Source organism: Panicum virgatum, chromosome 6N (assembly GCF_016808335.1).
Source record: "Panicum virgatum strain AP13 chromosome 6N, P.virgatum_v5, whole genome shotgun sequence".
In the NCBI taxonomy this organism is placed as follows: domain Eukaryota; kingdom Viridiplantae; phylum Streptophyta; class Magnoliopsida; order Poales; family Poaceae; genus Panicum; species Panicum virgatum.
In genome coordinates this window covers 48,693,842-48,829,130 of record NC_053150.1, presented here as the reverse complement: position 1 = coordinate 48,829,130, position 135,289 = coordinate 48,693,842, and the positions used below count along the sequence as shown (strand labels likewise).

General features: G+C 49.4%; 7 protein-coding genes and 2 pseudogenes across 11 annotated transcripts; 3 read left to right on the top strand and 6 right to left on the bottom strand.

Moving 5' to 3' along the window:
• Window positions 1-640: 640 nt before the first annotated feature.
• Window positions 641-9,544, top strand: LOC120679197. 4 transcript variants are annotated; one of them, XM_039960729.1, is made up of 14 exons: window positions 641-1,067; window positions 1,661-1,760; window positions 1,904-2,031; window positions 2,268-2,445; window positions 2,551-2,663; window positions 3,658-3,741; window positions 3,817-3,865; window positions 3,950-4,041; window positions 4,959-5,088; window positions 5,228-5,304; window positions 5,394-6,985; window positions 8,347-8,691; window positions 8,776-8,811; window positions 8,884-9,544. In XM_039960729.1, exons 1-14 carry the CDS (start codon window positions 1,039-1,041, stop codon window positions 9,312-9,314), a joined length of 3,384 nt encoding a protein of 1,127 aa, XP_039816663.1. In that variant the 5' UTR covers window positions 641-1,038; the 3' UTR covers window positions 9,315-9,544. The 4 variants fall into 4 exon arrangements, with proteins under 4 accessions (XP_039816663.1, XP_039816662.1, XP_039816664.1 ...); XM_039960728.1 differs by having other exon boundaries at window positions 8,776-9,544; XM_039960730.1 differs by lacking the exon at window positions 2,551-2,663 and having other exon boundaries at window positions 730-1,067; window positions 8,776-9,544.
• A 2,110-nt stretch (window positions 9,545-11,654) lies between these two features.
• Window positions 11,655-20,703, bottom strand: LOC120678268 (annotated as a pseudogene).
• A 13,107-nt stretch (window positions 20,704-33,810) lies between these two features.
• LOC120679199 (ras-related protein RABA5c-like) lies at window positions 33,811-37,278 on the bottom strand. Its single transcript, XM_039960733.1, has 2 exons — window positions 36,633-37,278; window positions 33,811-34,439 (listed from the first exon to the last, which is right to left on the bottom strand). Exons 1-2 carry the CDS (start codon window positions 36,967-36,969, stop codon window positions 34,120-34,122), a joined length of 657 nt encoding a protein of 218 aa, XP_039816667.1. The 5' UTR covers window positions 36,970-37,278; the 3' UTR covers window positions 33,811-34,119.
• A 3,530-nt stretch (window positions 37,279-40,808) lies between these two features.
• LOC120679198 (NEDD8-specific protease 1-like) lies at window positions 40,809-44,127 on the bottom strand. Its single transcript, XM_039960732.1, has 3 exons — window positions 42,110-44,127; window positions 41,578-41,792; window positions 40,809-41,378 (listed from the first exon to the last, which is right to left on the bottom strand). Exon 1 carries the CDS (start codon window positions 44,038-44,040, stop codon window positions 43,258-43,260), a length of 783 nt encoding a protein of 260 aa, XP_039816666.1. The 5' UTR covers window positions 44,041-44,127; the 3' UTR covers window positions 40,809-41,378; window positions 41,578-41,792; window positions 42,110-43,257.
• Window positions 44,128-60,027: 15,900 nt separating this feature from the next.
• Window positions 60,028-69,242, top strand: LOC120679196. Of its 2 annotated transcripts, none has more exons than XM_039960726.1 (14): window positions 60,028-60,393; window positions 61,056-61,155; window positions 61,293-61,420; window positions 61,657-61,840; window positions 61,941-62,053; window positions 63,528-63,611; window positions 63,687-63,735; window positions 63,820-63,911; window positions 64,317-64,446; window positions 64,589-64,665; window positions 64,756-66,392; window positions 67,490-67,846; window positions 67,931-68,667; window positions 68,788-69,242. In XM_039960726.1, the coding sequence occupies exons 1-13, from the start codon at window positions 60,365-60,367 to the stop codon at window positions 68,467-68,469; spliced, it is 3,519 nt and encodes a 1,172-aa protein (XP_039816660.1). In that variant the 5' UTR covers window positions 60,028-60,364; the 3' UTR covers window positions 68,470-68,667; window positions 68,788-69,242. The 2 variants fall into 2 exon arrangements, with proteins under 2 accessions (XP_039816660.1, XP_039816661.1); XM_039960727.1 differs by having other exon boundaries at window positions 60,041-60,393; window positions 68,815-69,227.
• A 16,783-nt stretch (window positions 69,243-86,025) lies between these two features.
• Window positions 86,026-86,732, top strand: LOC120678267 (annotated as a pseudogene).
• Window positions 86,733-96,836: 10,104 nt separating this feature from the next.
• Window positions 96,837-99,558, bottom strand: LOC120679590 (transcription factor bHLH78-like). The gene is made up of 8 exons (XM_039961200.1): window positions 98,873-99,558; window positions 98,534-98,776; window positions 98,375-98,440; window positions 97,968-98,036; window positions 97,809-97,880; window positions 97,499-97,714; window positions 97,326-97,410; window positions 96,837-97,233 (listed from the first exon to the last, which is right to left on the bottom strand). The coding sequence occupies exons 1-8, from the start codon at window positions 99,275-99,277 to the stop codon at window positions 97,196-97,198; spliced, it is 1,194 nt and encodes a 397-aa protein (XP_039817134.1). The 5' UTR covers window positions 99,278-99,558; the 3' UTR covers window positions 96,837-97,195.
• Window positions 99,559-107,095: 7,537 nt separating this feature from the next.
• Window positions 107,096-110,253, bottom strand: LOC120679306 (60S ribosomal protein L32-1-like). The gene is made up of 4 exons (XM_039960859.1): window positions 110,119-110,253; window positions 109,908-109,999; window positions 107,548-107,729; window positions 107,096-107,431 (listed from the first exon to the last, which is right to left on the bottom strand). The coding sequence occupies exons 2-4, from the start codon at window positions 109,995-109,997 to the stop codon at window positions 107,302-107,304; spliced, it is 402 nt and encodes a 133-aa protein (XP_039816793.1). The 5' UTR covers window positions 109,998-109,999; window positions 110,119-110,253; the 3' UTR covers window positions 107,096-107,301.
• A 5,352-nt stretch (window positions 110,254-115,605) lies between these two features.
• LOC120679876 (auxin-induced in root cultures protein 12-like) lies at window positions 115,606-116,836 on the bottom strand. Its single transcript, XM_039961538.1, has one exon. It carries the CDS (start codon window positions 116,747-116,749, stop codon window positions 115,955-115,957), a length of 795 nt encoding a protein of 264 aa, XP_039817472.1. The 5' UTR covers window positions 116,750-116,836; the 3' UTR covers window positions 115,606-115,954.
• Between the last annotated feature and the right edge of the window lie 18,453 nt (window positions 116,837-135,289).

Here is a 135,289-nt window from a genome sequence, read left to right as displayed (position 1 = left end):
CGCTAACGGTTTTAGCTACGGCTCGATCCTCTACTAATTGTAATCATGTAGATAGGCGATGAAATTCTAATGGAATTATTACCGGTTGAGTCTAAAAGGATAAGTGATCGGTAATGAGCCTGATTGTTTACTACCAATTTATACTATACCAAAATTGAGATATGCCGATAAGATTTGGCAATCAGTTTGTCTGTGTCTAAAAATTGGTCGCTTTGACCAAATCATAGTAAATTATTATAAACTTCTTAAACTTTACATAAGAGAAAAGAGTTAGTTGGCACTAAATCAATGAATACCTAAAATTTGTGCCAACAATTTGTCATGATCTAATTTTGGCAAAATAATATATTAGCTTGCTTTCATTTTAGCATGCCAAATAATGGTAGCAAACCAATCAGGTTCAATATAGAGAATGGTATAATGGTATCTCCTTGAACAAGGTATCGCCGTTGACCACACTTTCGGATTTTCGCTATACCTGAGAATTTGAAATCGTCGAGAGAGCACATCTGGAAATCCAAACTTGTTAATTCTAAGATCAATCTCAATTCACAGTGTTATAATATATTTATAGAAATGATTTTTTTACATCATATAATTTTTTTATCTTTTTATTTTTTTGCTATATCAGCAAAATTAATGGTGCTATATAAAATTTAAGCTGCTGATAGATCGAGCTCCATAGCATCTTGCATAGCATCTGCCTGCGCGGCTGCGCCTCCGCTCCTCCTCTTCGTCCACCAGCGCACACACCATCTTCCCTGTTCCTCCTAGCCTGCCCAGCGCCCCACCGCACGCAAGTCGGAAACTCGGGAGCCCATTCATCCGACCTCGGCCCGTCTCCCTCCACTCGCCGGATTCGTCGACTGGAGTCGAAATCCGATCCCGCCGTCTCTTGTCCCGGCGAGGCGTTCCGTCAGTCAGGCCCCGCGCCACCGCTTCGCGAGCCGTTTTTGACTGGCCTGAACACCGGCGAGGCGGCGATCCCTCTCTGTCCTCATCGCCCCCCTGCCCCTGCGCTCCCCGTCAGATAGGAAGATGGATCGCCACCTGCAACATCAACTCAGGCACGCAATCCTCTCCCCATCTTCTGTTGCGGTTTCTCGTATTGCCTTTGGTGTTGGATTGGATTGGAGAGGTGGACTTGAGCTCTGATTCGTGGCGGGTGGGGGCTCAGTAGCGCCGTTGGGTGCGGGGTGCAGTCGTGCAGAGCTGGAGGGGCGCGGCAGCGGAGGGGAGGGACGCGTCGTAGCACAGAGAGGAGAGCGAGAGGTTGAGGAAGACATGTCAGATTGATCGGTTAGGGTGTCAAAACGGGTTCGCGATGGGTTTTTTGACCGGGAGAAATCCAGTGCTCAATCTGAAATCGCAAAGGAATTAGTGGTGCCAGGGCAAAACATTGTTGCGAAAATCCACCTAGCAGCCAGATGAAATCAGCTTTGAAGCATTGGGCCTTTTTCCCTCCTGTTATATTTCTTGTTGTAGATTTAGGTTTGATGACTGATTTTTAGAATTGGGCAAAGTTTGATGACCCCTGTTTCTTGGGCGCCTTAATGTCAGATATATTTGTATCGATTATAGTAGTTCTCTTATCTCTTTCGGTCTGGGGTGTCCCCATTTAGATTCTAACAGGTCTTCCTTTTGACTTCTCATCAATCAGTACTACCATGAGCGATGATGGAGACCATACCTGCCCGCTCTGCGCCGAGGAGATGGACATCACTGACCAGCAGCTCAAGCCATGCAAATGCGGATATGATGTATGCATATCAATAATCCTCCTATCCGATCAATCGGACTGTATGCCTTTGCCGTTGCCTCTGCAGCAGAGACAACCACTATGAGCTCAAGCAGCTAACTGCCGTTTACTCATTTTTTTCTTGTTTATGTACCAACTCTTCAGATTTGCGTCTGGTGCTGGCACCATATCATAGACATGGCTGAGAAGGAGGAGACAGAGGGCCGTTGCCCTGCATGTCGCACTCCCTACGACAGGGACAGGATTGTCAAAATGGCTGCCACATGTGAGAGGTTCGTCAAAAACTTTCAGCAGCCATGCTTTCTTTCACCCTCCTAATGCTTCTGTTTGTATCAATCAATTTGTGCTTTTCTTCTACAGACTACCAGAATTTGGGATTACCCTTTTATCGTGTGAAACATACGAATATAAATCCTTTCAGCTTTTATTTCAGTTCAGTTGACATTACCCACGTGTGAAAGGTGTCTTGTAATAGCAAGTTCCAGCTTACGTTCATTTATTGAAACAGGACGGTGGCAGAGAAAAATGCAGAGAAGAAGCACAGGACCCAAAAGGTTAAACCAAAGGCGGCGACGGCAGCATCAACATCTACTGTAGAAGCTAAGAAGCATCTGGCAGGTGTTAGGGTTATCCAGAGAAATCTGGTGTACATAATTGGTCTACCTGCATATTTATGCAATGAGAGTGTGAGCACCGTATCATTATTCATAACTAGACTAGATACATCCAAGTTACGCGACATGTTTAAATTTTAGTTCTCATACCAATACTACTACTATTTTTTGTTTTAGGTTTTTGAGCATAGGGAATACTTTGGTCAATATGGGAAAGTTTTGAAGGTTTCAGTTTCCCGTCCTACTGGGCCTCCTTCCCAGCAGGCATCAGCAAACAACAATATTAGTGTGTATGCTTCTTTGAACCTCATGTTGTACATGCATGATCTGTTCTTGCTTCATATGCAGAGACATTATTTAGGTTTTGTTAATCAGTTTGATATATCAAATAGGTATCCTCCACTTTATACACTTGCATGTTTCAAGTTTGTATGCTTCCTCGTCATACTAGAGCATTAGTATTATAAGAAAGTAAATCGAGACTTCAACTGTATTTGGCGGTTTAATACGGAACTTAGTGAAAAGATGACAATTATATCCATATTCATTTTAAGGTCTGATCGACTTAGTAGTGTGACTTGCCTGTGGCCACCTGATTTATGTAGCCATACTTTGAAAGCAACATTGGTTTCCTCATGGCCAACGTAAGGAGAAATATCTCTTTATTGCTGTGATTTCTGGGAGTTTCAGATAGATGCAAAGCGTCTTTTCAGTCAGTGCTTGATTTCTCATCAACACTTTTTTCAGTCAGTGCTTGATTTCACGTCAACACTTTCTTTGCATAATTTCTTCCCATGTATTGGTACATTGCTATAACTTCTTGGTTTAGCTGTGCTTATACATGCTTGCAGTTACATAAACCAATTAGTTTTCTCTGAAGATTTCAGCTTATATTGCCCACTTATTTGTTCCAGATCTAGATAATCATGATTCAAAATTGTTTAAGAACCTTTGGTATTATTTTTTGCGTGTTGTTGAGTGATCTTTTGTGTTGCATTGAGCGAAAGCATGTAAACTTTGACCACCAATACCTCTTGATACAGTTAGAATGTTATATCGAATCAAATATTGAAAATGATACGAGCATATTTGTCTTGAATGTAGTTTTTAAATATGCTACAATAGAAACATGCAGTCAAGAGGTACATATTAGTGACTGTGTGGATGTTTAAAACATCACTTTGGTGATAGCAGGGATTGATTTGTTTGTTTAAGAGTAAAGAGTTTGATTCAGAAGTTCCGCTCTTGTTTATGCAATGACTGATTACTGTCAAATGTGTATAGATATATTACTTATGCCAAAGAAGAAGAGGCTATCCGTTGTATTCAAGCTGTACACAATTTTGTCTTGGAAGGAAAAGTTTTAAGGTGAGCTTCCATACTTTGTTCCCGTTTAGAAATTTTACACCATGTGGTAACTCAAATGGTTGTTGACTGTTGCAGAGCATGCTTTGGTACTACAAAGTATTGCCATGCATGGCTGCGGAACATGGTACAATTATTGCTTCATTCTGATAGCTTTATTTTCTAGTACTCTACCTAATCCTCTCATCCTGAATGTTTCTTGACTTTTCAGACATGTGGGAATCCAGATTGTCTCTATTTGCATGAAGTAGGTTGTCAGGAGGATAGTTTCACTAAAGATGAGGTCATCTCAGCATATACGAGGTAGTACTGAGCTATTTTAACTGATGTCCTGGAACTTCAGTTACTTTTTCTGCTTCTTTTTTCAGTGTAGCCCTAAGCCACTGTCCGAGTCATGGCTATTGCTTTCCTTCTCTGCCTACACTACTGTACGCATATTGTGACCCCATTTGCCATTTGGCTTTGCGGTTGCCTTTTTAAAACCACCATTTTTGTTTCCACTTGTAGATATAGTAGTTAGTCTCTTGGAACAATAAAAGTGAAATCTTACTATGTATAATCTGTTGGTATTCTGTTTTAGTTGATGTAGAAAATAGTATGTTTGCTTCTGGGGCCACTCGCGTGCGGCCGCACGGTGCGACCTGTTCGCAGCGAATGCAGGCCCTCCTTCCTTATCTTTCTTCTTCCTTTCCCGCTTCTTTTTTTCTTTCCTTTGATGCTTCGCCGATCTGACCCGCCACCGCCCACCTCCACCACTATCGACGGCCGGCGGCAATTCGCCGACGTGCTGATCCACCCACCTAATGCTGCCGCCACCCTACCCTGCCCTTCCTAACCCATTATCCTCCTCGCCCCTGCCGCTGGCACAGCCCAGGCTGGCGATGCCCTCGCCACCGACCCTCCTCCCAGCGACAATCACCACCGCCTGTCCAGCCGCCCCCAGCCAACCCCTTTAATCCCGTCAGCATTGATTTCACCCCAAATCCCCCAAGGCCCCAACTCTAACCCAACCTGGAACCCTAAGCAGTCCTTCGTTCGTCGCTATTGACCAGCGGCGCACGTTCATTGCTATTGACCAGCGGCGAACGTTCATCCTATAAGAATTTTGGTCTGCTTCACTGTGGATGTTTAATATATTAAGTACTTATTTGATGACTACCTTTGTGCTAAATCAATTTTTATAGCATCAATTCATACTTTCTCATCTACATTCCTATCAGGACCAGGGTCCCCCAGATGGCATCTAGTGTTTCGCAAAGACGTGCAGGCGCTGTATTGCCTCCTCCAGCTGATGATTTCTCTTACAGTGTAGTGGTATCAGCCAAGCATACAATCAAGAATGGAACTCTTGTATGTTCTTTATGCTGAATATTCAAAATTCACTTGAAAGACATGTTTTGTTAATTTTCATGCTGCTTTCCACTCTAAGTTATTGTATTTCCTTATGTGTTGGCTTACATACTGCATTAACTGTCCCTGTTGTGTACAGAATACCAGCAACCACCCTAGACTTTCACCTCCAAACAGTAGTTCTGGGAGGTCCACGCTTCCACCAGCTTCCTCGTGGTATGGTACCTCTAGGAGTATTCCACTATCTTTCACTATAAATTGAAAATGAGAACTGTGTTATTGATTCCCCCCTTTTCTATATGCAGGGGGCATCATGACTTGAATGCCAGGACAACAGCTAGTGGTGTGACATCATCACAATCTCAAACAAAATCAAAATCAGAACCACAAATTAATTCATTTTCCAGTTCTTCTACTATTTCAAGTACAATAATACCTTCTTCATGGAATGACGATACAAGTGCAACGTCAAAAATGTCTGAAGAACGGCAAGTGTCAGAACAAGAAAGTACATCTAAGACCATAGAGCCGTATAAGCCTGGTATTATGAAGGAAACACATTCTCTATCATCACTGGACATAGACTTCTCCACAATACCTTCAGCTTGGAATGACGATGACATTGTAGTGTCAGATGGGATGTCAAAAGGAACTGAGGAAGTTCAAGCTGCTAAAGAAAATGGAAAGCTAACCCATCTTGCGTTTAAGTCACCAATATCACCTAAGAAAGACGTGACAGTGAACATTACCAGCAAAAGTCCTTCAGATTTTGTATCAGGTCTATCAATGTCGAAATCAGATATAAAGGCTGGTGATGGTGATAGCTCAGTTACCAACATTGCTTCTAAAAGCCCTTCTTCAGATATTGTAAACTGCCAATCTTGTCTTGCTACCGATGAGAAAATACTAGAGGATATTAGACCCAGGGAGACTGACATTGCGAAACTATCTGTTCAGATATCTTCAATAACATTAGATGGCAATGATGAGGCTCATAGTATGGCAGGAAACCATCAATCAGATGTGATGCCATGCACGTTTGTTACCATGCCCATAGGTCAGAATTTTGACAGAGGCCAATCTCATATGAAGCTTGATGAGCTCCTACCTTCAGAAAATAAAGATACAGTTCTCTCTTTTCAATATGGTTCTGATAAGCATCTTGATTGGACTTCAGAGCAGCAAAGTTGTAGTGCGACTCCATTAAATGATATAGTAAATTCTACAGTGGTCGCTGACAAACTTCATAGTAGGCTGATGGATGGTTCAGACCAACCATCGTATTCGTCATTTGCCGGGTTTCCTAATACATTAGGCACTTCACTGTGGAATGATACAGAAAGTAACCCTAAATTGATGATTGGTACTAGAACTTCTCAGATGCAGAGTGGGTTTTCTTCAAACGATAAGGCTCGTGACTTGTTAAATGGAGGTCAAGATGGGCTCGGGACTGTATGTACACCTGGTAATGATTCTGGACATCCTGGAATGGGAAGTTATCAGCCTGTTGCAATGGGTTCAGTAAGATCTGGTAGTGTAGGAAGTTTTGACAACAACATAAGTGTAAATAAGGATGAGAGCAGAATAATTTCTGATATGTTGTCATCAGAGTTTAATCTGTGGGATGATTCATTTTCGCCTGCTAACAATTTTCTTAGGATGCTTAGAGAATCTGAAAATAATGATGTTCCTTTCACTGTGCCTTCATGGAAATCAGGATCTGGCAGCAGAGAGTCCAGATTTTCTTTTGCTAGACAGGATAGCCAAGGGAACTTGGATTCATCTCTCAGAAACTATGCTAGTGATCAAAAATTTTTCCAGAATGGTTGTGCGTTCCAATCTCTGGACAATGATGCTTCCAATAGCAATTCTCTTTTGTCAGATATGGCAACTACTGGTGAGTACTACCTTTTCACTTCTGTACCTGACTGAGCAAAATGAATAGTACTGTAATTTAATGATCTTATTTTGTTGTTATACTTTTTCATTCAACATTGGTGAAAATATTCTTACTCGTGCAAATGGATTGTTGATCAATCTTTCTATCCTGTAATCTTTGACAACAAACAAGGTCCTCTTTAATTAGAACCATTTGATGACCTTAGCCAAAACAATGTTTGTGCTAGAGAGAGACCTCACGGGTGCAAAACCTGGCTAGTCCACACTCCACACACAAAAACATGTTGATGATGTTGTAATTGTCAAAATTGCAATTTACTCTTTGATGAGCCTTAGCAGTTTGGATTTTAGGAAATTTAAACTGCACGCAAACATAAACAACTAGTACACCTTTGGCCAAATGCCTCTGACTTGTTACTGTTCTAGTGTCATGAATATCTGAATTTCAATGCACCTGTAACTGCATGTATGCACACATACGAAACTCCATAATTGCCTGAATCTCGCACTTTAGCAATGAATAAACACCCTGCGCATCAATACACACTGACACTGGCTTTATCAACTCCATGCTCTGGTTCTCAGCCAACAAGCCCTGATGTCTGGTGAGTGAGTGGACACTAACACTTTCTAAGAACTGAATCGATCGTTGTTTGGAGAAGTGCATATTAAGTGGCGTTTGCCGTTTGGTTTCAAAACATTTGCAGGATAGCTTTTGCTCTTTCACAGATTTTGGAGCATAGGCCAGATGTATGCTGTACCCCTCAAGTTTTTGTGCTAAACTTTTGTTTTTGAACCGAAAACAGCGAGGGAGACCCCCGCTGTTGAATTTTTGTGCTAAACTGTATTTCAACATTTGAAGCATAGTTCCAAAGGCGTAGCCTAGGCGTCCAGGCAGACCCAGCTCACCTTGGGCAACAGCCACGCCTTGTCGCCTAGGCGCCACCTAGGTGTCCAGGCGTACCCAGCTCGCCTTGGGTCGCTTTGTCGCCTTTAAAACACTGATTGAAGTGACACATATGGTGTATTTACAAAGCTCATATGTTTATAGGAGTCAAGAATATTGTTGTTCAATTAACAAAGTATAACAAAAAATTCATCTATAAAATATTTTCGGTAGATTTTTGCACATCGTGGTATGACTAGGTCAATGGATGTTGTGACTTGTGAGATTAATGTTCATCAACAGAAGGTTGCTTCATGTTCATGTATAAAACTGTAACAAGTCAGGGCTAATATTTTATAGAGCTTAAAGTTTAGGGGTGGTGGGTGGGTCGTTGATGTATTGGTGTTAATTCTGTAATTTTGATGTTTCACCAGTGATAAGTTTGTGTGCTTATGAAGTATTTGCTTTCTCAGGTTCATCAAGATCTAAAATATCTGCACCCCCAGGATTTTCAGCACCAGCAAGAGTCCCTCCTCCTGGATTTCCTTCCCAGGATGGTCTGAATCCCCCTCCTGGGTTTTCTTCTGGAATTTTATCTCAGAAAGTTTATAAGACTCCACCGAGGTTGCCTTCTCCATTTTCTTCTGGATTATCATCCCAGGATGGGCCTAATCCTCCTCCTAGATCCTTTTCTGCATTTTCTTCTGGACTTTCATTACAGGATGGGCCCAACCACCCTTCTAGATTTCCTTCTGCATTTACCTCCGGATTTTCACCACAGGATGGGTCTAATCAGGTGTATGGCTCAATGTACCCAGGTTTGTTAACTATCTCAATATTTCTCTTTGCATTTTCTCTTAAAACAAGGTTGACTTCTCATACCTTTTTGCGGTACTTGACAGAAACTCTTCTCCGGGATAATGTTTTGAGCAGCAACGGTAATCATTATCAAGTTCCGTTTGGTAGGCACACAAACGACATAGAATTTAATGATCCTACCATACTGGCAGTGGGAAAAGGGCGGATGCCTGGAATTGGTGATTCAGGGCTGGAGATGAAAAATATCCATGCTTTTCCAGCGCACTCGCAAACATCAAACAATGATCCAAGGTTTCAGTTACGGATGCAACCTAATGTGCAGTCTCATCAAAACTTGAGATTCACAGACCATACTCAAGATGCCTTCAATCCTATGAATGATAATTATCTGCCATCTAGATTTTTACAGCAGAGCCACGGTCATTTGTCCCCGTATGCACAGATGCCTCAACAACCCAGAAACTCACAGCTTACAAATGGTCACATGGATGGGCGGAGTGATTTGAGACAAGGGACCAACACCCTTATGCCAGACATGTCGAGGATGCTATATCCAAGTGAAGCGAATAACTTGCACATGCTGGGTTCAAATGATATCTATACCAGAGCCTTTGGAATGTGATTGTCTCATGGTACATGTGTGACTTTGAGCTGACATGCTCTAACTTGGGGCATTTGTTGAGCCGTGAAAGTATCTGGCAGCACATAGTTTTAGCCAATGGTGGATAGTGGTGTTGACATGTTGTGCTCATGAGCTTCCATGTGTCGTGTGGGTTTATTTCTTATTGAAGTTGACCGACATGAACCTTCCAGATCTTTGACACTACCAGGTATGCATGTCATTGATTAGCAGGTGCTCTATGTATTGATGCCTTGGTTGTCGTCGTGATCTGTGGCCTGGAAGTATGGCCATCCATCCGCACGACGCCTGCAACCACCTTTCGCCCTCTCAGATACTAACAGATTGACACAGGCCGTCAAACCGTCCGCTCTACACGCGGGCCTCGTGGCCGACTGGACCAAGGCTTGGTCCGCGGCAGCGAAAGCCTCTCCGTCACTTCACAGTAACAGCAGTTCTGCGGCAGCTACAACCATCAAGGCTCCATGGCGTCTCTGTGGCTGGCGTTGCGAGGTCGACGAAGGCCGGAGGCGTTCGGCGCGTTCGTGACCTAACCTTGTGCGTGCAGGTCGCTTCTGAAGGCTATAGAGTAAACGGCCCGGGGCGAGGTGCGTGTTCAATGCCGTGCTTGCCCATTTCCTCCCCTCCGATCACAGCCACTGTTCCATGGGATGCGCATGCGTTTCTGGTGTGCACGCCCGCCCGTCGTGGTAGCAGTTGCAATGGCTCGCGGTTCGGTGCGCCTGCCGCCGGCATGCGGTCCAGGCAGACCTCAAGGGACCGTGGCGTCGTGGTCGATGCGGCGCAAGTGGCATCGTGCTCTCTCCCCGTTGGCCCTGCCGCACCATTTTTTCAGAGCATCTCCAGCAAATTTGGTAAAATTGGATACCTAAATTTGTCTTTAGGTATAAGAGAGAATATTTAGGTTATGATTTTGTGTTCTCCTCTAGCAAAATTGATATAATTGGTTATCTATACCTAAAAATCCCCATCCTCCTCCTTCACGCCGGCCGCCGTCTCCTTCTCCCTCCCCGACCTTCTCCTCCCCGCCTCCTTCTCTCCGACCCTCCACCTTGCCGCTGCTCCTCCTCCCCTCCCGGCGAGGATGATGCGGTGGTGGAGGTCCATAAGGGCAGCGGGTGGGCGCCACCTCCTCCTCTCCCACCTCCTTCTCTCCGACCCTCCACCTTGAGCTCGTCGCCGCTCCTCCTCCCCTCCCAGCCAGATCCGCGGCAAGAAGGGAGGCGCCCGGGAACGGATCCACGGGGTAGCGGAAGCGCTCCTCTCCGACCTCTCCACCTCGCCGCCGCTCCTCCGCCGCGCCACTCCAAGTCCGCATCTTGCGGGGAGGCGGCGGGCGGGCGGCGCCGTGCTCGCATCTTGCGGCAGGAGCAGGCGGTGGGAGTGGGAGCGGCGCCCCGACAGCCGGCGCCGCGCCGTGTCGGCATCTCGCGGGAGGAGTGGCCGGTGGCCTTGCGGGAGCGGGGGCCAGCGGCCTCGCGTGGAGGCAGTGTGCGGGCGGCGCCGCGCGGCGGCCGGCGGGTGCGGTAGTTGGCGGTCGGAAGCCTCACGGGGAGGCGGCGTGGCGGCCAGCGGAAGCCGGAGGTGGCGCGGAAAGCTCCGACCAGGAGCAGTTGGGCTCTCACGCCACATGGCTCCAGTTTTAGCAAACCAGCCTTTGGTTTGGTATATTTGGGTCAAAGAGAGAGAAATTTAGTTAGTTTGCTAAAAAAATTTAGGGATAGATATCCATATACCAAATCTGCTGGAGCTGTTTTTTGGAAAATTTTAGGTATCCTGACAGTTTTTAGGGATATGTATTTATTTTACCAAATCTGCTGGAGATGTTTTTACCGGTGCGTGAGCCACGGCTGATGGTGGCACGCTGTAGCACGTGTTCGGCCTACTTGGTGGTCACGTAGTCATGCGTGCTCGCTGAGTGGTCTGGGGTCTGGGGTGGTTAAAGACCAATGGTGATTTACATTCACTACTACACGGGTACAAGTTTAAGAACATGACTACATGAGCACTGAGCAGGCGTTCTTGTACGGGATGGCTACTTACAAGAGCCATAGGCAGTAGATCCTCGCAGGCCCGGTCCTGAGATTTTGGGGGCTCGGAGCGAGATTTATACTAAGGGCCCTTAGTAATAATAAATAAATAAATAAATAATATATGAACAAATAGTATCATAAAATATTAATACCGAGCAATCTATAGATTACCTCAAAATTTTCTAGTATCAATATCGATTTCATCCAATAATTTCTAGATGACATGATAGTACTTTATGCTGAAATTAAAGATAAAATAAGTTAGCTATGAATGGGCTGTGTAGTAAATTAAAAAAAAAGAAGAAGACAAGATTGATCCAGGAGAGAAACGATTATGGAATTAAACTAACATGAATAGATTATAGATGAATATAACTTGCCTGCCGCCTTGACGCTTGCGTGCTGCGTGCCTGCGTGCATCAGCAGACAACAATTCAGCTTCAGCACATGCGTGATCAGGCCTGGTTGGCCGGTCCAGGCTTCCCGTCGAGCCTCGAGCGCTGCGTCTTGCCTGCAGCCTGCCGTCGCTCGTTGGCCGTCGTCCAATGCGATCATCTCTGCTCTCCGTCTTGTCGTTCGACCTTGACGTAGGTGCCGATGGCGTCGAGGTGGCGGCCGGAGCGCGCGTGGAAGCCGAGGATCCTGCCGCCGGCCGCGGGGAGCGCGAACGGGACGCCGTCCGGGCCCGCGCGCCCGTACGGCCCGTAGGCGCGGCGGTTGCTGACGAGCGTGAGCGCGCGCACCACGAAGCTGCCCTCGAACTCGCCGCAGTGGCCTTCCACGCTGGTGAGGTGCTCGCCCGAGCGAAGGCAGATCTCGGCGAGCTCCCCGCCGGGGCCGCCCCAGAGGTCGGTCCACTCCTGGCGCCCGCCGCGCTCGTACAGCACGGACACGGCGTGGACGGCGTCCCCGTGCCGGACGGCCACCCTGGCGACGCGGTCGACGCCGCGTTTCCACGTCCCGGGCGGCGGCGCCGCCGCCGCCGCCGCATGGCCCCATCCGCACCACGTGTTGGAGTAATGGGCTTGGCCCATTCATTCTAAAACATTAAAAGAATTTAAAGCCCACTATTAATGCTAGGAAATCAATTCTTAATTCTGTACCGGGAATTGAGGAGGATCTCAACCGACTTAAAAGGTGGACTTCGTGTACACCACTTGTGAAGCCGGTAAGAGGAGGACGGTGAACCACACGCGCGCGCTCGCTCGCCTCGCTGGGCCGAGGCCGAGGCGCGGTGCGCGTGCGCGGCCGGACGTGACGTGCAGGTGCGCCGCGGCGCGATGTGATGGCTATTTTGCCGTTGACAGCAATTAATCGTGCGATTAAATGTGCAATTAAATCTGTAATTAATGGCCATAACCGCATCACCTAAATGACTCTGATGGTGTCCAGGTTCAACGATCCTGAGCACCTGAGTCACTATATAAGGAGTGCCATTCCCCTCATCCATTCTGCACCAGAGCACTGAGGCAACTCGGCTCCTCTCTTCTCCCTCTCCAGTGCCATTCCCCTCATCCATTCTGCACCAGAGCACTGAGGCAACTCGGCTCCTCTCTTCTCCCTCTCCAGTTGCAACAACTGAGTTCCCCAACGCTAATTTCTGCGCACACAGAATTAGCGTGAGCAGGCCTTGAGATCCTGCACGGGATAGGCGGGCAATCAGGTTTTTGGGTAACGCTTTAGCGTGACTGCTCAAAAATACTAAGGCTTTGCCCGATTGAACGACTACTTCCTGGTGGACGAGCCGAACGACTACGTCGACTACATTCTGGTGGCCGAACGACTACGTCGACTACATCTTGGTGACCGTTCGCGGGACTGCACTGCGAACTTCTTCCTGCACCGATTTAGTTCGACTACTTCGACTGAGGCCAACCGAGTAGATGTCTACTCCAGTTGGTAACAGCGCAGCCAATGCCTCCGGCAACGGCCCCGCTTTAGGGTATTCCCTGAAACTTTGGTTATTTATATTGTTTATGCTTATATGTGTGATAAGTATAAATATGTTCACATGTTTTATTTTACTCCTTAAAGTCATAGAAATATTGCTAGTTTATACATTTAATTTTGGAATTAAAATATACCAAAAATTGCCTAGATATCTAACAATCCAAAAACCTGATGGTGTTAATAGGCTTTCGGTATCTAGCTTTGCTGCATCAATCAAACCATCACCTTTTGATGGTTCAAATTACAAACGTTGGCAAGAGCGGCTTATACTGTGGTTAACACTATCGAGAGTGATCCATGTGAAAGAGGGTAAGCCTGAACAATTCTCTCCAGAGGAAGGGAGTGCGTTCGATGAGGCTGATATCCTCTTTCGAGGCTTGATTATTAGTGTTCTCAGTGATAACCTGGTGGATTCTTATATCCGGCTGTCAACTGGCAAAGCATTGTGGGATGCTCTTGAGGCTCAATATGGAGTATCTGACGCCGGGAGTGAGTTGTATATCATGGAGCAGTTCCTTGAGTATAGGATGGTCGAAGACCGTTCTGTAGTGGAACAGGCTCATGAAATACATACTCTGGCAAAAGATCTCAAAAATTGCAGCAAAGAGTCCCCATGTGTGTTACCCAATAAGTTTGTGGCTGCAGGTATAATCTCTAAGCTGCCACCTTCTTGGAGGGACTTTGCTACTTCTCTAAAACACAAGAGACAGGAGTTCACAATAGATGGACTCATATGGACTCTTGATGTTGAGGAGAAGGCGAGAGCAAAGGACATACGTGGGAAAGGAGTTGTTGGTGCTTCAAGTGCCAATCTTGTTCAGAAGAACAACTCCCACAAGAACAAGAAAAAGCCACCGCAGAACCAACCAAAGACTAAGAAGACAACCACTTTTAAGAAGAAGAAGAAGACGGGAACTTGCTATGTGTGCGCTAGTACGGATCACTTTGCTGCAAAGTGTCCGAACCGCAAAGGCAACGACTCCGCCAACATGGTTATTAGCGAGCCTGGAGGAACTTCGGGGTACGGTAATTTATTACCTACTGTTCTTTCAGTCTTTGGTTCACCCGAGTGGTGGGTTGACACTGGTGCTAATATTCATGTTTGTGCTGATGCTTCTTTGTTCTCTTCTTACCAGACCGGCGGGACTTCCTCCTTGCTGATGGGGAACGGATCACATGCGCGTGTTCTTGGTGTTGGTACGGTAAATCTGAAGTTTACTTCGGGGAAGACCGTGCAGCTGAAGAACGTGCAGCATGTCCCCACCATCAAGAAGAATTTAGTCAGCGGCTCTCTACTGTGTAGAGATGGTTTCAAATTAGTCTTTGAGTCCAATAAATGTATCTTGTCTAAGTTTGGTGCTTTTGTTGGAAAAGGTTATGAAAGCGGAGGTTTGTTCCGTCTTTCTTTGTCAGATGTTTGTAATAAAATTGCATACAATGTTATTAACGTTGATGAAACAAATGTTTGGCATTCAAGGCTTAGTCACGTTAATTTTGGTTGTATGATGCGCTTAGCTAATTTGAGCTTAATTCCAAAGTTCACTTTTGTCAAAAATTCTAAGTGTCATGTATGTGTTGAATCAAAACAAACTCGTAAGCCTCATAAGACCGCGGAGGCAAGGAGCTTGGCACCCTTAGAATTAATTCATTCCGATTTGTGCGAAATGAATGGAGTGTTGACAAAAGATGGTAAAAAATATTTCATGACTTTGATTGATGATAGTACTAGATTTTGTTACATCTATTTGTTGAAGTCAAAAGATGAAGCTTTACACTACTTTAAAATCTATAAAGCTGAAGTAGAAAACCAACTTGAGAGAAAGATCAAAAGAGTTAGGTCAGATCGTGGTGGCGAGTATTTCTCAAATTTATTTACTTTATTCTGCGAGGAACATGGTATTATTCATGAGAGGACGCCTCCCTATTCACCTCAGTCAAATGGGGTTGCCGAAAGAAAGAACCGCACTCTAACGGATTTGGTTAACGCCATGTTAGATACAACGGGACTTTCCAAGGAATGGTGGGGTGAGGCTATATTGATTGCATGTCATGTCCTAAACCGTGTTCCTATAAAGAATAAAGAGATAACTCCATTCGAAGAATGGGAGAAGAAAAGGCCAACACTGTCATACTTACGTACATGGGGTTGTTTGGCAAAAGTGAGTGTGCCAATAACCAAGAAACGTAAGCTTGGACCTAAAACTGTGGATTGTATTTTTCTAGGTTATGCTATTCACAGCGTTGGATATAGATTTTTAATAGTGAAATCTGGAGTACCTGACATGCATGTTGGAACTATAATGGAGTCCAGAGATGCTACATTTTTTGAAAATATTTTTCCCATGAGAGATGAAACAAGTTCATCTAGGCAAGAGTTCATCAAGGATGATGGCTCTGCTGAGCCGATAGAACACAATGAACATACACTTGTAGAAAATCCTGAGGAGGATAACAATGATGCTCCAAGAAAGAGCAAGAGACAAAGCACTGTAAAGTCTTTTGGTGATGATTTCATTGTATACCTCATAGATGATACACCCAGAACCATTGAAGAGGCATATTCATCTCCTGATGCTGACTATTGGAAGAAAGCAGTAAGGAGTGAGATGGATTCTATTATGTCTAATGGAACCTGGGAGGTCGTTGAACGTCCTTATGGATGTAAACCGGTTGGATGCAAGTGGGTGTTCAAGAAAAAGCTTAGGCCAGATAGTACTATTGAAAAGTACAAGGCTAGGCTTGTGGCCAAGGGTTATACCCAAAAAGAAGGAGAAGATTTCTTTGACACTTATTCACCAGTTGCCCGATTGACCACAATTCGGGTGTTACTTTCCCTGGCAGCCTCTTATGGTCTTCTCGTTCATCAGATGGACGTTAAGACGGCTTTCCTCAATGGAGAGTTAGAAGAGGAGATCTATATGGATCAGCCGGATGGGTTTGTATCAAAGGGTCAAGAAGGAATAGTTTGTAAGTTGTTAAAATCTTTATATGGTCTCAAGCAAGCGCCTAAGTAGTGGCATGAAAAAGTTTGATACAACTTTGACCTCTGCCGGCTTTGTTGTGAACGAAGCTGACAGATGTGTGTACTATCACTATGGTGGGGCTGAATGTAACGCCCCGAAAACTCATCAAGTTAAATCGTTCACTAAATTTGTTCCTCGTCGTTGAGCTCGATCTCTCCTTAAAACCCTAACCCAGTTTCCGGAATCTTCCCTGTTCCGCCAGATCTCCCGGTTCCCCAAAGAGACCCGACACCCGTATCCAGCACCCTGTTTTTCCTCGACCCGCGCGTCGCACTCTCGCGCGCCCGAACGCCAAGCGTGGCCGACAGGCTCCGCGATCGGCGCCGTGATCCCGACGCGGATCCCTCTCTCCCTCTCTCCTTTTTCCCTTTTCTTCCCTCTTTTTTTTTCTTTTTCTTTTCTTTTCTTTTTCCCCATTTTCTTTCTCCCTCTCTCCCCTTCCTTTCTTCTCTGTCGCGCACGCCTGGCCCGCGCCCTCCCCCCCCGGGCACGCCACCCCTGCCCCGCTCGGCCTGCCACCGGGCGCCCGCGCGCGCGCCTCCCTCAAACCCCCAGCGCACGCGCCGCCCTGCAGCAGCTCGGCGCGCACCAGCCCGCGCCCCGGCCGTGCCCAGCCCGCGCCCGCCGCGCCGCGCGCACCGCCGCCCGGACCCGCTCGCCTGCGCCCTGCTCCGCACGCCCGGCCCCGAGCGCCGCTCGCCGCGCGTGCCCGCTCACCTCGCCTGCCCGAACGCGGCCACGCCGCGACCAAAACGCCCGCACACGCCACGCCCTGCCCCCCCCCGTGCCCCACGCCGCTGCTGCCGCCGTTGACGCCGTACTGGCGGCGGCGACCTCGGCACAGGGACGCCGCAGCGGTCGCCGCCTGGCCGAGGCGTCATGTCGCCCCGCCGTGCGCGCCTGCCCACCATTGACGCGCAGCTCTGAGCCGGCCCCCACGCCATTAACACCGCCGAGGAGTCGCATCACAGGTCTCGCCGGCCTCCGCCCGCGTTCCGCCGAATCCCACCGCCTCTCACGCCTATAAAAGGCCCCGACGCCGCTCCTCCGCCCCACACCCCAGTTCCGAGCTCCACAGCCACCCCTCTGACCTCCTAGCACCATTCCCCCCCGCCATTGCCGCCGCCCGAGCGCAGGCCACCGCGGAACCCCCTTCCCGCAGCGCTGCAGCTCGAGCCGAGGTAGGCACCAGGGACCCTGAGCTCTCCATCTTCTTTTTCCTCGAGTCCGGGCCGCCGTCGTGCTTTGCGACGCCGCCGCCACGACGGCCAGGGTTGGTCGCCACCCGCCGCCGTCAAACCACCTCCTACGCGCCACCATCTTCCAAATCAGCAGGGGGAATCGACCTTCCACGGCGCCCGCCCCCTTTTCCCCCTACTCCGGGCTGCCGCCGTGCCCCCAGGCCGCGGGCCCGTGAGCTCCGACGAGCGCCGGCCTCCCTCCCCTGTTTCCCAGCGCGGGGGAGGAAGAGGACTGGCATTTTTGCCAAGAACCCCCTCCACTTTCCTCTATTCGTTAAAGAAACCCCACCCCTTTAGGCCCCTTTTGCATTTAAAACCCCTTCTTTTATTATATTCCCAAAACAAAACCCCTACCTTATAAACTTAATTACAAATAAAACCCTGACCCTTTTTAATTAACCCAAGAAACTTCTAAAATATAAACCAAGCCCCTGCCTACTTAGTCTTAATTACAATTAGGTCCCTGGACCCCTGTTTAGGGCCTAAACGCTCCCCTGACCTATCATTTTATGTGCCTAACGACCCCGGTTTAACCTAAAATTTTACCCCGCCTCTCCTAACTCAGTTCTGGCCATACTATTCAGAAACCACCCAAAAATAATACTCTATGCTCTATATTTCATGTGTTCCCGTTTCGAGCTCGACGACAAATCCTTGTTTTGATTGTGTGTTTGTTTGTGTGCGCTGTAGACCACGGAGTGAACGAAGGAGAACCCGTTGACGAGCAGTGCTGTGAGCAGGTGAACGAGGACCCGATCCGCGACCCCGAGCCCGAAGGACAGGACTTCCCCGAAGGCTTTGAAGACGGCAAGTTCAATCCCATCCTTTGATGCATGTTTCTGTCCTAGTTTTTATAAATACAACCCAAAGGCCTGTTTTATAAATTGCATATGTTTTGCTTGCATGAAAACACGGTTGGATAGCCACCCCCTTGATTTGTGATGATCATTCCTTGACCACCTAGATTAATGTCTGATTTTGTTTGGACGTTAATCGATAATAGAACGCTCAGGACTTTACTCATAATATGCTTTATTTTATAAAGAAAATGTGTGCGTATGGGAAGGGATAAAATGTGGATTTTCGAAAGATGAGTATGGGCGAGATGGACGGCATTTCTGCGTGGATTGCCGATTGGTGTGCTTATGCCTGTGTGGCAGGGCAATGAAGGGAGATATCCATCTTGTCGCATGTAAGGACCGAGTTGGTGTGTCATCTCACCTAACTCCACTATCGTGCAAACCACTCGACCGTTGTATGGGCAACGGCGTAGCATAAATCCCACTAGTTGGTGTGATAGCCATCAGGAGAGCTGAGAGCAACGGGTGACTAAGGAGAAGGGATAAGCCCGGAGTGACTTATGCCCGGTTATACCTAAGTGAATGGTCGATGGCCCCTTGGTGCATCCCGTGATGGCTAGTCAGGCTTAGCTATGGTGGGTAATGGCTATGTTGGGATCTACACCGACACGACGGTGTTCGAGTTGTGGTATCCTGCTTGTGGGTAAAGTTGCACACCTCTGCAGAGTTAAGAATCTATTCGAATAGTCCGAGCCCACGGTATTGGGCGAGTGATGGTGTGGTCACATAACTAGTGTTTCTTTGGGATGGGCTGGTGTGAGTTGTTTTGGAAATGTGTCCGGCAGTTGTGCCGTGTGCTACGACGGACGGGGAGTCCGGTAGCAGTTCTAAAACCTGAACACTGTGTTACTGCAAAAACTGATTTCTAAAAGGTTTTTCATAAAATAAACCCCTGCATAAAATGTCGTTTTTCTGCAAATTAAACCGTAACCTTATCCTTGATTTACCTATGCATAATATTCTGTTATAACCCCCTCCGTGGGTGTGGTTGGACTTGCTGAGTACGTTTGTACTCACCCCATTCTTACTTTTTACAGAAGAAGACCCAGACTTCGTGCCAGACGACGCCGAGTAGGGTTATCGTTCTACACCCAATCTTGCCTGTGGTACCGGCCCTGTCGAGATGCCTCCGCTATCGCAGTACTCTGAGCCTGAGTTAGATCCCGTATTGGTAGCACTCTGGTGTATTGTCGTAGCTTGGTTAATCCTTGTTATCATCTGTATCGAGTGTCCGCCAAGGTTTGTAAGGTTTTGAACCATCTGATGTAATAAATGTGGCATCAGCCTCCTGGGACTGATGTTTTGTATCACATTTAAGTCTTCTCTTATGAGGGGACGCTTCAGGTGGTATCAGAGCCGTAGGTTGGCCGTAGGACGTGACCCTAGGAGCGAAACCCGTTTTCAGGACCTTTCACCTTAAGACTTTTCTATCCTTAATCCTTTCCTCACACAAACACTTACCCTTGGTTCTTGCCCTGTTCCAGATGGCTGACAATGGATGGATCGGCGGAATCTGTTTCGCAGAGCCCGGCCTTCCTAAGTTGTTGATACTCAGCCTGGAACGCATTGGAGTTGTGGATCCGCCAGAATTTCTTTACCGGGAGTACGACTCCAAGGGCACTCTTCGGTGTGACTTGATGATCTTCATAGCAAGGAGCACCCGCTACCCTGATGTGGACCCCTGGTTCATCTCCACCACTGGATTCCGTTTCCCGGATACCTATCGGAAAGCCGCCCGCAAAGCCCTGCGGCGTTTGCGTGTGATCTACAGGCATCACCTCCAGCGTACTCCTATGGGATTTTTCCCGCCGACTGAAGGAAGAGGACGCACATGGATTGCCAGGATGAGAGGACTTGGAAGAGAAGAAGAAGACCTGGAAGACACGGTCTCTCACCTATCCATCTATCTCACCGGCCTGGATGAGCTCTATCGCGAGCAAGCAGCACAACTGAAACAGCAGGTCCACAGAGCAGAAAAAGCAACCCAGGAGATGGAGGAACAACGGTCGAGGACCTTCCATGCCGAGTATTCCCTAGCCGCCCTCCAAGTCCAAATGGATGAGAAAGAGGAGGAACTGGAAGAACAGCGAGCAAGAGCCACACGCGCCGAGGACTCGCTAGCCGCTCTCCAAGCTCGTATGCGGAGGTATGAGGCTCGCTGGGGAATAGGAGGATGGATAGAGGAAGACGCTGAAGAAGAACCCGAAGAGGCTCAATGGGATGTAAACACCCAGACCGAAGAGGAAGAGCCCATGGAAACCCATTGGGACGTTGGAACTCAAACTGAAGAAGAAGAACCTGAAGAAACCCATTGGGACAAAGGTACTCAGACCGAAGATGACATGATGGATCAGTGCCTCCCACTGAAGAAGCGTCCTCTTAGGATCGAGGAAGAGTCCCCATGATAGGAGTAGCCCCCAAGCTAGAACATTTGCCCTAATAATCGTGTACCCATGAAGTTGTACCCCACCTTGTTGCAATAATAAATGTCATCTACCCCCTTTGTGTACCTCAAATATTTGTGCAAGTTTTTCACCATATCTTTGTTTTCAGATGGCTGAGGAAGGATGGACCCAGGGCGACTGCCAAGATGCACCTGGCTTCCCCAGCCTCTTGATCAACGCCCTGGAGAGCCTTGGCGTCACGGAACGCCCAAGGTACTACAGCCGAGAGTATGAGCATCATGGTACTCTCCGCTGCAGGGTGATCCTAGTCGTCGCCAGAAGTGACCGCTACCCCGACATCCTGTCATGGCGAGTGACTGCTACAGGGTTTAGGCACCAGGACACCTATCCCCTAGCCGTCAGGAAAGCACTTCGTTACTTGTGCCGGATTTTTGAAAGACACCTCACCCCCACACCAATGAGGTTCTTCCCACCAGCCATCAGAACTCCAGTTTGGGAAGCTCGAATGAGAAGCCTGGAACGGCGTCGCCATGAAGAAGTCCTCCTGTACCAAGTAGCTACCTACCTAGCCTCCTTGGATCAGCTCTTTGACGAGCAAGCCAACCTGCTGAGGGAGCAGACCCATCGAGCCGAGCAAGCAGAGCTCGCGCTAAGACTGCAGCAGATCCGAGCAGTCCAAGCCGAGGCAAGAGCCGCAGCCGCGGCCAGCAGTGAAGCAGTTGCTCAGGAGAGCCTCAGGCAAGCCCGGGACCAGCGCATGTTGGAATGGACTAGAAGTGGAACCCCAGTCCCGGCAATAGGAGAAGACCATGTTCTGCTCGGGACGCCCGTCTTTGGATGGGGACCGCTCGTTGGAAACTCACTAGCCCCACCCGAGAACCCTGGGAGGTCTACGGCCGCCGCCGCAAGAGAAGCCGCAACGCAACCCCGGGAAAACGGAGGTCTAGAGGATGGCGAACCGGGACCACTCATTTCCCCGGAGATCGTGAGTTCCTTTCCGAGGGAGGAACCCACTCAAGCCGATGAGTCAGCCTAAAGTGCTGGCGACCGTCAGGGGATGAAGCCGTGTGGTCCGAAGAAGTTCTGTGCCCCTTTTCTTTTGAAGTGTGTACCCGGACGTGTAGTACGCGTTTTAGTCGTGTCCCCCGTATTGTACCCCCCCCCTTGCTGTAATAAAGTTGCTTGTGCTTGTTGTTTGTGATGATTGCTTGTTGATTGTGTGCTTGCCGGCAGTAAATAGATACTGCCTTTTCAAAAATACGACTTAACCAACTTAAACATCACCTAATCTTAGTCCCAATCCACTCGTTCTGCAGATGGTTTCCCGGAGCGTCACAAGGGCCTCCCGCGTCAGGGACCCTGCAGCTGCTGATGCAGGAATACACCCTGACGGGCAAAACCATCCTCAGGAGGAACAAGAAGTGAGTCAGGGCAGAGGAGAAAATCATGGTGCACAGCTACCACCACCACCACCACCCTTCGTGGACCTGGCACAAGTAATCCATAACCAGACTCTCATACTAGAGACGCTGGCCAATGCTCTAGTGAACAGGCAGCCACGAGAGCAGACCTTTAATGACAAGCTGACAGCTTTTCTGAGGGCCAAGCCACCCACTTTTGCTGGATCCAGCAACCCCTTGGATGCAGATGACTGGCTCCGCGTGATCCAAAGGAAGCTCGAGCCATTTGGGTGCCAGGATCGAGATAAAGTTCTTCTGGCCGCACATCAACTCACCGGGACTGCCTTAGCCTGGTGGGAAAATTATTGCGCTGCTGCCAGAGATGCCTCCACCATCACCTGGAATGAATTCGTAAGGGAGTTCCGCCGATATCACATCCCCTCGGCCACCATGAAGCGCAAGGCGGATGAATTCCGCGCACTTCAGCAGGGGAGTATGTCGGTGGAAGAATATACTCACCAGTTTATGGAGCTGTCTCGATATGCGCCAGATGAAGTGAACGACGACGAGAAGAAGCAGGACATGTTCAAGAAGGGACTAAACCCAGAACTCAGGACCCTGCTCACTCCTCAGATCTATCCTGATTTCAACACCTTGATGAACAAGGCAATCCTCACCGAGAGGGCTAAGATTGAGGAAAGAAAAGAGAACAAGCGCAAGTTCCTGGAGAGTAAGTCACGCCAGCAGGATCGTTTCCAGAAAACCAGAAGTCTCAGCTACAACGCGCCAAGGTCCCAAGCCCCAATGCAGTACAAAACTCAGTCTCAAGTGACAGGACCACGGGCCCCTAACACACAGCCCAGAAGCCAGAACACCATGAGGGCCTCACAGAATAATGCGAGCCAGGTCACCAACAACAACAGCAATGTGAGGGCCTGTTTCAACTGCCGAGAGACAGGGCATTTCATCGCCGACTGCCCTTATGCCAAGAACAAGCCTGCTACTTCGGCTTTCTCCAACACAGTGAACGGACCCAAGCCAGTTTTGACTGGTGCCAACCGAGTGCCCCTCCGTGGCAACAGCAACAACAACAACAACCAGCAGAGGCAATCCCAGCAGTCTTTTGGACGAGCCCGTGTCAACCACATCGACGCACAGGAAGCTCAAGGAGCCCAGGGCGTAGTACTCGGTGAGTACCTAGTCAGCTCAACTCTTGCAACAGTACTGTTTGATTCTGGAGCATCACACTCATTCATATCCTCGAGTTTTGTGGAGAAACATAAAATACCTACAGTACTACTAAAAACACCCCTAATAACCCGGACGCCCGGAGGAGACATCAGGTGTCAACTGGGTTGTCTACGGGTAAAGATCAATTTAAGTGGGGTAGAGTTTCTAGCAGACCTAGTAGTACTTAAGTCAGAAGGGATAGATGTGATCCTCGGAATGGACTGGCTAAGCAAACATAATGGCCTCATAGGTTGTACGGACAAAGTAGTCCATCTAACAAACCCGGAAGGAGTCCGAGTGACCTGCCATACCCGGGAAAGTGGAGCAAACCCGATGGTGTTTAGCATGGAAGCCAAGTCCTTGGAAGAAGTCCCAGTAGTGAATGAGTACTCCGATGTCTTTCCCGAAGAGCTTCCCGGTATGCCACCAGATAGGGACATAGAATTTGTCATTGATCTTGTTCCTGGAACCGCCCCTATAGCCAAGAGACCTTATAGGATGGCAGCCACCGAGTTGGCAGAATTAAAGAAACAATTAGAGGAACTACAACGAATTGGCTTCATCAGGCCAAGTTCGTCCCCTTGGGGAGCCCCGGTTTTGTTCGTCAAGAAGAAGGACGGAAGTATGAGGCTATGTGTAGATTACCGGGCACTAAACGAGGTCACTATCAAGAATAAGTACCCCCTTCCCAGAATCGATGATCTTTTTGATCAGTTAAAAGGAGCCAAGTACTTTTCCAAGATTGACCTAAGGTCCGGATATTTTCAGCTCAAGATTAGGGAAAGTGACATCCCGAAGACAGCCTTTGTCACCCGATACGGACAATTTGAGTTCACAGTGATGTCTTTTGGACTGACAAATGCACCTGCATATTTCATGAACCTCATGAACAAGGTATTTATGGATGAGTTAGATAAGTTTGTCGTAGTCTTCATTGACGACATACTTATTTACTCGAAGAGTATTCAGGAGCACGAGCAGCACCTGAGGGTAGTTCTGGAAAAACTGAGAGTGCATAGGCTATACGCCAAATTCAGCAAGTGTGAATTTTGGCTGGAGAAAGTAGCCTTCCTTGGTCACATTCTGACCGCGGAAGGAGTGGCAGTAGACCCCGAGAAGGTCGAAGCAGTATCCAACTGGCAGCAACCAACCAATGTCAGTGAGATCAGGAGTTTTCTTGGATTAGCTGGGTATTATCGGAGATTCATTGAAGGGTTTTCCAAGATAGCCCGGCCCATGACAGAGCTGCTCAAGAAAGAGAAGAAATTCACCTGGACGGAGTCGTGTGAAAGAAGTTTCCAGGAGTTGAAGCGAAGATTGACGACAGCCCCAGTGCTAACCCTACCGGATATTCATCGGGATTTTGTTATCTATTGTGATGCGTCCCGACAAGGATTGGGTTGTGTACTGATGCAAGATGGGAAAGTCGTTGCATATGCTTCCCGTCAGCTCAGGACCCATGAGCAAAACTACCCGACCCATGACTTGGAACTTGCAGCCGTAGTGCACGCACTTAAGATTTGGAGGCATTATTTGATTGGAAATAAGTGCGAAATCTTTACCGATCATAAAAGTCTGAAGTATATCTTCACCCAACCGGACCTAAACCTGAGGCAGAGAAGATGGCTAGAATTAGTCAAAGATTATAATTTGGAAATTCATTATCACCCAGGTAAAGCCAATGTAGTAGCCGATGCCCTAAGTCGGAAATCCTACGGGCCCAAGAATGACCATTTACGAGAGGAAATGGCACGATTAAATGTGCACATTGTCCCTCGAGGTTCCAGCCAAGTGCTGAACGTTCAATCCACTCTAGAAGAAAGAATCAGGAAAGTCCAAAAATCGGACAAGGGACTGATGGAAATCCGGAGGCAAACCGGAGAGAATAAGGCCCCAGACTTTCGAGTTGATAATAAGGGAACGTTGTGGTATAAAGACAGAATTTGTGTGCCCCAGAAAGGAGATTTCAGGCAGATGATCATGGATGAAGCTCATAACTCGGCCTACTCAATTCACCCAGGATCCACCAAAATGTACATGGACATAAAACAGAAGTATTGGTGGAATGGGATGAAGGCAGATATTGCACGATTTGTCGCCCGTTGTGATACTTGCCAGAGAATCAAAGCTGAACACCAGAAGCCGGCAGGATTACTGCAACCCCTACCCATCCCGGTGTGGAAATGGGATGAAGTAGGAATGGACTTTGTGGTGGGCTTGCCCAGAACCCAGAAAGGACATGACTCCATATGGGTAATAGTGGATCGCCTTACTAAATCAGCTCACTTCATACCCGTACGGACCAACTATGACGGGGAGAAGCTAGCTAAGCTCTATATAGAGAACATAGTGAAATTGCATGGTGTGCCCAGCCGAATCGTCTCAGATAGAGGAACCCAGTTCACCTCTAGATTTTGGAAAAGTTTGCATAAAGCTATGGGCACCAAGCTAGATTTTAGCTCCGCTTATCACCCACAGACAGATGGTCAGACAGAAAGGGTGAATCAGATCATGGAGGATATGCTGAGAGCATGTGTCCTCACTTATGGCAAGGATTGGGAGCAGAGTCTACCCTACGCCGAGTTCTCATACAACAATGGGTACCAAGCAAGCTTGGGCATGTCACCGTTTGAAGCTCTCTATGGAAGAAAATGCAGAACCCCTCTGATGTGGTCAGAAGTTGGAGAACGTGCCCTAGTCGGCCCCGCACTCATAAAAGAAGCCGAAGAAAGAGTCGCCGAGATTCGAGAAAAGATAAAAACGGCCCAGTCCCGACAGAAGAGCTACGCCGACAAGAAAAGACGGGAAATAAGTTTCAACCCAGGAGATTTCGTGTATCTCAAGGTATCGCCTATTTGAGGAACCCGAAGATTCCAAGTACAAGGAAAATTGGCCCCTCGGTATATTGGACCATACCGAGTTCTGAAGAAAGTTGGAGCAGTAGCATACCGTTTGGAGCTACCAGAAGAAATGTCGGATATCCACCCAGTATTCCATGTCTCGCAGTTGAGAAGGTGTTTGAGGATACCCGAAGTAGAGCATGTGCCGGTTGAAACGATAGATCTGCAGCCCGACCAGCGATATCAAGAGGTACCGGTGAAGATCCTAGACACCGTCACCAGGAGGACCAGAAACTCCGAAGTACGAATTTGCAGAGTTCAGTGGAGCAGACACGGAGTAAAAGAAGCTACGTGGGAACGCGAAGATGCTCTGAAGAAGGAATTTCCCCACCTATTTAGGAACCAGTCGAATCTCGAGGACGAGATTCATTTTAAGTGGGGTAGGTTTGTAACGCCCCGAAAACTCATCAAGTTAAATCGTTCACTAAATTTGTTCCTCGTCGTTGAGCTCGATCTCTCCTTAAAACCCTAACCCAGTTTCCGGAATCTTCCCTGTTCCGCCAGATCTCCTGGTTCCCCAAAGAGACCCGACACCCGTATCCAGCACCCTGTTTTTCCTCGACCCGCGCGTCGCACTCTCGCGCGCCCGAACGCCAAGCGTGGCCGACAGGCTCCGCGATCGGCGCCGTGATCCCGACGCGGATCCCTCTCTCCCTCTCTCCTTTTTCCCTTTTCTTCCCTCTTTTTTTTTCTTTTTCTTTTCTTTTCTTTTTCCCCATTTTCTTTCTCCCTCTCTCCCCTTCCTTTCTTCTCTGTCGCGCACGCCTGGCCCGCGCCCTCCCCCCCCCGGGCACGCCACCCCTGCCCCGCTCGGCCTGCCACCGGGCGCCCGCGCGCGCGCCTCCCTCAAACCCCCAGCGCACGCGCCGCCCTGCAGCAGCTCGGCGCGCACCAGCCCGCGCCCCGGCCGTGCCCAGCCCGCGCCCGCCGCGCCGCGCGCACCGCCGCCCGGACCCGCTCGCCTGCGCCCTGCTCCGCACGCCCGGCCCCGAGCGCCGCTCGCCGCGCGTGCCCGCTCACCTCGCCTGCCCGAACGCGGCCACGCCGCGACCAAAACGCCCGCACACGCCACGCCCTGCCCCCCCCCCCCCCCCGTGCCCCACGCCGCTGCTGCCGCCGTTGACGCCGTACTGGCGGCGGCGACCTCGGCACAGGGACGCCGCAGCGGTCGCCGCCTGGCCGAGGCGTCATGTCGCCCCGCCGTGCGCGCCTGCCCACCATTGACGCGCAGCTCTGAGCCGGCCCCCACGCCATTAACACCGCCGAGGAGTCGCATCACAGGTCTCGCCGGCCTCCGCCCGCGTTCCGCCGAATCCCACCGCCTCTCACGCCTATAAAAGGCCCCGACGCCGCTCCTCCGCCCCACACCCCAGTTCCGAGCTCCACAGCCACCCCTCTGACCTCCTAGCACCATTCCCCCCCGCCATTGCCGCCGCCCGAGCGCAGGCCACCGCGGAACCCCCTTCCCGCAGCGCTGCAGCTCGAGCCGAGGTAGGCACCAGGGACCCTGAGCTCTCCATCTTCTTTTTCCTCGAGTCCGGGCCGCCGTCGTGCTTTGCGACGCCGCCGCCACGACGGCCAGGGTTGGTCGCCACCCGCCGCCGTCAAACCACCTCCTACGCGCCACCATCTTCCAAATCAGCAGGGGGAATCGACCTTCCACGGCGCCCGCCCCCTTTTCCCCCTACTCCGGGCTGCCGCCGTGCCCCCAGGCCGCGGGCCCGTGAGCTCCGACGAGCGCCGGCCTCCCTCCCCTGTTTCCCAGCGCGGGGGAGGAAGAGGACTGGCATTTTTGCCAAGAACCCCCTCCACTTTCCTCTATTCGTTAAAGAAACCCCACCCCTTTAGGCCCCTTTTGCATTTAAAACCCCTTCTTTTATTATATTCCCAAAACAAAACCCCTACCTTATAAACTTAATTACAAATAAAACCCTGACCCTTTTTAATTAACCCAAGAAACTTCTAAAATATAAACCAAGCCCCTGCCTACTTAGTCTTAATTACAATTAGGTCCCTGGACCCCTGTTTAGGGCCTAAACGCTCCCCTGACCTATCATTTTATGTGCCTAACGACCCCGGTTTAACCTAAAATTTTACCCCGCCTCTCCTAACTCAGTTCTGGCCATACTATTCAGAAACCACCCAAAAATAATACTCTATGCTCTATATTTCATGTGTTCCCGTTTCGAGCTCGACGACAAATCCTTGTTTTGATTGTGTGTTTGTTTGTGTGCGCTGTAGACCACGGAGTGAACGAAGGAGAACCCGTTGACGAGCAGTGCTGTGAGCAGGTGAACGAGGACCCGATCCGCGACCCCGAGCCCGAAGGACAGGACTTCCCCGAAGGCTTTGAAGACGGCAAGTTCAATCCCATCCTTTGATGCATGTTTCTGTCCTAGTTTTTATAAATACAACCCAAAGGCCTGTTTTATAAATTGCATATGTTTTGCTTGCATGAAAACACGGTTGGATAGCCACCCCCTTGATTTGTGATGACCATTCCTTGACCACCTAGATTAATGTCTGATTTTGTTTGGACGTTAATCGATAATAGAACGCTCAGGACTTTACTCATAATATGCTTTATTTTATAAAGAAAATGTGTGCGTATGGGAAGGGATAAAATGTGGATTTTCGAAAGATGAGTATGGGCGAGATGGACGGCATTTCTGCGTGGATTGCCGATTGGTGTGCTTATGCCTGTGTGGCAGGGCAATGAAGGGAGATATCCATCTTGTCGCATGTAAGGACCGAGTTGGTGTGTCATCTCACCTAACTCCACTATCGTGCAAACCACTCGACCGTTGTATGGGCAACGGCGTAGCATAAATCCCACTAGTTGGTGTGATAGCCATCAGGAGAGCTGAGAGCAACGGGTGACTAAGGAGAAGGGATAAGCCCGGAGTGACTTATGCCCGGTTATACCTAAGTGAATGGTCGATGGCCCCTTGGTGCATCCCGTGATGGCTAGTCAGGCTTAGCTATGGTGGGTAATGGCTATGTTGGGATCTACACCGACACGACGGTGTTCGAGTTGTGGTATCCTGCTTGTGGGTAAAGTTGCACACCTCTGCAGAGTTAAGAATCTATTCGAATAGTCCGAGCCCACGGTATTGGGCGAGTGATGGTGTGGTCACATAACTAGTGTTTCTTTGGGATGGGCTGGTGTGAGTTGTTTTGGAAATGTGTCCGGCAGTTGTGCCGTGTGCTACGACGGACGGGGAGTCCGGTAGCAGTTCTAAAACCTGAACACTGTGTTACTGCAAAAACTGATTTCTAAAAGGTTTTTCATAAAATAAACCCCTGCATAAAATGTCGTTTTTCTGCAAATTAAACCGTAACCTTATCCTTGATTTACCTATGCATAATATTCTGTTATAACCCCCTCCGTGGGTGTGGTTGGACTTGCTGAGTACGTTTGTACTCACCCCATTCTTACTTTTTACAGAAGAAGACCCAGACTTCGTGCCAGACGACGCCGAGTAGGGTTATCGTTCTACACCCAACCTTGCCTGTGGTACCGGCCCTGTCGAGATGCCTCCGCTATCGCAGTACTCTGAGCCTGAGTTAGATCCCGTATTGGTAGCACTCTGGTGTATTGTCGTAGCTTGGTTAATCCTTGTTATCATCTGTATCGAGTGTCCGCCAAGGTTTGTAAGGTTTTGAACCATCTGATGTAATAAATGTGGCATCAGCCTCCTGGGACTGATGTTTTGTATCACATTTAAGTCTTCTCTTATGAGGGGACGCTTCACTGAAGGAGTGATTTTTGTGCTTGTATGTGGATGACATACTGATCTTTGGCACTAGCCTTAATGTGATTAAGGAAGTCAAAGAGTTTTTATCTCAAAATTTTGAGATGAAGGATCTGGGAGAAGCTGATGTTATCCTTAATATAAAACTGGTAAAAGAGATCAATGGTGGGGTGATTCTTACACAGTCTCACTATGTGGAGAAGGTGTTAAGTCGCTTTGGTTATAGCGACTATAAACCTGTCTCAACACCATATGATGCCAGTTTAATTCTTTGAAAGAACAAAAGGATAATGCGAGATCAGCTGAGATATTCTCAGATCATTGGTTCATTAATGTATTTAGCGAGCGCTACAAGACCTGACATCTCGTTTGCTGTAAGCAAACTGAGCCGGTTTGTTTCAAACCCGGGAGATGATCATTGGAAGGCTTTTGAAAGAGTAATGCGCTATCTGAAGGGGACAATGAACTATGGAATTCACTACACCGGGTACCCAAGGGTACTAGAAGGGTATAGTGATTCAAATTGGATTTCTGATGCTGATGAGATAAAGGCCACAAGTGGATATGTGTTTACACTTGGTGGTGGAGCTGTTTCCTGGAAGTGTTGCAAGCAGACCATCTTAACGAGGTCAACTATAGAAGCAGAACTCACAGCATTAGATACCGCCACTGTTGAGGCTGAGTGGCTTCATGAGCTCCTTATGGACTTGCCGATAGTTGAAAAATCGTTACCGGCAATCCTAATGAACTGTGACAATCAAACGGTAATTGTCAAGGTGAATAGTTCTAAGGATAACATGAAGTCATCTAGACATGTGAAAAGGCGGTTGAAATCTGTCAGAAAATTGAGAAACTCCGGAGTTATAGCCCTGGACTATGTTCAGACGGCTAAAAATCTGGCAGATCAGTTTACAAAGGGTCTTTCACGAAATGTGATAGACAATGCATCTATGGAATTGGGCTTGAGACCCACGTGAGTCAATCTATAGTGGAAACCTGTCCTATGTGATCGGAGATCCCGTGAATTAGGATGGTGAAACAAACTAAAGTCTGACTGTGAGAAGAGAAACTTTGTGAAAAGGGCTCATTCCGTGTATAAGGTGCATTTCTCTTCTAATCTGTATGGCAGGTTGGTCTATACCTTAATGTGTGCCAGGTGGTTTCTTTTAAACAAATGAGTTGTTTTCTTGAAACAAAGATGTTGTCCTACAGAACATCTGAAAGGAACACACCTATATGAGTTTGACCACTGGTCTCTATGAGAATTGGGTATTCTCTAGAAACTCATGAAGGGCCTGGAGTATGACTTATAAGCTCCAAACCGCGGGGATGCTTATGCAGCCTAGTACCAGTGTAGGGCTCTGGTCAAGCTTGTTTGCACAAAACTGGCAATTCAAGGCATAGTCCATTGCACAGTTGTGAATAAGTGTAGCCTTTGTCCTAGATGGAAGTTCAACTTAACAGTCTCTGTCGAATACTGGTATATCAATGAGGGAATGAGGGTATTTCTAGTGTGGCTTGAATTTATTGGTGGGGATTGTTGGAGTAATGGGCTTGGCCCATTCATTCTAAAACATTAAAAGAATTTAAAGCCCACTATTAATGCTAGGGAATCAATGCTTAATTCCGTACCGGGAATTGAGGAGGATCTCAACCGACTTAAAAGGTGGACTTCGTGTACACCACTTGTGAAGCCGGTAAGAGGAGGACGGTGAACCACACGCGCGCGCGCTCGCTCGCTCGCCTCGCCGGGCCGGGCCGGGCCGGGCCGGGCCGTGGCCGAGGCCGAGGCGAGGCGAGGCGAGGCGAGGCGAGGCGCGGCGCGGCGCGGCGCGGCCGGCCGGGCGGTGCGGTGCGCGTGCGCGTGCGCGGCCGGACGTGACGTGACGTGACGTGCAGGTGCGGTGCGGTGCGGTGCGGCGCGGTGCGATGGCTATTTTGCCGTTGACAGCAATTAATCGTGCGATTAAACGTGCAATTAAATCTGTAATTAATGGCCATAACCGCATCACATAAATGACTCTGATGGTGTCCAGGTTCAACGATCCTGAGCACCTGAGTCACTATATAAGGAGTGCCATTCCCCTCATCCATTCTGCACCAGAGCACTGAGGCAACTCGGCTCCTCTCTTCTCCCTCTCCAGTTGCAACAACTGAGTTCCCCAACGCTAATTTCTGCTCGCACAGAATTAGCGTGAGCAGGCCTCCGAAACCTTACTCGCCTTGAGATCCTGCACGGGATAGGCGAGCAATCAGGTTTTTGGGTAACGCTTTAGCGTGACTGCTCAAAAATACTAAGGCTTTGCCCGATTGAACGACTACTTCCTGGTGGACGAGCCGAACGACTACGTCGACTACATTCTGGTGGCCGAACGACTACGTCGACTACATCTTGGTGACCGTTCGCGGGACTGCACTGCGAACTTCTTCCTGCACCGATTTAGTTTGACTACTTCGACTGAGGCCAACCGAGTAGATGTCTACTCCAGTTGGTAACAGCGCAGCCAATGCCTCCGGCAACGGCCCCGCTTTAGGGTATTTCCTGAAACTTTGGTTATTTATATTGTTTATGCTTATATGTGTGATAAGTATAAATATGTTCACATGTTTTATTTTACTCCTTAAAATCATAGAAATATTGCTGGTTTATATATTTAATTTTGAAATTAAAATATACCGAAAATTGCATAGATGTCTAACACCACGGACCCCTGCGATGCGTCCCAGTCCCGTCACAGAAACGTGGAGGAGAAAGGTGAGGATGATGCACGCGCGCCACCGATGGCACTCACGCGGGCACGTACCATCATCGATCGCTGGAGTGGAGGAGACCGTGCAGTGCAGGTGCAGGTGCAGGTGCAGGCTTTGAGCTTGGAACTTCGGCGTCCGGGCCGGGCAGGCAACGGGTTCGTTGTGCTGTGCTGTGCTGTGAATCTGTGACGGAACGGGACGGGACGGAGGCTCCGATTTTGTGGCGAGTGCAGCGAAGTCAACCACGGGCCTTGGCTCCTCGTGGTACATGGCTACGTGCTCGGCACTACCATTGTACTGCCTGCCATAGTGCCATCTGCCGGACAGGCTGCGCGCTGTGTGGTTCGGGAGTATATTTTGCTGCCGATTCGAGGCATTGCATCCACGTCGATGCGAACGCCTTGCCGGTGTCCGGAGCTCCGGAGACACCAGACGTGCGCCACCGGCTGGTGCTGCTGGCAACACATGCCCATCTGGCTCGCAGCCACTCCTCTGCGGCCAGAGATCCTCTACGGCTGTTGCTGCAGCACTCTGAGTCACCGACGTGTGGACCCGGGTCCGCATGTCAGTGACTCCTTTGCACAGCCCGCCGCCAGTGACCGCCACACAAACAAGGCAACTGCTGGAGCATGTTGTGTTCTCTACCCCGCACGATCCGACTCCGACCCACAGAAACGCAACTCACAACTGCACGATGCGGCCGCGCAAGTTCCCCGTGCGGCTCAGTCAGGGTTCGACTTCGTCAACCAAGCCCGAACGGCAGCAAAACCTCTACGCAGTACGCTCTCCACAGATGCTGCTTTTTTTTTCTCTCAAAAGCACAGGAGAGCTACGCATCAATATTTTTTTTTTGAAAAAAATTGTGCGTCAATATATTAAGAAGAAGAAGATGCTGTTGGATCTCTGTCACGCTCTTTGAGTTCTTTCTAGTGGGCAAAACAGAGCCAAGAAAATTTCAAATAAAAAGACAGCGAAGGATGGAGCTCCAAAATCCTTCTCCGAGAATCTCTTTACAAAACCCGGCAAATCGACCTGCACGACCCTTCCAGTAAACAGTGCGAAGCAGTTCGCGCCCCAGTAACAGCTGCTATTCCCACCCCCACTCAGGTGTAACAAGAACAATCCAACAGTCGATTGCAGTTTACAAGCAATATCAATAAACCAAAAAAAAACTCATATCATATCATATCTCAGTGAAACCCAACCCAATATCCCAACAATGTACTCTTCTAACTCCACCTAGCAGCACCCGAACCGGCTCGTCTGCGTCTGCTTCTGATCGTCCTTCGAGTCGCCGTCGATGCTCACCCTGTTCAGGGAGAGCTCGGCCTTGTAAGAATCCGAGTTCAGGATCTTCCGGCTCACGTTGCTGTAGATCTCCTTGATGACGATCTCGAAGGCTGTCTTCACGTTGGTGGCGTCCAGAGCCGAGGTCTCCATGAAGAACAGGCCTTCGGCTTCTGCGAGCGCCTTGCCTTCCTCGACGGGCACTTCGCGGATGTTATCCAGATCGCATTTGTTGCCGACCAGCATCTTGGCAACAGTAGTGTCAGAATGCGCTGTGTGGATTGCAAAGACAAGTTAATTACTCTAGCAAAATCAAGAAAATAAAATGTTCAACCTATATGATCCTTGGGAGACATCGAGACAAATTTTCAGTACACAGGCGCACGACATGATAATAGCAGTGAAGATGAGGCAACCCAGAAGAACAGAATAGATATGATGGAATGCGCATATAAGGAGAAAAGTATCACAGGCCAGGGTTCGTTGCTTCAGAACGAATGGATTGTGATTACAGTCTCAAACAAGTTTCATTTAACCTTTTCTGTTAGTGCAGTGTAAGTAAAAAATCAAGGAGGGCATTAATAACAGGAATGGTATAAGGAACTACTAAGAGCATCATCATTCATGCATGATCCTTATTAAAGAAAAGTGTGGTACCGACGCAACTCCAGCCAAATAGTTCCCATCCGTGCAATCTGATTATCTTCAACATCCAAAGGTAGCACAAAAGGGCACTACTTGCTTTAGAGAATGAATCAAAGTGTTCTTAAACTGTACCTACACTATAACATCTATGATTCAGTATACAGGATGCATTCTGTGATATATGGGCTAGAGGCCGAATACTGATGCATTTTAGAAATGCTATGAAAAATTTCACTATCAATAGATAATATGCAACTTAGTATCTTCAATGCTGTTGTTTTGCCTTACAAACAAACTGCATAGCTACCACAGCCTGCTCTTACACAGCCTCGCCTTCTCATGCGCACAAAAAAATGAACCGATGTAGTGCATTTGTCTGATCGTTCTAACAGTCAGAGGCCCAAATCTTGTCTCCACAAAGTGGACTTGAGTACTACAGTGATTGAAATCATGCTATATTGCTATTGTATCATAATCCTCGTGGCAAGGAATAGCACCCATGCAGGTGCAGGCTTGCAGCAATCATGTTGGGGGGGATCTGTAGCAGGCAAATGAGTGTCCCTACTGGTTGCAAGCAAATAAAGCCCATGAAAGAGGCCCAGGAACTGCATTCATCACACATCTTTCCTTTCTTACCTTCCTCCTGATTATGTAATTCTCCATCCTCCTAGCAGCAGCGCAGAGGGCACTATTTCATTGTCTGCCCCACCTCATAGCAATTGGCAACCCCGCCCTATGTCACCTCCCACCACCGCTGCTCCACCCCGCCCTTGCTAACTACGGCTGACCCCACCATGCAGCCGGTGACACCCACGCAGCCCTCCGCCAACCACCACCTGTGCTGACCGCCACCAGTGACCATCCATCCCTCTATACCCCCACCCTTCTCCGATTCCAACACTGCAGACAACCCAAGCCTCAAACATAATCCCTCCACCTAGTCTAACAGTAGGGCACCAACCTCTTACAGCGTCATGACTCATGACAGGCGCACGCATTACGGTTGTCACCTGCAACTTGAGCCCAACTTCTGATCCCACCTTCCCTCCTAGCCCAGCCAGCAAGGCATCCGCCCCAAAGGGCATCACAACAAGTGTGCATTGCAAGCAGTTGTCACATACCAACTTTAGCATGTTAGTGAAGCACAATCAGAATAATGTAAGCATCGTGCTCACTCATCACAGCCTCCCTAGAGACCCCAGCTGAAAAAAAAAACGTCACACAGAATTGTGGCAACGATAGTACTATAATCATCTTAACTGAAACAGCTTCTAGCTTTCTAAATATCTGTAACCGAAAACGGTTGCCACAAAAATCTTTCCCAAATTCGAAGCCAGTAGCTTTCACAATATATTAATTTGAAGCCAGTAGCTTTCACAAAATCTTTCCGATAAGAGTAATTCTGATCGAAGTGGTCCAGCCAACTCCACATTAATTCCTGAAACATTCACTAACAATTCAGGGGCCAGGATTCAGATCCAGATTCAGAGCAGGCCGCCCAATCCATCCGGCCTAGCACATGTTGTGCCCTCTTCGTTACTATCTAAAGAATCAGCACCTGATCCAATCATCAGCAATGCATCTAGCTACAAGCTATACATGAGCCAAAACGGGTAGCCCTTCTCCCAAATTTCTCGCTGGATTCTGCAGCGAGGTACGCTTCAGCAAAAAACATAGGACCCTTTTCGCACCCAAAACCACCCCAGATCTACGCGATCCTAGCGCATCACTCAAATCCAAAGCCATTGTATGCAAGTGGCATCAAGCAAGCAAGCGATCGAGCTAGCTAGCTAGGCAGAAGAAGCGAGCGGTGTACGTACTGTTGAGCTCCTGGAGCCAGCGGCCGACGTTGTCGAAGGTGGAGCGTCGCGAGATGTCGTAGACGAGGAGCGCGCCGAACGCGCCCCGGTAGTAGGCGGAGGTGACGGCGCGGAAGCGTTCCTGCCCCGCGGTGTCCCAGATCTGGGCCTTGACCTCCTTGCCGTCGATGTCCATGCTCTGCGTCTGGAACTCGACCCCGATGGTGGCCTTGGAGTGGAGGTGGAACTCGTTGCGCGCGTAGCGCGAGAGCAGGTTGCTCTTCCCCACCGCGCTGTCCCCGATGATCACCACCTTGAAGAGGTACTCCTCCGCCTCGCCCTCCGACTCGTCCCCCATGTGGCGGGCGGCCTCTCGCTCCCTCCGGGTTGGGGGCTGCGGGCTCTAGCTAAGCGCTACCGCCGCCGCGCGCGTCGTCGACGGCACGGGAATGCGCTGGAGCGAGCGGGCGCCCTTGGGAACGCGCGAGATTTGTAGCGGCTTTCCCTTCGCGGGCGCGCTCGGGGCGGTGGGGTTTGGCCGAACGCGCAGGTCAGGTCGGCGGCGCGGCGCTGGGGCGGGCGCCTCCACTGGCGGCGGTGGGGTGGTGAGGGGAGCGAGCCGGGTGGGAGACTAGTGACTCGTGAGTTGAGTGGTGCGCACGGCGGCGGTGGAGAGGCCGCGACGCGAGTCCAAGGCGCACGCGCGGGTGGTGTCTGGGCGGGTGGGGCCGCGGGTGCTGGCGACGGGGACGCGCTCGGCGGGGCCCGGCCTGTCGGTGGGCTCGGCAGAGGAGGAGTGGTGGGGTGCCTGTCACGCCGCACCCCTGTGGCTGCCGTGACTAGCGGTGGGTTGGGTGAGTTGGCGCCCCGTTGTCCGACGTCGTGAGTCTGGACCGTGGGGCCCGGGACAGGCTGTTTTTTTTGGAAGCAACAAGAAGCAGCTAGGATTTTTATTTTTTTTTGGAAGAACTTGTCTGAGCAAACATACATTTTATTAAGAAAAAGAGAGAGTTAAAACACAAGGACCTTACGACAAGAAACAGAAGACAGACATGCCTACAGCAAAAGGAAAAAAAAAAGAACGACCTACGACACGAAGACACAATAAAGCAGGCATGAGTACATTATTACAGCATCTCCAGGACCTAGAGATGGCAGATGCACTTGTAGTGGTAGGCGCTGTTGATGGGGTCGCTGGCGTCGATGGGCACCTCCTGGACGCTGCACCTGTGGCGGCAGCCCCGGCACTCGTTGTACGTGCACGTCGGCGGCCTCGACCCGATCAGCATCCTCCTCCCGCCGGCGACGGCCGCCGGCGGCGAACCATCACCGGCGGCCGGCTCTCCGTGGTCCGACGATCCGCGTAAACCCTAAATAATAAACATTATACAGAACATGAATGAATAACGCAGATTAGCTAGATGCATGCAACGGCTCGTTAAGCGTACGTTGTCCAGCTAGCCCGTGTGCAGCATGTATGCTCTCGGCTGGCATGCGCTACCTGCAGTAGCTGTTCTGTGTCTTGTGTCCGAAGAAGAAAGACTCGAGCCGCCGGCGGCGAGCATTCTCCAGCGCCTATGATGCCACCTGTTCGGATTCGCATGTGTGATAAATGGGTGAGGAATGCTAGATCGACAACGCTCCATGTATCGTCTATCAATATGGTGCAAATTGATGACTTATGCATCTCCAACCTGTTTTAATTCAAATACTTACAAAAAGGAATCTTATTTTGAATAAATGTGGATGAGTAGTACAAATATTTAAATTAAAAGGAATTGAAGGTGTATCTAAAAATCACCGATTTACATCTCTACCTGCTACCGAACGTGACGATCTGATTTGGAAATATAGATGCGCGCAGGATCTCCGAGGAAGCATATACTAGTATATGGATTTGACTTTAGAGTCGTCGTCGTCCGTACCAGTCAGGAGAGCAGCCACGAGGAGGAGACGGCACAACGGCACGTAGCGCGGCAGGTGCCGGTGCCGCTGCGGCTTGTTCGTCCCAGCAGCTGCGGCCATCGATCCTGGCTGCTTTTAACTTGTGGTTCAGGTCGTACGTGTTCTATGCTCCTGGAAGTCCGTGAGGCCCGGCCTATATATAACTACTACTAGTAGCTGCTAGCTAGACTGCATCGGAGGAACCATCAGTGACGAGGCGGCCGTGTCGTTGCAGGAAGAAGAGAGCCGGATGAGGAGATGAGACCAGGCCACGGCGGCGGGCACTACGTGCAGCATGGGCCACGGCATAGTGCACGCTTTTGTATTGTACGTGCTGCTGTAGTATGGTTCCAGCACCTTCCCGAAAATTACCGAATTGCCCATCGCTGCATCCAGGCGTTTACAAATCTTTTTTTATATATATACTTGTAAGTATATTACCGCGAGTCCGCGATGGAAACTAGCTAGGATCATCGATCGACAAACCACGCGCGTACAAGGGGCGTCCGGACACCGTCCTACACAGTGGTCTGTAGCTAGCTAGTAGGGCGACTGTTGATCAACAGCAGGGTAAAAGGTTTTCACTGTGTTTCCAGTACAGTTGTTTCGGCATGAAACAAAAGGATGCCTGCAGCCTGCCTATGACCGGTGCGTGATCTGATCAAGTGACCGGCAGCATGCAGAGAAAAGGAAACCACTTGTCTCGCCACAGCCAGAGAGGCTCGCTGTACGTTGCAGCTCAAGAGGTTTCTTTACCGTGTCTTCTGGGCGATCAATCAACGGTAGTAGATTAAAAGGGGCATGCAAAGTCCGACAGCAAAAGGTTGGGATACTAGTAGGATGTGTGATTGTGTCTCAATCTCTCACGCACACGGATCCACTGCACGCAATCTAGACATGGCGAAACACTGAAGCACATCCGAGCATGTCGGTGTTGGTCCACCGGAGAGGTCACCGGTGGCGTCACAGTATAAAGATCCGTGCTAGCTTGAAAAGATCGTCAGGGACGTAGAGACCTCTGGATCGAGGCCGTCGATCAGAGCGTATGAGCATGTCTCATTTTTGCAAACGTCGCTATACAACTCTTAATCCCGCGGATTTATTTCGTTCTATAAGACCAAAATGAAACTATACAGTTAGAGTGGTTGTTTCATTCAAGTTTCATTGCATTTTATATGATATAGTGTTTTAGAATCGATGCTACGAAACTCTACATTGAGACTGGTCTAAAATTCATTTTTCCTTCGTTCTCTATTAAGCGTTGTTGCCTCTACTTTTATTTTTTTTTTACGGCAGAAAGGGGGTAAAAAGTGAGCGGCGGCGATCCCGAACGCTGAAGGGTCACATGTCCTTGCAGACAGGGCCCTCGAGAACGTACTTCCCCCCGGCTGGCTGGCAGGCGTGCAACAAGAAGAAAGCTCCAAATCCGCAGGGAGCAGTCGAGCAGAGCAATGGCGACCGAGCAGTCGCGCGACTGTGCGCCGCTGCGGCCGGGATCTGCCCGGTCCCAAGTCCACCGCGCGCTGACCGCGCTTTGCCCGTCCGGCCGGCATGGCCGCCGGGATCCTCCCCAGATCGGCTGCGGGGTCTCTCGGCGGCAGAGCAGAGGCCAGAAGCGGCAGAGGGGACCCCAATCCCATCCCCTACACCGCCACGCGCGCATTCATCGGGCTACAGATTTAGTCTACAGGAAGGGGCAGGGAGGTAGCGTCCAGACTCCAGATCGAGAGCGGTGATGGCAGCGAAGAACAGTGCGCGGCAGCGAGTGTACCGTGACGACTGACGAGCGCCCAGCGAGGGCCGCGCCCGCGAGGGCGGCGGCGGCAGAGGCGCCCTCGCCGCTCGCTCGCGTCGTCGGCTCGAGCTGTCTTAACTGACGAACCCGGCAGAAGAAGAAGAAACGGAGAAAGGAAACACCATGAAAAAAGGAGAGGACAGTCCCAGCACACGTATGATAATAATTGGCAGCAGTGGCGGAGCGCTGTGGAGGCGAAATTGGGCCATGGCCCCCCTTGGCCCAGAAAAAACAATGAAGAGCTGGTAGACACTGACCCAACAACACGTTGAGGCCGACGCGAAATCGTATTACACACCTACACATACTACAACTAATGGTCCAGCAAGCGTTCCAATTAGTCTAGCATTACCACGATCACTGTAGCACTGCCCTCTCCTTGGTTCAATGCTAGCTCCGCCATTGATTGGCGGCGTTCACTTGATCCATATAGCAGGCTCTCATACTGACAACACAAGTATGCTAGCTAGAGTATTTGCCATTGTCTGAACGTCCGCTGCAGAATGTTTAGCAACAGAAATATACCTTTTTTTTCTTACAATCAGCGAGCTCCCTCTTGTTGATACTGCATCAGTCATGAGTCATCATAAGTATCAGGAGCCTGGTTGAATCCTCCTAGCTCTCTTTGTTTCTACTTTCTATTCCTGCATCGTATCTTCAGTACCATGCACGCCGCAAACCACAACCTCCGCCGTGCTTGTGGACGACAATGGCGTCCTGTGAGGACGAGGCTTGGGGTGGTTGTGCTCACCGCTGTACACGATTTCAGCAACCTGGCCGTCTATTGTCGTCTCCACCTTTCTCTTCACAGGGCAGCTTGGATGCGTGCACTTGTGGTAGCTCCGTGGGAACTCGCTGCCTTTCACCTTCTTTTGCCCGTATTTCCTCCAGTTGTAGCCATCAAATGACAAGCGACTGCCCGTAGGCTTCTTGACAGTGTGGCATGTTTTTAGATGGCCGCAGCAGTTGGCCTGCTCTGTCTCTACCTCCATTTCCTCGCATGTGGTCTCTGAGCCAGCGTCCTGAAACTGAAAGTTGAAGTTAACACAAAGTTGAAACAATATCACATGATAATACCTTGTATATGCTCATTGATCTAATGGATGGCAGATTTTAAGATCCTTGAATTTGAAGTATCAGCATGCAAAATTTTGATGGTTTCAGAAAAACATGTCTTTCTAAGAAAAAGGCAGAAAAATATGAACTAAATTCCAGAGCGAGACTTACTATGGTTGCAGTTATTTCTGTCGGAAGTTCACTTGGTAGCGATGGGAACCGAGTGGCCTTTGGCTTAACTAGAACTGTCTCCTCCAAGACGGTGATGGGTGGGGAACCTGTGCTAGTGAAGTCTTGAAGGAGCTTCGTATAGGACCTGAAGCTGGAGAAAGGCCTGCACGCCACAGGCTTCCAAGCAGCAATCTTCTCATGACGTTGCATTTTCCCTGATCAAAACACAGGGGACATATTATGGACTCGTTTGCTGGCAGAACATACTGGTGGAAGAGAATTCCAATCGCCACAGTAACTTGTTTGCTTGTTTCTAGGAAAAAGATAGGGAAAAAACACAAGCTAATGCAAAAGGGAATCAGGAAACAAGGGAGAATCAACTATACTTCATACAGCAATCAACCATTTTTGGTGGTGAAAATTGCAAACTTCAGCAATAGATTAATCAAGTTGCAGAACAGACTCACGCAGGCAAAAAACTAAGCAAGGAAATAAAGTAGTAGAAAAACAAGAGAGTTCGCATAGGTGGTACCTTAGTCCTGTGCTCTGTTGCAGCTGTAGACTGGTGGAAGCAATGCAATGCAATGAAAGGGTGACAAGTTAAGCGAATTGATCAGAGGAGAAACAGTTAGTTAGGGCGCATGCATGTAAGACTGTTAGGTATGGACATAAAGCAGGAGAGTAAGATATACAGCAGACCTGCCTGTTTTTAGCGAATGCACCAGATCTGCCTTACCATGGATTTGGGTTATCTACCATCATGCTTTACTAGTTTACTTTGCAATCCAAATATTGGAAAACAAAAGTAGGTGCGAACTGAGGTACCATAGTGCTCATTATAGCAAAATATTACAGCACATTTGATATAAACCATACCAACAGAAAGGCATAAGATCAGTGGTGCTAGAACTGCTTAGATAAGAAAAATAACAGGAAAGCATAACTATAACTGAACATAACAGATCCCAGATAGAAAAGAATTTAGTTTAATCGACCCAGATAGAAAAGAATTTAGTTTAATCGACAGCAGCTGTGTCCTGGAGGATAGACTAGATATGTCATACATGTCGTTTGCAACACAATATCCATATTCAGTGTAAAATTTGAGTAACAGACATGTAAGCAAATACAATGTAGCTCCCAAATTCTGAAGTTCCTAGTGAATATCAGTTTCAGAAATCCATACTTCAATTGTTCAAACAATCAAACAGTTCTCCCTTTCTAACCAACTCCCAAGTATCATCCAAACAATGCACCTACACTCAGTCAGCATCCAAAGGCATGGAACATAAACACATCTTAGTTCTTAGATAGTGCTGCTGAATTGGTCAGTCATCGAGCATAAGCCATAAACTCTAACCCAATCCATCCATACTCAACTAACTTGCAAGCATAAGCACTGTAAAATTGTAATATCTTGATCAATGATCATTGGCAATATTTGTCGGTTTGTAACAGGCTTTTGCTAAAACTTTACTCACAAAAGGGACAAATGTAATTTTCCAAAACTTTGCTTACACAAGTGTGTATACTCTGCTTGTTCTTCCTCTTAGCAAAGAAGCCGATACAGCAAGAAACCCCTTGACTAAGATCAAAAAGCAACCAAACTTGAGAAACCAGTGTACTATCAGGTAAGCTACTGCCGTTCCTATCGATCTTACAGAGACACAGCAATGATCCTCAATCAGTGTTGCTTGTCTTGTTGCCCTCGGATGTTGAACTGGCATTGGCCTTGTCTTGGATGAGGGTGGTGATTAGTTGCAGCAGCTCGCCCCTCATGGCCTTGACACTGTCGGCGTCCACCTCCCTCCTCACCGCCTCGAACCAATCCCCACCCCGGAGGCCGCCATGGCCATTCTTCCACCAGCCACAGATGGCCCTGGCGATGGCCATGACGTACACGCCGCAGTCGTAGCCGTTGGGCTGCCTTGGGGTGGGCCCCTCCACAACCGGCACAGCGCCCCTCCTCGAATCGCTCTGGAGGAGCAGGGGGCGGAGCGCGTCGGCGAGGCAGCTGGCGATGGGGAGGTTGGGCGCGCCGCGGATGCTATCGTGGTGGACGAAGCGGGGACCGGATGGGCTGGTGGTGTTGTCGAGGACGAGGAGGGTCCAGTGGGATCCGCCCTCGGGGACGGAGGCGTCGGGGTTGTCGTTGACGGGGAGCAGCACGAGGCGGCGGGAGGCGAGGCGGAGCGGCTCCGCCACGGCGGCGACGGAGGCCGGGTCGGGGAGGTTGGAGAGAAGGTAGGGGATGGACGGCGGGAGCAGGAGGAGGTCGTCGCCGAGGCCGGCGGAGAGGTGGGCGAAGTAGAAGGCGATGATGCGGTCGTTGATGAAGCGCGGCCCGCGGAGGATGGCGAGGTCGGAGCGGATGAGCACGACGTCGCCGTGGCTCAGCACCCGCTCCTCCCCCTTCTTCTCGCCGCCGGTGGAGGTGGAGGCGGGGCGGGAGCCCTTGCCCATCGCCGCCGCGGAGGATTGCTTGCGCGCTGCGCCTTCTCTTTCTCTCCGTCGGGTTCCCAGGCACACGGGCCGGCGTGTGGCTTTGCATATTAGTCCTTGAGAAAAAGATAAAACGAGCGAATCGCTTTGAGGGCAGTGCATGTAATTTACAAAATGTTCGGGTCGTGAAAAGATAAGAGGATTTTGATTAGGGGTGGCCGGCAGTGTGAATGTGCGATGCACCGTGCACGCAACATTTTGAAGTTGTGAGAACCGGGCAGCGCTCGGGTGGCTAGCACAGCCGGTGGGCGTGCAGCCGGCGCGAGTTGGAGAATCGCAACTCGTGTCAATAAAATTTTCGTTGCCTCTCACGCCATCACATACATGTGGAGCCACAAAGAGATGTTACCTCTCACGCCGTCACATACATGTGGAGCCACAAAGAGATTGCGACGTGCTCGTCGCCTACAGAGCCTTGGAGGTTTCCGGTGATCTCTAGAAGGACGCGATCTTTATATCTGTGTATAGTTGTAGGTCTGATTGTACACGAATAGTGTAAGTGTGGTGTACATGTGTAAAGTGGTGCGTGCGTGTATGAACAGATGTTACAGTTGTATCCAAATGAGAGACGTAAAAAAAACATTTTAAAGTTATATGGGGTTCATATGTTGGTGTGCGATTTGGCATGGGATCTGGTAACTGAGGCCCTGTTTGATTTCCTAGCGCTATGTAGCTAACTTTGACCACTAATTACGATGTTAAACTAAATCAGTTTACAAAACCAATTCCAGAACCCCTGCGCTAAGAACCCTGAAGAATCTAATGATGTTTTTGATCGCGTGATTACTGTCGAGTACCATGTTTAGGGACACCCTAACTAGGGACTAAATCACCCCTAAAACGCAAAACACATGCCAGACCATCGGGCCCACGAAGGCCTACAGCCTCCGTCCAATCCGGAAGAAAGGAAATGACTCAAAAAAGCCCAATCCATGGCCCATGTACACAATGCGGCCCCTCCGAGCCCCTCGATCCCGCGGGGCAATCTCCGCCTCGCTCGAGGGCCTCCCGCCGAGACCCTCGACAAACGCCTCACGTTTCCGCTTCGCTCGAGGGTAGTGAGCCTACCCTCGAGAGAGCGGACTGACTCCGCCTCGCTCGAGGGTAGGGAGCCTACCCTCGGGGGAGCGGATCGTCTCCGCCTCGCTCGAGGCCATCCCTCGACGAAAAGAACAAGCGGCCCTTCCGCTCACCCGCCCACTGTACGGAGGCATTAAATGCCAACCACTCCGCCGCAGCTCCCGGATCAGACGGCGTCAGGCCTCCACTCCGCACAGTGGCTGTGACCAGGGTCTTATCCGCCAACTCCGGTCACTGCTCAGGCCATCCCTGGCGCTGTGGCGACACTGTGGGAACCTGCAACGCTGCGCGAGACGTGCTCGGCACTGCTCTAGCCACTGTGCTGCCAACTCCCCGTACTTCTCTTGTACTTTCCCCTCCGCGGAACCTTCGAACGGCATGGGCACGGCCCTCGGAAGCGGCCCCGACCTTGACCGGGATGAGACCCTGGCCTGCATGACCCTCGGGACGTCGCCACGCCACGCCTGGAGGACGGAACCCTCCACATCAACCGCCACGCCGCCTGCGGGAGCCACAAGGACGCCGGCGCGATCTTCGCAAGACCAAGAATGACGCCCAGGACAACCGCACGCCAGGTGTCATATCCCACAGTGTACTTTCTACAGTTCTAGACCACTGCACCCCCGCGATTCGGGGAGAAGACGACGACTTCCGCGATCTCCTCCTGTACATGTACACCGCCCCTCCTTGTGTCTATAAAAGAGGGAGGCGTGCTCTATCTTATCCATCTGGGCAGAACACTACACTCAGTGGCACTCACAGAGCACATGCGCTCTTGAGCTCCGATATTGGCACTCGCCTCAATCAACTCCTCCTCTAGCAGAGACTTGGGAGCTTCCCCTTCTCTCGCCTCGCTTGTACCCCGTACTACAGCCTACAGACAACCCCGGTGCAAGATATTACAGTGCACTCGCACACCCCTTTGCTGGATGTACGGCCCCGCGGTCGAAACCAGGATAAACCCGTGCGTTACTGTGTTGCCTCTTGCATCAACCATCTAGGACTAGGGACACGCAGCATCATCACTAGTTGGTGCTAGACCACCGGGTCAGGACACCGACAGTTGGCGCGCCAGGTAGGGGGCAGGCCAGCGAGGACGAACGCGTCCTCGAGGGTGAAGGTCTCCTTCGGGGCAGCGGCGTCCGGGGGCTACACCCACTTGTTGCTGGCAATCGACAAATTCTCCAAGTGGATCGAGGCTCGACCCATCTGCAAGATCAAGTCTGAGCAAGCTGTTCTGTTCTTCACTGACATTGTCTTCAGGTTCGGGGTTCCGAATTCGATCATCACCGACAACGGCACCCAGTTCACGGGCAAGAAATTTTTGGTGTTCTGCGACAACTACCACATACGCGTGGACTGGTCGGCTGTGGCGCACCCACAGACGAATGGGCAAGTGGAGCGTGCCAATGGCATGATCCTCCAAGGCTTCAAGCCAAGGATCTTCAACAAGCTGAACAAGTTTGGCCGGAGGTGGCTCACAGAGCTGCTCTCGGTTATCTGGAGTCTGAGGACGACCCCAAGCAGAGCTACGGGCTTTACCCCGTTCTTCCTCGTCTATGGCGCCGAGGCCATGCTCCCCACAGACTTAGAGTACGGGTCACCGAGGCTCAAGGCCTACCATGAGCAGCAGAACCAGCAAGCCCGCGAAGACTCGCTAGACCAAGTGGACGAGGCTCGAGACGTGGCACTCCTTTACTCAGCACGATATCAGCAGTCCCTGCGAAGGTATCAAGCGCAGAGAGTTTGACGCCGAGATCTCAACAAGGGCGACTTGGTGCTGAGGCTTCGGCAAAACAACAGGGGATGACACAAGCTCTCACCACTATGGGAAGGCCCGTACATCATCGTTGAGGTGCTCAAGCCCGGCACGTACAAGCTGGCGAATGAGAACGGCGAAGTCTTCACCAAAGCCTGGAACATACAACAGCTACATTGCTTCTATCTCTAGAATTCCAAGCTATTTGTACATCGCTTGTACTCGTATTTAAAATTTACCGAAGCAATAAAGAAGTATGCTTTACTTATTTATCTTTGGGAACTCTCCGAACCCTCGGGAGCTCGGATGCGCATGAACACTGAGGTACGCTCGGTTTTACCCTCGGCAAAGCCAAGCCTCCCTCGAGGGCTACTACGGGGGGAACCCCCGAACGTCCCCGAAAATCGCCAATGTTTTTTCGAAAAATTTCCGTATCTAAGTTTCTCGTGTACTTAGAAAGGTAGACGCAAGGCGTAAGCATCTAAGGATCAGGATCGGCCGAGCCGCGGGACCGCCTACGCCTCCGGGATACGGCATCCCCACTCACCTCCCTACGCCTAAGTCACTTATGAATGACAACTTCCTTGCTGAAACCTATCTAAAGTATATACGAGAACACAGAAATAAAGTAGGAAAAACGAGGACTCGAGCGTACAAGGCCTCGACGGGCCACACTGTCCATTTACCATAACGAATTACTTAGCCCAGAAGTACGATTACTTCAAGTACTAACTTATTACACGGGCTCCGAGGCCCAGACTTCCTACTGGTTATCCTCCCCCCCTTGCGGGTCTTCAACGACATCGAATTCAGCTATGGGCGGGATGTCAGCTTCAAGCTTCCCGGCCAGGACGGTGGCAAACTCCTCGACGGTGGCGTCGGTGTCATTCATGATGGCCGACGCAGTGTCCGGGCTGGCATCGGTCGGGACGACGTACCCCGACGACACCCTCTTGAGGTCCATGATGTAGTGCGTCGAGGCCACGGCGAGGGCTCGTAGGACACCGAGACGGAAAGTGCTCTTGGCGTGCTCGCCGATCCGGCCACCTAGCGCTCGCAGGCGGCTGGCCACCGAGCTACCAGATTGAGCACCGCTCCTCTCGAGCTCCTGACACACGGCCACGGCGGTCCGCGCCAGTTCGGCGTATTCGTCTTGCACCGCCGTGAATGCCGTGTTGGCAGCTTCCTTCGCCGCGGTCTCATCCGCCACCTTCTTCCTCAGCACTAATCAGGGCAATCAAGATAAGTTGCGATAAACTCAAATCAAACGACAATGAAATTTCGAACACTTACCCGCGATATTTTTCTACGCCTCTTCCTGCTGGACCCGGGCGGCCTCCTCGAGTTAGGACAAGAAGTCCTCCTTCTCCTTGAGGGCGGCCTCCGCGTTCCGGACAGCCACCTCCTTCTCCTCGAGGGCTTTGCCTTTCTCCTCGAGGGTCCCGGTCAGCGTCGCGACGGTCGCCTTCTCGGGCTGGAGCTCGGCCTCCTTGCCTTGGAGCTCGGCACTGCTCCAGCCACTGTGCTGCCAACTCCCCGTACTTCCCTTGTACTTTCCCCTCCGCGGAACCCTCGAACGGCATGGGCACGGCCCTTGGAAGCGGCCCCGACTTTGACCGGGATGAGACCCCGGCCTGCAGGACCCTCGGGACGTCGCCACGCCACGCCTAGAGGACGGAATTCTCCACAGCAACCGCCACACCGCCTGCAGGAGCCACAAGGACGCCGGCACGATCTCCGCAAGACCAAGAACGACGCCCAGGACAGCCGCACGCCAGGTGTCATACCCCACAGTGTACTTTCTACAGTGCTCGACCACTGCACCCCCGCGATTCGGGGAGACGACGACGACTTACGCGATCTCCTCCTGTACATGTACACCGCCCCTCCTTGTGTCTATAAAAGGTGGAGGCGGGCTCTATCTTATCCATCTGGGCAGAACACTACACTCAGCGGCACTCACAGAGCACACGCGCTCTTGAGCCCCGATATTGGCACTCGCCTCAATCAACTCCTCCTCTAGCAGAGACTTGGGAGCTTCCCCCCTCTCTCGCCTCGCTTGTACCCCTTACTACAGGCACCCCCGGTGCAAGATATTACAGTGCACTCGCACACCCCTTTGCTGGACGTATAGCCTCGCGGCCGGAACCAGGATAAACCCGTGCGTTACTGTGTTGCCTCTTGCATCAACCATCTGGGACTAGGGACACACAACATCATCACTAGTTGGTGCCGGACCACCGGGTCAGGACACCGACAATTAGAGAATGGTTATTGTAGCATCACTGTAGCCAATCCGATTAACTACCATCATTAAATTTGTCGCGAAAAGTTACACCCATTCTTAAAAAAAATTGTAAATAGACTTCATTTAATATTCTATACATACGAGATTTTTTTCTCGACTTGCGTGAGCTAAGGAATAGTTTCCTAGAACCAAACAACCCCTGAAAGTAGGTGGGTGTACAAAGCAACTTTGGGCTACTTTTCATTTTCAGCAATCTAAAGTACATAACTGCTAATGCTAAAAAGAATGACAAGCTAGATCGTCTGCGGCTGTGCAATTCTGGTTATAATGTCCCTGCCACGTATTCAAGAGATTTTATGCGGTAAATGTGCTCGAATTTGCACAAAACTTAAATTTCTTTCCTCATGTTAGGCATTTGCTTAACATAAAGTTGATTCGACTATAGAAATCCGAGAGAGTTTGTTGATGGGAAGCTTGTCATGACCTTTTCCCTCCCTGGGCGATCACCACCGCCAACCACCGTTAACATGCCACTCATCATCCTGCCTACCAACCACTCTTATTTTCTTTTCTATCGCCAAGCTCCTTAAGAGCAAGTATTATAGTGGGCTAAAAGCAGGCTGAATCCTACGTGGAGGAGAGAAGGAAGAAGAGAGAGAATAAAACGGGCGCTTGCCTTACCGCCGGCTGTGGCGGACGGATGAATGTCTGCTGATGGGACCGGGCAAAGCAAACGCCCGCACGTAGCCTGCAGCCGGTGCGGATGCCGGCGCATGCGCGCGCTCCCAGCCGGCCGGCGGGCTGGTTTATTAAACTTGCTCTAACCCTAATGTGGCGTTTGGATGTCTAATGGGCTTGGGATAGGGAAATGAAATGGATATGAATAGGTGGGTATAGGATAGGGATATAAATTTTTATCACATTCCCTTAATTGATGTGTAATAGATTTGGGAGAAGGAAATAAGTATCAAAAGGCCATAATGCCTTTCTTAAATGAATTGGGGTGTAATAGATTTGGAGAAGGAAATAAGTATCAAATGGCCACACCCTTCTTAAATGAGTAGGGAGCTAATCAAAAGCAACATAATCATGACAAAATTATAACTTTACACATCTCCTACTCATAATCCATCCATATCCCACCCTCTACATTGGGATATAAAGTTTAGGAAAAAAGCCTTCATACCCCATATCCAAACACCCCTCCCTCCTATCCTTTGCCCCAAATCCAAATAAAGGAAATAATTTAACCTACATCTAATTTTCCTATACCACCTCCTATTTCCAACAATCCAAACACCAGTTTTTGTTAACTGGTGTTAGCTGCCTAAGGGCAGGCTCAAACTGCATGCTCTTTATAAAAGAGCCTCGCCAATTTTTGTTTGACATGATGGTAAGAGTAACCACAATGTTGCAGCAAAGTAGTCCATAGCAATTTTAATATTGTGTATCAGCTAGCTGAAACACTGTGGAGGTAGTCTATAGAGCAGTCCATAACTAAAGCTACCTATAACCCTATGGGCCGCCCATAAGGAATAAAAAATATTTCTTCTCTCTACTGGCTCTCTCTCCTCTTACATATGGACTACCCCGTCTATATATATTGTGAAGACAACAATAACTATGAACTATGTGCTTGCTCTAAACGAAACGAGAAGAGGTAAACGGACGCCGTTGCATTTGGCTTGAGCCACTACTCCATCACCGCCAAAGCGGCAGCCGGCAGCTGCTATGGCCGCCACTCCACCGCGCGGAGCATGCTCTTCTATGTGCATCGACGCCGCTAGGGGTTCCCTCTTCGACCTGCTCCACGTCATGTGGGCGTGTTTAGTTGGTGAAATTTTTTGAGTTTGGCTCCTGTAGCACTTTTATTTTTATTTGATAATTAGTGTCCAATCATGTACTAATTAGGCTCAAAAAATTCATCTCATTATTTCCAGCTAAACTGTGCAATTAGTTATTTTTTAAAACTACAATTAATGTTTCATGTATGTGTTCAAAAAATTGATGTGACGGAAAATCTTGAAAATTTTTGGGAACTAAACAAGTCCTGAACCTCCTTTCCTTTCCTTTTCTTTTCTTGCCTATAATTGGTCGATGATAGTAGATACGACAAGATCAATATCTAACGGTGCACCGCTGCATGGCAGGCACCTTTGCCTACCATCTCTGCATCGGACCTGGATTCAGTGACATCGCCACATCATGTCAACACGTAATATTGGGGGAATCTGAACCGTGGTTTGAGCATCGGACGATCCCCTGCGCCAGCCCATCCCTCGACTCCGTTTTGACCAGCATCTCCCGTTTGGGCTAAACAGGCGCCAAACTCCCGCGACGCTCCCGCGCTCGGCCCATTCCGCGTTCCGCGGACGTCCCAATCCCGCGGGAGACGCCGGGGTGCCGCCGCGGCGCGAGCGGCAAGGAGTGGGCCGCCGCCACCGAGCGCGACCAAGGAGGCCGCCCTCGCCGCGGGAGCGAGAGCAGGGAGACGCAGGGGCGCCGCTGCCGCACGAGCAGCAAGGAGGCGGCCTCCGCCATCGGAGCGCGAGCAGGGAGACGCCGGAGCGCCGCCGTCGCGGGAGCAGCAAGAGGAGCCCGCCGCTGCCGGAGCGCAAGCAGGGAGGCCGCCGCCGCCGCGCGAGCGCGAGTAGGAGGCCGTGTTTGTGGAGGCTACATGCTGTTTGGCAGGTATAAACGCACGTCAACTCCATGATGTTATCTGAGTGTCATATCTGAGCAGCCAGCTAGATGCTAAATTCGATCGATGATCTATGTCTAGAGTTCCAGATGGATGATGTGTGCTTGCTGCTTTTTATGAAACATGTTTTGTGTTGTTTCAGTCTTCCAATGCTATGTTTGAGATGATGAAATAGGTGTTCTGATTATTACAATTGGGATTTTTTTCAGAAATTCGAGTACCGAGCATTTAATTGTTGTGGAAGACAATGGTAGAAGTTGATAGGAAGATACCTGAACTTGGTTTGAGGTTTAGCAATCCAGATGAGGGTTGGCTTTTTTGGGTGGCATATGGTGGTCGTACTGGTTTTGATGTGAGGAAAAGATGCACAAATACAAGCACAATGGATGGTAAGGTGACTTCATGCAGATATGTGTGTTCCAATGAAGGTCATCGAAGAAAAAAGGAATCAGAACATGCGAGAAAGTGTTTTAGAGCTGAAACAAGAACTGATTGCAAAGCTCGGATGGTTATTTCATTGGATCGAGGTGCAGAAAATTATGAGGTCATTGATGTTGTGCTTGAACACAACCACCCACTCCACTTACCACAGACCTTCCACTTGATGAAATCACAACGAAAAATTTCAAAACTCCAAGCTTTCGAAATAGAAACAACGGATGATTCTGGTATTAGGCCAAAAGCTGCCCATGAGTTGGCCACTCGTCAAGTTGGTGGACCACTCAACCTTAGCTACACTTGTCGTGATCGTAAAAATTATTTGCAAAGCAGACGTCAGAGGGAACTGGCTTTTGGACAGGCAGGAAGTATGTTGAAGTATTTTCATGATAAAAATGCTGAGAACCCATCTTTCCAATATGCTTTGCAGCTAGATTGTGAGGAGCACATTACCAACATATTCTGGGCTGATGCTAAGATGGTCCTTGACTATGCACACTTTGGTGATGTTGTCACATTTGACACAACTTTTGGGACAAACAAAGAATATAGGCCATTCGGTGTCTTTGTTGGGCTGAATCAGTTTAGAGAAACCACTATTTTTGGTGCTGCACTTCTATTTGATGAAACAGAAGCATCATTTACATGGTTGTTTGAAACTTTTCTAGCTGCACATAATGGAAAGCAACCTACCACTATTTACACGGATCAAGATGCAGCAATGGGAAAAGCCATAAAGATAGTATTCACACAATCATATCATGGACTGTGCACCTTTCACATAATGCAGAATGCTGTCAAGCATTTATCTCCAGTGAAGGGTACAGAGGAAGAGGAAGAGGAAGGTGAAGAGAAAGATGAAGGTGAACAGGAAGAGGAAGGTGAAGAGGAATCTCATATTCTCTATGATTTTAGTGCTTGTATGTTTGAGCACGAAGATGAGAGATCATTTGAAGAAGCATTTCAGAATATGAGATCCAAAGTTCATAAGCAAACTTGGTTAGATAGCATTTACAAGGTGAAAGAGAAATGTGCTGAATGTTATATGAGAGATGTCTTCAGTTTAGGAGTGAGAAGTACACAGCTAAGTGAGAGCTTCAACAATGCATTGAAGAACCATTTGAAATCAGATTTCGATATCATTCGATTTCTGAAGCATTTTGAGAGATCAGTGCAAGAGAAAAGAGATAAGGAACTAGAGTCTGAATTTGAGGCAAGGAAGAACCTACCAAGAAGATGCATGTGCACACCTATGTTAGTTCAAGCAAGCGAAGTGTACTCTCCAGTTATTTTTGAAGCTTTCCAAAGCGAATATGAAAGATCCATGGCTGCGTGCGCTAGAGGTTTGGATAGAGAACACAAATATGCTGTTGCTGTTGGGAATTTGCTTGGCGAGGTAAGTTCTGAGCTGGAGTACACAGTGATCGGTGATCCTTTAAACCAAACAGCTTCATGTAGTTGTAGAATGTTTGAAAGGACAGGAATATTATGTGCACATGGTCTAAAAGTTCTTGATCTAATGAATATAAAGAAATTGCCACCACACTATATTTTAAAGAGATGGACTAGGGAGGCACGCAATGGAAATATACAAGATAGGCAAGGCAGGAATGTGGTAGCAAATCCAAATTTGGAAGCTCAACTACGTTACAAATTTATGTCTCATAAGTTTCATAATTTGGCACATAAAGTAGCTCACTCTCCAGAATGTTGTGTGGTGTTAGAAAATGCACTTGATTGCCTTTGTAGACATCTAGAGGAGAAACTCAATGTACTATCTTCTGGTACTACAAATGAGCCCTGTGAGGACAAGGTAAATGTTGACCCAGATATGCAGCAAGGAGAGGATTTGCTTAGTGGTGCACAACTAAAGAAGAAGGAGGTTCAGTCAAACAAGTCAAGGAGAACTAGAACTTTTATTGATAAGCTACGCAAGGGGAAGCGCAAGAATCCTAAATCTGCAGTACCAACAAAAAAAGGAGTAAAGGTATGTCATATGCAAGCTGCTCATCTCTATATGTAGTTCTAAAAAATTGCTTAACTAATTAATTGGCTTTTCAATGGCAGAAACAAAAGAAAAAGGATGCTTTACAGCCACAGATACAAGTGAATGATGATGGCAGCCACAAAGGAGGAAATGTGGAGCTTCAACAATACAATGCCATTACCAATTTTACCCAGCTTGTGACAGCTCCAAATTATGGTGATGATATTCTATGTGATCAAGATCTGTTTTAGTCTTTGCAAGATGGTTACATGGCTTTTGTACAGGAAGGTTCGATGGCTTTTGGACAGGATAGTTAGATGCCTTTTGGACAGCACTAACTATAGTCTTTTGTGATCTCTGTTTAGTATTTTGGACAGAGCTAATTATAGTATGTTGTGGCCAAACTGTACAAGTGAATGTGGCCTACCCTTAGACATGTATGCTCCAAATGATATGTATGAATGACAATGCAAGAATGAGCATTCTGATTTGGTTACATCATTTGTTATATGTTAAATGCGTGAACCAGTATTTTGAATTTGATGATTGCTTTCAGCTCTACTTATGCACCTCTAATTATGGAGACATTCTGCCAAATTTTTAAGAATATAATATCACAAAAGTAACTGATTCATTCATTCATTCAAATTACAGCTTACATGAGTCATAGAACCAAATCAATCTGAATCAGTTTGCCCAAGTGAATCAATTTGCCAACTCTCACAATGCTAACTCACAATCAGTTTACATAATCAATTTGCCCAACTCTCAATCAGTTTACAGGATCGGTTTGCACTGCAAATTCTACTTCCAATTAGGAGTCTTGCTTCCCAGCAGCAGGGCAGGACTGCCTGCACTGCTTCGACGGCGTCCAGCGGCGGTGGGACGGCCTCCAGCGGCATCCTCGCCTTTGCTCGCGGTGGCACGACCACCGCGTCCGCCTCCACGCGCCCAGCGCCGTCCCAGGGGCGGATTCCAGCGCTGGTGGCCCGGGCGGACTCCAATGGCGCCGTCCCCCAGCCCGTCGGCGTCGACCCTGGCTCGCACGGTGGCCCGCCCGCGTCCCCAGTCCTCCGCGGTGTAACATCCTGAAAATTCACTAAACAAATCATGCGATAAGTTGTTTTTCGTTGAGCTCGACTTCCCTTAAACCCTGAACCCTAATCCCCAGAACCTCCCCTGAACAACCCGACACCCGACTTCATTCCACGTCCCATCTCCTTCCCATCCAACGCGACGCGTCGTGACCGGCCGCCGCGAATCCCGCCCCCTCCTTTTCCCTCTCTCCTTTTCCCTCTTCCCCTCCGACCGCGTGCCCCACCTCCCGCGGCCCGCACGCCGCGAGTGGCCGACCGCGGCCGCGGTCGCCGCTGGCGCGCACCGCCCCTCCCCCTTTTTTTCCTTTCTCTCTCTCTCCCTTTTCTCCCCATTTTCTTTTTCTTTATTTCTTCCTCCTATTTTCCTTTTTCCTTCACCCTTTTCTTTTTCTCTTCCTTCTCTCCTTCCTCCCTTCCTTCCCCGACGCGCGAGCCTGCCCCGAGCCGCTTCCGGTGCGCGCACCTCCCCTCTCCTCCCTAAGCGCGCCCAGACCACCGCCCCGGCCCCTTGCCCCGCTCCGCACGGCTCGGCCCGCGCGCACCCTCGCGCGCCGGTCACGCTCCGCGACCGCCAGCCCGCGCGCACCGCCCCTGCCCGCGACGCCGCCACTTCCCACGCACGCCCACGCGTGCGCACCCGCGCAAGCACGCGCACGCACCGCGCCACGGCGCACCGAGCTACCACGACACGGGCTCCCCGCGCCGTGCCGTGGCCGCCTGGCCACGCTTGTGCGCGCCCGCGCCCGGCCGACCCCACACCCGCCTCCCTAGCTCGCGTGCCGCGCCGCTCGCCGCGCAAGCCGCTGATTCGCGCACACGGTCGCCGCCCCGCCCAGCGCCGCCCGCGCGCGCAGCAACCGCCCTCGCCGCCGGCCGCCCAGTGCCGCCGCCCCACGACAAGCATAGCACCCCTGGGGCCCTCCACGTGCACGCACACCGTGCCGCTGCCCGAGCCGTCTTTTCGCCCCGGCCTCGCCGCCCGCGCCGCCGCCGCGTCGCGACGCCGGGCGCCATTAAAGCGCCCCGCGCCGCTCGCCGGCCTCCTCACCGGCGCACGCCACCCTCCACCGCCTCGCTTGCTCTATAAAAGGGGGCCCCCGCGAAGCTCCCCGCCTCCCACAAGCAACACCGCCGCCTCCAGCCCTCTCCCAAGCTACACAGCGCCGCCGCCACACCCCTTTCCGCCCGTCGCCGCCGGTCCGCGTGGCCAGACCTTCCCACTCCACCACAGCCTGAACCGAGGTAGGCATTAAGAGCCCTCGGGACTCCCTTCTCCTTTTCCCCAAGTCCGGGCCGCCGACGAGCTTCGTGGCGCCGTCCCCACGCCCGCCGCCGCCCGCCACCGTGGCGCCACCTCCACGGACCTCCTCCATTCGAATTAAGGAGGGGATTCGACCTCCCATGGGCCCACCTTCCTTTTCCCCTGACCCGGGCCGCCGCCATGACCGGGGCCGCCGGCGAAGGCCGCCGCCGGCGCCCTGGGAGCGCCTCCCCTGTTCTGCGGGATGGAGGAAGGGGAAGGAAAGGGCATTTAGCCCAAAAGCCCCTCCCCTTTCCTTTATTTTTGAAAGAAACCCTCCACCCTTTTTGCCCTTTTGCAGAAACAACCCCCGCCCCTAATATATTTGCAAATAAACCCTCTTCCAGTATAAACTTAATTTCAAATAGACCCCTGATCTCTCCAAGATAACCCAAAAGCTTCCAAAAATTACAAGCAGACCCCTGTCTACTCCAGATTATTCACAACCAGGTCCCTGGCCCCTTAACCAACCCACGAACCTTTATAAAACCTATCATTTTATGTACCAAACGAGCTCTAATTAACCCGAAACTTTTACCACGCCACTCATAACCAAATCTTGGCCATGCCATTAGGGAGACACTCAAAAATGCCACTTCTATCTCCATATTTTATGTGATTCCGATTCGAGCTCAACGTTAGAACTTGTTTTGATTGGATGCTTGTTATGTGTGCTGTAGACCGCGGAGTGAACGAAGGAGAGCCCGTCAACGAGCAGTACTGTGAGCAGGAGAACGAGGATCAGTTCCGCGACCCCGAGCCCGAAGGACAGGACTTCCCCGAAGGCTTCGAAGACGGCAAGTTCAATCCCATCCTTTGATGCATGTTTCTGTCCTAGTTTTTATAAACACAACCCAATGGCCTGTTTTATAAAGTCGCATATGTTTTACTTGCATGAAAACACGGTTGGATAGCCACCCCTTGATTTGTGATGACCATTCCTTGACCACCTAGATTAATGTCTGATTTTGCTCGGACGTTAATCGATATTAGAACGCTTAGGACTCTACTCTTAATATGATTTATTTGATAAAGAAAATGTGTGCGTGTGGGAAGGGATAAAATGTGGATTTCGAAAGATGAGTATGGACGAGATGGACGGCATTTCTGTGTGATTTGCCGATTGGTGTGCTTGTGCCTGTGTGGCAGAGCAAGGAGGAAGATATCCATCTTGTCGTGTCTAAGGACCGAGTTGGTGTGTCATCTCACCTAACTCAATTATCGTGCAAACCACTCGACCGTTGAATGGGCAACGGCGTAGCATAAATCCCACTAGTTGGTGTGGTAGCCATCAGGAGAGCTGAGAGCAACGGGTAACTAAGGAAAAGGGATAAGCCCGAGTGACTTATGCCCGGTTATACCTAAGTGAACGATCAATGACCCCTTGGTGCATCCCGTGATGGCTAGTCAGGCTTAGCTATGGTGGGTAATGGCTATGTTGGGATCTACACCAACACGACGGTGTTCGAGTTGTGGTATCCTACTTGTGGGTAAAGTTGCACACCTCTGCAGAGTTAAGAATCTATTCGAATAGTCCGGGCCCACGGTATTGGGCGAGTTATGGTGTGGTCACATAACTAGTGTTTCTTTGGGATGGGCTGATGTGAGTTGTTTTGGAATTGGTTCCGGCTGTTGTGCCGTGTGCTACGACGGACGGGGAGTCCGGTAGCAGTTTTAAAACCTGAACTCTGTGTTACTGCAAAAATTGATTTCTAAAAGGTTTTTCGTAAAATAAACCCCGGCATAAAATGTCGTTTTTCTGCAAATTAAACCGTAACCTTATCCTTGATTTACCTATGCATATTATTCTGTTATAACCCCCTCCGTGGGTGTGGTTGGACTTGCTGAGTACGTTTGTACTCACCCCACTCTTACTTTTTACAGAAGAAGACCCGGACTTCGTACCAGACGACGCCGAGTAGGGTTATCGTTCTACACCCAACCTTGCCTGTGGAACCGGCCCTGTTGAGATGCCTCCGCTGTCGCAGTACTCTGAGCCCGTAGTAGACCCTATGTGGTTCGCGGTCTGGTGTTATGTCGTAGCTTGGTTAATTATTATTATCATCTGTATCGAGTGTCCGCCAAGGTTTGTAAGGTTTTGAACCATCTGATGTAATAAATGTGGCATCAGCCTCCTGGGACTGATGTTTTGTATCACATTTAAGTCTTCTCTTATGAGGGGACGCTTCACGCGGCGAGGGGAACACCTGCCTTCCAATCCGGTGCCGGTGGTGGCAGAGCAACGGTGCGTTGCCCCCTGCAGGCTCCCGCGGCGGCGGCCCCTGCAGCCTCCCGCGTCGGCTTCCGCGGCGGCGGCCCTTGCAGCCTCCCATGGCGGCTCCCGCGGCGGCGCTCCCCAGTCGCGCCGGGACGGCGGGCTCCAGTGCCGGCGGCGGTAGAGCAGGGGTGCGATGCCCGCCCGCTCGCCCGGCCCTCGCGCGGCGTCCGGCCGTTCCCTCCCTGCGGCGCGCGGCGAGGTGAAAACGGGTCCGCTCGTCCAATTTCGGTGCGACGGGGTGGGGAAAACGGGATGCTTCAGCCGGATGAGTATGAGACGTTCGATTTGTTTTCGGCGGCTCAGGTTTCCCCAATGTTACGTGTTGACATGATGTGGTGATGTCACTGAATCCAGGTCCCTCTGCATCTGCCTGCGCGGCTGCGCCTCCTCACCTCTTCTTCCTCCACCACCGCACACAACATCTCCCCTGTTCCTGGCCCTGCTGCCCAGGGTTCACCAAACCGGCCGGAACCGGTCCGGTTACCGCGGTTACCGGTCTAACCGGCCCGGACCGGTTCCGGCCGGTTTTAAACCGGCCCAAATTCAAATTTTAAATTTGAATTCTAAAAAATGGAAAAATCCCAAAAAAATCTTAAAAATACTTCAAGTTGCGACGAATTTAATGATGTCAAATTTTTTCAAATATTCGTTCATTTAGTATACTTTGCGAGCATTTGAAGTTAAACAAAAAAAATGTGCATACAAAAGTATACAAATACAATGTAAAAGTAGTAAAAAAGGGTTGGAGGGTTCATTTAGGCTAAAACATGTTATACAAACATTCATTTAGTATACTTTGCGGATATTTGAATTTAAACAAAAAAAGAAAAAAAATTGAATTTAGCGTGTTACCAGTCAAACCGACCGGTAACCGGTCAAACTGGACCGGTAAACCGGTCTAACCGGCCGGTTAGCCGTTCGAAACCGGTATAACTACGGGTTTTAAATTTAAATTTGAGTTTGACCGGTTTTTACCGGTAACCGGTCAAACCGGACCAGTTAGCCGGAACCGGGCGCCGGCGGTTCGGTCCAAACAGTCGGATAAAAAAACCCTGCTGCTGCCTAGCCTGCCCAGCGCCCCACCGCACGCACGGAAGTCGGAACTCGGAAGCCCACTCATTATTTCGTCCGACCTCGACCCCTCTCCATCCACTCGCCGGATTCGTCGACTGGAGTTGAAATCCGATCCCGCCGTCGCGCCCCGACCGCCGCCTCTTGCCCCGTCGAGGCGTCCCGTCAGCCTGGCCCCGCACCACCGCTCGGCGAGCCGTTTTGACTCGCCTGAACACCGGCGAGGCGGCGATCCCTCTCTATCCTCATCGCCCCCCTGCCCCTGCGCTCCCCGTCGCGTCGCCGTCGCCGCCGGCCTCGATTGGAGTTAGAAGTCAGATAGGAGGATGGATCGCCACCTGCAACATCAACTCAGGCACGCAATCCTCTCTCTCTCTCTCTCTCTCTCTCTCTCTCTCTCTCTCTTGCGATTTCTCCTTTTTGGTGTTGGATTGGATTGGACTGCTGGACTTGAGCTCCGATTCGTGGCGGGAGGGGGCTGAGTAGCGCGGTAGGGTGCAGGGTGCAGAGCAGCAGGTCCACAGGATTGGGGGCGCAGCGCGGCCGCGGAGGTGAGGGACGCGTCGTCGCACAGAGAGGAGCGCGAGATGTTGACGAAGTCGTGTCAGATCGATCGGCTCGGGAGTCGAACGTGTTCACGATGGCCTTTTTGACGGGAGAAATCCTGTGCTAAATCTGTAATCGCAAAGGAATTAGTGGTGCGAGGGCAAAACGTCGGTGCGAAAATCCACATAGCAGCTTTATGAAATCAGCTTTGAAGCATTGGGCCCTTTTTCCCTCCTGATATATTTCTAGCTGTAGATTTAGGTTTTATGATTGATTTGTTAGAATTGGACAAAGTTCGATGACCTCTGTTTCCTGGACGCTTAAATGTCTGATTTATTTCTTTTGTGCTTAAATATTTGGGATCTCAAGCTGCTGATACAATAGCTTCACAATTTGATTACAGTCGGTCTGGGGTTTCTTCTTCTTCAGCGGGATTCTAACAGCTCTTCCTTCTGACTTCTCATCAATCAGTACTACCATGAGCGATGATGGAGACCATACCTGCCCGCTCTGTGCCGAGGAGATGGACATCACTGACCAGCAGCTCAAGCCATGCAAATGCGGATATGATGTATGTATATCAATAATCCTCGTATCCGATCAATCAAACTGTATGCCTTTGCTGTTGCATAGACACAACCACTATGAGCTCAAGCAGCTAATTGCCATTTACTCATTTATTTTCTTGTTTATGTACCAACTCTTCAGATTTGTGTCTGGTGCTGGCACCATATCATAGACATGGCTGAGAAGGAGGAGATAGAGGGCCGTTGCCCTGCATGTCGCACTCCCTACGACAAGGACAGGATTGTCAAAATGGCTGCCACTTGTGAGAGGTTCGTCACAAACTTCAGCAGCCATGCTTTCTTTCACCCTCCTAATGCTGCTGTTCTTATCAATCAATTTGTGTTTTACTTCTACAGACTATAGCATTTGGGATTGCCCTTTTATCATGCGAAACATGCGAATATAAATCCTTCCAGCTTTTATTTCAGTTCAGTTAAAATTACCCACTTGTGAAAGTTGTATTGTAATAGCAACTTCCAGCTTATGTTCATTTTCATGGAAACAGGACGGTGGCAGAGAAAAATGCAGAGAAGAAGCACAAGACCCAAAAGGTTAAGCCAAAGGCGGTGGCGGCAGCAGCAGCAACAACTTCTAGCATAGAAGCTAAGAAGCATCTGGCTGGTGTCAGGGTTATCCAGAGGAATCTGGTGTACATAGTTGGACTACCTGCACATTTGTGCCATGAGAGTGTGAGCACCACATCATTATTCACAATTAGATACATCCAAGCTATGCTACATGTTTAAATTTTAGTTCTCATACCAACACTACAATTATTTTTTGTTTTAGGTTCTTGAGCGTAGGGAATACTTTGGACAATATGGGAAAGTTTTGAAGGTTTCAGTTTCCCGTCCTACTGGACCTCCTTCCCAGCAGGCATCAGCAAACAACAATATTAATGTGTATGCCTCTTTGAACCTCATGTTGTACATTCATGATCCGTTCTTGCTTCATATACAGAGAACCAGTTTGATTAATCAAATAGTTATCCTCCACATTATGCAATTGCATGCTTCAAGTTTGAATGCTTCATTGTCATGCTAGAGCATTAGTATTATAAGAAAGTAAATTGAGACTAAAATTGTATTTGGCGGTTTTCTACTGAACTTGTTGAAAAAGATGACAATTATATCCGTATTCATTTTAAGGTCTTACCTACTTAGTAGTGTGACTTGCCTATGGCCACCTGATTTATATAGCCATATCTGAAAGTAATATCAGTTTCCTCTTGCCAACATAAGGAGAAATATCTCTTTATTGGTGTGATTTCTGGGAGTTTCAGATAGATGCAAAGCATCTTTTCAGCCAGTGCTTGATTTCTGCATCATCGATGACAGACCTACCTGATTCTTCTGGATGGTACAATCCACTGGATCTGGGCTAAGATTAAACCCGATCCTACATGTGTAGATATAGAATAGAGGAATTTCTTAAAATGAGATGGCAGTTTTTTTATTTGGTTCGAGGGCTTTGTTGGTTTCCTGGCAATGTAAGATATCTTCTTTGGTTTCTGGGCGATTTCAAAGAGAGTTGCTAGACATATTCTGAAGAAGTGTTATGCCAGCAATATGAATTTTAGAATAACTTGAAGAATAAAATTGAGGCCTCTGGAATATGTCATTATGTGTACTCAGCAATATAGTACCTCACCGTTTTTGCTTCATCAGTATAGAAATTACTGTTTCGGTTGAAGTTTGCATGCTTGCAACATGTGTAACACACTGTTTCTCTTCAATATTTTCTTTACATAATTTCTTCCCATGCGTTGGTATGTTGCTGTGACTTCTTGGTTTAGCTATGCTTATACATGGCATGCAGTTACATAAACCAATTAGTTTTTGTTATAGTATATTAGGCAACTCCGGATATGGTTAGTTTAGGATTGATTGTAATCCCAGGATAACCTTCCTTATCTCAAGGAGAGGCTGCTTACCCTCCAAGCCATGTACTCCTATATAATCAGTCCAAGGGGCTCAAGCAATACATCCCACGCATTATACCCAAGATAATCGTGGTCCTAAATTGTTTAAGAACCTTGGGTATTATCTTTTTCTGTGTTGTTGCTACAAATTACTAACATTCACATAACTTGTGTTGCTTTCAGCGAAAGGGTCTAAGCTTTGACCACCAATACCTTTTGATATAGTTAGATCGAATATTGAAAATGATATATGCATATTTGTCTTGAATGTAGTTTGTAAATATGTTACAATAGAGACATGCAGTTAAAGGTACACATTGGTGACAGTGTGGAAGTGTGGGAGTTTAAAACATCATTTATTTGTGATGGCTGGCAGTGATTTGTTTGTATAAGAGTTCGATTCAGAAGTTCTGCTCTCGTTTAAACAATGACTGATTACTGTCAAATGTGTACAGATATATTACTTATGCCAAAGAAGAGGAGGCCATCCGTTGTATTCAAGCTGTACACAATTTTGTTTTGGAAGGGAAAGTTTTAAGGTTAGCTTCTATACTTTGTTCTCTTCCAGAAATTTTACATGATGTGGTAACTATAATGGTTGTTGACTGCTGCAGAGCATGCTTTGGTACTACGAAATATTGCCATGCATGGCTGCGGAACATGGTATGACTGTTGCTTCATTCTGATAGCTTTGTTTTCTAGTACTCTACCTAATCCTCTCATCCTGAATTTTTCTTGACTTTCCAGACATGTGGGAATCCAGATTGTCTCTATTTGCATGAAGTAGGTGTTCAGGAGGATAGTTTCACTAAAGATGAGGTCATCTCAGCATATACGAGGTAGTACTGAGCTATTTTAACATATGTTCTGGAACTTCAGTTTCTTGTTCTGCTTTTTTTCACTCAGTGTAGCCCTAAGTTACTGTGCCAGTCCTGGCTAATGCTTTCCTTCTCTGCGTGCACAACTTGTGCATTAATTGTGGCTCCGTTTGGTATCGCGGTTGCTTTTTAAAACCACCATTTATGTTTCCACTTTTGTTTATAGTAGTTACTCCTAGTCCCTTGTATGTTATACAAGCAAAATCTTACTATGCATAAGCTGTTGGTATTCTGTGTAAAATGGTATGGCTGCTTCAGTTTGGATGTTTAATATGTTAAGTACTGTTTTGATAACTCCCTGTGTGCTAAAACAATTTTCATAGTATCAATTGATACTTTCCATTCACTCTTCTACATTCCTATCAGGACTAGGGTCCCCCAGATGGCATCCAGTGTTTCGCAAAGACGTGCAGGCACTGTACTGCCTCCTCCAGCTGATGATTTCTCTTACAGTGCGGTGGTATCAGCCAAGCATACAATCAAGAATGGAACACTTGTATGTTTTTTATGCTGAAATTTCAAAATTCATTTGAAGACATGTTTTTTAAGTTTCATGCTGCTTTCCAGTGTAGGTTCATCTGTTGTATTTTCTTATGTGTTGGCTTACATACTGCATTCAATGGCCTTTTTGTCTGCAGAATACCAACCACCAGCCCAGACTTTCACCTCCAAATAGTAGTTCTGGGAGGTCCACGCTTCCACCAGCTTCCTCATGGTATGGTACCTCTAGGAGTGCTCCGCTATCTTTCACTATATATTGAAAATGAGAACCGTGTCACTGATTTCCCCCCTTATCTATGTGCAGGGGGCATCGTGATTTGAATGCCAGGACAACAGCTAATGGGGTGACATCAACACAGTCTCAAACAAAATCAAAATCAGAGCCACAAATTAATTCATTTTCTAGTTCTTCAACTATTGCAAGTACAATAATACCTTCTTCCTGGAATGATGATACAAGTACAGCGCCAAAAATGTCTGAAGGAAGGCAAGTGTCAGAACAAGATAGTGCATCCAAAACCATAGAGCCATATAAGCCTGGTATTGTGAAGGAATCACATTCTCTATCATCACTGGACATAGACTTCTCCACAATACCTTCAGCTTGGAATGATGATGACATTGTAGTGTCAGATGACATGTCAAAAGGAAGCGAGGAAATTCAAGCTGCGAAAGAAAATGGAAAGCTAACCCATCTAGCGTCCAAGTCGCCAATATCACCTAAGAAAGACTTGACAATGAACATTACCAGCAAACATCCTTCAGATTTTGCATCAGATCTAGCAATTTCGAAATCAGATGTAAAGACTGGTGATGGTGATAGCTCAGTTGCCAAGATTACTCCTAAAAGCCCTACTTCAGCTGATGTAAACTGCCAAACTTGTCTTGCTGCTGATGAGAAAATACTAGAGGATATTGGCCCCAGGGAGACTGACATTGAGAAGCTTTCTGTTCAGATATCTTTAGTAAAGTTAAATGGCAATGATGAGGTTCATCATATGGCAGGAAATCAAAATCATCAACCAGATGCAATTCCATGCACGTCTGTTATTGTGCCCATAGGTCAGAATTTTGACAGAGGCCAATCTCATATGAAGCTTGATGAGCTCCTACATTCAGAAAATAAGGATATGGTTCTCTCTAGTCAATATGGTTCTGATAACCATCTTGATTGGACTTCAAAGCAACAAAGTTGTAGTGCTACTTCATTAAATGATATAGAAAATTCCACAGCGATCACTGACAAACTTCATAGTAGGTTGATGGATGGTTCAGACCAACCATCATATTCGTCATTTGCCGGGTTTTCTAAAACATTAGGCACTTCACTGTGGAATGATACAGAAAGTAACCCTACATTGATGATTGGTACTAGAACTTCTTCCCAGATGCAGTGTGGGTTTTCTTCAATCGATAAGCCTCGTGCCTTGTTAAATGGAGATCAAGATGGGCGAGGGACTGTATATGCACCTGGTAATGTTTCTGGACATCCTGGAATGGGAAGTCATCAGCCTGGTGCAATGGGTTCAGTAAGATCTGGTAGTGTAGGAAGTTACGACAAGACCATAAGTGTAAATAAGGATGAGAGCAGAATAATTTCTGATATGTTTTCATCAGAGTTTAATCTGTGGGATGATTCATTTTCACCTGCTAACAATTTTGTTAGGATGCTTAGAGAATCTGAAAATAATGATGTCCCTTCCACCGTGCCTTCATGGAAATCAGGATCTGGCAGCAGAGAGTCCAGATTTTCGTTTGCTAGACAGGATAACCAAGGACACTTAGATTCATCTCTCAGAAACTGTGCTAGTGATCAAAATTTTAGTTTGCTACCCCAGATTTCTCAGGGAAATTTTTACCAGAATGGCTGTGCATTCCAATCCCTGGAGAATGATCCTTCCAATAACAACTCTCTTGCTATGTCAGATATGGCAACTACTGGTGAGTACTACCTTTTCACTCTGTACCTGATTGGCAAAATGATGAGTACTGTAATTGAATGTTCTTGTTCTGTTGTTTCACTTTTTTCATTCAACATTGGTGAGAATATTCTGACTCATGCAAATGGATGTTGATCTATCTTTCTATCCTATAATCTTAACAACAAACAAGGCCCTCTTTAATTAGAACCATTTGATGGCCTTAGCCAAAACAGTGTTTGTTAAGCTAGAGAGACACCTCACGGGTGCAAAACCTGCCTTGCCCACACTCTACACAAAACAAATGTGGATGCTGTTGTAACCGTTAAATTACTCTTCTATGAGTCTTAGCAGTTTGGATTTTAGGAATTTGAAACTGCATGCAAACATAAACAACTACACCTTTTGCCAAATGCCTCTGACTTGTTACAGTACTCATCTGAATATCCAAATTCCAATGCACCTGTAACTGCATGTCAGCAAGGCTGCAAGCACAAACAAAACTCCATAATTGCCTGAATCTTGCACTTTTTCAATAAGTATACGCCCTGTGCATCAATACTCACTGACGGCCCTGGCTTGATCAACTCTGTGCTTTGGTTCTCAGCCAACAAGCCCCGGTCTCTGGTGAGTATTAAGTGCATATTAAGTGCCGTTTGGTTTTAAAACATTTGCAGGGTAGCATTTGCTATTTCACAGATTTTGGAGCATAGGCAAGATCTATGTTGTACCCCTAAAGTTTTTTGTGCTAAATTCAATATTTGAAGTGACACATATGGTGTATTTACAAAGTTCATATGTTTATAGAACTCTGGAATATTGTTGCTCAAGTGATAAAGGATAACAAAAAAATCATCTACAAAATATTCTCGGTAGATTTTTGCACATCATGGTATGACTAGGTCAACGTATGCCATGAGATTAATGTTCAGGAACAGGTTGCTTCATGGTCATGTATAAAACTGTAACAAGTCGAGGCTAATATTTTATAGAGCTTATTCAAGTTGAGGGGTGGGTGGATTGATGTATTGGTGGTAATTCTGTAATTTTGATGCTTTCATCAGTGATAAGTTTGTGTGCTTATGAAGTTGTGTGCTTATGAAGTACTTGCTCTCTCAGGCTCATCAAGATCCAAAATATCTGCACCCCCAGGATTTTCAGCACCAGCAAGAGTCCCGCCTCCTGGATTTTCTTCTGGATTTCCTTCCCAGGATGGTCTGAATCCCCCTCCTGGGTTTTCCTCTGGAATTTCATCTCTGGAAGTGTCTAAGACCCCACTGAGATTGACTTCTCCATTTTCTTCTGGATTATCATCTCAGGATGGGCCTAATCCTCCTTCTAGAACGTTTTCTGCATTTTCTTCTGGACTTTCATTACAGGATGGGCCTAACCACCCTTCTAGATTCCCTTCTGCATTTACCTCTGGATTTTCATCACGGGATGGGTCTAATCAGGTGTATGGCTCAATGTACCCAGGTTTGTTTACTTTCTCAATATCTCTGTTTGCCTTTTCTCTCAAAACAAGTTCGACTTCTTATACCTTTTTGCGGTTCTTGACAGAAACTCTTCTCCGGGATAATGCTTTAGGCGGCAACAGTAATCATTATCAAGTTCCGTTTGGTAGGCACACAAATGACATAGAATTTAATGATCCTGCCATACTGGCCGTGGGGAAAGGGCGGATGCCTGGAACTGGTGATTCAGGGCTGGAGATGAAAAGTACTCATGCTTTTCCAGCCCACTTGCAAACATCAAATAATGATCCAAGGTTTCAGTTACGGATGCAACCGAATGTGCAGTCTCATCAAAACTTGAGATTCACTGACCATATGCATGATGCCTTCAATCCTATGAACGATAATTATCTGGCATCCAGATTTTTACAGCAGAGCCATGGTCCTGTATCCCCTTATGCGCAGATGCCACAACAACCCAGAAACTCACAGCTTACAAATGGTCACTTGGATGGGTGGAGTGATTTGAGACAAGGGAATAACAACCTTATGTCAGACATGTCGAGGATGCTATATCCAAGTGAAGTGAACAACTTGCACATGCTGGGTTCAAATGATATCTATACCAGAGCCTTTGGAATGTGATTGTCTCGTGGTAGATGTGTGACTTTGAGCTTGCATGTTCTAACTTGGGGTATTTGTTGAGCTGTGAAAATATCTGGTTGCGCAGCATATAGTTTACCCAAGGGTGGATAGTGGTGCTGTGCTCAGGAGCTTGCATGTGTGTTTTTATTGGTGTCGAAGTTTACAGACATGAACCTTCCAGACCTTTGAAACTACCAGGTATGCATGCCATTGATTAGTTTTTTTTTCTAGGAAAAAACCCATAGGAAATCAGCTCCTCTACGTATTGGTGCACAAACATGGTGCTGATTTCCCTTTGGTTTATTGGCTGATGATCAGGTTCTTTCTCTTTCATGATATATGAAGCGAGTGAAAAGAAAGATGCATCAAGAAGAGCAAAGCAGTTTGAAGTAGATTAAGAAGAAGCTAATGTGGCTTGGCCTGATTTGGTGATACATTGTGCTTTCTTCGTACATCATGATATCTCCCTCGTTTCCTTTTCTGTTGGTGCACAAAAGCCTAGCCGGAGCCGAGTTGGGGTTTGTTTGGTTAGTGTCTGGCTGGCTAGTACATGCGTGTTGTGTAGACTTTTGGTTTGCTGTTGTCACACCCTGAGTTACTGACCAGAGTGGGGGAGGGAAATAGCTGTTACTGGGGTGCGAACTGCGCGGCGCTGTTTACTAGAAGAGTCGTGTAGTTCGATTTGTCAGGTCGTGTAAATAGACTTTTGGTACTCAATTCTTGGCTCTCTTTTGAGCAGTAGAAAGAAATGTGACACAGATCGCAGACGAAGAGCATGTGTGGTGTGCTATAACTGAAGAGAGCACAATTGATGCGATGAATTGTGGATTCGTGTTTGAGAGAGGGTAGGTTTTTTCTGCCACTTCGGCCCTTGCTGAGAATCGGCCGGGTGACGAAGTCGAACCTCGAGCCTTGACTGGGCATGGGGCTGTTGCCAGCAGCACCAAACAGGCATACATGCTGAGACGCCGGCCGGGGGCAGGCAGCGCACGTCTGGTGTCCCGGAGCTCCGGCTCCGGACACCGCCAGGCAAGGACCTGCGTGCGTTGGCATCGACGTGGATGAAATGGCCTCTAGTCGGCTAGCCTGTCCGGCAGATGGCATTTCCTCGTGCCTCCCAGAATTCCAAAAGACCAAAACATACAGCTACTACACGGCGCGAACGTAGAACGCGCAATGGTACTATGGTAGCGCCGAGCATGTAGCCACATAGGTACCACGGCGAGCCAACCATACCGGCGGTGGCCACCTGCATATTGACGGTTAGCCGCCCGGCGCCGTCGACCAACAATCTTCCCGCTAGGGGCTTGCGCCGCTTAGAAACCCTAGTTTCGGGATCATCTTCGTGCGTGCTGCACTCTCTGTGGCTCGCACCGGCGGTGTCCACCTGCATATTGACGGTTAGCCGCCCGGCGCTGTCGACCAACAATCTTCCTGCTAGGGGCTTGCGCCGCTTAGGAACCCTAGTTTCGGGATCATCTTCGTGCGTACTGCACTCTCTGGGCACGGCACACCTTCCCTATTTGGGATCGCACCTTGTCCGTGATTTTCACGTGACATTTGTTTTCTCCTATCGTGGTTAACCGACATGGCGTCAGCAACCGGTGGAGACCAGGGAGCTCGTCAGGGGGGATCTGGAAAGGAACCAGAATCCGATCCGGGTGTGGCTGATCTGTTCGGGCGTTTGAACCTCACAGAGGTGGAGGGGGAGGTCGCCGCTTTTAGCGACGACGAGGATGATGCTGCGGTGGTGCAATGGGCGGTGGTCGGGAAGGTGCTTTCCCCGTCAACGATCCATGCGACCACGATAAAGGGTGCCATGAAACCGACGTGGGGCAATCCATGCGGGCTGAAAATCCGCTCAATTGGGGAGAAGTCGGACAACATGTTCATCGCTGAATTCGGTGACCAATTCGCAATGGAGCGGGTGCTGGAGGGATCACCATGGCTGGTTGGAAAACATGCAGTCATCCTCCGTGACTACGATGATAGACTGGTCCCATCGGAGATTGTCTTTGATAAGATCGATATCTGGGTATGCATTTTGAACCTGCCTTTGGGTTGGATGAATGCTCATCGTGGCTCTAGGGCTATGGGCCTCGTTGGTGACGTGAAGAAAATGGATGTGGACGTAGAAGGCAAAGCCAGCGGCCCCTTTCTTCGTGCAAGAGTTGCTGTTGAACTTGCCAAACCACTCAGGAGGGGAGTTCTCCTCAAAACTGATAGGGCGAAGCCACCAGACTGGTTTGATCTACAGTATGAGAAGCTGCCCTTTTTCTGTCACTCGTGTGGGATACTAGGACACGGGGATCTTGACTGTTCCACGCCGGCGCAGAGGAATGCTCTTGGCAAGCTGCCATATGATATCGGGCTGAGAGCACCGGAGGACAAGAAGAAGAAGATCCAAAGTCTGACACAGGCTGCGGCTGAGTCCTTTGGACATGCCAGTTCTTCATCGACTTCTCGCCAGCAGAACCGATCGTCTACAAAGGAAGGAAAGAGAGGGCCGTCTGCATCGGAAACAAAGGACACCGAACGTGATGAGCGGGAAGTTCAGTCCCCGCTGAAACGGAAGGAGCCAGAGAAGGAGGCCGGGAAGGAGAAGATGTCTGACCACACTCGACATAATCTTTTTAGCAGCAAGGAGGCGGAGAACAACCATAAGATCTACATTAAGAAACGTAAAGCCAAAGGACAAAATGTGGGCGTCACACCCCCTGTCCCCGCGGTGTCTATGGCAGAAGGGCCGACTCTAGTCCCAGCCGGCATAGTTCAGGCACGCCTCTCAGAACTTGCAGGAACACTAGGTGGGGGAGGGAAGAACTCGGAGGAACTCCCGAAGAAGCAAAGAGTTTCAACTAGTGCAAAATCGGCGGCGGCTGCGGATGGCAGTCCCCGCCGGGCACAATGAGTCTCATAAGTCTGAACTGTCGTGGCTGTGGGGAGGCTGCGACAGTTCGTGAAATCCGCTGCATAGCGGATAGTTACAACCCCTCGATGATGTTCCTGTCAGAAACGAAAATGAGTCGTCAATGATCGGAGGATCTGAAATGGCGACTAGGTTTTCACAATGCGATTGGAGTCAGCTCTCTGGGACTTAGCGGAGGACTGGTTCTACTTTGGAAAAATGGGGTCACAGTGAACCTCAAGTCTTACTCGAAGTTTCACATAGATGTGTGGGTTTTGGAGGAAGATGGCAAGGTCTGGCGCTTCACTGGATTCTATGGTGAATCGGTGAGGACGAGACGGAGGGAATCATGGAGTATGTTGCGATTCCTGAGGAACCAGGCGGATCTCCCGTGGCTATGTGTGGGTGACTTCAACGAAATCCTGCACGTAGAGGAGCAAATGGGAGGAAACGATCGCGAGGAGTGGTGCATGAGTGGTTTCCGCGAGGCAGTAGAGTATTGTGGCTTCTCAGATTTGGGCTACAGGGGGCTACCGTTCACATGGGATAATCGAAGAGAGGGATCTCATAATATTAAGGTGAGACTAGATCGTGCCCTGGGTAATGAATCATGGTTGGATCTTTTTGGCAAGTCTACTGCCACCCATGTTCAGATAGTGGAATCAGACTATTGCGTAGTCTTTGTGCATGTTGTGCCAACAAGGATGCCTCATGGCGGTGGGAAAGCCTTTCGTTACGAGAACATGTGGCAACGCCACCATCGCTATGATGAGACAGTAGCGGGAGCTTGGAACAGTGGGTGCACGAGCTTGTGGGAGGTGAACGCAAATTTGGGGCACCTACAATCCACACTGATCCGCTGGGATAGAGAGGAGTTTGGCTCTGTCAGAGGCGAGCTGCGGCATTTGAGGAAACAACTTGAACTTATTAGGAGCCGAAACATTAGGTGTGGGCCGACACCAGAGGAACAGCGGATAATGACAAGATTGGCAGAAGTCCTAGCTAGGGAGGAAGCCATGGAGAAGCAGCGCTCTAGGGTGCAATGGCTGCACGAGGGTGACCGAAACACAGGCTTCTTCCAAGCCAAAGCGAAGCAACGGGTCAGGACAAATAAAATCATGGTGCTTCGCAGGCCGGATGGATCTCTTTGTGAGGCATAGGAGGAATTGGAAGAAATGGCTGCTACGTTCTACCAAAACTTGTTTATGGCGCAAGAGAACACGACACCTGAGTTGGTAACGCAGCATGTGCCAAGTAAAGTCACGGAGATGATGAACGAAGCCCTCACAGCCGAATATACAAGCGAGCAGGTCAAGAAAGCGGTTTTCATGATGCACCCGAACAAATCCCCGGGACCGGACGGATTCACGGCTGGCTTCTACCAACGCCATTGGGGACTGATCGGCCATGACATCACTACAGCGGTCCTCTCTTTTCTGAATGGAGGCGAGATGACGGCGGTGATCAACAGCACGGTACTTGTGCTGATTCCGAAGGTGAGAAATCCACAAGACCTTACACATTTTAGACCTATCTCGTTGTGTAATGTTTTGTATAAGATTTGCTCCAAGGTGATTGCCAATAGACTCTGACTAATTCTAGACAAGATCATCTCTGAGGAACAGTCTGCTTTTGTCCCAGGCCGCTTGATCATGGACAATGTCCTAGTGGCATATGAATGTATCCACTATCTGAAGCGAAAGAAACGGAAGGATGGTGCATGTGCAGTAAAGCTAGATATGGCAAAAGCCTACGACAGAGTGGAGTGGGCTTATCTTCGTTCTATTTTGCTCAAGCTGGGCTTTCATGAAAGTTTTGTGCAGCTTATCATGCGTTGTGTTCAGACAGTGACATTCAGAGTGAGGGGGAATGGGAAGTTGTCAAAAACCATTCATGCCCTCACGTGGCATCAGGCAAGGGGACCCTCTGTCACCATACCTTTTCCTATTATGTGCTGAGGGGCTATCAAGTATGCTGAAGAATGTTGGTCCCCAGTTCCTTGCAAGAGGTGTAAGGGTGGGAGTTCATTCTCCATGGATTTCCCACCTGCTCTTTGCTGATGATTGCTTGCTGTTTACACTGGCCTCGGAGAGAGGTAGCCAGAGACTAATGGACATCCTCAACTTATACCAAAGGGGCTATGGACAATTGGTTAACATGTCAAAATCAGCAATCTTTTTCAGCAATAATTGCAATGATTCAGACAAGGAAACTGTAAAACAATCGACTGGGATTCAAACCGAGGCTCTCTGTGAAAAGTATCTAGGCCTGCCTACTGCTGTTGGAAGAAGTACCAAGGAAGCTTTCGAAGCTATCCCGGCAAAAATCTGTGGGCTGATGAATGGATGGGGAGAGAATAGGCTCAGTTGTGCCGCTCGGGAGACATTAATAAAGTCGGTGGCGCAAGCAATCCCTACTTATTCAATTAGTTGCTTTGTCCTTGCACCCTCAACGTGTCAGAAAATCACGTCAGCCATTTCCAATTACTGGTGGAGTAGCGGAATTGATCGTAGAGGGATGCACTGGAGGAATTGGCCAGACATGTGTTTACCCAAATCTCAGGGCGGACTGGGATTCTGTGACATCAAGCATTTTAACCTGACGATGTTAGGCAAACAAGGATGGAGATCGACTAATGGTAACCCCTGAATCGCTGTGTGCCCGGGTGCTTAAAGGCAGATATTACCCAAACTGTGACTTCATGTCAGCTACAAAAAAGAAGGGCGCCTCTCATACTTGGCGTGCTATTCTAGCAGGCAGGAAAGCCCTTCAGATGGGTTGTATTAGGCGAATTGGAGATGGTACAACAACAAATATTTGGCGAGACCAATGGTTGCCAGGCGGTGTGGGCTTAAAACCTTTATGCCGTAAAGATGGAGCTGTGGCTGAACAAGTGGGTGATCTTCTCAGCTCGGATGGACTATCTGAGGGACCGAAACTAGCGACCAGAGGGGGGTGAATGGGAGCCGATCAAAATTTCTTCGAAATTTGAAACGTCGGCCTATGTCCCAAAATCACCGCAAGGCCTCGAACCTAGGTCAGCGAGAATAGCTATGGACAAGCTATCTCGAAGCAAAAGACCCAGTTCGCAGCGCGGAAGAAAAGGCGAGAGAAACTTCTCAAACTGCAGTGCCGCACACACAGACTGGTCTGACCGGTGCACTGGACCGGTCTGACCGGTCGGGCAGTTCAAATCCAGACTGACCGGTCTGACCGGTCTCGCCCACCGGTCTGACCGGTGTCATCCAGAAAACCCGCAAACAAACCTTCAAACCACGAATCTCGAGCAAACGAAGTCCAAATCCAATCAAACTTGGAGGAAAGCTTCGTAACTACCCCGTGAACATATCCACAAAAGATCTCACCCAAAAGATTCACGGATCGAGAGAAATCGAGGAAAGATCAAAGAGGATTGGGGTTTTCTCAAGAACACAAAATCGCCAATTCGTGAGAACTCATGATTCCAGGGGGTTTGGCACTAGGCTATATGCATAGGAATCGTTCCAAAGAGTTCATCAAACCACGAAATCAAGGATTGGTCTCCTCCAAACAAGAAACACACCAAAAGAGGAGAATTGAAGCCAAAACGCAAGAGAGAAGGGGAGGACGAGATGCTCAGCACACACAAGTGAATCTCAAACAAATTTCATCCATTAATCTCAGAGGAATTCACCTATACAAAGGCTAGAGCCATCCGCCCATCATCCACCCCCTAGATTGGAGAGAAAAGCTATAATCTAAACTCTCTTTGCGTTGGAGACCTTGGCCCTAACCTGAGCAGGGGGAAGGGGGAAGGAAAAACCGAAAAGGACTCAAGAGACTCACCCCCACGAACAGGTGAGGGGGACTTAAATACCCAGCTGCTGCGGCTAGACCGCTCAGACCGGTCGGGTCTGCAGCAGCCCTGTACAGTCCTCAATCAACGGTGGAGTTTCTTTCTTCGACCCGAAGTCTTCCCTGCGATGCCTCCACGTTGACGAAGATCCGGTCCGCGGTTTTGGAGGGTCCGCGAAACCCGGGTATGTGGTCGGATTTGAGAAAACCGCCAAAACTTCACGCGCGGGAAGATTCCCGCCTCCACGCCGTGGCCCTAGACGCCGTTCCTGCCTCGGCCTTCTGACGGCCCTAGACGCCGCCCGACGCCCGTCACCTCCTCGCCCGGAGCGAGGCCCTAGACGCCGTCGATGCCCGTCGCCTCCGCCAGTCCCGAGACCGACGCCTGTACCTCTACGACTTGGCGTCTTCAACCGCCGTCCGCCTGCTTGGTTTTGTGGCGCAAACCAAGAAACCCACCTTCCGTCGCCGCTTGCGCCCTCTTCCAGGAGTGGATGCCACAACTGCCGCCCGGCCCGAGCTCCTCCACAGCAACTCATCGTCGACACTCGACGCCCGTGTACCTGCAATCTAAAGACCAAGCGCACGATCACACCGCACGGTTGACAATTCACTTATCACAAGCAGGATAGAGTACTCAACATTTCTCAATCTCCCCCTTGATGAGTGCATTGTCAACACACCACCTGAAAGCAGAAAAGTGATAAAAAGAGAAGCAAGAAAGTGAAGAACTCAAGCAAGTGACAAAAAGCTCAGAAAGTCAAGAATAGTCACTTACTCAAGCACAAATCGATTCCCTAAGACAAGTGCAACGGCTCGACGCAATCGATCAAAAGCCAAAACATGACTCCTCAAAGACAGAGGTAACGCTCGACGCAGTCATGCTGGAAGTGGAAGGAAAACGAAGAAAACCAGGAGCCAGAAACAAGGCAGACACTCCCAAACCAAGGTTTTTCCCTCTCACAAGTGCAACTCTCCCAAAATGATGCACTCTCAAAGCCTTGTGCACAACAAGTTTTTCAAAAAATCAAACAAGTCTCCCCCTTGTTCGATCACTTCTCCCAAATTTTTTCCCCTTGTTGGCACATGCACACATCAAGTCTAAAAATACCTAAAGCTCCCCCTGAAGCTGAAACTCCCCCTGAACAGATGCTATGCAATGAATGCAATGCAGGAGGTGTAAGTGAAAGCATTCAGGGATACAATGATATGAACAACATCTAGTCACAAGCACGTGTGCATCTATAAACAAGAATTGCATCTAGCTCAACATGATATATCAAATCAGTCTAGAGCTAGGCAAGTTCAGTTTAGGAGAAATAAAAGCATCACCCAAGATCTAGCACTAACAAGTAGGGAATGGAAAGCAGTGCTAATCATACTCATACAGGTGATCCAAACTCAGCCAAAAGCATGTTGCAAAACATTCATTTTTCAATCAAATTATATCAATCAATTCTTAATGCCAGGGGTTGAAAGCTTGTCATGCTTTACTTAGCAACGAGGCCAAGCCTATGCCAAAAGACAATCAGAAGCTTAAAGCACTCGTTTCAGTCATGCACAGCCTTGCCCGGGTTCTCACAAGTGCAAAGTGAGCCGTCCCGAAAGCTCGATCAGTGCGACAAGCAATCCCACATGGATCTTTTCAATCCATTTCAAGAACAGTTCAAGCAATTTTATCAAATTTAGATCATTTCAAGTATTAATTGCTGAACGAAAGGCTACACTAGCATGAATAAGATAGCAAAGCATATCAACACGCCCTAACATGCTAGTAGCCAAGACAAGGTGATCATGTTTTCAGATTTTCAAATCAAAATAGCTTAAGTCAGATAATGTCATATACACAGTGGAGCAAGCTATACATGATCAAATTTATCAACTCACACTAGCAGGCACTAGAAGATCATAGCAATGTATACAAGAATGCTAGTGCAAGTGAGGCAATGCAAAATGCAAACATGTACAATGCATATGCACAATGCAACTGCCAAACCTAGAAAACGAAGAGAAGTACAAATAAAACCTACAAAGCTAACCAAAGAAAAGTCAGCGATCAAAAGGGGTAACAAACCCCGAGCTCCCCTCGCAAACGAGCAAATGTGTCCTGCTCAAGAGGTTTGGTTAGGATATCTGCAGTTTGTCTCTCTGAAGGGACATGGTTCAAGTCTATGTGGCCTCTCTCATGGTTATCTCGCAGGAAATGGAACCGGATATCTATGTGTTTGGTTCTGGAGTGTAGGACAGGGTTCTTTGCAATGCTAATAGCGGACATGTTGTCTAGAAAGATGGGAACCCTACCAAAACTCAATCCATAATCCTTCAAGGTTTGTTTCATCCAAAGTATCTGGGAGCAGCAGCTAGCAGCGGCAACATACTCAGCTTCAGTGGAAGAAAGCGCTACACTAGCCTGCTTGCGAGAGGACCAAGACACCAAAGATGTACCGAGAAATTGACAAGTGCCGGATGTCGACTTGCGATCCAACCGACACCCACCGAAATCGGCATCAGAAAAGCCCACCAAAACCAGAGAGGAATCCGCAGAGTACCAAAGACCAAATTCAGGTTTGAATTTCAGATACCTGAAGATGCGTTTCACCACCTGCCTGTGGGAGGTGCGCGGAGAAGCCTGGTACCGCGCATAAAGGCCGACCCCGAACTGAATGTCCAGCCGGGTCGCCGTCAGGTACAGGAGCGAGCCGATCATGCTCCTGTACTCCTTCTGGTCCACCGCCTCGCCGTCCAAGTCCTCATCAAGCGCCGTCGAAGTACTGATCGGAGTCGGCTGAGGAGACAAGTCGCTCATGTCGAACTTCCGCAGCAAGTCCCTGGTGTACTTGGCTTGATGGACGAACGTGCCCTGAAAAGTTTGCTTGATCTGCAGCCCGAGGAAGAACTACAGCTCACCCATCATGCTCATCTCGAACTCCCTGGACATCTGCTCAGAAAACTTCGAGACAAGAGTGTGAGAAGAGCCACCAAAGATAATATCATCCACGTATATCTGAACTAATAGGAAATCAGTGCTAGACCGCATGAGGAACAAAGTTTTATCCACACATCCCATTTTAAAGCCCTGAGCCAGCAAAAATATTTTCAATCTATCATACCAAGCTCTGGGTGCCTGTTTCAAACCATAAAGTGCTTTTTGAAGTTTATAAACACGGTTTGGAAACTTGAGATTTTCGAAACCAGGGGGTTGCATCACATAAACCTCTTCTTCGATAAAACCATTTAAGAAGGAAGATTTCACATCCATTTGGAAAACTTTAAAACCCTTGAAAACAGCAAATGCAAGAAAGATTCGAATAGCTTCCAAACGAGCAACAGGGGCAAAAGTCTCCTCAAAATCAATACCCTCTTTTTGGCAAAACCCCTGGGAAACAAGACGAGCCTTGTTTCGAATAACCAACCCATCCTCACCCTGCTTATTTTTGAAAACCCACTTCGTTCCGATGGGATTACAAGCAGGTGGAGGCTCGACTAAAACCCAAACTTGGTTTCTTTCAAAAATTTCAAATTCCTCATGCATGGCATTGACCCAATTAGAATCAGAAAGAGCGTGTCCAATATCTTTGGACTCAAAAGAGGCAACAAAAGCTGAATGAGCAAAGCCAGCGATACTTGTTACCTTGGACCTGGTGACTCGCTCGTTGAGATCACCTAGCATCTGTTGAGGTTGATGACGATTGACGACGCTGAATATGTCGAGGTGCTTCCCGCGTCGAAGTCACCTCCTCCTCAACCAAGTCTGGTGTCTCCTCAGGTGCAGCTGGTGAAGCCTGAGTCACCTCCTCGATCAGCCCCCGTGAAGTAGACGTAGTCGGATCGGGGCCGTCGTCATCGTCTGAGCTCGTGGCGGAAGTAACTGGGTCCACAGTACACGTGGTAGCCTCAGTCTCACCCTTCGCAGCTTCTTCCTCCTCTTCTTCAAAGATGTAGGTGCCGAGCTCATCATCTCCTGCAACTTCAAAGACAGAAGAATTGCACGGTGCAGTCTCGTCGAAAGTGACTTCGCAAGTCTCTCTGACGATGTTAGTATCAATAATCAGCACACGGTACGCTCTAGAGTGAGAAGCATAACCGAGAAAAATGCCGTCAGATGAGCGAGACTCAAACTTATCAAGATTTCCATCTTTCAGCACAAAGCACCGGCAACCGAAAACTCTGAGATGGTCAACACGGGGCTGTCGACCAAACCGCAACTCATAAGAAGTCCTGTGCATGAAAGCACGCAAGAAAATGCGGTTGGACACGTAACAAGCGGTATTAACCGCCTCAGCCCAGTATTTGCGAGGAGTCCTATGCTCATCGAGCATCGTCCTCGCCATCTCAACCAACGTCCGATTCTTCCTCTCTACAACTCCATTCTGCTGTGGAGTGTAGGGAGAAGAATACTGGTGTTCAAGCCCTTGATCACTGCAAAAGACGTCAAAACGAACGTTTTTGAATTCTGTGCCATTATCACTGCGAATCGCTCGCATGGCCTGGGGTAGCTCGTTTTTCAATCTCAAGATCAAGTCTCGAACAAACTCGAAAGCCTCATCCTTACTTCTCATGAAAAAGACCCAAGAATAGCGAGAAAAGTCGTCCACGATCACAAGAACGTACCACTTCCCACCAACAGACATCACCCTAGAAGGACCAACTGTGTCCATGTGTAGCAACTCTCCAGGGTGAGCGGTCATCACCTGATTAACAAGTGGATGTGAAGTAGCAATCATCTTCCCATGGCGACACGGATGGCAAACAAGGTCCTTTTCAAACTTCAATTTGGGCAATCCTCGGATCAGGCCAAGTGAGCTAAGTCTCAACAACAGATCAAAGCTCAAATGTCCAAGTCTCCTATGTCACTTCCACAAATCAGAAGAAGGACCAGCCAACAAGCAACGAGAAGGGCCAAGAGGGGTTCCAGAGAAGTCAACCAAGAAAACCTGATCGCGAGGTGTAATCCGGCAAACCAAATCTCCTCTGAAATCCAAAACACACGAACAACCCTCCTTGAAGCGAACCTCAAACCCCTCATCATGAAGTTGCGAAACAGAAAGCAAATTGAAGCCAAGATTCGAAACCAAAGCAACTTCTCTCAGGGTAAAGCGATCAGAAACTCGAACAGCACCAAGTCCACGTACCTTTCCTCTTCTATTATCCTCGAACACAACGTACTCCTTTGAGCGCATCGGGGTGAGGCTGGAGAACCATTTGTCATTCCCGGTCATATGGCGCGAACAACCGGAGTCCATGATCCACGTGTTCTCCAAGTCTCCGACCTGCACATCAGTAGTGAGACAAAGGGTGAGCAAATATCTCAACACTGGGGTTAGCAAAGTGAGAAGCAAACCAGTGTCGAGCCATTTGCTCTACAGAAGGGTTAGCAAAACCAGGCAAAGCGTATCCCCCGTCCCGTCTACCGCGTGACTGACGAACACCACCGCGAGGAAAGCGTGGAGCATCGAAACCTCCTCCAAAGCCTCGGTCCCGTGGTCCATAGCCGTACTGAAAACGACCAAGAGCACGACCGGCAAAGCGACCACCCGCTGGAGCACGGTAACCACCACCGTCTCCCTGACCTCCACCTACACGGCGCGCCCTAGCATCTTGCCTACCACCACGCCGAGAAGGACCATGCACCCGAGCAGAGTATATGTCCGCGTTCCGTCTCTCCTGCTCTCGCCTCACAGCCCGCTTCCTCCTGAAGCAAAACTCCTCCAGGAGACCTTCCCTGTCACAGAACACGCAGTGGTACCTCACCTCACGCTTGGGGGGTGGAGGCCTAGCCTGCGGACGGGGAGGAGCAGCCCCCTTCTTCTGGGCAACCTGGGCTGCGGCAGCAGGGAGCGTGTCGAGGGGATTCCTCAGCTCATTGGGTTTTGGAACCCAAACCTGCTTCTGTGGAGGTGCTTTTTGTGGTTCTTTCAGCACACCATCCACGGGGTCAACAAGTGAAGGCTGCGTGCTCGTACTAGCAGTATTTCCAGCAGCCTTGCCAATCTTACCATACAACCTGTCAAAGTCTGACTTCGTGTATGTGTAACCGACCCCAAACCCATCACCACGCTTGAACTGTTTAATCATCATGCCCAACTGCGGCTCACTGCTTGAAACCCAACTCAGAATCGCCCTAAGATAGGTATTCTCATTCTCTAAGTTGTCTTTCTCTACCGCAAGACTATCCAGATCAGCAATCAACCCAGGGCAAATAGAGCAGTCAATAGGTGGGCTAGACTCTATGACCTTAGTCTTCCCAAAAGACTTGATCAAAGCGTTCTTCTCATCTAGCTCCGACCTAAACGTGGGACAAAGCTTACAAGCACCAAGCAAAACTGGCCTAGACTTCATCTCCTCTAGCTCGCACACAACAGTAGCAAACTTGGACTGCAACGAAACTAGATCGGACTTAAAGATAGGACACTCATCACATTCAAGCACATCGCTAACAATAGGAGCGTCCTTAGCCAGTTCTAGTTCATGCTTGGCCTTAGCGAGCTCATGAGACACGTCAGCAAGCGAAGTCTTACCAACATCTAAGTTCGCGACGTTCTCATCATGCCTGGCACGGAGAGCAACAAGATCGTTCATGTGAGATATGCAGCCAGCGCACTCATCCTCACTAGATTTCTCCCTAGCACAAGCTAGCTCAGCCCTAAGCTTTCTACGCTCTCTAGCTGCTTCCTTAAGCAGGCTTTTCTGGTTGTCGAGAGCGGCGTACAACTCCCTAACCTCTGTATCTAACAGGTCGATCGTGGAGTTTACCTCTGAATCACTCTCGGATCCAGGAGAAGAGTCGGCGTGCGTCGGTGTAGCATGTCCACCTGAAGACGCTCGTGCACCATCGGCTTCGCCCGCCATGGTGCAGAAACTCTTGCGCCGACCGGCCGCCAAGCAAAGGCCGATGAAGCCGGTGGCTTCCTTGTCCCGCTTCTTCTTCTTCTTGTCATCATCGTCGGAAGTCGGTGAAGAAGAGCGGTCGGTGTCGGAGCTCTTGTCGAGGTCGCTGAGCTGTGCCAGGAAGGTCATCTCCCGCTTCTTGGCCTTTGTACTGGAAGCGCTTCTTGAGTGACTCCTTATCGAAGCGTCCTCCCCGATCACGACTGCGGTGCTTGTGGAGCCGACGCTCCTTGTTGGAGCCTCCCTCGTCGCGGTCGCGGTGGCGGTAGTAGTCGAAGTGGTTGTTCTGGCCACCGCCGGACTTCTTGGGGCAATCGGCGATGAAGTGGTTCAAATCGCCGCAGTTGTAGCACCCGGGGTTCTTCTTCCTCTGCCTGTTGTGATAGACGCGCTGGAACTTGCTGATGAGGAGGCACAAGTCGTCGTCGCCCAGCGTCTCCAGCTGTTCATCTGAAACATAAGGCAAAGAGGCAAGAGAAAAGCCAAGAGCAGAGTTAGCGTTAGAGCTCGATCCACCTGGGCCAGTCACAAGAGCGATGCTCTTGGAAGGAGAGGCACCATTGAGCTTGGCTCGTGTCTGGTTATCCACCTCCGTGGCCTTGAGCTTGCTGAAAAGCTCGTTCACCGTCAGAGTCTCATAGCCAGCAGACTCAATGATGGTGTTCACCTTGAGATCCCACACAGAGCGGTCAAGTGTGTAGAGCAACTTGAGGGCTTTCTCGTGCTCTGTGTACTCAAGGGCATCAGCAGATCTGTTCGCATTGACTTTGTTCACAATCGACTGAAAACGACTGAACATCAAGTCAATGCTCTCACCCGACTCTTGTGTAAAGTTCTCGTACTCACGCCGGTGAGTCTCGAACAGTCTGGCCTTGACCTGAGGTGTGCCCTCGTGGTAGTTCTCAAGATACGTCCAAATCTTGTGGGCTTCCTGAAAACTCTGGACGCGTGAGAACTCCGCACGAGAAACGCCAGCGAACAAGGCATTGACAGCCTTGTCGTTAGCCTCGTGCTCGGTCACTTGAAGAGGAGTGACCCGAGCGGCAAGCACCACGTAAGCCTGGTTCTTGGTAATATCCTAGATCTCGGCTCCCATGCTCTGCAAGAAGGCTCTCATGCGAACCTTCCAGTAGGCATAGTCCTCGCCGGAAAACACCGGGATCTTCCCAAGACTCGCCATGGTCGCCAAGTAGTTTTCGAACCAGTTAAGGTACTGAAAACCTCAACCCAGCTCTGATACCAATTGAGGGACCGAAACTGGCGACCAGAGGGGGGGTGAATGGGAGCCGATCAAAATTTCTTCGAAATTTGAAACGTCGACCTATGTCCCAAAATAACCGCAAACCCTCGAACCTAGGTCAGCGAGAATAGCTATGGACAAGCTATCTCGAAGCAGAAGACCCAGTTCGCAGCGCGGAAGCAAAGGCGAGAGAAACTTCTCAAACCGCAACGCAGCACACACAGACCGGTCTGACCGGTGCATTGGACCGGTCTGACCGGTCGGGCAGTTCAAACCCAGACTGACCGGTGTGACCGGTCTCGCCCACCGGTCTGACCGCTGTCGTCCAGAAAACCCGCAAACAAATCTTCAAACCACGAATCTCGAGCAAACGAAGTCCAAATCCAACCAAACTTGGAGGAAAGCTTCATAACTACCCCGTGAACATATCCACAAAAGATCTCACCCAAAAGATTCACGGGTCGAGAGAAATCGAGGAAAGATCAAAGAGGATTGGGGTTTTCTCAAGAACACAAAATCGCCAATTCGTGAGAACTCATGATTCCAGGGGGTTTGGCACTAGGCTATATGCATAGGAATCGTTCCAAAGAGTTCATCAAACCATGAAATCAAGGGCTGGTCTCCTCCAAACAAGAAACACACCAAAAGAGGAGAATTGAACCCAAAATGCAAGAGAGAAGGGGAGGACGAGATGCTCAGCACACACAAGTAAATCTCAAACAAATTTCATCCATTAATCTCAGAGGAATTCACCTATACAAAGGCTAGAGCCATCCGCCCATCATCCACCCTCTAGATTGGAAAGAAAAGCTATAATCTAAACTCTCTTTGCGTTGGAGACCTTGGCCCTAACCTGAGCAGGGGGGAGGGGGAAGGAAAAACCGAAAAGGACTCAAGAGACTCACCCCCACGAATAGGTGAGGGGGACTTAAATACCCAGCTGCTGCGGCTAGACCGGTCAGACCGGTCCAAGGGACCGGTCAGACCGGTCGGGTCTGCAGCAGCCCTGTACAGTCCTCAATCAACGGTGGAGTTTCTTTCTTCGACCCGAAGTTTTCCCTGCGATGCCTCCACGTTGACGAAGATCCGGTCCGCGGTTTTGGAGGGTCCGCGAAACCCAGGTAGGTGGCCGGTTTTGAGAAAACCGCCAAAACTTCACGCGCGGGAAGATTCACGCCTCCACGCCGTGGCCCTAGACGTCGTTCCCGCCTCGGCCTTCTGACGGCCCTAGACGCCGCCCGACGCCCGTCACCTCCTCGCCCATAGCGAGGCCCTAAACGCCGTCGACGCCCGTCGCCTCCGCCAGTCCCAAGACCGACGCCCGTGCCTCCACGACTTGGCGTCTTCAACCACCGTCCGCCTGCTTGGTTTTGTGGCGCAAACCAAGAAACCTGCCTTCCGTCGCCGCTTGCGCCCTCGATCCAGGAGTGGACGCCACAGCTGCCGCCCGGCCCGAGCTCCTCCACGGCAACTCACCGTCGACACTCGACGCCCGTGTACCTGCAATCCAAAGACCAAGCGCACGATCACACCGCACGGTTGATAATTCACTCATCACAAGCATGATAGAGTACTCAACATTCCTCACTATCGTGGGATGGTGTAGCACTGGATCAGAATCTTGTTCCACTTGATGCAGCGGCGGCACGACGAATTCCTCTTGGTCGTTCAATGGTGGATGCATGGGCTTGGTCAGGGGAATGGCATGGCCTCTACTTAGTGAAATCAGGCTACCGCATGCTTGCAGCATCCGAGGCTCAGCAGCGGGATTTTGTGCAAAGGAAAGCGACCAATTCAAATCACGGCGCTGACCCTATTTGGCAGAAACTATGGAAGTGCAAGGTACCCCCAAAGGTTCGGGTGTTCTGGTGGTGCGTTCTGCATGACTATCTATCGAGCAGAGCCAATCTCCACTGGCGGCACATCGATCCTCTCAGTACGTGTGACACATGTGGAGCTCGTGAGGAGACTACAATTCATGCACTTGTGGAACGCACATATGCAAGACGTTTTCGGATCAGGTTACGTGAACTCACTTGTGTAAAACTTCCAACTCCGAATCCGGTCTCGTGGGCATCAGAAATTCTGGATAACAGAACTTGTGGAGTTGATGACCAAACAATCATTTTGTGCGGAATGTGGTTGGTATGCTAGCAGCAGAAGCTGAAGCCCTACGTGCAGGTGTGCAGTTGATACACACAGTCACAAACGGGCCCGTGATGCTAGAGACCGACTCTTTGGAGGTGGTTGCCCTGTGGAACAACAGAGCAACACAGCGGTCCGAGTTTACGCCGATCTTTGATGACATTCAGGATTTAGCTTCTTCATTTTCTTCCTTTTGTATTATGCATGTCAAACGCACTGCCAATATGTCTGCCCATGCTTGTGCTCATTTTGTTGCATCTAGTGCCTTTGAAGTCTGGGCAAATGATGCCCCTAGTTTTCTTCTGCAGACCTTGCAAGATGATTGTGATCATGTTAATGAATGAATGAAGAAGCTGGTTCCAAAAGAAAACCATACCGGGGCCCGTGGTTGTTGACTTCGCGGCACGCGCCACAAATCCGAGCCTCCGTCCCGTCCCGTCACAGATTCACAGCACAACGAAACGAACGAACCCGTTGCCAGGACACGGCAGGACTCCAAAGCATCGAGGCTGCACCTGCACGCACTCTTCTGCAGCGATCGATGGATGGTACGTGCGTCGTGCCACAGTGGTGATTTTCTCCACGTTTTTCTGATACCGGGAAGCGCTGCGCCGCAGGGGGGTCCGTGGTGCGGATGGGGCCCTGCGGCGGCGGCGGGGGCGGGGGCGGGGGCGCCCGGGACGTGGACACGCGCGGCGTGGGCCGCGTCGCCGGGTGGCCGTCCACGGCCTGTCCGTGCTGTACGAGCGCGGCGGCGCCAGGAGTGGACCGACCTATGGGTGGGGTGTTGGGGGGGGGGGTGCGAGCTCGCAGAGGTACATCGCGTCGCGTTACCTTCCACTCAACAGTGTGCCCGTGGATTACGCTGCGGTTTCTCGCCGCCGGCGAGCGAGCAACGGCGGCGGCGCACGCGCCGAATTGGTTGCCGAAGCAGACCTTGACGATTTACCGTGCGGCACCAGATCGATCTGCCTGCGCCCGGAGGAGCACCTCACCAGCGTGGAAGGCCACTGCGGCGAGTTCGAGCGCAGCTTCGTGGTGCCCTCGCTCACGCTCGTCAGCGACCGCCACTCCTACGCCCCGGACGGCGTCCCGTTCGCGCTGCCGGCGGCCGGCGGCAGGATCCTCGGCTTCCACGCGCGCTCCGGCCGTCACCTCGACGCCGTCGGCACCGGGATCGAACGACAAGAAAGAGAGAGCAGTGATGGCCGCTCATGTAGTCATCCCGCATCGCTCGGCCTGGCATGACTGCGTAACCACCAATTAGCCCGCCGAACACGTGCTTGCTCTACGTCTCCGTCTCTGGCACCATCCGGCGCTGCAAGCCTGGCTACAACGCGTCCCACGCGCAGCCCGACCCGCCTGGCGGTGACGGCCGGCGCACCGCCGTGGCCCGCGCATCGGCCAGGGCAGGGCGCGGCAGGGCTAACGGGGGAGAGCGCGCGAGGCCACATGGCGCCGTATCGACGACGACGCCACGTCTCCACCACGGTCCCTGCTGAAGGCCTGCCTGCCTGGACCGCATGCCGGCGGCAGGCGGGCGCACCGGATCGCCAGCCATTACGCGCCACTGCTGCGAGCTACCACGTTGGGCATGCGTGCACGGCATGGCCGGAAATGCTTGCGCGTAGGCCTGGGCCGTCACCGGACCGCCCTTTGTGGCGTGGCTGGCCCGCGCTGGCGAGCTAGAACTGGGTCGGAATGAAATGCAACGGAGCCTTCAGCTGTTACCACCAGATCGAAGAAGACCTGCCCGTCCGCTTCAGCTATTTGGCTGCAGACAAGCCTAACGGCACCCGACCACTGGGTTCAGTGTCCCTGCTCGTATCACTCCTTGGTCCTTGCTGCTTGGTCCAGCGCCTCCTTTAATTTGAGATGGGAATTTAAGGCCGAAAGCTTAGTGCCGGTTAACTACACTTTAATTGGAAAAAGGAACCCCAGCCTTCTTCTTCTTCCTCGAATTATGTCTCTGAACGTCGTGTACAATCTACAAACCGCCCGCTGTCAGTTAGTCCTTCAGCATGAATTGGTCTTGTTTGGATCGCGCTACCTTCCTAGCGCGCACATTTTTTCGAAAAGGGAATCTCGCATATATGGAGTACTAAATGAAGTCTATTTGCAAAACTTTTTCAGGAATGGATGTAATTTTTCGTGACGAATCTAATGATGGTAATTAATCGATGATTGACTACAGTAATGATATAATAATCATTCTCTAATCACGCGGTCAAAAGCCTCGTTAGATTCTTCAAGGCTCCTAGCACATGAGTTCTAAAGTTGGTTTTGCAAACTGGCTTTGTTTGACACCGTAATTAGCAGTCAAAATGTTACTATTTTTAGCACAAGAACTAACCAAACAAGACAACCGTGCATGTGATGTGACGCCACAAGAACAACCGTGCATGCCGAAAACCCTGTACATGATGTACGAGGAGAGGAGTCGGACACAGACAAATCAAAAGTTCAGACATTCATGTCATGGATAGTCCGGCCAAGGAGTTCCTAACCGTCTTGTCAGATTCGACACTCTCTGAACATTCACCAATCAGTCCACGCTTGAATCACGTTGTGTTTTAGCCTTTTAGGCTTTGTAGCTAGTAGCATGCATAGTGAAGGTCACCTCCGTTCATACTTGGACAGGCCACGCATCACGACGACGATGACGACGACCAAGGCACCACGAACAAAAGTATAGGTGGTGGTGGCCAACTAGGACGCACAGCCGCGGGAAGCTAGCGGACACCCAGAACTGAACCCAAAACGACCCTCCTCCGGCCATGACAGCTCCCCGCAGGCTCAGGCAATGATACCAAGCCATGGCTCCTGAAAGCTGAATCCCATGATACCACCGAATCATGGACCAGATGAATGAAACTCCACTCCTCCCTCAGCCCCCTCCTCCTCAATCCATGCGATCCTGATCCACCTGACACCAACGCAGGCCGCGGAATCAGGTCCTCCATAACTCAACGGCAATCCCCTTCCCCTCCCATGGCGCACGGCGTGGCCGGTCCGGTAGGTCGGTCCATGGCACCCCCCCCCCCCCCCCCCCCCCCCCGCGCGTTGCGCCGCACCTGGTCCGGCCGGCCGGCCTTGAGGGCTGAGGCCACAACCCGGCTGGCTGGTGGCTGCTGCTATTGGACCATGGTTGTTGAAGGAACTAGTTGGCGGCGTCCCCACAGCCTCCGGAGGTCGGGCTGATAACGCTTGTGCTTCCAGTAGATTGCAAGCTAGCTCGCTCGCTCGCATCCCCACACCTTAACAACTCTTTACATGGGCATCAATGCCTTCGTGGACCATACCACAAGCAGTGCTCCTGCTGCTGCTGCCAGTGGCGAAGCCAGCCCAGAAAATGACCTAGGGCGGACTTTTACGATAAAATTTTTGCACGACCAGAGCGAGACGCCGAGACTTGCTGCCCGGCTGCAGGCGCCCGCGCCGGCGGCGCACGGGATCTGCTGTCGCCACCGACGGGCGCCGAGATGGGGTTGCTGAACGGACGGGCGTGGAGTGGCGTCGCGCAACGGCATCGACACGCCAGCGTGAGCGCCTGAGCAGGACTGCAGGGGGTAGATGGTGAACTGCCGAAATTGGCAGTGGCATCTGGTGGCAAGATGTAGTGCTGGGCTGTGGCGCTAGGTTGAACCACTTAAGAGGCCGCAGCCCACTCGACCTCGCGTTCGGGGGGCGCCGCCGCACCGCCATGAGCCCCTGCCGGAGTTGAGAACAGGGATATTGTCAGCACCCACGAACCAGAGAAAGCATCTCCTACTATGGGCCGCCGCACCAGGAAGCCTAGTGTCTGTCTTGGCGCGAATGGGTTCGCTAGATGTGCCTGCGCGCACGTATCAGGCCAAGCCCATGTAAACGCAAGAGAGTCGCTAGTTAAATACTGAGTGCGTGCGAGGAGAAATGGTATCGAACAACTTGTTTGAACTCTTACTCCTTTCTCAAGTAATCTATTATGCGGAAGCTAATTTTCTGTTCTCTTATATTTTTCCTATGTTTTTCAGATCCATCCTTTTCTTTTTCTGCTACCTCTACTGTTAACAAATATACTCTGGACTTCACTTAGAGGGACCTAGGGCGGCCGCCCTGGCTCGCCCTAGTGGTGGCTCCGCCACTGGCTGCTCCTGCAGCAGCTGCTGATCTTTCTTTTTTTCTTTCACAACACCTCACACTCCATCCATCTACAATATCGTCGCGAACAGTCACTGACACGAGAGCCTGCTTGGTTGGATGTCAAAATATTGGCATTGCCAAACTGTGAGTTTGCCAAAATATGGGTATGCTAATTGTTTTTACCAAAACCTTGGCAAGTTTAAAATGACGTTGGCTAGGTATGTTGCTTTTTTGGCCTTCAACCAAATAATTGTCAAAATTTATGGGCTTGTCCATATTTTGGCATGCCAATATTTCGGAAGTAAACCAATCAAGCTTGTAACCAGTCGGCTAGGCCCACATGTCAGTGACCGTTCGCGACGATTTTATCGACTGGCGATGCAACCGCAGCACGGGGCTGGCTACTTTACGGTCGACCGTAGGGGAGAGGTCCCTACGGTCGATATTCCGACAGCCCTTTTTCTATTTTTATTAACTCTTTTGTCGTTTTCTGAGAAAAAAATTCAGATTTTTTTTTTGAAGAGACAGATAATTTTTCAAGTGAAACTATGGAGGGGTAGAAAAAATTTGAATAAAAAAATTTCAAATTTTTTTGATGAAATAAAAAAATTACGAGAAAAAATTTGACAGAGAGAAATTTATGAAAATAAACTGAAAATTTGAAGAAAAAATTGTACATCCAAAAATAAAAAAATCGGGTAAATTTTTTTCTAAAAACTTTTGAAGGAAAAAACGAAAAAGTGAAAAAAACCTACCGGCTGCCCACCGGCGGTGGCGCCGCCCGCTTTGCCTCCGCTCGCCGGCGGCGCCGCCGCCCCGACCCGCCGCACCGCCTCCCTATCGCCTCCCAGCCGGAGCTCGCAGATCCCATCGCCTCCGGCCCGCCGCGCCGCCCCTCCCCGCCTCGCCTCGGCTCCCCTCCGCCACCGCCGGCCCGCCGCGCCTCCGCTCCCCTCCGCCGCCGCCGCGCCTCCGCTCCCCTCCGCCGCCGCCGGCCCGCCGCGCCGCCCCTCCCCTCCGCCGCCGGCGGCCCGCCGCCTCGCCTCCGCTCCCCTCCGCAGCCGCCGGCGCACCGCGCCTTTCCTCCTCGTCGCCGGCGCGCCGCGCCGCTCGGCTGCCGTGGTGCGCACGTGGTGGTCTGTGGAGCGCGAGGAAGGAGTGGGGGATGGGGTCGAGCGTGTGAATTGACCGTGAAATTCAAAAGTTACGGGCGACTGCAATTTCATCATGGGGCCGCGGCAGGGAGGACCAGGCTACCCAAATGGGAATTAGCTGTGGCATCTCAGGACTCCACCGGGCTGTCTTGCTTACTTTGCCGCCGGGGCGAGGGGAGGGGTTGGAATGGATCGGATACACGGCACGCTGTCCCGAATCGGCCCGACGGCGACGGTGCACCTAACAGCTGAATTGCGTTGCGTCCGGATGATCATTGCGAGGTGTTCATCATTGCTTTGCCTTTGCTCCCCCGATCTATCCATCCATCCGCTCCTCTGTTCAGCTGCTCTTTTTCCTCCTGCTTTCGCGTGGGTCGACGCGTCAGGGGAGCATGGCCGCCGGAAGGCACGAGCCCGATGGGGATGCTGCCGCCGCCGCCTCCGTCAACCGGGACCAGACGGATTATCCACTCCGACTTGATCCTTTGAGACTTGTCGACCAAGTGTTGAACTCCTTGAGCTCAAGCTTCTTTGTGTCTTCAGACTTTCAGAGACTGCAACCAGATGCCAAGATTCGTGGGGTAGACTGTAGGTAGCTCAGCTGGTGCTGAAACACAAAGCTTTTAGAGACCCCTCAAAAAAAACTTGTACAGAATGCAGGGTTTGGACGGAACAGTGGCTATCGGATCGACCCATTACATATTTAATTTGGTTTTGTTTATGATTATGAATTTATGATTCCGTCATGGAACATGTAGTATGATTCTCGCGAGCCATGATGTGAAATCGATGTAGCAGCGGTCGGCTCAATTCAATTCGTTTCATTTCAGCTCTTGAATTGGATCCGATTGTTATCACGCCACGCCACGCCACCACCATCACCTCGTCGATCAGATCTGGGAGGAACACTGATGAGCAGCCAACCAGGGCCGGCCGGCCATACCCTCAGATCCAGCTCGACCACGCCGGCGTTCTCCACAGCACGTGCCGTCTCGTCTCGCCGTCGTCGTCGACCGTCGCCGCATGCACGCTCACGCACGTCTCGGCGCACGGACCCGTCCATGGCATGCACGCGCCGACCGTATTCGTGTCGCCATCCGTGTACGTGCACCTTTTTCCACCTGTCGCGCCGCTGCCGTACGGGTACGGCCCGGCGGTGGCGGGATTCCCGACGGCGACGGCGATCCCTCCCATGATTCCGCTTCCGCCCGGCCGGCCGGGCCGGGCTCGCGTCGTGCGCTGGTCGCCGCCGTGTCACAGGGTGCGTTGGGGCCCGGGGCGCGCGCGCGGCGGGACTGAACCGAGAGGGCTTCGGCTTCCGTCCGCCGGCCCGCCTGACATGTCGCGGCCGGACGGGGCGCTGCCGCTTGACCGGCCGGCCGGGAGCAGCAAGAGCGGAGCTGCGGAGGAGGGGGGGAGGAAAAAGGAGCACGTGGTGATCGTGCCGGAGCCGGACCCCGAACGTGTGGCGGTGCGCGCGCCGCGCCGCCGGGCGGCCGCAAGTCAGCCGCCGACGTTCGCGTGGCGCGGTCGCCGGGAGGGAAAATACGGGCCCGCCGGAAAGCCGTGGGTCGCGGCCGGACCGGTAGGGAGGCGGAGGACGACGTGTTCTGCTACAGTCTTCTCATGCTCATGCGTGTTCCAAACATTTTTATTCGAGCTCACCTGCTCCATGTTGTTGATATGTCCAAGAGCCCATCATCACAATACGGTTTAAAGGCCTAAGTGGATATTGATCCAAGAGGGATTAGGGTTACTAATGGGCCTATGAGATAGAAGCGCATTAGTACGCCCTATATATATGAGGGAGGGGCTAGGGGGGCGATGACCTGAACCGCGCCACCTCCCTAGCCGCCGCCCCTCCCTCTCTCTCGGCCGCCGCCCTTGCCGTGCGTGCGGTGCTAGCACACCGACGCCCGACGTTTCATCCCCGTACGTGTGGACTCCGTGGAGGCGCTGCTGCGACTGCTGCGCTGATCGGCTGCTGGGATCAAGTACGAGGAGCTCGGTTCGTGGGACGTGATCGACTACTTCCTCTACATCGACGCGTGACTTCTTCCGCTGCGCTGCGCGTCTAGTGGTAACGATCTATGATCTTCTACTCGCAAGTATCTTGGGTTTATGCGGTAGTGATGCTAGCGTAGCCTACCCGTTTCCCTTCACTCTAAACATTTCTTGTTTTTTTAAGAACTTAGCATTTCTTTTTTTGAGCTTGCTACATGTTCAAACAAAACATGTCAACCGAGTTCGAGGTGCATTGTTAGGGATGAAAGCGGGAATGGGAAAATCCCGTACCATCCGACACCATATTCCGAATATACCGCCCGTATCCCGAATTGGCGGGAAAAACAGAACAGAAAACTTCCCGAGAAATATGGTCAGGAACGGGAACGGAAGTGGTTGAGGCGTTTTCCCGCCCGTATTTTCGGTTTCCCGTATAGAGTTGGAAAAATTCCCGCGGGAATTCCCGTACCCCTACCTCATTTTGGCCCATTTCTTTCGATCTCAGCGGCCCAGCCCAATTCGGCGACCCACGCACAGCGCGCACCAAAATTGGGCAGCGCACCCCACTCTCCCGCTCCCCAAACCCTAAAGGCGCCTAATTTTTCCCCTTTCCCTCCCCATATCGGCCGCCCGCCGCCGCACACTCTCTCTGAGTCTCAGTCTCTCTCTCTCCCGCAGACCGCAGTCTCGCACTCTCGCTCGGCGCTCGCCCCGCTCGCCCGCTCCGCCCTCCCGCCGTCCCCCTCAGCCCCTCCGACCGGCGACCGGTGCCGCGCCGCCCGCTCGCCCTGCTCGCCCGCTCCGCCCTCCAACAGTCCCTCCCGCCGTCCCCCTCCGACCGGCGCTGCGCCGCGCGCCGCCCGCCGACCGGCGAGCGGCGGCGAGAGCCGCACCCCGGCAGCCCCCAGGACGCGACGCCCGTGCTCTCTTCCGTCCTCCAGTCCTCAGGCCCACCACCGCCACCAAGGATGTCGCGTCTAGGAGGTCCTGGTGCTGCCTCACCGGCATCCAAGCGCCGGCTCATCCTCGAGCCACTACGGCCGCCGGTGGTGGTGCACAGCACCACACTTCCTCCAACGTCAACCACAGGTAATTTTCAAAATCAATGTGTATGTAGTTCACTAGTTCATGCTGCTGCTATAGTTCTCGATAGATCTGTCATCTGTACATGAGTAGAGAGTAGAGTAGATCCTCCTGCTTGGTGAATGGAGACAGTGATGGAGAAATGAATGGGCAAGCCGATGATTTCTAGAGTTTGGAAGTTGCGAAATTAGACTTGTTTGGTGAATGGTTAATTGGTCATGATATTGTTGCCTGTTGTGGCATTTATCTTTAAATTTGGACTTGTGAACTGCTGCCTGTTGTGGCATTTATCTTTAAATTTGGACTTGTGAACTGCTGCACGTGGTGTTGTGGCATTCATTTTTAAACTTGGACTAGTTGCGAGTTGCGAGTTGCATGTTGCTGGTTGCCTGCTGTATTCCTGTGCTGTGCTCACTGCTATACTCATGTGCTGTGCTCGCTGCTCGGTGCTCCTGTTGCCTGATGTACGCCTTACTGCCTGTACTCATGTTGATGGTAGTTGGTAGACGCCAGCGGCCAGCCGTATGCTAGATTGCTGTGTGCATACTGCATAGTTGCTAGTTGGAGGTTGGAACTATCTTCTCGAGCTTAATATTTCAAGGGGTTACATATATATTCCCGTCTTGAGTTCTCGGTTCCCGACCGTAACCGGCATATTCCCGATCGAACTCTTCCGTTCCCGATGTCCCGTATTACCGATTTCGTTTTTTCGCCCGACGTTTCGTTCCCGATCCCGATCGCGGTCAAAAAAAATGGTGACGGAATGGTTTGAGGGTTTTCCCGCTCGTTCCCGACCGTCCCTATGGATTGTTTTTATTTCCGAACGAACCGTGGACACTACACGAGACAGTGGACCTGAGTTTGAACTTTGAAGGATGCGAAAGCGAAAGGATTTAAATCTTCAGCTCGCGGTACGGCGCGAAGGTCAGAAGGACCTAAAGGAAAGCACGTCGTGGAGCCTTGGAGAAGCAGGGCACGGTGGCGGCGGCGATGCCTCGCCGCGGTTCGTTCTCTGCACCCGGGGCGCGCGTCCCCATGGAAACAGTGGCTGCGATCGGAGTCGGAGGGGGAAGAAATGGGCAGGCACGGCATTGAACGCCCGGGGACTGTGAAGGGACGGAGAGGTTTTCGCTGCCGCGGCGAGGTCCGTGGACCAGGGCCGCTACGGCCACGAGGCGCGCGCGTGTGGGGGTAGAGAGAGAGAGGACAAGCAAGCGCGAGCGGTGGGTGCACGCGGCGTGCGGATTGACGGATGGCGTTTTCCCGGGCGGGGAGCGGCCGGCGAGAGCGACGGCGAGCCTAACCGCGGGATTGGCAGGGGAGCACGCCGCTTTTGGGGACGGTCCCTGTAGGCGCCGCGCACGGCGCACGCGCGTACACGAACCGGAGCCCGCAGGGAGGAAGGCAACAAAGACCGGGCCTGACAGCGTACTGTTCTGGATCACCATCTGGGGCTTGTCCGGGGAAAACACGCAGACCATGGGTTATTCTTTCTTGGTGAATCTAGAAGCATGAGAGCATCTACCTTGTATTTTCAACGTTTATATGAAAATATATACTGATGACCAAAGTTTTTTTAAGTTAATTTTGTGGCATTTTAGAATTACATATGTATTTTTTTTTATCTTCAACTATTTCTAAATTAAGGATTGTTTCCTTAGCTGTCAATCCGATTCCTAATCGGGATGATCGTTTGATGAGTTAGGAGTTCGAGACAGTTTAAAATTAGCGTTTGACGAGTAAAATAGAAAAAATAAAGTTCTTGACCAACACGTACTCCTCTAATAATCTGTATATTTATACAACTTCATGGAGCAATGCACGGGTATATTAATCTTATATTATCTTATTATTTGGCCAACAAACGGAGTCTCCACGCTCGCTCTCAAGACCTAGAAATTCCCACGTTTATCGGAGAAAAATAGAAAAAAAATTACACACCACTACCATTATGATAAATTTAGCTTAAAATATCCCTGTGTCTAATTAAAAATCACCCACAAATGTCATTATGAAAAATTAAATATATATATACTATTAATAAAAACTAAAACTAACAACAGTTAATTAAAATAAAATAAGAATAAGAATAATTATATGCATAATATTATTAAAGCTCAACAAATCAAACTGTTATTATAGGTAGATCATATTTGAATTGTTTTAACCAACAATAAGACATACTTTGCGATAATAAACAGGGTGATATATGGTAAAAATAGTATAATATTTAAGTAAGGATACAATAACATGCAAATTTTTTAATTTTCAATACTAGTTGCGCAAATGCGCGGGCTATAATTAACTAGTAAATGCTAAAACAACATATGTCTCGAACCAGAACAATATCGTGAAACACGCGTTTGCTCAGTGCCATGTTCCGGATCCTTGCAAAGTAAACATCACTGGAATTGAATCCTGCCACTCTCTTAGCATGTAGCACGACAGAGCAACTAAACTGTTCAGGGACGCTAGCTACCAAACCAACGGAAGCAGAGCACTCGTAGAACGCAACGGAGCAGCGCGGTCAGGCCCCGAGGACGTCCAGCGGGGAGCGAGCCTGGCCCGAGAGCGAGAGGGCTCGCCGTAGAAAAGTGACGCCGACGCGTAACCTACCGCGCCATGCACCCGTAGAGAAGGTAGAGCAGATCGCCGTCGGCGACGAGGACGAGCGAGCCGGACGGCGACAGGCGCGCGCGCACCAACTGCCCACGGGCAGCGTCCGCCGACGAGCTCGCTCCAAGCCCCCTGGCCATGACGGGGGGCAGCCGGCAGCTTGCTCGGGCAGCTTGCCCCGTAGCGACGAAGCATCAGGAGCCGCGACGCGAGATATTCAGGGAAAGCAAGGGATAGCTCGCAATGGTACAGCTAAACTGATGGGGAAACGATGGGACATCGGCAGCATTTGTGACAGGACAGGACAGGACCCAGTGCTTCATGCTTTCAGCCAGCTAGCTACCCTTCTTCCAGCTCATGCAGACTAGGAACCTGGCGCCAGTAACCAACAGTATTCTTAATTTCTTATACACATACTAGTAACTATCCGGTGATTGTTACGGCTAATCAATCTTCTTGGAGACAGTAATCGCTGCGTGAAAATATCGGAAAAAGAAAGAAAAAAGAATCGCATCGCCCTACAGGCAGGATCATGACAGACGAATTCGTCGTCGCCAAGGGCCTGCGTACAGACTGTCTGTTAGCTAGGAGTACCTTCCGAGTTCAGAGCTCGGAGCTTCACTCAGCCGCTGCCACTGATGCTGTAGTGCTCTTAGTTCCTTCCTTCTGCTATGTACAGATCACTCCCTCGGGTTGGTTGGTCGGTCGGTGGTGGTAGTCTACGACGACTGACTAGAACTCCATCTTCATGTGGCCCGCTTGCAATTGACCTGTTTTTGGACGGGAATTCGGGCAGGTCAAGTGAGATGTCTGAACTGAAGCGAGCAGGATTCAGTGAAACATTTCTGAACTTTTTACTGACCGTGGAAACATCCGTTCTCCTCCTGGCTCTGCCCGTTGTCGATGTGGAAAACGCTCTGGAGATCGTCCTCCCAGAAGTTCCTTTGCTGAAAGGAATGCAAACCAGCAGCTACGTTAGGATAAGGTTTCCAAAGAACGGTCGATTCAGTTTGGTATCATTCAGGATCAAGTTACCTGCAGGTTTGTGCTGGGCGTTCCATCCTGAAACGCGTACTGCCCGTTGGTGGCCTGGGACAGGGCCAGGTCCAGCGGGTTCAGGCCGCATTGGTTCTCCATGCCGTTCTGAACAAACGACTGGAAGACGTCTCCTTGATCGCTGAAGGGGAAACCTGAGCTGGAGCTTTCCAGCGAGAAGACTGAACTTGCTGAAGGGCCACAGGCTTGGAACATCTGAATTTTTGCAGCGGCGTATGTGATGAGTGAGTAGCTAGTCGTTTGGTGGACCATCACAAGACATGTTCAGAAGGGGGAAGTTGAAACTTACATCCTTCTGCAGGAGGGTAGGCAGGTTACTGAAGTCAAGTGGATTCACAGTTGCAAGCTTCATGGAGAGGAACTGCAGCCACAAGGCAGTGAAATTGTTCAGAATTCTGAAACTGCATCGATGATGGCATCAATCGATTTGAACAGGACTGCTGCTTACCTCGACTTGTCGTTGCAGAGACTGGACGTAGTTTATGATTTCATCAAGCATAAGTGCTTTGCCAATCACCTAAACAAAACAACATTTAGGCCCAGTTTAGTTTCCAAATTTTTTTTTCTACAATACCCGTCATATCGAATTTTTAGACACATGCATAAAGCATTAAATATTAAAAGAAATAACTAATTATACAGTCTGACTGATTCTCACGAGATGAATCTAACGACGTTAATTAATCCATAATTGGACATTAATTATCAAATAACAACGAAACGTGCTACAGTACCCAAACTCAAACTTTTTCACCAACTAAACACACCCTTAACCAAAAGAATTCGGTGACCTTGTGGCTCTGGGATGAACATGAACTACTTGTACTCCTTTTCCAAGTTGCTCATTCCACGTACCTTGTTGCATCCTGGCACCAGGTCCTGGAGAACCTTCATCCTCTGGCTGATCCTCTCCCTTCTCACCTATTGAACACACAAGATGAAGTCAACACGGAGTGATGGAATTCGACGAGCTGGAAGGGGGCAGGCATGGCAGGGAAATGATGGGAACTGTACCCTCTCTGCGAGGCTGTGGCTGTCAGTGGCCTGCCCTCTCCTGGCCCGGACATGGACGTAGTCCTTGGGGGGCTCCACCGGCTTGGCATTCTTCCCCTTCCCCGCCGGCTTGTGCCCGCCGTCCTCGACGGAGCTGTCGCTACCGGCCTGCTCCGACTTGGGCTTCACGGGGCTCTCCTCCTTCTTCCCCTCGGCGCCCTCCGTCTTGCACCTCTTGGCGTCCGGATCCTTCTGGTCCCCAGCCTGAGCGCAAGGAATTTCGACGCCAACTCCAGCGTCAGTGGCGCGAAACGCGGGGCAGGAGCTAGCGGGGCAGCAATTCAGCAGCGCGAAGCTCACCTGGGCAGAGGACTCCTTGCCCTTGCCTTTGGCCGCGGCGGGCGCCTTCCTCTTCTTGGCATTGGCGTCCTTCATCGCGGACGCCGGGTCGGACACCGACGACGCCTCCCGGGAGCCGGCGAACTCGCCGTTGCTCGCGGCGGGCGCCGGCAGCGGCAGCCCGAAGAGGCCGGCCGCGGCGCCGGCGCCGGCGAAGCGCTGCCCGCTGAAGCTGGACAGCCGCGCCGCGCGCTCCGCGAACCCGGGGTCGCCGCAGAACCTCTCCAGGCAGTCCTCCCCGCCGTCGCCGCCCGCCGCGGCGGCGTCCAGCATCGCCGGCACGGAGCCGAGCACGCCGAAGTCGAGCCTCGGCGCCGAGCTCAGCAGGCTGGCAATGTAGTCCCCGCCGCCGGCCCTGCCCTCCATCGCGCCCGACCGCAGGAGAGCTGACTAGAGTAGACTGGCCGGAACGGGAACGCCGTCCGAGGAGCGGGTCCTTCCTCCCTTTTCGCGGTGGTGGAATTGGGGAAAGGCGCCTCCTTTAGGTGGCGAATCGGAGGCAGAGGAGGAGATTTATAGGGGAGGGGAGGTGGGGGATGATGCTTGAGGGATTGGACAATGGGCTGGAGGTCAAAGCGTGGTGGTGAACTGGTGATGCCCCGCTGCAGCTGGAAGTGGAAGCTTTTCGGTTTGGGGTGGATATCATGAGGCTGCCTTTTCAGGCTGCGCCACTGCCCTAACCCAATTTAAGCAGCTCTGCCTCCGGCGCCGTAACAGGTAAATACTGGAGTACTTTTGAAAACGTAGTAAATACTACTCCCTCCGTTCCAAATAATAAGTTATTCCAAAAATTTTGGAGAGTCAAATCATCTCAACATTTGACCAATGTTATAGAGAGAAATATAAAAATTTATGACATCAAATAGATATATTATGAAAATATAGCTAATAAAGAATCTAGTGATACTTAATTGGTATCATAAATGTTATTATCTTGCTATATAAATTTGGTCAAATTTGAAAAACTTTGACTCTCCAGGATTCTTAGAATGACTTATAATTTGGAACGGATGGAGTATTTTCTCCGAAAAAAATACAACTCTCGTTTTTCTGATAAGTCAAACAATTTTAAATTTTACTAAATTTTATAAAAGTTACTAATATAATGATACTAGATTTAGTATAAAAATATATTATATGATTAATATAATGATACTTATTTTATAATATAAATATTAATACTACTTTGTATAAATTTGATCAAATTACTCCTGCGGAAAGCGAGAGTTGCATTTTTTATAGGACAGAGAGAGTAGGAAGTAAAAAAAAACTCAACCCGGTGGCTGTCAATGTTAACCTTACATGGTAAAATTTGATTGTTTTCTAATCCGGACAGTCCAGAGTTTGGTTTCCTGATCTCAGGGAAAATTTGACTAGTGTAATTTGTCACTTAGACACCAAATAATGTTTATCTTTAGACTTGCATACTCACCTTCTTGATCAAATCTTTTGCTGGTTTTCTTGACGTGCAATCTTATCAGTTCACCGTTGCACGATACAGAATGATACTAGTCCAAACATAGGCACTATGATTGACAGTGTCATCAAGAATTTTCAGGATTAAGCAATTTGCATATTTTTTTAGCCACTACATCTTGCAACAGTTATACGATTTGAATTGGTATCTTTGGAATGCGACTTTCATTGACGCCAATGATGCAGGAATTTTTCATTTGCGGCGGGGGATAGCCACTGGTGCTTCATAGGACACTGATGGATGATGAGGTGATAATTGTGACAGAGAGAGCAAGTGAAAAAAAAGAGAGAGGAAGTTTTGTAGTGTGAGGCTGACAAGACAATTCACCACATGTCAGTTTCGACTGATACAGGGCGTCCATTTGTCGAGTTCTTGTGGGTTTCATCGGTACTTTGCTAGGCCTAGGAAGGCTTGACATCTTATCCTACTTAGGTCAAGCTCCTTCACATGTGGCTTTGTGCTGTACTAGGTGAAAAGGATGGCCCCCATTTTAAGTAATTCGAGTTCTTTAACAAGTGCCTTGTGCCCTTACATGCCTCTTATGCACATTCACAAAAAGGAGTGGCCAATGAAAACCCTTGTGCCTAAATCCATAGCTCTAACCAAACTTCTTCTTTCCTTTTGCTTTATGACTCGCCGTTCCAAATTTTTCAAATGAAATTAGTAGCAATCATATGCAAGATTGTAAGGATGCATACCGGTAGGCAATAGGGCAACAAGCATTGATGCGAGCTACTCGGAGGCCCTAGCCAGGCAATAGTCCCTGCTCAAGGATAAGGCCTGCTCACTTGAGAAGTTGGATGAGCTCTTGGATGCCTAGTGCCTAATTGCTTACCCAAGAAAGGCAATGGCGATTACTTCTCCGCGGAGCTGGGTGCGCGGGCCCACGTCCTCTAGAAGATTAGCCTCGTGGGATAATCCGAGCTGCCTAACACTTCATCGCCATTTCCGGCTGCTCCTTGCTGCAGAAGAGATCGACGCTCCTGTGCTTGCATGGTGTTCAGATTCAGAGAGCTGGCGAGATCACTTCCACAACTGGAACGAGGCAGAGCCGGCCGGGGGCCCAAGCTTGCTTGGTCGATGCCACTGCTGTCATGCCACCGCTTCCTTGAGCTCGCAAGCTGAACTCATCCATGGAGCTTCAATGCAAGCTAGCCGAATTTGCAGAGACAGGATGCTGCATTACCAACTTGCCATGAATGCACTTCATCGCTGAAAACGGTGACAGTGTTCCTTCGGCTTCAAAGGTACGGTACTCGTATGAATTGTAATTCAGAGACCTGCAAAAATGTTGTAGATTTGAAGTGAGGTCGTTTGGGATCTTTCTTTTTTAAAAAACTGCTAGCAGAACTGCGCGTTCAAACCAAGTTTAGCTGTAGGTGTTTCATACGCGAAACTAGCAGGAATTTGACAACTCACAAGTGGCGTGCATTTGAATATTTGTCCCTCGAGGCATCACATACACATTCCCTTCTTCGTCAACGGGCGAAATGAAGAGGGGAGCCCGGAATAAACATATGGTCTGACAAGTAGAATAATGTGGCTGCCAAGCCAATCAACGGTTCTCTCCAATCAGACCTCGCATTATTCTAGCTAACCCCTGGCCGCATCCCTAAACAATCTCCCCATCTATTCTAATCGCCTCGGGATCGCCGCGACGCTCACATGCACCACGGCGTTAAACAACTCTCAACTCTAGCAGTGTTCTCATTTGCAGCTAGTACTCCGTCAGATATATTCACAAAATGTTTCGTGACCGTCAGCAGCAAAGAAAAGAAAAACATGAATGGCGGTCGTCGAAGTAGAATTTCTCAGTTTTTTTTTCAAGGAAAAACCCAAAACTCACAACTAGTCGATTCTGCAAGATCAGCGATCAATTATGCTAGGCCATTTATACAGATCTTGAACCTGAAACATTTTTGTAATGCCACCGGCAGATTCATGGAGGCATTACAGCCCGGGTCCGTGTTTGTACACAACCGTGTGGCAAAATTTCTACCACCAGCTCATCAGCTTGCAGCAGCCAGCAGCCTTGCACCGCCAGCTCCTATACTGTGCCATTCTGCCAAGACCAGAGACTACTTGTGCCTGGCTGCCTTCGTAGCAACTACCCGTCGAAAAAGCTGGACGAGTAGGTGAAGTGAACTAGCCTGAATGCAGACACGGTTCTTGACCATAACTCTGGCTCAACGGAGGGGACTTGATGATCTCTCTCGTAATCGCCTCTACGGCGCAGTATTAACCACCACCAAGGCGTACGAATGGACAGATCTTCTAGGAATATAGGGCAATAAAAGAGTAGATTAGGTGGTGGCGACAGTACTCCTACAACATCTAATAAGGGTTACTTTAGTACAAGCAGGATGTACTTGTTTATTCAAGGAGCTATGGGGGAGAAAGAAACTAAAGGTTGGCCCCTTAGGGTTTTTAAAACTCGTCTTCTTCGTTAGGCTCAATCATTTGGGCAGGAAAGGGGAATCCATGGGCGACCATCCAAGTGTCTCCGAATTCCTATTTTTTCCAGGCGAGCTACGCAACCCGGCAATGGCGACACAGCAGGGATGCTTCCTACGTGGCAGGCGACGTGGGGCGGTGGGGGCCTTGTCAGTGACCGGAGGGAGCGCCACGTCGGATGAGCCTGCTTGGGTGTCTCCGGTGGCCGGGTTGCTTTAGGAATGGTGATTGTTTTGTTCAGTTGTTGGATCTGAACTTACAGCATAAGTTTGGTGGATCTGAACGTTTAGAATATAATTAATCAAGGGCTTGTTGCCTCTCCCTCGCAGAGATATTCCCTCAGCTTCTTCTTCCTGGGGTCAATCATTGCTGCTATTTCTAACCTTCCCCGGCGCTTACTTTCCGGTTCTTCTGTCGGGCCCATGAACTGGCCACCATTTTCTGCATCCACTGTACTACACCGTGCTGTTAATAATTAGTAATGTCAGCACATTCCTGTCATCTTTACTCTTAACAATCGTCTAAAACTTCTCTACTCTTAAGAACAACGCTTTCGGGACACCAGTTCTTTTTCTTTCCATGAAAACTTGTGTGGATCTTGACGCATCCTTGGCCTTCCAACGACCACACCTTGTGATGCCAACTGCATGCTCTCGCTGTCACAAACCTATTGGTCGGTTCAGTGCATTGCACATAGGAGCACCAGCATCGATGCCATGGCGACGCACTTGAGCGATGCTTCGCCTCTGCTTCAGCAGTTACGCTGCTGCCTTGCCCGAACGGTTTGATCAGCGAAGGTGTAGCGGCAAGGTAGGCCGTAGACCTGGCCGTCTTCGTCCCCGGCACGGCGGCGTCAATGCGCGCGCGCCAGTGCCACGACCGGCGGTGACGACGGCGCGGCGATTTTAGGGCGCGCGGCTGCTAGGACTAGGAGAAGGAGAGCATGCCGTGGCACGGGGCCGGGGACCCGGCGGTAGATTCTGATCGATGGCCGGGCTTGACTTTCGCCGCCGAGTCCGCGCGCCGCTCGCGAATCTCGTCAGATTCAGATCACCGCCGAGGCGAGATGGCGAGAAGGATTCGCCGCCGCAGACGTCAACTTCGTTCCGGGTCCGGGAAAAGCTCGAGGACGGCCGGCTGGCCGGCCGGCGTGGGTTAAAAGCCGAGGGGGCAAAGTTCCCCTGCCTATACGTTCTAGAAAGTTACTGCTAGGGATAAATCGTGCGTGGCCATTCCTTTTCTTTCGGAGGCCACGGGAAGTTACATGTGAGCTGTGACACGACGGGTAAATGCAGCTTTGTTCTTTCTCTCCCTACAACTGCTTAACCGGTTAACCAAAAGCTGCAAGCTTTCGAGAAAGTTAAGGAGAGACGATCAGTTCACTGATACTGTTGATCAGACCACGAGAGTAAGATGATGCCTTGAAAATATTCCTTCTTAATGAAATACGTGCCAAGGCACTATTCTAAAAAAACTCGGAAATGTAGCTGCTACTTGTACTGTCAAGGTAAAAAAGAAGCGAAGCTACCGGTAAATTCCGGTACTAAACGGCCGTGTATTTTTAGCTAAGCTGATCGAGCAGTGCTACACAAGATAGCAACTTTACAAGTGAATTCTGCAGCACTTGGACACTTGGTCTCTTTGTTGCTAAAAGGCTCGACGCATGACCGTCTCGTTGTGCTCTGCCGAATCACAAGTGTGGTTGAGGTGCTCCATGCATGGCCGGACCGAGCTTTGAAGGCGAAGCCGGGCACCAGGAACAGTGCGGAGACTTTGTTGTGGGGGCCACAAAGTTAAAGCGGCGGCGATCGAACAAAGGGGAGAGTCGGCCGGAGAGGCAGCTTCGAGTGCCGATCAGGCACTGTGCAAGATGGGAGGAAGGAAGGATCGGCCGCTTTGTACGAGCGGCGCTGTAGTGTGCGTGGCGGCTTTACAAGTGTAGGCCGCGGAAGGCGTCCGATTGGTGGGGTGGTGGGGGAAAGGCTCGCCGACCTAACCTGCAACCGACGAGGGGGTCCTTGCCGTGGAACAGTAGCGGGCTGGCGTCGGCCCGGCCGGACGGCACTGTGAGCTGCTGGAGGGTGGCGGCGGGTGTCAGGCCGAGGCCGGTGGTGGGCGAGACATGGAGAGAGAGGGGATGGCGGCGGAGAAGAAGGACGCGGACTCGCGGTAGTGCGCGGGGAAGAAGGATCGTCGCCTCGTCGGGGGGTCATGGCAACCATCGCCCGCCGGCGGCGACCGCCCCAGGTTTTGGGATTCAATTTGGGAAAAATTCGGTCCCAACCAAATTGAACAAATTTCGGTCAATTTTGATCGGTTTTTGAATAAATTTTTGAAAATACTCAAATTTTGAAACACTAAATTTGTTTCGAACTCTTTCGAAAGATGGGTGAATTTTGATGAGATTCGGTCATTTCGGACCGCCATCCGAGATCAGCGACTAATGCCGCAGCAAAGGCCCGCCTCGACTACAAATATTTGGACCCACGAGGCCCAGTATGCCGGCCCATAACATGGTAAAAGCCTCTTGAACTGCTGTTGGGTAGGTTATTATCATGGATACCAGGTAGTCTTAGCCCCCCTAGTTTTATATAATCAAATCAATGAATTATTATAAAATATTTTTCACGATTTTCTAGCAGAATGGAGAAAATTAGGCACTCCAGCAGGCAGCACTAGGATGAAAGAGTGTCTTGGTAGGATATGTATGATCCAAAATATGAAGGTAGCAAAGAAAACTGCTTGCTGAAACAACATTCCTTGCCTTATAACAGGAACATATCATTGATTGACAGTTCATGACTTCGATGAACAAGAAGAGAATTCTAGTTTGAATGTCGATGTAGTTGCCAACACTAGATAGTTATCTACTTTCCTGTTCTCAAAAAAGCAAAATGAATACGGTGACCAATTCGACGCAACAGGCACCATTGGAAGCGATTACATAATTGTGCTGAATAAAATCCAAATAGAAGTCGTTTACCATGTTATATGTCTTTGGTGGATGGGAAGAACCAAAGCAAATGCAATCCAATGGAAGAATTCCAGTTTAATCTAAATATACTGTAAGTAGATTCTGAAGAAACAAAAGTACTGATGCCATTGTCGGCAGCCACGAGCTCTGCCTCGGCATCTATAAGTTGCAGAGCTGTAAGTAGATTCTTGAACATTGGCTTCGATAGCTGCATGCATCTCCAGATTTTCATGACTCCTGAGCACCTGCTTGCTATCCATCCACTGCTGTTCATGGAAATCCAGGTCGTTTCTAGTTAGCCAAATACACCACAAAACTCCTGCAGGAGATGGTGTTAATAAGCTCCTTTTTTTGGCAATCAGCCAGCTCTATGTAACATGTTACAGTAGAGCCACAGAAATCTGAGACAAAATCCCAAATTACTTTAGGAATGACACAATCAAAAAAGAGATGGGAGATTGTCTCCTCTTCTGAACAGAACATACATTCTTTAGATTTTTCTATCCATCTCCTAAAGAGGTTATCTTTGGTCATCAACTTGTTGTGTGGCAGTAACCAAAGAAAGATTTGGATCCTAGGTGGAACATTTATCATCCAGACAGAGGGAATGAAGACTGGTTGCACACCTCCAAAGTTAATAACAGCATAAAGAGATTGACACGAGCACACTCGTTTACTCTCATAGACCCAAACCAAAGCACCATCACCTTGTTCGTAGGTCACAGCAGTAACTATTTCTTTCAGTTCGAACCATGTTCAGCATCTAACTTTCAAAATTTCTTCTGAAGGGCAGTTTATTTCCTGTCCATCCCGTACCTTGGTTCCCCCATCTGATTACTAATGCAGTACAAGTCCCAGAATTGACTGCCAGCGGGGATATTTTCCAAATTCGACATGTTATCAAACCTGTTGCTATGTTTACAGGGCCAAAAGCCGGGAGAAACATAGCGTGGTCAGACCGTCAGAGCACCACGATGGGCCACGTTAAACCCAGAGAGCGAGGTGAGCCGTCACAACCTCGATGATGCCGGCGATGGGTTGGTCGACAGTCAAAGACCATCCGGCTCTTCGAGTTCCAGACCACCCAGAGGCCTGGAGATCAGCAGGGCAGAATAGCTGTGCCACAAAGAACCATTTCCTCTCACGCTCATCTCATTTACTAAAACTGGTCCATCGAAAGCTGGTTTCACTGCAAAAATGTAACCACACTACAAGCTCGTATTCCTCACGTAAACTGTCATAGCTAGAGTCTAGAATCTCGATAACAGGTCGCGCATCCACAGAAATTGCATGGCAACAACATGCAGATAATTCAGATAGGTGTACGGTAACAGCAGCTTTTGACATATTAGAGTCGCTATTGATAGCAAAAAGGTCGGGCATAGAAGGTATCCTCGGTAGCAATACAATACGACGAGAAACAGAGTAGTTTTCCTACAGACAAGAAAGACAAGACCCAACAGTTGTGCTGACGAGCAACCCAGCCTACTCATCCTCCTGGCTGCGGAGCCTGGCGAGCTTGTTGGTGACAACAATGTCGAGCTGAGCAGCACGCTCAACAATATCCTTGCGCTTCTTTGTTGAGACGTTGTGGGCGATCTCCGCACAGTATGTCCTGTGTGAGAAAAAGGGCATTGAGTTAGTAAATGGAGGTGCAAACAGCACAGGAATAATTATACAGGCAAATAAGTCGCAATGAAAACACAACACTCCTCATTGGTAAACTCATACCTGTTGTGCATCATGAGCAACTCCAGCTCAGAGACATTGTGCACCAGAAACTTCTTGAACTTGTTGGGAAGGTAGTGCCTGGTTGACTTGTCAGAGCCGTACCCAATGTTAGGCATCAAGGTGCATCCCTTGAACTTCCTCCTGACACGGGAGTCAATACCCTTGGGCCTGCGCCAGCTTGGCTGCACAAAAAACAATGAAGGGATATTAGTCCTTGAAAACATGCTATGTAGAATAAAGTAAGATTAACAGGGAATGATAAATGCAACAACATGGGGGTAAATAAATTGCACTCAAGATATCTGCATGTAAATTTCAGATGCAGTTACACCAATTACCAAACTCTTGGGTAGAGTATAACAAGCACATAATACAGCCGATCAGACATTAATAAACCCAACTTCAAAAGGGCAATAATAATTATCTTTAAATAGCATAAAGTATCATTTGAGCTGGAGTCAGGAAGGTCAATATACTCAGGTCCACGCAATGATCAAAATTGCCAAGGATCTAAATAGGTTAGAACTTGGAAGCCCATCAAACCACTATTTCCATTAGATTTAAAATGCAAAATAAGAAATGAGCTACAGAAAAAATTGTTTATCCATTACCAATTAAAGCTATTTTCCATCTCCAACATGACAACAGTACTCTTGTATTCAATAAAAGATCAATGTGGTAATCTCTAGAGAGACCTCAATGAAAACAGTAAGCTATAGTAATTCAGATTCACAGAAAGCTGTACCTAATGAGTAATGATGCATTCAAAATAGGAAAAAGTCCTTTCCGCCTCCCTCAACTTTGGACCGAATTTGTTTTTCCTCCCTAGACCCCGGTTATTTAGACTCCTCGAACTTCCGAAACCGTTCGCGCGACCTCCTTTGAGCGGTTTCAGGGTGACGTGGCAGCGGTTTTCTCTTTTTCTTTTATATTTATTTTGATTGAATCTTTGAAAAATCATATTAAATTATAAAAAAAATCATAAAATAGAAAATCCAATTTTGTTGGACTCCACGTGAGTAGATCTATGCCGTGACCATATTATATAGTATACTTTAGTATAAATTTTTTGCTGTAATTTTATATATATACTTTTCTGTAATTAATTTATAGATACAGTTTCCGTTGTCTAATTATGGTGAAATTTTTATGGTGGGCTAATCATTATATGGTGGAGCTGTAGTAAAAATTTTATGATTATAGGATCATGTATGACCGAGATATAGATTTATCTAAGTTTATCTATAGATTCGTCTAAATTTATCTAAGTTTATATAGATAAATTTATATCTCAGTCATACATGATCCCATAATTATAACATTTTTACTACAGCTCCACCATATAATGATTAGCCCACCATAAAAATTTTACCATAATTAGACAACAGAAACTGTATCTATAAATTAATTACAGAAAAGTATACATATAAAACTACAGCAAAAAATTTATACTAAAGTATACCATATAATATGTTCACTACATAGATCTACTCATGTGGAGTCTAACAAAATTGAATTTTCTATTTTATGATTTTTTTTGTGATTTAATATGATTTTTCAAAGATTCAATCAAAATAAATATAAAAGAAAAAGAGAAAACCGCTGCCGCGTCACCTTGAAACCGCTCAAAGGAGGTCACACGAACGGTTTCGGAAGTTCGAGGAGTCTAAATAACCGGTTTTGTAGTCTAGGGAGGAAAAACAGATTCGGTCCAAAGTTGAGGGAGACAGAAAAGACTTTTTCCTTCAAAATATAACCATTCTGATACACTGTACAAGTCAATTAGCACAGCAGCAATAAAAGGCTCGAAATTACCAGGAAACAATGGCTTCTCAGCAGTAAGTATCCAGAGGGGAAAAAAATCGTATCTATGTCTACCCCAAAACGGAAGTAATACTATTTTCTTGCGCACAGTATAAAACCAATGGGTAAATTTATCGCAAATGGGAAAATCCAATGCGTGGCATATACACTTCGTCAACCAAACAAACAGAACATGCGTGGCAGCTTCAAACTTTCAGCCCAGCTTCAAACTTTCAGCCCGTTCAATGCTTCTGTTATGAGCACAATACCACTGATTTCTAAACCTCACTAGGAATCTAGAAAAAAAAGTATCACCGCTTAATCTGGGCTACTTAAATATCACTGAGGTGGATCTAGGCAGAATCAAACAAGCGCATGTATTCACACGGCAACACATCTATGGGATAAGGAACACATCCATCCATCAGATGCTAAACGAACCGGTAATCTGCTGCGGAGGCAACCCGACCAGGCATACAGATCCGGCCGCCAAGAACACAGCACAGGCTAGAGGTTCCATTTCAGAGATCAACGAGAAGAGGCTAAACGCTTCGCACCTTGAGGCACTTGTAGCGGTCGAGGTGGGGCCTCTTGAACTGCTTGACCCGCTTCTTCACGATCTTCTTCGTCAGCAGCGGCACCGCCATCTCTGCTCCACCATCGACCACCGACAAGCAAGCATCAAACAAACATGGTAGCGTGAGGCGAGACCAACGAGCAAAGGAACAGGAAAACCAGGGGGGATTTTCCGCCGGCGAGGCGGCGCACCTTCGCGTCGGGGAGCGCCGCCGGGTGGGGAAGCAAGTGAGAGGGGGGGCGAAGCGCGAGGCGGCGGAGGCGGGGTTGGGGAGGCGGCGAGGGCGCTCTTATACGGGCTAAAACCCTAGCGCGGCCAGAGTGGTCGGATGGACGGCTGGGATTCGGGCAGCTGCAGGCGGACGGTGAGATCGGGTTGGATGGGCTCGGATGCTGTTGGGCCACGGTTTGGTGAAAAACGTCACGGCCCAACTTTGCTATCTTGGTTTTCTGAGTTACTGGGCTGGATCTGCTTTAAATAATTGAGCTCCCCTTCGGTTTTGCACGATGCGGAATTGGGCTGGATCCGCACGAAATGGGGGTGCTGGCCTTTTTCCCGCCGCGACTGGCCCGCGGCGAGCCGTCGCGTTCGTAGCCTGGGGTAGTCACGGCCTTCTAGAGGCCCATTTGTAGCCCGTCACGAAATCTGCATGTTGCGCCTGTCTGTTCTGTGCAGCCTGGGGGTGTAGGAGCAGCCCGCTAGCGGCCCAGTCCGGGTAGATGCAATCATGCAACCAGGTTTGTTTGTTTTCTCCTTTTGCTTTTTTTTTCTCTTTCTTTCTTCTTTTGTTTGTATTTTTATATTCCTTCCCAGTCTGTTAATTTGAAAACAAATATTCCTTCCCAATATTGCACGTAGATGAAATCCAATTTTTTTTAATTCTCTTAGCTTTGATTTTATTTTCTTTCTCCTTGGGTGACTCTCACCCACGTTTCTGAACTGTTCAAGATAACTCTGGTCCAACGTCTCAAATGGCAAGATGTGTTCATACCATCTTCGTCCTGGGTCCCTCTCAGGTCCCAGTAGCGCGCGTCCTGTATCCGGATTGCCGTCGGCCATGAATGCCACCTTGTCGAAACCGCCGCACCGGCCAGATCAAGGCTCTTGCGAGGCTGCAGGTGCGAGGCTGGCGCGCACGTCGCCGCGCGGCGTCCGGACAGTGAGACACAGACGAAGACCCACGACGGCGCCGACACGCGCGGCGGCGGCATGCATGTGTAGCAGTTGTGCACCCATACCTACGCTGCACGCATAGCACAGGCGCAGTATTGTCCTGGGACAGCTTGTTCGTCGAACGACGGAACGAGCACGGCGATTTCCGCCGCGGCGGCGGGGACCGGCCGGTCGGCGCGGTCGCAGAGACATTTCGCCTCCGGCAACTGTGCCAGCCGTGTGCCCTGCGGCACCGGGGTTCGGTCTGCCAAGCTAGCTGTAGCTAGGAGCGCCCGCACCATGGATTGCCGGTTGCTGCTGCTCCGCAGGCAGGCTCTGCTCGTGAGTCGTGGCCCATCTGGGGCAGGGCACGGGCTCCAGCTCCAGCTCCCTCCAGCTCAGGATGGATTTTGATGTTTATTTGAATGTTAGTTTTTTTGTCACTTTTCTTCGATTATGGACAAATAAAATATAGAATTTACTATGTAAATTCATAGCCTTATATTTAACATTGATCTTATAAAGATTCATAAAAACTAAACCTCAAATTTATCATATATATTCTCAAATAATAGATATAAAAATTTGAATATGGATCGGATACGGATTCGAATTTTTTTTCACATTTTTAATTGTAGGGAGCAAATAATACATAAAAATCTATATAAAATTTTATTCTTATGTGTAATAATATACTTGATAATATAAAAAAATTAACATAAAATTTTAAATATATTTATTTTAAAATATTAAATTTGTTCTAAGAATTCGGATGTCTAGAACCATCCTTACCTCCAGCAGAAAAGAGCTCGGTCGACCGCCACCTACCGCGCGGAGCCCTGCCGGCATCCTCGCCAGTCGCCACCCCCACCCTTTCCCAAATTCCGACTAGCTGGCTGCCGCCTTTTTCCCCGGGTCACCCTGCGATTGGCGTTGCCTGTAATCAAGACCACTTGTTTTTCTGCCGCTTTGCTTCTTGCTTTCTTCCATGATTTGGTTTGGATAACAGATGGTTTGCCGGCGTGCCGCATGCTACTATGCGTGTGATTGGTTGGGTGGCTTAGCTCCTAGCCAGGCTTAGGCTGACTTCAACAACCATATACAAAATGGGACATGCATCCGTTCGTTTGCATCGTCTAGAGCGGATGCGTTCCCAACGCATTTTTTACCGTCTCCAACAGCTGACGCAGAAGGCCCCGGCGGTCTTGGCCCTCTGGTGGCGGACCGTCCGCGCCAACGGTTCGACGGTGCGCCTCGCCCCCTCCGCCGGAGGAAAGGGAGGCCCGCCGCCGTCGTAGGAGGAAAGGGAGGCCCGCTACGCACCTCCTCGCCCGCCGGCGGCCGCCGCCCGCTGGTGCTGGCCCCTCCACCCCGCCGGTGGCCGCATCTCCTCCACCCCGCACGAGCTCCGACCACCTCCCTCCGCAGCGCCCTCCCGTCCCCGCCCGCACGAGCTCCGGGCCACCTCCCCTTCGCAGCGGCCCTCCCGTCCCGCGGCTCCCCTCCCTCCCGTATCCACTGCGCCGCCGCGGTGCGGTCGAGGCTCCGCGCCACCACGGCAGGGCGTTGGCCGAGCTCCGCCCACGTGATCGTGGCGAGCGGAATGAGCAGAGCCCGGCAGCCCTTCGTCCCTCCATATCTCCACGGCGAGGAGGGGCCGGAGGTGAGCAGGGGGCCGCGCTCGCGGAGGTAAGCAGGGTCGCCGTCGTGCCCGCTGCCCGCTGCGCCCCCCTCCCCCCCTCCCCGAGCTCGCCCGCCGCCGCGGCCAGCGCTCGTCGCCGCGCCGCGCGCGCTCGCCCACTGTCCGCGCCCGCTTCTCGCACGGGCCCGCACGCTCGCCCACCGCCGCCTCAAATGCATAGGAGAGAGGCGATTCATTTTTGGCTCTCCTCTCTCCTCACGAAGCAAAATGCGTCGCCCTTTGCGTGTGCTGTTGGAGGTGTGTTCGGTGAGGCACAGTCTCGGGACAGAGGCATATATGCATTTGCATATGTTGTTGAACTCAGTCTTATGTAATGCAACTTTTGCATGTTTGGTTGTCCGAATATGTTTCTGGCCGGGCTTAGCTAATGCAAAAGAGAGGAGATATCCTGGCTTAGCTAGAACGCAAATATCGGCCGTGCTAGGTAAGCCAGGCTTGCGCTAGTTCATGTTGGCCAAAGCGGTGCGGTGCGGTCACCTCCGGCTCCCAGTCCGCATACCCCTACCACGCCGGGCACCTAGCGTTGTGCTCGCCACCGAGTGAAGGTGCCGCTGCTGGCGCCCATGCCCGCACGGCGGAGGCCCTGGCCGTGGATGGCATGGAGCAGCCGGCCCTGCTCCTCCGCCTCAAATCGACGAGACATCGAGTGGGAGAATCGCTGGACTGAGAGAGGATCAGCAGCGAGGGATTTGATGGAGGAGCTCAAGCTAATTGGATTGAAGGAAATTCAGGAGAGGGAGATAGTTGCGTGCTGCAGCTGTTTGCTGCCGTTTGGAGAGGCTGAAAGTGAAGCAAAAGGAAAGAGAGAAGAGATGGGATGTGTAACCACCCGACTCGGAGTAACGGTTAAGATCTATTCTGCACGTTGAGTAAACCACACCTGCTAAATAACTCTCTTGCGCTTTCGTTCTCGCTTCGCGCAAAAAATTACAACCGGAGTTATTCAACTACCCTGGGTCTGGTATTTAAGTTGGTCTGGACTCAACTCCACATCCAGTGTGGGACTAAATTCGCGCCGCTACAGTAGCTCCGAATTTGGCCCGGCCCACTCTCCCGTGGGCTGTTACAGGATGCAGCACTAGTAGCTGCTCTGCTTGCTAGCTTGCCATGGACACGGAGGAGGCCGAGCTCCTCCTCCAGGTTGCGGTGCGTCGAGCTTCCTCCGTCGCTTGCCCCCTCCCTTGCTTTCTCTCGTTGACGCCCGCCTGCAGCAGACTAGACCATTGCCTCCGGCTCTAGCGCAAATCCAAGCTGCAGCGGCTAGCAAGTAGCAAGAGGAATGGAGATTAATAGCTAGTCAATCGCTTGTGTTAGGAAGAAGCACGCGGCAGGTATGCTCTGCCATTGGTTTTGGAGAGCAAGAATCAATTAGCGAGGATGGGAATTTGGTCCAACAACGCTCTGATTTTGACCAAAATGAAGGAGACAGAAGAGAAGAATAATTTGTTGCTATTGCTTTTGAAAATTATTGCAGATGGATGGTTTGCATAGCTGTTATTTTGTGGAGAAGAATAAAGATTGGTGTGGTAAGAAAGCGTGAGGTAAACTCATCACATGCAAAACGAGATGAGCCCATACAGTAAGGTGACACAACCAAACACAGTACTGTCTCACCCGGGTCCGGGCAAGTCAGTCTAAGATTAGCACAACAACCAAACACCATGATCATGCAGTAGTGCAGCCATACTAAGTCTGGCCATGGCTATTTCCTAGCCAGGAAGCTAAGCCAAGTAACTAATCACGCCCTATGCATGCTGTGGCGTAGTGCGTTGTTCTTCGCATCATACACGGTCTTTATTATCAGGGAATGATGAGCAGAGCAGAGCTGAGCTGAGCTGAGCTGGGAGCTCATCAAAGGTGTGTTTAGATTATTTTGCATTTTGCGTTTTTGTATTTTTGTCAGAGAATCTTTAATATTTGAAGTATTAAATGTAGACTAATCATAAAATTAATTACAGATCTCATCTGTAAACTACGAGACGAATCTAATGAGCTTAATTAATCCATTATTAGAATATGTTTATTATAGTATTATTGTAGCAATTTAGTGTCTAATTCTAATTAGGCTCATTAGATTCGTCTCGCGATTTACAGTCCATTTTTATAATACAATTTATTTTTCGACTATATTTAGTACACCATGCAAGCGATTTATAAAAATTTTACGTTTTAACTTTATGGCATCTAAACACAAACACGGCCCAGTCAGCAGAGCAGGCAATCATCTCGCGGGAAAACGGGGCGGGAGCAGAGTGATCGATCACTCCAACAAAAAGAGCTGACCCAACTGATCGATTCGGTTGATGCATTTACCCTTGCGGTTGCGCTGCACAAGATGTCAAGATCTATCGTTCTCCTGAACCACCGGTGACCGGTGTAGTGCTCGCGCCGCCAGCTCAAGGATCCTTGATTTTGCTGCGAAGCTTCCTCCTTTGATCAAATCAGAGGCAAAGCCGCTGTCCTGAGATCGCCGGAAACGCACTCTTCTCCCTATGGTTAAGTTCAGGCAAGGCGATTTTTTTTACAGAAAAACCAAAACAAGATTAGACCGTGTTTAAATCCTGTAAACGCAAAACGTAAAATTTTTGAAAATTACTTGCATGGTGTACTAAATGTAGTCAAAAAATAAATCGTATTATAAAAATAGACTGTAAATCGTGAAACGAATCTAATGAGTTTAATTAAAACATGATTAGACACTAAATTACTACAGTAATACTCCAGTAAACATGCTCTAATGATCATCTAATTAGACTTATTATATTCGTCTCGTAGCTTACAAACGAGATCTGTAATTAATTTTATAATTAGTCTACGTTTAATATTTCAAATATTAAAAATTCTTTTACAAAAATGTAAAATACAAACTAAAATAAACACAAAGGCATCGTACCACCAGAGAGAGAGATTCAGAGACACAGAGCGCAGTGGCAAGAACTACGGCCATGTGACCGGATGAATGGCATGTCTCCACTACAGTAAAATCGCTATGCTACTTAACAACACCTCAACAACACAAGTACAGCAACCATTTTTATTGCACGGCCAAAAAGAAAGAAAAACAACCCAACAAAAATAGCGCAGCATTTCCTCTCCCGCCGGCAAGCCGCCGCCTTCGCTGGGGAATGATGGCAGGCAGCGACCACCAGCCGGCGTTCCAGCTACCGCCATCATCATACCGCCGCCAAGAGCCCCACCAGCGCCAGCGCGAGGAGCGCCGGAGCGGATACGGCGGCCGTGGACACAGCGGCGTTCGGGGTCTTGCCGTTCCCGGCGGACGGCGCCATGGACGACGCCGCGCCGCTGTCGCTGCCGGACGCGGCCGGGCCGCCGGCCTCGGGCGCCGCGGCGGGCGAGGCGGCGGGGGCGCCCGCGGCGGCCTTGCTGCCGGCGAGGACGAGCTTGCTCTTCGCGGAGAGGTTGTCGGCCCCGAAGGCGTGCTTGTCGGGGGCGCCGCCGGTGGCGGAGGACCCGACCTGCCACACCTGGTTCACGGCCTTCATCCCCTTGCGCAGCTGCAGCTTGCCGTACACCCGGATCTTGCCGCCGCTGCCGCCGGCGTCCGCGGCGAGCTCGGTGGCCGGGAACTCGAGCGGGGACGGGGCGCCCAGCGCGTACCCGGAGATGTTGTACGTCTTCACCGTGGACGCCGCGGACCCGGACCCCTTGAGCGCCACCAGCGCCTGCGCGCCGGCCATGCCCTCGCCGGACGGGTTGAGCCCCCACGCCACCCACCCGCCGGGCGCGGCGGGCGCCGCCACGAACGCCACGGACAGCGACGACTTGGACGCGTCGTAGGTCCAGTGCAGCGACGCGCCGAGCTTGGGGAGGTCCTCGCAGGTGGCGTACGTCCGCCCCGCCGGGAACTTCTCGCTCGCGCAGGCGGCGGAGGCCAGCCGCGTGGCCGCCGGCGACGCCAGCAAGAGGGCCAGGAGCAGCAGCGGCATTGCGGCGGCGGCGGCGGCCATGTGGGGTTGGGTCGGCGCTCCCTGCCTCGGGGCGCGGGTTGGCCTTGCTGTGTTCTTGGAGCGGAGTGGAGCCGTGTGGGAGTGTGGGCTGGCCGGCTGGGGGAGGATTTATAAAGGCAGGAGTGGGCTTGATTAGTAATTATAAATGTGATCAGGGGGGTTTCAGCATTTGGAGCGTTTCATTTTCAGGCTAAAAAATGCTGATGCTTTTGTTGCGTGTGGTAGCCACGGGTTAGAATTTGGAACTGTGCTGACGAAACTAGGATATGGGTTTGGCCTGAAAGTAGTATGAATCACTTGTTGGTCCCTTTTTGACCGTTTCAAGAATCGATTTGATTTGCGAGATTCGCCCCTTCCAAACAAGCCCTTCTTTTTACCTGCAAGAGTGCGTATCACTGTATTAAGATTATGAGTCAACTAGTACACACAAGATTACCAGTAGTGTTATTTTTTTAGAAAAAAGAAGCTTGCCAGTAGTGATATCAAAACATGATCGAGTAGATATATATGAAATGGGCACACATTTTACGAATTTTCAATTTTGTGATGTGGATTGGAAGTTGGAACATTATTCTACTTTTGACAATAAAGGATCGGAGCTGTCTTTCAGAAATTATAAGACATTTGTTTTGTTAAGAAAACCATTTGATCAACAATTACTCTATTACTCTCTCTATTCTAAATTATTAGTTGTTTTAGCTTTTCCATATTCATAGATTTTATTACGTATTTATTCATATACTATGTCTAGGTGTATAGCAAATTATATGAATCTAAAAAAATCAAAACGACTAATAATTTGAAACGGAGAGAGTATTGATTAGTTTTGTGATGCAGAATTGATTTATCCGCATTCAAAAATATGCTTCCTTATGAATAGGATTTAGTGCAGTAATTGTTAACCAAAGTCCTGCCATAAGGGACAAGAATTCTGAAAATGTGAGGTGAATTCTCCGCAAATATGAGGTGATTTCTCAAAATATGCACAATTGCCATGCTTCCTTTATGAATAGGATTTAGTGCAGTAAGGCTCCGTTTAGTTCCCAAAAATTGTAGCACGCTACAGTACTTCGAACATTTAACTACTAACTAAAAGTATTAAATGTGGATAACTGACAAAACCTATTCCATAACCTCCAGGTGAAAATCACGAGACGAATCAAATGAACCTAATTATGGAATGATTAGACAATGTCGTGCTACGATAAACAACCTCTAATGATGGATTAATAGATTCGTCTCGCGATTTTTCTTCCATCCATGTAATTAGTTTTATAATTAATCTATATTTAATAACTAAGCTTCGTTATGAATAGGATTTAGTGCAGTGATGAGCTTTCCTTGGGAAGAATTCGCCGCAAGAGCTTGCCAAAAATAGTCCCACTCATTTCACATGGGGTGGGGAACCTCTTGATTTTTCGCAAAACCTGGATGATTTCGCGTCAAAATTTTAGGGTTCCTTCTTGCCAAACTGAGTCCTCAACCATAGACGACGGATTTCTGAAAAATGAAAAATGCATGGTAAACGAGCCGCATTTTTTACTGCTAACAGTATGCCTCAATCCAGAACGTGCCAAGGAGGCACGACCGGCCGGCCACCGCCGCACACGACACGGCGCGTCGAGCGCGGGGGCGACCGGAGCAAGATGCGACTCGCCGCCGCGGGGCCTAACCGGACGGAGCGGGTTAGGAGCCTTGCTTATGACTGGGAAAAAACCCGAAACCTGGAGTCCGAACCCGAAAAACCCGAACTCTGATACGGGTTACAGCCCACGGTACCCGAAATTAATACGGATAATTCGGGTTTTGGGTCACGATACCCGAAATACCCGAAAAATAGACCAACCCATTAGCCCAAATATGTTTTAGTTGCAGCCCAGCCCACCACCAACACCAAGCCCCTAACCCTAGGCTGCTGACCCCACGCCACGCCCCCACCCCCGACCGCAGACCAGACCCCGCGCCGTGCCGCCGCCCTAGCCACCCCCCGCACACCAGACCTCGCCCCCCCCCGCCAGCCCCAGCCGCCCACCGCGCCACCGCCCGCCGCCACCAGCAGCGCCCTCCGCGTGCGCCTATGCCTGCATCCGAGCATGCAGTCGTCTTCTTCCCGGCGACCGAGGTGGCGGCCGGCGAGGCCCCTCTCCTTGCCCCGGCGACCTCGGCTTCCTCAAGAACTCGGCTGCACGCTGCAAGCATAGGCTCGTCTTCCCTGTTGGCTTCCGGCGGCCGGCGGCGCTGCAAGCAGGTGCAGGCTTTGCTGTGTGCAGGCGAGCTTCTCCGGCCATTGAAGCTGATCCAAGCTTTCTTTCTTTACTACCACTAGATAGAGTAGATAAATTCAGGAGCAGAGAGTTTGTTTCTTTCATTCAGTAACACTTCTTCCTGTTCTTGTCCTTTTCGGATTTCTCCTGGGTCTTCTTGAGCTACGAGATTAGAACCACACCAGAAAAGAAGTCGGGTAGTACGGGTTACCCGAACCCGAAATTATCGGGTACCCGAAATGTCGGGTTTAGTTTATTTTTAACAAATTTCGAGTTCTAATTTTCAAAACCTAAAATTTTCAAAACCCAAAAACCCGACCCGAAATTTTCGAGTAACCCGAATGTCCAGGCCTAGCCTTGCCACCCACTCACTCCTCGGGTGCGACCGGGCGGCCATTCTGGTCAGACAGTCAGGGCTACTCCATTGTGGTCCAAGCACCATCGTTGGGAGGGACCTGGCCAAATTTCCTTCCCCATGGCAAGCTCTTGGCGGTCCATGTGTGTCCGTCCGTGTGGTGGACGCTGACGAGTGGAGTGATCCCGACGGCAGTGGCGAGAGGAGACGAGCAGGGCTTGTTTGTTTGTTTGGTTCGCGTTAGGATTTTAGCGTGTTATGAATAGTGATATTTTAATTGCTAATTATAGTGTTAAACAAAAGCAGTTTACAAAATCAACTCCAGAACCCCGCGCCAGTAACTTTGAAGAATCTAATAAGGCCTTTTACCGCACGATTAGAGGATGGTTACTGTAATATCATTGTAGCTAATCATCGATTAATTACCGTCATTAGATTCGTCGCGAAAAATTACACTCATTCCTAAAATTTTTTTACAAATATACTTTATTTAGTACTTCATGCATACGAGATTCTATTTTTGAAAAATGTGCGCGCTATTTTTTTTTAAATGGCAAACAAGGCCCAGAGCTGCCTGCAACTTCTCCGCCGGGTTCAGAGAGTTCAGACACAGCGAGGTGTGGACGTTGACGACGAGCTAAACGCTGAAGTAGCGTCCGTTACTCCATCGATCTTCGGCTTCAATTCCCCGCAACTTCTCCAGGTTCAGAGTTCAGACAGGTCGCCGGTCCGGATCCGGCGGGCTGCGAACACTGACGACGCGCTGAAGGCTGAATCCATTAACTCCATTGATCTTCAGCTTCGTCAGAGCTGACCGTGGAAGAGATTAGTATTAGATAGCATTAGCATTAGCAAGTCACCCCCTGGGCCTGCCTTTCACTTTTACGCGAGACGGATGTTGCATTTCTCACCTCACATGCGTTGCCATTAAACTAGTACAAGTGCTGTAACTGCTCACAGTTAATGTAGCAACGATTATTTCCTCATTGGTTCAAGTACATGGCGTTGCCGCTGTTGACTGCAGTGTTTTCCTTACCGATCCGGTTACCGCCGATTTTTACCGATACCGTTACGAGCCGGCAACCCATACCGGCGGTAAATTTCGAAAAATTTCGCCCGAATTTAAAATTTTCAAAAATATTTGAAATAAAAAAGGAAAAAATATGGTAAGAAAGTAGAGATGACATACATCATTCTAATATAGAACATGTTCAAATATTTGACTATTTGGGCACTCAAAAAAATAAAAAAACTTTCGGACCGGTAATCCCGAGCGGTATCCTCTAATCCCGAGCGGTATTCGGCATTTTCCGAGCGAAAATCGGCGCGTTTGGACCGGAAACCACTGCATTGTGAGTATTTCTTGATTTTACATTGATTTTTAGATGTTTGTTGTGTAGCTATATTCAAAAACATGTGTTCATATTAGCTATATGGATCCATTTGTTCATGGTAGTCGGATGTTAATTTGTTCATTTTAGCTATATGTATATATGTGTGTTCATATTTCAAATATGTACATATATTTTCATTTGTTCATTTGTTCATTTGGACCGGAAACCACTACTATGTATTATATATATTGACGATGATGGTTTGTGAGGACTATGGTTGTGATATTTGCATGGACTATTGTTGTGATGATCTATATGGACTATGGATGTGAATTTCTATTTTTATGGATATGAACTTCTATTCTATGTATGTGTAAATGTTATATAATTGTTTGATATATACCATCAGTAATGATATTTACAAAATTACGGTAAAATGCTGCCAAAATTTTTAATTTTCCAAAGTCATACGGTGTTTACCGGTTAAAAACGACGGTTACCGGTCGGTAAACATCGATTACCGGTTGGTAAACAACGGTTACCGGTTTTTTGAATTTGAATTGTCATTTCGAACGGTTTCTAGCGGTTTTCGGCGATTTACCGCCGGTTTACCGATACCGCTAGTTGGCGGAAATCGCTTTACCGTCGGTAAGGCGAACCCTGGTTGACTGGTCGTTTTGGTGTCAGGCGCCGCGGGAACCCACATCCACGCATGTTGATGCTGGCTTGGCGCGCCGTGCGCATTAGAGCAAGCCCAATAACAGCTAAGCACAGCAGACTGACATGGAAGAGAGAGGGGAAGAGAGAGAAGACAGCTTGTCGCTGCTGCCATCGCCGAGCTTCTCCACTGTTTATCTGACAAACACCAATCAAGTGGGCCCAGTGTAGTAAATGGAGTACGGGAACAGCTTAAGTTATTGTATAAACCAGCTCTAGAATTGATCTGTGGATGAATCAGCTTGGCTTATGGCCAAGCTTATTAAACGTGCTCTTAGATGCGGCGCAGGGCGACTAGGCGATGGGCGTTGAAGATTGACCCGTCAATCGCGACGGCCGACGGGAGTGGCTGATGACGAAGGGGGTGACCATCTGATGATGCAACCTTGGCCGGCCCTTGGAGCAAAGCATCATCCGTATGCCAAAAAGAAAAAAAAACTAATCTAGGTTTCTTCTGAGTTGCATTGGATGAGCAGGTAGTAGGGCAGTAAGCATCTGAATGTATAATGTATTTACTTTGAAAATAGCATCTGAATGTGTATGATTGAGCTCACATGTTCCAGAATGAAGTAACGTGGATGCAGGACATTGGGTCGATTGGAAACATATATATGCATGTGGGAGCAGAATAATGACGATCATGCGTGTTCTTTTCCAGTCTGAATGGATCTGGAGAAGATCCAGAAACCTATCTTTCATCTGATGGCACAGCCACACCGCCATCGGCCGATGGCAGCTCTGAATCTTTCATCCCGTTTTCGTGTGTCCCAAAGACTGAACCCCACACAATCACTAGACACTCCCGGGGGTCGCTTCACTTTGTGAGCCTGCAGTGGCGAGCCTTACAAAACAAATATGCCCAAGGTACCCATCTACTCTCTGCAAATTGCACCGGCCGGATGCATTAACAAGCTTTTTTTTTCAAACAGACATTTAACAAACATGCAAATGGGCAAGAAAACAAGCTCTCGTTTTTGGCTGCAACTGCACATCCGGGCACCATACATCCTGACCTCGAGACGGCTAGCAACCTAGCACCCGTGATCGCCGGTGCCACCACCCCCACGCGCTGCCAAATGTTCAGTTCGGCCGTCAGATCGAAGCACCGATACAAAAAACTCCAGGCAACGCATGCATTGGATGGGGAGGTGTGGCATCAGGCTGCATTTGGATTGGATTATTGCGTGCAAGCATTGTTATCAGGTTAAACTTTGTGCAGGCCAAGGGCGAGAGGAAGAGCCAAAACGGGGGCAGGATTGGGCCTGTAGTTAAACAGGCAAAAAGTTCAGAGGTCCCTGTCCTAGTGCCATTGCGTACTGGTATGTGGTTTAGTGGTACGAGGACGTTGTGTGCAAGCAACTCGATGATCGAGGTATAGATTGTAGTAGCAGTTAGGGAAGCATGTGATGAACTGATGATGGTCATCTCATCTGAACTCTTTTGGCCATGGCCGTGCCGGCGGGGCAACGCCTTTACACTTTAGTCTATCCCTGCACGGCCGGCCTTGACAGGGTGTGTAGCTAGAGGGAGTGACCACATCTCCCAATTGGATGTTAGAACAAGTTCTACACACAATGTGGAGCTTATTAGAGTATGTTCGGATTGGGTAACGGCTATGCATGCACGCCTAGTGTTATCTTCATGTTTTTTTTAAAAAAAGTGATCTTCATGGTTTGGTCTAGCATATACCAACTCTAGACACTGCTGGACTGGAGTGAAAAGACCTCTGAACTTTACTGTACAAAAATACAAAATCATGCTCCTGAAAAGGAAGAGCCAGATGGAAAGCTCTGCTGCACGGACGGTGCTTTCAGGTGCAAAAGCGGGTCATCGTTTTTCCAGATTGGAGGATTCCCATCTTGTTGGGTGGTTGGGTTTCACGGCAGTTGAAGTTCATACCCCTTTTCTGCTTGACAGCCGCAGCCCGGTGTGATCCCCAGCTTTCAGGCTCCATCAGCATTCAGCAGACACTGAAAAATTAGTGTGTTTGCGGTTTGGTAGGACCCCTCTTAAAGCCTGAAAAGGTAGAGGCCTCGTTTCTGGTCCAGATTTCCTGGGCTAATGCCTGAAATTATGTTTGGACTTTCCACGATTTGGTAAGCGCATTGCACCACGCATGCAAAGCTTCTGAATTCGTAACCAAGTTGTCTGCTTGAGTTGAGTATGTTTTTTGTCCTAATGGACTCATCAGAGAAGACAAGATCAGAAATGAAGTCGACCGAGTCCATCTGCCGGCTGGCATTGTATTTCAGCCGAACAGAAGCAGCTCGATGGGGTCAGGTGAGCGTGGTTGAAGGCCACAGTCCAAGAGCTGAATTCCTGTATACAACAAATCTTGGGAAAACTAGCATACTGTTTCCCAGCACCAACCATGCCCGTCTTCTTCAGGCGCGGACACGAAGTCAACAAACTTGTGCCGTAACAAGTTGACACTTGACTTCACCCCTGATTTCGTGGACTGAATTGAAGTGCCCTTTTCCAACCTGTCCCGGAGTGCTGTGCTTGTGCAGGCCGGCCGGCTGGAATGTGAAACCGGGACTTGAGAGGCCGGCCCTGCCTACTTGCATGACATGAGCGTATCTGCCGTTCAAGCCTGGCCGTGCTTCAACGCCACCGACGTACACTGGGATTCGCACGATCAGCGTCGGCCTTGGAAAGTAAAACTGGGCCTCCATTTCCATGCTGAGAAATCTGGTCAGGTGGGGACAGACCATAAAAGGTGCTACGTAGATTGCGTTCGACACGGACACGGCGGCGGCGGCGCAATGCGGGTTTTCCTATCGACCGTCCACAGGAGAACTCGCGGTCGACGCGCCGACCCACGTGGTGGAACCCACACCCACGTGAATATCCCTCCCAGCCCAACGCTGTCTTTCCCTTTCCCAAATCTCGTCCCCTTCTCTATCTTCTCTCTTTCTTTTTCTCTCAGATCCGGATCCGGTCGTGGGAGCTCCGCCCTCCATGGCGAGCGGCGCGGAAGACCGGCAGCAGGGAGGCACGGCGCGGCGACGTTGTAGCTGCTGAAACTCCATGGGGCCAGGCTCCATGGTGGCGAATCAGTTGTGCGGCGGTGGGCCTCCCCGGGGCAAACCTTCGCGAGCGGCGACGGCGGCAGCGGGCTCCCCTGGGGCTGAGCTCCTCGAGCGGCGGTGGCGGCAACGGGCTCCACAGCGGGGTGGCGGCGGCGGGGAGGCGGCGACGACGGGCAGTGCTGCCTCCTGCGCACCGGCATGTTTTTTTTTCTTTTTTTTTCAAATTTTTTTGATGTAAAAGTTTTTCTCATGAGATTTTTTTAATTGTTTCCGTACAACCTTCCAAATTTTTTTTAAAAAAATCTTTGTGTCGCTAATTTTTTCTTTAAAAATTTTTCTGCTGCTCTCCATTTTCCCTTGAAATTTTTTTCGCTCTCCAGATATTTTTCTTCAACTTTTTTATTTTTTCGCTCTCTAAAAAATTTTCTTGAATTTTTTTCCAAAAAATAACAAAAAAATTACTAAAAATGAAAAAGAAATATAGGCGTCGGAAATTGACCGTACGGAAGGGTCTTCCGTACGTCGACCGTAAATTGGTCTCCTCCGGCGGCGGCGTGGGCTCGCCGCAACAACAGGCCCATTGTCGGAACTCTGATGATTTTTTTTTTGAAGAAATAACTCTGACGATTTTAGTAGGCCACAGACAACCGAGCTTGGCTGCTCGGCCGACCACGATGCGAACGACAAGAACTGATTTTGGTTAATAAAAAGCCGGCTGCTATTTCAATAGTGTTCTATGGACTCTGGCAGCGTTTAGTTAACAAATTTTTTTGTGCAGTAGATGTCAAATCAAAATTTTGGCACATATGCATAGAGCATTAAATATAATTAAAAAACAACTAATTATATAATTTAATTGATTCCTACAAGATGAATCTAATGATGTTAATTAATTCATGATTGGACATTAATTATCAAGTAACAACGAAACGTGCTACAGTAACCAAACCCAAATTTTTTCACCAACTAAACACCCCCTCTGTTTGGTTTGGATCCTAACACACATAGCGCAAATTATGACCAATAATTAGAGGTACTAAATAAAGGCAATTTATAAAACTAACACCACAACCCGTGCGCTACTTCACGAGACGAATTTAATGAGACTTTTGACCGCATGATTAGAGATTGGTTACTGTAGTAATACTGTAGCAAATCATCAATTAATTACCGTCATTAGATTCGTCACGAAAAGTTACACTCGTTCGTGAAAAAGTTTTACAAATAAATTTTATTTAGTACTTCATACATAAAAAAAAAATATCGCCCTAGGAAGTAGCACGTGCGAACCCAACATGGCCAATTGGCCATGATAGACGATAAGTCGAAACAAACCAAAAATAGAGAAAATTAACACGTTGTTTTTTTTAATAACGAAAGAGAAGATTAAGCATAAGAAGATTCATGATGTGTTTAGTTCGCGAAATGGTTTGGGTTCTGGGTACTGTAGCATTTTTGTTGTTATTTAATAATTAATATCCAATCATGAATTAATTAGACTTAAATGATTTGTCTCGTGCCAATCAGTTGAACTGTGTAATTAGTTATTTTTTTAACTGTATTTAATGCTTCATGTATGTGTCCGAAGATTGGGCCTTGTTTAGTTCCCAAAATTTAACCTGATTTAATTAGTTATCTCACCGGGTAATGTTGAGTTATATATAGTAGGTATGTATTGCATTTTTGTACCTATCTGCGTGCATTATCCTTTCTTGATTTGTCATCCTTGTTCTTGGCGTTAATTAGTCAGTTAATTACTTAACTTGATTAGATGCTTAGCCCTGCTTAGAATAATGATATCGCTCGCTAGGAATGAATGTCTTGGAGTGTCACACTTACCGATAATCCTTGATTGTACTGGTTCGTTGGGGTAATGTTGGAGTGGTAGTACCGAGATTCGAGCGGAATGGTCGGGCCTAGAGAATGTTGTCACATGGGCATAGTCCGCTTGTATCGTTTAAAGACCATCCGTGGATGCCATCGACTTTGAGCACCTTTCCGTGCTACCACATATTCAAATAATGGTACGGATGAGCCAACTATCTTCTTTGACTTGATCATTGATGTGCAATCCTAGATACGTGGCCAAGGGCTATGCAGAGAGGCTTAGGGGTGTCCCCGGGTGGAACTATGTATAGGAAAGCTTAGAGATGTCTGCAGTGGAACTAAGTCTCTACGCGTAAGTTAGATGTGAAGTTCAACGATCGAGCCTTGTTGGGAACGGTTGACGCGAGTACCCCTTATCCAACTTTAGCGGGTTGTGTGAGCCGCATGGTCCCTGCGTCGTGTGGGTAAAGTAGTACACCCTTGCAAGATTTGAATCAATTCGAATTGCCGCGCTCTCGGTTATGAGCAAGCTCTTGGTTCGTCGAATTCCTCGTAGAGAGTTTCGGATATGTTGGAGTGGTTCTTGCCACCTTTATGATCATTCATATATTATGCTCTTAATCAACTAAAATTTTTAGGGTTTGGGCAAGATTAATTAAACTTGCTAGGTGATAGTTTAGAGAGCTCTTGCTATGCAATAATTACTTAACTTTAAAGCTTTTACTTGAGCCTTTGCATGATCCTTGTTTATTTAATCGCGTAAGTCTTGCGAGTACCTTTTGTACTCAGGTTGCTTTCTAAACCTAGTTGCAGGTGAGCCGGAAGTGGTGCTCGGCCACTTCTACCCCGCTGATCCAAATGCGGGGGAGGAGTAGGTCGTTGTGGCTGAGATGATGTCCTTGAGCAAGGCATCATCATCTTTGTATGTCTTTATCGTAATCGAGCTCCGTGAGAGCATGTAAATACAATAAACTTTAAGTTTCGGTTTAATATGTCTTTCGTGAGCCCAAGGCTTGTAAAGAAAGTTTGAACCCACCTATATCGAACTTGTAATATTAAATGTGTAAAATTTATCTTTGTGGATCATCGGCAATGTATGTGCTTGTATAACAGTACGTGTGCTTAATCCTGGGCATGTGGCAAACACGTACCGGGACTACCGAGTTTGTTCTCGTTCTAGGTGAATTGTGTTGATTAAGTGTCTCTAAGGTGTGGATTAGCATGTGGCGTGTCGAGAGACGTACACGTGCTAGCCCTCATCTTAAAGGATCAATCAATAATTTCACCTAAACCGATGGCAAATTGGGCGGTTCTCACAGTATTGCCGTTCAAGCCTGGCAGGTTTGACAAAGTAGGGCTGTGCTTCAACCATAGTTATTAGAACTGGACCGGATCGACGGTTCGACCAGTAAAAGATCGAACCAGAGACTATAGCGGTTCGATTTACTTCATGGACCAGTCATGCAATCGGACCTGTAAAAACTGGTTGGACCGGCCAATTTTTTATAGAACCTGCGAACCGGTCGATTTCAATTAAACCAGACTGTTTTTTATATGAGCTTCATATGAGCTCCAAATTAGACAAATAATATGTCCATTTTGATTCTTTCGACCAGCTCGTTTGTAGCGAAAATGGCCTCTCATGCCATATTTCAATATAATGTTTTGGCGATTGATGACACACGCAACACTTGAACTAATGTGTTTGCTTAGATGATATACTCAGGCTTTTAGGTTCAAGTGATGACAAAGAGAAGAGAGGCGAAGCTAGGCCCGAAGGGCCGCCCCTACGGGGGTTCCGCTACCCGGTTAGCGGACGGGGGTCGAGGGGGAGCCGCCCCTCGCGGGTCTCAGGGCAGCGCCCTGAAACCTAAAAGAAATCAAGTCACCGGTTGAACCGACGCCAAGCAAATTACACACGTCGGTGCATTGACTTGAGCACGTCTGGGAGTTTTAGTATCACCGGATGAACCGACGTAAGGCAAAATGTACTCATCGGTGCAATGACAGAGATGGCCTGCGGGCTAGGGTTTGGCACCGGATGAACCGACGATAGAAAGTTGGAATACGTCGGTGCAATGGCAGAAGCAGACCAAGGAAAATGCATACATCGGATGAACCGATGATGCACCGGTTAATGGCGTCGGTGCAGTTGTCCAGAGAGTTTGTTTTTCAAGGATCAGAGGACAGTTGCACTCACCGGATAAACCGACGCTAACATTACATACACCGGTCGATTGCGTCGGTTGATTGCCCGTACACGTAACGGCTAGTTTTCAGTGGGCAGTTTAGTATCACCGGTTAAACCGACGATGGAGATTTGGGGAGCATCGGATTAACCGGTGTTAAGCACATTTCTGGCAGCTTTTCTCCAACGGCTATATTTGCTTGTGCTGCCTATATATACCCCCAAGGCCGCACCATTTGAGAGGGCTGGAGTTCAAAGAAGTATACTAGAGCTAAAGATCATCTCCAACCACCATAGAGCTTCATTGTACATCATATATGCTTAAGCACACTTGTTAGAGTGCTTAGTGCTTGATTAGGGATTAGTTCTTGCGAGAGCTCCCTTGAGAGAAGTCTTGCTGCGGCAAGCAAACACTTGTACTCGTCGTGTGACCCTCCGACTTGGTGTGGAGTGGCAACGACACTTTGTGCGGGGAAGGAGGCCCCTACTTGGTGTTAAAGCTCCAAGATAGTGAAGACGGTGCCGTGGTGACGCTTCGAGATAGACGGTGGCGGTGACCTCGTCTTTGTGACTTGGCGTCACTTAGCCTTTGCTTGTCGGGAGCCTTGGAGGCGTGGCAAGACGGTGATCAAGCAAAGAGACTCGGCATCCCACTTGTTCTTTGTGAGCAAGTGGCCGTGGACGTAGGGAGGGACTTTGGTGTCCTAACCGAACCACGTTAAATCGTGTGTCTTGGTGTCTTCACGGGAGTTTGCATATCCTCTCCCTTACCGCTTTACTTACCGCATTACGTTTCCGCATTTACTCTTTCTTGCTTACCTTTACTTTCCTAGTTAGTTTGATTAGGATTGGCTATAGGTTGCAAGTCTTTTGGGGTAAGTAGAGGGTAGCATAGATAAACCTTAGTCATAACTACCATATGTAGGACGTGTTAGGTTTATCTTATGCAATTAGATTGAGCCCTAGGATAGAAAAGCGATTAGCGACCCTATTCACCCCCTCCCCCTCTAGGGTCGGACACCCCGGTGATCCTTACATCGTTGCAATAGTGAACTTCATTTTTGCATTTGAGGTTGTTTTATAATAATAAATATTTAAATTAAACATTTTCTATTTCATAAATGCTACATATATTATCTTTCATGCATATTTATTTTTTATATGCCCCGTAAAACAACTTTAGAGCATGAAAACTTATGAAATTTATTAAATTGAGACACATCTTTTGTGTGTTGAATTTATTTATATAATTATGTTATTGACAGTTTATTTGTACATATGGTCAATTATCTTACTATTACTAATTGGAGTCTCATTTGTAGCCTTCACGTGAAGTCACCTAGGATCCTAGGTGGATACTCTGAAAAAAATAGGGAACTCATATAAATTCTCACAAAAATTAGAAACATCGAGCATCAATCCAACAACTCTAATTATAATAATCATCGGATCTGTTATCTTTTCAAATAAATTACCCCTCTGCCATTATGAAAATAGATTAAAGTAACCCCCTAAACATGTATCTAAATTACCCACCTCTGCCATTATAAAAAAATCTGAAGTAACCCCCTAATCTTTGTGTAAATTACCCACCTATGGCATTATAAAAAATAATACAAATACCCCCTAAATTTGCATATAAATTATTCAATTATATCATTATTACTATAAGTTAAATTACTCATAAATCTGAATCTAAATTATATAATTACAATAATATATTAAAGTGCACCAATATAAAATTCTGAAATTACTATTCTATCATTATTAATATATTATTTATATAAAAAATACTACCAACGATATATGTCACCATATATTCATGTATGATGGAAGATATATGAACACCAATTCACAAATAAATAGTTCGACTAAACATATATTGAATACATATGGTGGTGCACAAAATGGAATTTATTGTAACTAAATAATGAAAATATATATTTTAGAGTATCTGTTACAATATTTAATAGATGAAAAAGACGTGAGATAGATAATTATAATTATTGATCTTAGTTTTATATTAATTCTAATTAGTCCGTGCGGTAGCACGGGTTGACATACTAGTATATTGCTAATTATCCATTATATATTATGATATTACACCAATTTGAAAATATTTGTGGACAGTTCAATTCTCCGATCCGAAACTATCGAACCAATGGTTCAACTGGTTTACGGCTAGATCAGTGAACCGATAACCTCACCGGTTCCATCTTGAATCCGATCATAGTCCGATCTACACTCGGATTCGCACGATCAGCGTCGGCCTTGGAAAGTAAGACTGGCCCTCCATTTCCATGCTGAGAGATCTGGGCCAGGTGGGGACAGAGCACAAAAGGTGCCAGAGTAGGTTACGGTGCGTACGACACGGATACCATGTAGCATGGGAAACTCGGAACGAAATCGGAAAAGGAAAACACACGAGCCTTCAAATCAAGAGGCGGCGGCGGCGTGGGCTCGCCGGAACCACAGGCCCGCCGCCCATCGTCAGAACTCTGAAGATTTTAGTACGTACCGTACTAGCAGTGCCAATCGAGCTTGCCTGTTCGAGCACGATGCGACGTGGGTAGGGAAGTCCTAACTTGCTTGTCCGTGGGCTGCACCATGCTAACGACAAGTTTTTTTTTTCTTTTTTTTGAATAACGAACGAGAAGATTCAGCACAAGAAGATTCAGCATCAGGAACGATTCCCAGTCCGAGATGGGGCCGGAGCCGGACCGAGCAGAGCGCCGAGTCCCGTGATACCGACACGACGCAGACCGGCGACTGGAGTTTTCTGAACGTCGATGGCAGTAGCCAAGAGTAATTCTTGGTCAGAGGTCGTTATACGGAAACTGCGCTTATATTGCTCGCACGCCGAATGCGTCACGCACGACAGTGAGGGGTGGTTAGTTGGTGGAAAAGTTTGAATTTGGGTACTGTAACATATTTTATTGTTATTTTGATAATTAATGTCTAATTATAGATTAATTAGGTTTAAAAGATTTATCTCGTGGTAATCAGTTAAGCTATATAATTATTATTTTTTAAAATTATATTTAATACTTCATATATGTGTCCGAAAGCAAACTTTTTCGCAAACTAAACGCACCCTAACAGACGAACAGCTTCGAGTTACGGGTAGTGGGTGGCAACGGCGAGCTCTCGTGAGTCGTGCCTGCCTATCACCGCCGTAGCCTGATAAAAAGGCGTCACTCGATCGTCGCACGTGGTGTTTCTCGCCCTGATCAACTTTTTCTCTCTGAACTTAGGGTGTATTTAGATCTTTTTAGCGTAAATTTTTTTTTAAAAAATTACTATTTCAGAACACTAAATAAAGTCTATTTACCAGACTTTTTGCATGAATAGATTGTAAATCGCAAGCCAAATCTAATTAGTCTAATTAATCTATTATTAATTCATAATTAGCGGATGATTACTGTAGTATCAATATTGCAAATCATGGATTAAGTAGGCTCATTAGATTTATCTCGTGATTCCCATCCGTGCAAAAAGTTTTGCAAATAAAATTTATTTAGTACTCAATATATGTGTCCAAACATTCGATGTGATGTTTTTTGGAGTAAAATTATGGGATCTAAACAAGAGTATTAAATGAGAATAACTGACAACACCCATTTCATAACCCCAGGCAAAATCGCGAGACGAATCTATGAACCTAATTATGTAATGATTAGACAATTTCGTACAATAGTAACCAACCTCTAATGATGAGTTAATTAGACTTAATAGATTCGTCTCGAGATTTCCTATTAATTAGTTTTATAGTTAGTCTATGTTTAATACTGCTAATTAGTGTTGTAAAAATTTGCAAAAAATTTTGTGGAAACTAAACGCTCAGCAGCAAAGCAAGCAGAGCGTTTCTGCTGCAGGTGCTGTACTTGACATGGCGCCAACAAACTAACCTGGTGCCTATTTTCTGTGGCTTTCTCAAGCTGATCCAGTGATCCAGTCGGCGCCACACGAAGTACAACCGCAATCTCCCCGTGCCATGCCACCACCCCACCCTGCTGCACGCGCGTCGCGGCGTGCCTCGGCTTCGGCCGTGCAACGGTGCAGGCCAGGCCCGACCCGAGGCACGTCACGCGGCCGTCGCGGTGGCGTCAGGGTCAGGGGTGCCCCTGCCGTCGCTGTCCGGCGCCGGACCAGAGGTACACGCACCAGCCAACCACCAGCCGTCGTCCGTCCTTTTCCCGGGACTCGGCCGCATTGCATGGCACCGCGCGGCGTCGCCACGCGCCAGCCCCAAGCCCCGTCGCTTTCCCTCCTCCGACCGGGCTTGGGGCCGCGGTGCGCGAACGGAGCAGCCGGCCGTCTCGTCGTCGGCCCGGGGGCGACATGGACGCGCCTGCTGCGGACGAGCTCCTGGTCCAGATCGACGCGAAGCCAACGTCACAGAGGAGAGAAAAGAAAAGGGAGGTTGCGATGTGAACTGGTTGGTTCAGTCCGTGCCCGGCGCTGGTCTGAACGGCCGCGGCCGGGCGCCGTGGCGGCGACGCCCGTGCGGCTGCGGCAGCTACCTAACCAGCCCGACAGACGCGATAGGGGCACGTTTGGTTGGTGACTTGCCAGGCACCTCGCTAACCAGGCATCGACCTCAGCCCCAGGCGATCAAAATCGAACGCCTGGGAGCGCTGCCTGGCCCAGGCAGCTTTGGCCAGTTCCAAACCAAACAGGCCCTAGGTGCGTGCCAGTTCTGTCGCCGCCCCGCGCCCGGCCTACTTTTTTTTTGAGTTACGCCCGGCCTACTGGCTGTGCGGCTCGATGAGCTCAGCGCGAGGCCGACGGGTGCTTCGCCGTGCCGGAGTTGTAACCGGCCGGTTGAGCCACGATCCGTCGCCTATCTGCCCCTGCCTTTTCACGAATCTGGTGGTTCACGCCCCGAAATCCTCCTCCGTCGTGTCCGCGCTCCGTGACGCCACGGGACGACGGACCGGGGAGCCTGGTGGTAGGCAGGCGCACACGCGAGCGGTTGACTCCATCTGGTTGGTTTCGCTTCGTCTTCACAGGACACAGACAGTGCTAGCTAGCCGCCGGTGCGCGGTGAACACCCGTCTCGATCGCACGCGTCATCTCCGATCCCCTTCAAGCGACGTCCGGCGTGCGGCGAAACCGACGGGTCCATCGCGGTCATTGCGCCGGTAACCTACGCGCGCAACCGTTCCATGAGGTCCGCGGCGACGGCGACGGCGATCGGCGGGCCGGGACGGACGAACAACCGCCGTCGCCAACCTCGCTCGGAGCCAGAGCAACAGCCGGTCGCCGGCCGGCCAGCCAGCGGCTGTTTCCACGCCCCGACGTGCGCGCCGGGCCGTTGAACTGAACGCTGGCGCGTACGGCGCGCTCGCTCCAGAGCTCACAGGTATGACCCTGGATTTTCACAACGTGGCGCGCGTCAAGGCTTGCGCGAGCGCGTTTTTTTTCTTCCCCCAAACCATGTTGCGTACGAATGAAATTGGAGCTCAGCTCGCGAGGCAGATGGCGCGCACCGCGCTGCCCGCCGGCGCGGGCGCCGCCGCGAACGTGGTTGGTGGCGTCGCCGCGGTGGTTGACCACCTACCAGAGAGCAGAGACTGGGGCTACGCCGCGCCGAGCCGCTGGCACGGTGGAGCGCCCGGTCCAAGAGCCACCCACCAAACCCCCCTTGTCGCGAGTCAACTCCCGCAGGTCGGCCGGCCGGTCAGTGTCCCGTTGCCCGCGGCGGTGGCCCGCCCCCCACGGGTCAGCGTCAGCGGGAACGCGCCGATCGCCCAGCGCGGCGAGGCGAGGCGAGGTCTGGAGACCAAGGACGAGAGGACGGGGCGGTGCGGCCGAGCCTGCCGTGGCCGCCGCGGCGAGCGCTCGCATTTTCCGCGCGGCCGCCGGGGACGCGTCGTCGGCGGTTGTTGGCTGGCAGCAGGCGCTGCCAAGTTTCTGGACCCGCGCGGGGGTCGGAGTCGTGGACTGAGCGCCGCGCGCCGGGCGGCGCTCCCCGCGCGGCCGCGCGCCGCCCGGCTGCGCTCACAGCACCTCCAGTTCCAGTCTCGCTCGCAGTCGCAGGCGACCAGGCGCGCCACGCGCTCCACGGCACGTGCTCAGATTCCGCGGGTGGGATGAGTCCGCTCTGGCTGCGCCCCGCCGCCCCCCACAGGTCACAGGACGGGGGCACCTCTGCGACCGCGGCTCTGTTTGGTTTCTCTATCACAATTATCACACGTAATTTCTGAGAAAAGAATCTCACATGCATAGAGTACTAAACGAAGTTTATTTGCAAAATCTTTTCACGGATGGGTGTAACTTTTCACGACGAATCTAATGACAGTAATTAATCGATGATTGGCTACAGTGATGCTACAGTACCATTCTCCATACGCGGTCAAATGCCTCATTAGGTTCGTTTCGCGAAGTAGCGTAGAGTTATAGAGTTAGTTTTGTAAATTGATTTTATTTAGTACTCCTAATTATTGGTCAAATTTTTTGTGCCACTTGCCACCAAACGGGGCCTGCGAGAGCACGCGCTGACCTGGTCCAGGAAGCATGGCGTTGTTCTGGAAGTTTTTTTTTCGTTTCCTTTTTGGGCTGCATGGCACCGATCCCGTCGTGCGAGGGACAGATCATCAGATCGAGAGAGAGAGGCTGGCCTCGGGTCGACATGTGCAGTGGCCAGTGGAAGGTAGAGCTGCCGCGTGTCTCGGCGGAATTAAGGTTAGTGGCGCTGGTGGCTGGTGTCATGCGTGGGCATGTGGCCGCCGGCGCGGCGGCCTCGGGGGTTTAGCAGGACGGAGGCTGTGATTACGGGAGGGTGACGATAACGGTGACGCCTGCCTGGGGTTTGGCTTTG

What these genes read in the sequence shown, in the direction of transcription:
- LOC120679197 (XM_039960728.1), top strand. Translation starts at nt 1,039, where the DNA reads ATGGATCGCCACCTGCAACATCAACTCAG. An exon ending in CACCTGCAACATCAACTCAG is followed by an intron (nt 1,068 to 1,660) that starts GCACGCAATCCT and finishes CTCATCAATCAG; the next exon opens with TACTACCATGAGCGATGATG. An exon ending in CATATTTATGCAATGAGAGT is followed by an intron (nt 2,446 to 2,550) that starts GTGAGCACCGTA and finishes TTTTTGTTTTAG; the next exon opens with GTTTTTGAGCATAGGGAATA.
- LOC120679199 (XM_039960733.1), bottom strand. Translation starts at nt 36,969, where the DNA reads ATGGGGGACGAGTCGGAGGGCGAGGCGGAGGAGTACCTCTTCAAGGTG. An exon ending in CTGGCTCCAGGAGCTCAACA is followed by an intron (nt 34,440 to 36,632) that starts GTACGTACACCG and finishes CAATCCACACAG; the next exon opens with CGCATTCTGACACTACTGTT.
- LOC120679198 (XM_039960732.1), bottom strand. Translation starts at nt 44,040, where the DNA reads ATGGGCAAGGGCTCCCGCCCCGCCTCCACCTCCACCGGCGGCGAGAAG.
- LOC120679196 (XM_039960726.1), top strand. Translation starts at nt 60,365, where the DNA reads ATGGATCGCCACCTGCAACATCAACTCAG. An exon ending in ATGCATGGCTGCGGAACATG is followed by an intron (nt 63,736 to 63,819) that starts GTATGACTGTTG and finishes TTGACTTTCCAG; the next exon opens with ACATGTGGGAATCCAGATTG. An exon ending in CTTCCACCAGCTTCCTCATG is followed by an intron (nt 64,666 to 64,755) that starts GTATGGTACCTC and finishes ATCTATGTGCAG; the next exon opens with GGGGCATCGTGATTTGAATG.
- LOC120679590 (XM_039961200.1), bottom strand. Translation starts at nt 99,277, where the DNA reads ATGGAGGGCAGGGCCGGCGGCGGGGACTACATTGCCAGCCTGCTGAGC. An exon ending in CTCTGCAACGACAAGTCGAG is followed by an intron (nt 97,881 to 97,967) that starts GTAAGCAGCAGT and finishes TTGTGGCTGCAG; the next exon opens with TTCCTCTCCATGAAGCTTGC. An exon ending in CTACCCTCCTGCAGAAGGAT is followed by an intron (nt 97,715 to 97,808) that starts GTAAGTTTCAAC and finishes GCAAAAATTCAG; the next exon opens with ATGTTCCAAGCCTGTGGCCC.
- LOC120679306 (XM_039960859.1), bottom strand. Translation starts at nt 109,997, where the DNA reads ATGGCGGTGCCGCTGCTGACGAAGAAGATCGTGAAGAAGCGGGTCAAG. An exon ending in ACCGCTACAAGTGCCTCAAG is followed by an intron (nt 107,730 to 109,907) that starts GTGCGAAGCGTT and finishes TTTTTTGTGCAG; the next exon opens with CCAAGCTGGCGCAGGCCCAA. An exon ending in TTGCTCATGATGCACAACAG is followed by an intron (nt 107,432 to 107,547) that starts GTATGAGTTTAC and finishes TTTCTCACACAG; the next exon opens with GACATACTGTGCGGAGATCG.
- LOC120679876 (XM_039961538.1), bottom strand. Translation starts at nt 116,749, where the DNA reads ATGGCCGCCGCCGCCGCCGCAATGCCGCTGCTGCTCCTGGCCCTCTTG.